This window comes from Argiope bruennichi, chromosome 3 (assembly GCF_947563725.1).
Source record: "Argiope bruennichi chromosome 3, qqArgBrue1.1, whole genome shotgun sequence".
In the NCBI taxonomy this organism is placed as follows: Eukaryota; Metazoa; Arthropoda; class Arachnida; order Araneae; family Araneidae; genus Argiope; species Argiope bruennichi.
This window is the reverse complement of record NC_079153.1, coordinates 74,578,839-74,723,017: the sequence shown is the minus strand read 5'-3', so window position 1 is coordinate 74,723,017 and position 144,179 is coordinate 74,578,839. Positions and strand designations below refer to the sequence as shown.

Here is a 144,179-nt window from a genome sequence, read left to right as displayed (position 1 = left end):
ACAAAAGTATTAAAGCTTTTAATTTCATAAATGTTTTGTCAATTTATATTTTATCAAAGTTTTGTTTTAAAAATTCTGTTATTCATTATTTCTTGTCTTAATGTTATTTTTGAAGAAATGTTGCCGCTTATTTCAGGACATTCGTTTTATATTTGTTTTAAATAGATAATGTATATAAAAAATGCTATAAACTTTTCAGATTTAATTGTTATTAGATGATATCATAGAATAGTATTAATCAGGTAAGAAACGTATTTGCAAGAAAATTGAAAAATATTTACAATATTTTTCCCACAAGCTGTTAGGATTTCTAAACTGATTCATCAATTATTATTGCCTTTAAACGAAAGAATAATATAAAAGTATATGAAATTTATTAATATAAAGTATTAAATTTAAAAATTTGCCAGAAATTCATAATTAATTTCAATTATGCTAAGAGAATATATTCCTAGTTTAATTTTTTTAATATATATTTTCCATATAGAAAAAGAATTTTCTATATCTTCGATTTACTCATATTACCCTGGTATAAAAATAATGAAAAGTCATATTTTCAAAATAGGTTAAAGTAGACTCCATTATAAAATCTTTATCAGATTTCATCAATAGGTATATACTTTCACTGTTTTTTTTCCATTCCTTTTATAAAGCTAATTTTGTTGTAATATTTGATCTTATAGCAAAATAGACGAATAATATTTCACTAATTGTTATAAAAGAATAAAACAATATCATAAAGCGTATAATAGGATCTTTCTTTAAATAATTATTGCAATAAATATTCTTTTTATATATCACGCTTTTAAAATGAGCAAAAAAATAATTTTTCCTTCCCCCATATAGATTCCTGACCCCTCACAGACTGTCCTTAAAATTGCATGTTTCGCGAGACATCTGTTATAGATTGATCATGGAGTAACTCCAGTTTTCGTGCTGAGTTTTTCTTCCAAGTCACCCCAGTAAACTCCTGATCTCTCTTCAGTGTGTTAAAGAAAGAGGAAGGACTTAAATCAAGATAAATAGAACATTTCAAATATTTTCATTCGAGGAATTTAAAGCCGACATTCTCAAAGCAATGTCAAAAAAAAAAAAAAAACTCAATTTAAACTTTTTTTCTTTGTTAAAAATTCTCAATTCCCATGTTCATAAAAAATATTTTCTACGGGACTTTATTGAAAAAGAATTTAATGGATTTAAAATTTATTTTTTTTATTAAGATTATAATACATACATAATTAGACATACAAAATACATAATTAGATTAAAACAAAATTCATTGATTTTAAACGGAAAATGCGAATATCTGTAAAAGAAGAGACATAAACGCATTAATAGAGGATAATAAAAATAAAATTGGTTTTTTTTTTGCATTTAAAAATTAAGAAATTGAAGAAATAGTGCAGTAGCATATTTTCTTTCTTTTCCGAATTAACTCTTGAATGCCGAGCTTAATTTTAAGCAAAAGCACCAAAATACACACTTTTCTATGAAAATTAGTGGATTTGGTAAATTTCAGTGACCATAAAAGAGTTACCTCCTTACTGTCTTAAATAAATGGTCGCCGCCACAACAACTTGGAAATTGAAGGTGGAATGTCTAACAGCCCTCATCAGCCACGATTCTTGATTAACAGATTAAAGGAATAATCAGTTTTTATTTACAACTCAATATAATTTAATAGAATATGAAAGCAGTTCAATTTAATCTTTACAATGTATACCATGGCAGGTAAAAATGATTTTATTATTTATTCGTAGCAAATTTCATGTTTACGTTGCAAAACAAAAACATTACAAAAATTGGTACGAATTAATTTAATTTAGAGTATATAACAAAATTTAGCTCTAATTCGAGAAATTAATTCTAATGATGAACCATCAAAGAAAGCTTCTTCAAAGAAAAATATATGCATTTTATTTTTTCTATTCATATGAGAACTTTTTAATTTTAATAGATTCTTTTAAATAAATTTGTAATAAAAATTATCAAAAACACGCGAAATTTTTAAACGCACGTGTTTTTTTGTTAGTATTAAAAAAAGCCATTATTTGTTCTAGCCTTTAAAAGAAATGTTTTGAATGTTTATTTTCAGGTTGAATTTCTATCATCGAATTAATGAGCTACTGAAGTACTTGCCTTCATAAAAACTTCAAGGGTTAGCAGATGAAATCAATAAATATTGAAACTGTCGAATTTCTCAAGGTATTATTTTTTCATTCTATTTGGATGATTATTATTTCAAATCCGTTTCAAAATTTATTCAAAATTTGCAAGGCTTTGATCCTGAATATTTGATATTTTAATAGTTTTATGCTAATGGTGTTAGTATTAAATTAAAGTAATTAGAAACATATGTGAAAAAGTTAGAGTAAGTATTTTACATTAAAAATTTGTAAGAGATTTTATTTTATATTTTCTATATCATCAATATATAATAAAACATCTTTTATAAATTTTTCTTTTATACATCGTTTCAACACATTTGAGACAGATTGTAATGCAAATTACGCAAATGGTGAAAGGTTTCAGCTATCTCCCTTCATCATACTAGTAGTTTTAAATTTATAATAATGAAAGATGTTTAATTACAATACCGGTTATAAGTTTTTTTTTATTTTACATCAATACCTTAAAAGAATAAATGTTGCATTATTATATATAAAACTGTCAAATCAATTCATTTAGAAAAAAAATTAATCAAAGAAATTATTCAAAATTGAAAATTCTCATCAATTATAGTTCTATACATGTACCATACATTTGAGGCCCAAAAGAATATCAAGTTTTCGCTTGATAGCATATACTTAAATTCGACCTTTCAACCTGACATAAATTTTTCTACGTGTATAAAATTGTAAAAATTGACCTATATTATTTAGATAATTGAAGCAATAAAATGCTTTACTATTATATAATGTCATTCGAAGGTCTTGAATTACATTAGGCTGAACTTCAAATCAGCGTCTCATGCGAAAAATATAGAACTGATTTATGATTTTAGTACTGATACATAAATTTCAGTCAACTGAGTCAACAACAACAACTTCAGTCAATACATTAGTCAGTTCTGGTCCGGTCATTCCGTGTCGCCGCGTTCGCATTCGATTCTCATTCTAATTAATAGGATAGATGATTGACAAATGCTATTGTACTTTCTTAAATATTGAATCAAATGAATTAAATATAATTTTTAAATAATCATCAGAATAACATTGACATTAATAACAAAGTTTATGTCAGGAGTATTAGGAAGGCGATTAATGTTGAAAAAACAACAAAGAACAATCAAATCGTGAGAATAAGAACACCGATTATAGTCTATGCTACGTATTCGCTTAATGGATGAGTGAATAGTTCTCGTATATTAATATAAATTTTCAGGTTAAAATGGTATTGATTAATTCGTACTTAAATTTCGTTGATGATAAAAATACAGCGACAGTTACCTGGAAAGCGGGATAAAATGATTATCAGAAAAACAAAAAAATTTCATACTTGATATGAATTCATACATAAATGCATAAAGCCTGAATAAAAAAAAATTACGAAATAAATAACTTATAGAAAATGGCTCTGACGACTATAAAAATTTCTTAAATGAAATCAAGAATTTCTCACACTTTTATAATAATAGACTCATTAAGTTTAGTTTCATCTTCATAACATGATTGATAGAATCGAATGAAAATAGTATGGATTCAATAAAATTATCGATTTCAGTAATTTGCCAACACACTGAACCTAAAGATAATTTTCTTATTTTATAATTTGGGAAGAGGATAATCCCTTTTATGATATTCTGATTGCTGTAATTATACTAATAAATTAGCAAGATTAAATATCTTGATTAATTGAATATTATAATTTGGAATATCTCTTGCATTTATTAGATAGCACGATTCATATTCTTAAAAGTAAAATTATTGTTATCTAGAAATTTTTATGAACAGAAAACACAAAACAATTTCACATGATATTAATAGACAGTTGTTATATAAATTTGGATCTTATTTTCAATTTAAATTAGCTGAGAAGTTTTATTTAAATATGTTATGTTTGTTTGTATCATATACAACATTCCATAGAAGCGTCAATGTAACCAAATATTAAATTTTATAGACTAATTTTCTAGTTAGCAGTGCAAAATATAAGAACAAGTTTTAAAAATTTTCATTTCAGAACCTGAATGAATTTTTCCACGGATGATAATGAGTTTATATATAAGTGAGATTTTTATATAAGATCAGTGGTCACAAAAGAAAAAAAAATTGCCAAAACATCATTGAAAAATTAACTTAATATGAAATTACTCATCTATTAAAAAGAGAGCGATAATTTATCATATTTACCAAATAAGAAATAATTCGAGGTTGTTTTAAAACATTTTTTAACCACAGATTTAAAAAAAATTTTACATATGGAGAAAAAAACGTTTATTATTTTAGTCCGATATTTCTAATAATTGAAATACGCAAGATATCATTTAAAATTATTTTGGAATAATATATACGAAGGTACTTCTTAATTGTGACTTTTTCCAATGATTAAATCTCACTAACTATGCCCATTTCTCTGCAATGGAAATGTAGTAGAAGTTACAGAGCTTCACTTAATTCTTAGAACTTTAGACCATCACATCACGAATTTAAATTCAGCTTATATTTTGCATAAATAAGCAATGAAAAAGGTTAGATTATTGTTAGGAAGCACAATTTCTTATAAAGAGAATTTTTATATTAGTCCTTTTCACTCGAATATATCCTCTCACCCACCACTTTGAAAAATGCATCAATATGGCGATTCTTGTTTTAGATTTTAAAAGTAATTGATTCATTTTTAAAATTCTATGTCTTGATTCATTTTTAAAATTCTATAGAGCTGTAAGATGTTGCAGATTAATTTTTCGAAAAGAAAAAAAAACTTACGTTCGTGTGAATGATTATATTTGTTTACTTCTTGAAACAATAATAATATAAGCCCTAGTTCTCACGGAAAAATCTTAAATCTAATTAATCAAAGGGATTAAAAAGTGGTCACAGAAAATACTATCTGCACAAGCCAGGCTTCTAATTTTGATTGTTTAAAGGTAAAGAAAATTTCTTTTACAACTAAATATTTCTTTCGTTTTATTTTAAGGTAACTGAAATACCTTGCTGCAATAAATCGCACAGAATGAAATTTTTACATCCTTTACAAAATAAAAAAAAAATTACGGTTTCATTAATTGTCATGAAAACTACCTTAAAATCTTGCTCTAAGTTTTTGTGGCTTGTAGTTTTAATTATGCATTTTACGAGGAAAAATAAGAAATCTATTTAATATTGTCACTCGATAGAATCCCTCACTTGACAGACGCTTTTTAAATAAATCATTTTTATGCGGAGGCTAATTTTACATAAAATATTTTTGTTCATAAAATCTTTCTATAATCTGCAATTTAATTTTTAATAAAAAATAAATAAAAAATATCAAAAATTAATGGAATAATAGTTGAACATTCAAAAGTCTCAACAACGTACTCAACTTTCTTACTCTGACCTTACTACAGGAAAAATTGACTAACTTTTCGTCAATTTCTAATTATTTGAATATTTAATAAATTTTTGTACTATGAAAAGTTTACATTATTCTTGTTCTTAAATAATATTCTTATTCTTAAATAATAAGAGTGCAAAATTTCATTGAATTCAACCAAGTTTAGGAAGGAGATAAAGGCTATGTATATATACATAGCAAAAATGACTTTTATTAATATTAAGATTCATGCACTTCGAATCGTTCTGCGATTTCAATTCTTTACGATATTTTCTGGATTAATAATTTTTTTTCTATTTTAATTTGAGAATGCTTTTGTATAAATTCAAAATATAAATACAAATTTTAATAACATTTTTTATTGGAAGAAAAGGGGAATATAGTATACATAATACGTTTACATTTTTATAATAAAATAAGTAAATTTGATTTTTTTTTTTTTTTTGCTAAATATTGAATCCAATTTTCAAATAGAAAAATAACTAGGAAAAAAATTATGAATAGCTGAATAACCATAAATATAAATATCTACAAAAGTCCATAAAAATAATGCTTTCACGTATTAGAATTCTGAATTTGTGGATATTGACTGAAATCAATAAATCGAATATTGATTGAGAAGTTTAACATGCATAGAAACTAACGAAAGAAAGCAATGCAAAAATATTAGCAGATAAAATAACTTTAAAATTCTCTTAACTTACTCTTAAAACCTCTGCAATGTATCCATAGTTGAGAATATCTTATTTAATTATTCAGATTATGACACAGGTAAAAACATTAATGAAGAACATTATACATTCTCGTTCAGGTTATTTATCCGCAACTTCCAGCCCCAGCAGAGACAGAGCACCTTTGCTTACCTTGAACTTGGTCCGTCTACTTCGAGCCATCACACAGTTTCATTGCGCCAACAGCAGTGGTGTGAGCAACGACCGCTGTGGTCGTCTGCTGAAGGCACCTCCAATGAGCAACCTTCATCCCACTGACCCACTCTCTGACCCCGTTCCACCACTTTCTCATCAGCTTCCTTCTCGGGATTTTCTTGGGATTGCGGAGATTATCGTTCGCTTTCTCTTGCGTCAACCACCTTCGAAGACAAGATGAAAAAAAAAAAAAAAAAAAAATCTGCTTAATTTTCTCGTTAAAACATCTGCGGTTAAAATTTATGTGGGAGTCGCCTGCTGATGATGCGATCAGTGGAAAGAAATGACACGGATATAATTCTAGAAGTTAGTGCCAAAAACATTTCACTAATTATACTAAATTTCATATTTTTTTTTCCTCCAGAAATTAAACAAATGCCTTTTTACACGATGATATACTGGGAAGAAAATTTTGAAATATTAAATGAGATGATTCGAGCGATAATTCAAAATCATATCCTTGCCGGTGTACAGAAAACATGATGCCTGCTAATTCTTTGATGCAGGATACTTAATAGGACGATTGTCATTATGAAATTAAAACATTAAAAGTATTTTGATGATGACAGGCAAATGACAATCCGAACTTGTCAGTCTTCTAGTTTTAGCTATCGACCAAACGATCTGATTATGAAGTCATTTTGAAGTTAAACGATAAACATTATGAGGTTTAAAATTACTACCAGTGAATGGGTTAAGATGTGACTGAATAGAGGAAGACTATGTGTTCTAACCTCTACTTGTACTTTAAACCAGAGTTATTAAAAAAAAAAAAACTTTCAGAATGATGTGCGTGCTGGCTATGATTGCTCGTTGAAATCGGGCCACCTTGCTTTTGGTTTATCTGAAAGTAATCCAAGAAGGCAAGTTACGCTCACTCCCTTGTTGGAAATAAGACGAATTTCTATATTAAGTTATAGCTAAGTACACTGCCATTTTGATGATGCAGATGATATTTTTTTAATACAATGAGTACGTTTACAATAAGTGATATTAGAGAGCCACTGTTATTACGCTCGAAAACAAGTGCACATTTCATATTCAATCAAAAATAGTGAATTTTACACCAAATGATGCGCCAAGACTTTTCAGAATGTACAAACTAGAAATCCATTAGACTGCTGCTATTTCGTTTTCTTGGAAAAATTTGGGCCGTTAAATTTATGACTATCCTACAGCAGCTTAATATTTTCGTATGCGAAAATTCTTTTATTCTTGACAAATCAAAATTCTTAAATTGCTCCTCGTGAAATTTTAACTCGATAATGGTTATTGGTTATCATGCAAGTTAACATTACTTCATATGACATATGATTAAAAATCGTATTAAATGCTCTGAGGAAGAAAGATAATTCATCTCAGAACTATCAGATATGATTTATTGTTATTACTCGAGTAGTAGGAAAAGTTGAATTAGTTTTTTATTTAAAATTAATTTTAACATTTTTCCTGCAATAACTTTGGAGCTGAAAAATTGTTTTGTAACACATCAAAATTTAAGAACGGAGAAAATTTACAATTTCAATAAAATACTAAGTTTTTATGTATGTACAACTTTTTCTCAAACTTTGATAAACTTTCAAAATTATTTTTAATATGTTTTTCAATAATACTTTTCAATATTTAATAACCATTTTCCTACACAAGCACATTACAACGATGCCAATTTTTTTTTGTGTGTACAAGTTATCATTATTATAATTAAGATTAAAGTTTCATGTTTCGGGCTAGAAATTCGAATATCCTTCATTATTATAATTTTGCTTTAAATCAGGAACAGAAATAACATATTTGTCCACCATTTTTCTGTGGTCTTATGCAATTTTAAAAGGAGTTAAAGTCGAGTAAATTCAATAAAACTCTTATTGTTTTGATGTTGCGCAGTATTTGATAGCAAAGTTAAAAATTTGATTCATAAGAATTACTTATTAATGGATGCAAAAACAAATAAAAGTTCTAGACCATTAATAAGGATCTTGGATAGCCAAATACTGCTGCAAGCGACATTTGATAATACAGTAATTATTTTGTTACTATTATAATGCTAATAAATTTATAGCCCATTTTTTAACTATAGATAAATGGATGTTTTTAATTAACCAGCGAATACTGATTATCATGCTCCATGTTTCAAACTTTGCCGACGGCTTAATGCGAAGAAACAAGATTGTTAATGCAAAAGTGATAATGATGCGTAGAAGTTTAGTATAACAAAGTAATTGGATCTTAAACAATTTTTGGAATGAGAATCGGTTTACGTATAGCACGTAATATTTATTAATGCAACATTAACGAAATGTAATGATAAAACCATAATGATTTTTGAATTTGCGTTTATCTTAAATACATAATTTCCAGATTCACCTTAGGAAAATTATTAATAAATGATTATTATATTTTTCCTATATTGCAGTTGTTAATTATAATAGTATGATAACAAAATTAAAAGTAATCGCAGGATTGAATTATCACAATTTACGATTCGGGTTTTTTTCATTATGAAAAAAAAAATCCATTTATTCTTTTTTTCTTCTCATTTTTTAATGGATTCATTATGGAAATTCTATTTTAAAAATGTTCAGCGTTAATGCGTAGCTGGATAATTGAAATAAATTGATAGGATTTAATGAAATTTTATCGGAAAAGGAATTCTTTCTGAAACGTCTTTTCTTCTTTATCATCTATTGGTTAGAATATTCACAGATTCAGAAAGTGCATAACCTATTTTCTGTAAGAGAAAAAAAACCTTATAGTTTCAGTAAGTTTTTCTAATCATTTAAACTGCTTAATAATTTACAACAAAGTAACCTCAGTTTGACATTTTCAATAATACTATTAGAAGATAAAATGAGATTGAATGGTAAACAAAATATTTATTTTTATTTAGAAAAATGGTGGAAATAGGTTCATTTCCAGTGACAAGTATATATGGATACATAAACATTAAGGATAGAATAAAAGGTATGTATAATAAAAAAAACTGGATAAATGAATCATCGGCAAAATCTTTTGCAGCAGTTTTTCACACCATGAGTTGCTTTTTACTGCATAAATTCTAAACCATTCCATTTTAAACATAATACATTTCTAAACCTGCATCTTGTTTAGAAATTACGTTTATTGAATTTTTAATTTTTATACTTTTCCAAATGTAAGTTAAAATCTTGTTTCAGTGAGAAACTTAAGAATCATATTAAGCTCTTTTGGATTTTTTTATTTCAGAAAATGATCAGAGCATTGTAGCTTGTATTTTGAAGGAGGACAGAAACCGGGTCACAACCATTTTTTATTGAATCCCTAGGATCCAAACAAAGACGTTTTAAAAAGTACTTTCATGATAAGGCTAAAAATTAAAGCGCCTACTCCTTTTTGAGGCCATCGATCGATTGAATAACAGATTGTAGTTCCAACCCGCGAAACAATGTTTCTCCTCAAGCATGAAGATGGACTTCATTTGGTGATTCGAAATCCGATTATAGATACTCCACTTCGTGTAGACAAACATTTCGCTCATAAAAAGAAAGTAATTGATATCTGATTTGATTGATCCCTTTATTAACGAAAACTTTTCTTTCTTTTAATTCTGAGAACAGATTAGCGAATAGTTAACATAAAATATAATTCTTAGTTCTGTGTTATTAAAGTTGCATACTTAGGATTTACTTGAATTTAAAAAAATACTACTGCTTTTCTTGATCGTTATCTCCAATTCTGAATTGGAACATGAGAAAAATACCTAAATAAAAATATCTTTATATAAATTTAGCAGAAGTAAGAAATACTGTTTATGGAGGGAAAAATACTTGTTTATCTAACAGAATAAATTCTCAAAGATTTTTGCTTCTTTATCATAATTAGAATTTTTGATTCTTCTTAATTAGAATTTTTGATTCTTAATCATGAAGCTTAGTCCGTTACGCTTATTTGTTATTTATGCTTTCATTATAAAAAAGCCTCTTATAGTGTATCTTCTTTATCTATTATAATTTAAAATGATGCAAAGAATATTTTTTGTCGATTTTTTTGTTTCTTTCAAGATCTAAAGCAATGTTTGGTTTTAAATAATTCAAAGTAAATGAAAAGTGCAATTTAATTTGAATAATAGAACAATCCAAATCTATCTATCTATGCAATATATAAAAACATTTAGATGTGCATTCTAGTCATGACCCAATAACTTATTTCAAAATCATTAGAATTGGCTTTATAGTCCCGATTCAAAAATTGCTTTAAATTTCGCAAAGAATTATATTTTGTATTTTTTAATCAATAAATACATTGCTGAAAAAAATATGATGTCTAAAAATTTAAACTGTCCTTTGGTTCTGCTAATCATATTTAGTAAAATATTGTTGGCATACAAATGTTTTAAAATAAAAGAAAATTCAGCTATTCTGTAATTAAATTCGACCAAAGTATGAAGATAAATATAAGTTATCTTAATACGATTAAAGACAAAATTCAATGGTCTCTGTCTTTTTCGAGACAGCCGTTGACTAATCTAAAGTAATGAAATTCAAAAGTACCATTACTCAGCCAGGTTTAATAACATAAGAATAGACCTTCTTTTGTTTAAATTGTAATGTATTAAAAGTATTTTATTAAATATGAATACTAGGAACTACAGCTGCGATATTTTCAACTTTTGAAGTTAATTACTGTTTAAAATAATTAATTAAAAATCAAAAATTAAACCAAGTTAAGTCAAAAGAGTTTTTATTCAGTTATTCGCTAAACTGAGACCTTGAAATTAATTATTGCTTGAAAACTTGTATACTATTTTAAAGAGCAGCCAATTTTTTATAATGTTTTAAATTCGATTGCGGAGTAAAATTCCTTCCAAATATAATTTGGAAGGAATAACAATGCTTTCTATTGTTGTTATAAGTTTGAACTTATTTTATTGTTTTATCAAGTGTTTCACTCGCATGCTTTTGCCGAAGTTAAAATTATAATCCATGCATATTTAGAAATTTCTTTCTTGCCCCCCCCCGTTCTTATGGTACTTAAAAAAATGCAAACACATTGCATTTATTTAAAAAATTAAATTTTAATTAAAAAAATTTTCCTGATTTAGTTTTTACAATTTTTTTCATGTTTCACAGATTTGCTTTAATCTTTCCAGAACAGTTAATGATATTAATTTCATTTCGTACAATTTTTCCGTAATTTTAATCATTTTTTAAAGATTAAGTGAATAAACAATCTGTAAAATTTTTATTTTTATGATAGAGTTCAAATTTCATTGCTTCATCAAACCATTCAATCATTTGTTTCTGCCGGTATTAACATTAAAATAAGAAATTACTTTCATTGGACTTTAACTCCAAAATAGTGAAATACATATTGCGAAATACATTTAGCTATTTGATTTGCGCGCACACGAATTTTTAATAGACTATTCCCATCAAACTGATTGCTTGCTACCTTTCTAAATGAGCAAGACGTAATCTATACTTATAATAAAGCTCAATGTGTGTGTGTGTGTGTGTGTGTGTTGGCGCTCTACAGGCCAGGTCATTTGACATACAGCTATCAAATTTGGTACATGTATACCTTAGAGGTCGGGAATGTGCACCTGGGGTCCCTTTTTTTGAAATTTTAATTAGAATTTTAATTATTAATTAAAAACTAACTTTCCCGCCAAAAAAATCTTCCATTTTCCCCACCGCCAACTTTTCCGCCAAAATAATCTTCCATTTTCCCCAACGCCAAATGATTTAGGCTTTAGTTCTTTTTTTCTCCCAACAGTAATGAGGCTAGGGTTAAGATTTTTCGGCAGATTATTTCAAACGATTCTGTTTATTTTCTTAATGTTTTATGCATTTAAAATTAAACATTGTTAATTAATCCATGTTTCAGATTCATTCTGAAGTACTTTTGAATTAAAAAAACACAGAATAAAGTAAATTAAAAATGTATAATCTGCATAGCGTTACCCCAACTGGCGTAGAAAAATTCACGCATTTGCGTTACCGTAAAAGGCGAAGAAAATTCACGCATGCGCACTGTGTTCTGATTGTTGGCATGGCAACCATTATCAACGGACGATTTAAATTACTTTTAGGTTAGTTGTATGCTTTTGTAAGTAAATTGTATTTATGTTAGTTATATATTTTTTGTATATGCTTATAGTTTTAAGTACATCGTTTTTTAAGTAGTTTTTTTTAACCTGTCTTCAATGATTTAAATTATTTTTAGGCTAATTTCATGCTTTTGTAATTAAATTGTATTAGTTATATATTTTTTGATATATGCTTATAGTTTTAAGTACATCGTTTTTTAAGTAGTTTTTTTAAACCTGTTTTCGACCGACTATTTTAAACGATTCATTTTATTTTCTTAGTTTTTGATGCATTTAAAATGAAACATTGTTAATGAATCGATCCGTTGATGATGAATCTGAGAAAATTTTGTTGACAAATCCTTGAGATATTATATAAATTAAGAAAGATATTCTTTAGTGCCCATAAAGTTTAAACGCTCAGTGACTCTATTATCAGTAATCATATTATTAAAAAAATGCTTTGTTTCAGTAAAAAATATTATTATATTAATTGCAGATTAATCCTTTACACTTTAATTTAAAGCAAAAATTCTACGAGGGGTAACAGAAAATTAGAGAGATACATATCACGTTATGACTGAAGGCCTTTATAATATTATGAGTGAATTATATGACTATCAAAATTTGAAGTTTTAAAATATTTTGCTGAAGGAATCTATTCAAGTTGGAATTGCATAAAATATTTAATTATTAAAATTTTAACGAACATTAAGATTGGCGAACCGGCTGGTCGCCAAAGGCGGCTAGTTTTAAATAAATGCATTTCATTTTAATCGTTTAACAGCCAGAAAAGCCACTATTCAGGGCAAAAAGTTGGTCACCAAAGGAGATTCCTTCTATAAATAAATAAAATTTATAAATTTCGTTAATTTCATTCATATCATGGCATAAAATATTCTGTTTGACAGGAAATTTAAGAGCTATATGCATCACTTAATATCACAACATACAAAATGCGATCAAAAAGTATGGGAACTGGTGCCCTATATTCAAAACTAAAACTTGTAGAGTGAAAATGCTTGGCACTCTACATGATGAGTTGTAGGTCTCATCATCTACGTACAGTAGAGCTCTGAAAAATGTGTATATATAATGTACCTTCGTCACATTTTTTATTACTTAAGGAAAAAAAAAAAATCTGCACCAAATAATTGCTGAAATTTTCTCGATAATTGAAGTAGAATTTATTCTGTTGAGGAAAGTTTATGCAGAAGTTTGAATAAGCCACAAAAGAGTCAATGAATTGTTCAGATGCTTTCAACATGACCGAGAAAGTGATGATTCCCGAGACACTGACAAATGTCAAAACAGTCAGATGTGCATTCAGCTGTGTTTGGAAATCATCGAATTACTGTTTGTGAGTAATGCGAAAAGTACCACGCTAGATGTGGTTCAGTTCAGTTCATTCTGACTGAATATGAGGCGTGATTGCCAAATTTGTGCTCAAACCTTAAATAAGAATTTCAACTACATCTGATTTTTTTTTGTATGTGCTGAGAATTGTAGGAAAAACTTTTTGGAATAATTGTAAGAACTGATGAATTGTGTGCTTAGTGCTATGATTCAAAGAAAACAAGTATTCAGTGAGATCCGACACAATTTTCAACTCTATTTTCTCTATCATAACTAATGCTACGACAGCATAGTTCATTTTTTTTCCAGAGGTCTGCCGTAATAGGAGGAGGAAGCTACGACCTTTTATTACAAGCATGAGAAGTTCAAGGTCAATAATTGCCAAGTATCTCCACTTCGCGATTTTAATTCTGAGGGTTCGGAAGTATTTTTTTTAAATCGCATCTCGTAAATGTAATGCTATTTTTTTCCAAGGCGATTTCGCCTGCCTTTGTTGACGAACTAGATAATGATTAAACTGCATATAAGTTTCTTAATAATCATCACGTATGTTTTTCCATTATGAATATATGATAAAAAAAAAGATATAAAAATGGGTTAATTATTTCATGAAAGCAACATGGCTGAAGTTCAAACAATGAATATTTCAAATTCTTATAAGATACGAGGAATATATGGATATAAAGCAAACTACTTACTTTCATAAAACATTCTGATTTTGAAGAAAATATGCACCGCAGTTAGGATATAAAAAGCCGTTTTTCGGGGGAAAAAAAGTTACATAAGCGGGAACTATATAGCCAGGGCTTCTGAAAATTGTAGCTTGGAACCCAAGTTAAGAGCCGAAAAATATATTGAAGTTTTATAAACATTACAGATTTTATTTTCTAAATTCTTCAACATAAATGAAAATAAGAAGAGAAATCATTTGGATTTAAAAGATTTAATTAAAATTGATAAAACATCCACTTTTTAAAATTTATTATCGATACTTTATTTCCTTATTTATTTTCAAAGTTTGGAAATACTGCCAACTTTTATCAAGGAAATGGAATAGCAAAAATATTTTTCATCTAAAATTGAATTTGAAATGAATTGTTCAGAGAAAAATTTTAATTTAACAAAATTTCTTCATAACTGGAATATTTCAAGAAGCCCTGATAAAATTCACAATGCTAAAAAAAATTTTGAAACAAGAAATTTTAGAAAATTAAGTTAAAGATACAAATTTGTGTAAAATTAAAAGTTGCCTTAGAAAGTTTTAAAAATCGTTCTATTTTTAAAACTTTTCTTTCTTTCAGGTTATTTGAAATGCTGTAAATAAAATCCGATTAAATATAATAAAAAATATCAAAGATAACTTTCAAATAAAAAAAAAGTGTGTTTTAGAATGTCCTAAATAAATTTTTCTTAAAACGCGAATACCTAAACGTCTGTACACGGATTTGGAATAAACCAAATAAATAAATAATAAGTGTCGTGCAGCTGGACAAGAACTATCGCCTCACGCGGTTTTTGTTTATAATAATTGATATGCTGAGCAGGTCGGACTTTCGACTCGTGCTCGTTCCAAAGATAGAGACCTAGAAATGATGCGCAAAATAAGTGTCCGAAAGAGTAACTAAAAGCATGAAAAGAATGCAAAGTAAGTTAAGTAGCTTGAGTACATGTTGTCTATTTTATTTGTCTCCTATTATGATGGTTGGCGTGATATTTGATATTTACCAGATTTGGACCATAAATAAAATAAATAATAAGCAGAAGCACTCGTAAAAAAGTGTTAATTGTTAAAACAAAGAGTGTTAATGCTCCTTTAAATATTGTATTCTATTATCAGATATCATGCAAACCCTTTCTTCATCTCTTGTATTAATATAATATTCCTTAAAAATGTATTTTGAATATGAAATTTAATATAGTTTATAAAAAAATTACTGACTATTATGTTTTTATTTCTATCTAATTACCACACAGCTTTGACAAAATCATTTTTTTTATCTCACAAATTAACTCGACAAAATTCAAATTCGAATATGTTACTTTGATTTTTTAATCATACTGAGCTTCTGAAAGCTTTTAAAGAATGCACTGAATGATTGTAGTGACATAATAGTAAGGTCACAACTTCGGAATCGGGGGGTCTAAGATCTGAAATCCTGCTCTATATAAAAGACACAATCTAAGTGGGATGTTGAATCTGTCAAGGCTCAAATGTCCTACAAATGGTGTAGAGCGAAAATTTGAAGGGGAAGTATGCCATCCTCATCATCTTCAAAATTATGAGATTCATCTCAAAATATTCCAATGCCACTTCAAAACTTAAATGTTGTATAATATAGAAAAATGTAACTAAACTTGCACTGGAACGATTTTAATTTTATATCTAATTTTACTAGATATCATAATTACAAGCTTTTGGTTAAATTATTAGTTAAGAACACTAATATTAATATCTTCAAGTTTTCTTGTTTTGACTATTCGAAATAAAATAGTTCTTAATACACATTTATGAACAATTCACTTTATATTGCTTCAAAAATCAATATTTTTCAATGAAAAATTTAAATATTAAAGCAGATTCGGAGCTCTAGTTCGAAACATCTACCACTATAATGAGTTAGATTTGATTCTTTTATTTGTTACATTTACTTTTAATTATGAACAGTGATATGCTCACAGAAAATGTATTTAAAATCTTCACAATTCGGCAGTTAACCAGAATTCAAACTCGCAAGTTAAACCAGATACCTAATAATATATTTTATTTCTCACTTAATTAAAGATATTTTTTATTTATTGAAATTAGAGAGAAAATATATTGAAATATGATTAGTATAATTGAAAAAAGTTATTTTTTAAACTTAAAATTAAGTAAAAATAATTTTTGAGCATAATATGATTCGAAATCATTGAAAAGAAAACATTAAAAATTTAAATAAATTTTGCATTATAAGGCTAACAAAAATTTGAAAACCTTTCCTTAATGAGCACCAATAACCCAAGAAGTAACTAGGTAGTAAATAAGGCTGCTCTAGATCCAAAGATCTTTGTAGAGTATTTTGAACGAATTTTAAGTCACACATATCCCATGACGTAGTTTATACGTAATAAGCCACCTAATAAAAATTCTCATGCTTAAATTCTCTTAATTTAATCTTGTTAAAAATATTCACATTACTCTCAAACCTTTAAGAAATCGTAGTTTTGGATCATGATGTGTATTTTTATTGACCGGGATTAGAAAAAGAATACGATGTTCCATTCACTTTGGATGTAGGTGAAACAGCTACCATTACTTTGAGATTAATTGCTTCTCATAAAAATTAAATTGCGCAACGAAAACGCCGCCCTATACAGTTTGACCTTTTTTCTTATCTGAATGGTAATGGGCGTTTCTATAAAATAAAGATGAATTTGAAATGTAGAAGAAGGCGGAGCTTGAACCCGTAATTTATAGTTTCAGAAAATTTTTTAAACCATTATCTGCCACTATCCCCATTTTGGCATTTTCGAATTTTACATATACCATTAGGTGCCAAAATATATTTGGTATGCCTGTCAGTTTAGTTGCATTCTATATATATCAGTTAATATTGTATGTAGTAGAAAATGTATATATATATTGTGTTTCGTTTCTTAACAACAAGCGAATAAATTTGAAATTCGTCTGTAAGTTGAACAGAATAGAATTATTATAAGCATATATTCGGGCATATATATATTATAATGAAATACCGTACACAAATACGTAATTTAGAGGTTATATTAAGGATATTTTACGTATTCAATTTTTTTTATTGAAATAATTTTAGTGATTATTTTATAACGATACTCTTTTTTAAAAATATTAAATATTTTCGAAAGAAAACTTAATTAAAATACAATATACTTTACACAACTTTTTTTGTGGATATACATAACTTATACCGCAATTTTTTTTAAAGCAGTTAAATGGTTAATGGCTAGTTAATATTTTGATACATGTATGTAAAGATAATTTTTTTGCAGAATCGTAGCCGAAGAACAGAGAAGACACTTTGAATTTTTAATTTCGTTTTATTCCATCCCGGGAGGTATGATTTATGTACAAGCAGCAGCGATGAGCACACCAACACAAAACGAAAGGAGAGAAAGCTAATTAAAAATTTCCCTGTGATTATATGTGTGCGATTTTGATAGGGATTTCTCTACACGTGTCGACCTAGGTAAGGGTAGGATAGGGATCTTTTAAAAGAATGTGCTGGGCTTGACATTTTTTCTCTTCATTCTGAGTGGGGGAACTTGTCGATCTCAGCAATTTTACAAAGCTGCTGTTGCATTAATTAAATAAAAAAGGGGAATTGGATCAGGAAATAAGAGAACATTTTAGAATGAAGTTAATATGGACTAAATTAAGCTAAAAATAAGGAAATTAATTAAGTTTAAATTAGATTTTAAAATATCATTATATAATAACGGGTGAAGCAAAAAAAAAAAAAAAAAAAAAACTTCTATAATCCCCAGTATTAATCTGATTTCGCTGTTAATAAAACAATTAATCAACACAAATAAATAAACCGAGAATTAATGCAACTCTTTACCTAAAATTTCCCTTAATAAATTGGCTTCATTGTTACCATATCATATACATTGTAGAAATATCTCAGTTATCAATATTGTGGCGAAATCGTTTATTGCGGCTATTTCCCATTACGTTAAGATATGCTTGAAAAAATATTCAAATGTGCGTCCAGATAATGGCACGACTGGGACATCACATCCCAATAGATTTTCAAATCACTTCAGTATAAACGCTACGTGTTTGGAATGCAAGAGATGTACTATTTTCACTAGAAATCATTTCAATACTTTACGTCGTATTAAATTTTTGACATTGTGCTACGATGGATACTCTGAAATACGTTACTTTTTGGGGTAAAGTCTCAAAAAAGTTATAAAATTTGATTGCACCTGGAATGTTGCCATTAAGAGGTAAAATGGATTTCGTCAATTACAAATGATAACGTTCCCCTTTTTTTAATCCTTCAGTCGATCAATCTAACAGTAATTATTAGAATGAGTTATTAAGAAAAAGGCTTTCAAAGAGGATTCCTGAATTTAATCCTGAATTTCAAAAATAAAAGTAATAGTAACCAATAATTATAATTAAAGGAGAATCGAAAATCTTAAAACGATAATGTTTTAAATTCAATAATCTATTTTCATTTATTTTATTTTTGAAATACACTTAACAGCGATATACAACAAAGAGCACGCATAAGAACGAACGAACGAGCGCGCGCGCACACATACACACCTAAGATCTTCTCACCGCTTTGGGTACATAGGAGGTGATAGCCGGTTTAATTTAGTTTACTTACAATAACATTGCATTTTGAAAAAAACACGAGGGCTATTTAGGACGGATCTAATTCTTAGCCGTAGTCAGATATTAAAGACGATATTTGATCAAGGCGAAGTACGACTCTTTGACGACGAAGAGACTGACTGAATACGTATTTCTCCCCAAAACTTTCGCTCCCCCCTGGACAGAAAATGATTACCTCTCTCAGATTTATCTTACGAAATAATAGATATGTTATAGAATTCAGTTTTGAACCTGGAATCTGCCAACCCGAAAGCAAGACCTTATCACCAAAATACCTCAGTCTTAGATAACGTGATGGCAAATTTAAATGTAATTTTTGAGGAGCGGCAACAAATAACAGCATTCATTTGTTGTTCTTCCAATATTAAATTTGATTTAGCAATTAATAAACCTCATTCAATATAGATGCTGAATCTTTGATAGCATTGGTTTTGGAACTTGGAATCCTCAGGTCCAGGAGCCGAAATCTTACTAGCATATCTCCGAGGCCTCGGAAACGAAGCTAGGAGAAATGGGAAATAAGTTAAAGAAAAAAGTGTAATGTGAAGGCATTCTTGATACTTATTTCTCTCAATCCATCATTTTTGTGTTTTTTATAAGACAAAAATCATGAACAAGATCGGTTTAAAGAAAACGACGGATCAGTCCATCCAAAAATATACCCGAATCTCTAAAAAAAATAAAATCTAAATTCTTTATTCTATTCCATATAAAGATTCCCACGATTTTTTTTCTTAGAAATGTTCCATAATTTTAAAATTCTGATATTGATATTCTTCAGACGATATTCCAGCCTACAGTTACCTTGTTACAAAATATAACTACCCCAAGAAGATGATATAAATTAATAAATGTTCTAGATGATCATTGAAGCATACTATCACTTCCCCCACTGAAAGTTCAGAAAAATATATCCGTATCTCACCATGAAAAGTTTCATCACCTCGGATTTTTCTCTCACTCAGAATGGCAACAATTAGGCACGCCTCATTGGCATCTGTTGCTGTAATTTGATACATCCGGAAAATTCTATCTTTAAATTGAAGGAAATAAATAGTGAAGAAGATTCGATACGCTTTTGACCTAGAAACGTACTAGGGAAAGTGCCATTTCTAATTAGAACAAGTATAATAACCTTATATTAAGCTCGTAAAGGAAAGTTATAACATTTTTTTTCCAGCCAAACCTCAATTTTAGATGTTTCTAAGAAATAGTATGTTAGCAAGTATGTGTGCTTACTGACGGATTTCTAAACAATTTCTCGAGAAGTAATTTTAAATTTTGATAATAGAATGAGTGATTGAATCAACGAGTATTCGATTCAAATAGAAATGATGTAATTAATTCCGAGATAATTTTATTATTATTATCATTAAATATTGATTATATTAATACTTAGATGACTTGATTTTCCTTCTGTATGTATCATTTTTAAACAAAAAAAAAATGAACAATACAAAGCACTCATTAAAAAAATAGTATTTTGATTCCAAATTTTATGAGTCTCACACAACCTGGGAATTCTAAAGTCAAATAATCTGTTTAATAAAGAGAAAATAAATTAACTACACCAAAATAAGAAGAGAACGTTGCAGTTTGCTAGTAGAAATATAGAATTTCAACTTATGCAATAGGAAATCGCAATTAAAACAAAGTATTTTTATATCAAATAATACCTATTGTAGGGTTGAAATCATTATGAATAGAATAAAATTCAACTTTTAAAAGTATTTGAGATGTAATTACTGAAAGGTAGAAAACTGACTTTGATTCTAAATACAAAGCTAGAAATGGACAACACTTCCCTTCATTTTCGCAAAACCACTATGAAAAAATAAATGCAAAATATTTTAACGATAAAAAAAAAAAAATCGATCTGTAAGATTTAATAATTTTCCATATTTCAGAATTACGCGAATAAAGAAAAAATTATTTTTGAAATTATATTCATTTGGGAACAAAATAGCTCGAAAACAAAACTAACAAGATAGATGAAATTTACGTACAAGGTTTTAATACCCAAACTGTATCTCAATCAATCCGTCTATGATTAGTTTGTTTATATATCCGTGTGAATGTGATCAATCAAAAATATATTGGACTAGATAAATAAAATTCGTACATGGTTTTATCACAATATTTTAAAATGATTTGTATCACATTTTAGATATATTATTATATTATGATTTGCAAATATATTATTGCTTGGACTATTAGTCTATCTAAAGATTCGTACATACGCGATAACTCAAAACAGCAAAAATCTAAATGCGTTCATTTTAGTATATAATCTTTACACCAAAGCTGTAAGCTTAGTTCATGATTTTCGATCAAATCTGTTAAAGTTTAGACCATCTCTTTATTTATCCTTCTGTATGTATTTCAACACGGTGATGCAAAATACAGTAATATCTAACTAACTGAAATTTGACGTATGGGCTTGACAATAAAATTGCAAATCTATATCAAATATGAAACCCGTCATCAAAGGAAAGAGGTTTTTTTCACTATGTTACGAAGCGAAATACAAAACATTGTATATTGTTAAATAAACGAAAGAATCTAGAAAATAACACTACCAGTTGATATTGAAACAAAATTAAAGATACAAAAATTACGAACTTATATGCAAAAACCCTTTAATCCCTTACTAAATAAAAGTACCGAATATGCAAAATAAGGTTCATTTATAAACTCTATCTTAACAACAACTATTTTATCGGCAACTGCTGATGTTCAGAATATTCTTAACACACATACATTCAACATCATTTCCACTCAGATCTTATCGAAAAATATAATCTAGAATTACAGCTATATTTCCTCTGTCAAGATAAAACAATACAATGGTATGCAAAATAAAGGGTAGCCGAAAAAATTGAACAGAAAACTTATGCAGAAGGAAAATGGGAAAGAATGAAATTTATACTGTTTTGAGAGTGATGAGCTCAGAATCTTCAAATCAGCGTAACCTATGGTATGGTATATTTAAATTGGGCAACCGGTTTTAAAGTAGAGCGGTCAGATTCGTTTTTTATTTATTACTAAATAAGCGCAAATTTTTGCATGTAGTGTTTGCCAGTTTTGAGCAAGCCCATTAAAAAGAATTTCAGCAACTGTGGAAGCGGACCACTTCATGCTGGTTGTTTCTCGTGGATTAAACAACCCAGAAAATGCTTTCTTTTCATATGCTTTTATTCAACGCGATTTGGTTTATTTGACAATGTAATGCTTTAATATTTTCAGAAAGTTATAAATGAGTCGTTTAATAACGTTCTATATAAAAGGTACTATCTATTAGCGAATCTTTTAAAAACGCAATTAAAAATTATGTTACATTTATGATAATCAATTATGAAACATGTTCAAGCATAAAAAGAGGAAAATAATTAAAATAAAAAAGTTTTTAAAACATGTTTTATTACTTACCGAAAGACTGAAAATAATTTTATCAAAATTCTGGAGGTCAAAACAAAATCGCAAAAAGCAGAAGGTACTGAAAACAATATTATAAGGAAATTAAATGACATTAATATTAAATTTCGGAATATTCCTAAACATCCAGAAATATAAAATATATTTAAATGTGTTCAAAATGTCGATTTACTAAAGCGTTTCTATCAGCCTTTCATGCTCGCATAATTTTGCCTTTACATCCAGATATTTAATTTAAAAAATGATTTCAAGGTTTTAGAATACTATTAAAAGGGTACGTTTCAAACTTATTTCTTCTTATCTTTTCCGCATTCTAAATTTCTTTAAAATTAATTAAGGCGGAAATGAAATCTCAAAGAACGCTTTAAAACGGGAATTAGGATAGTAAACATTGAAATGTTTTACTTCCATTTCAATTCATTAGAAGTTGAGATCCGTCATCCTTTTAGACTATTTATACCATTCTTGCCTCTTCACAATTACACTCTACCCAAATACCATGCTGGCGGTGAAACAGGGGCCAAAGACCAATGTATTCTATAATTATAAAGCGCCGTCCGTAATACTGAGCAAAATTTGATAAATAAATAAAGCCATGGTATCGTAAGCTTCAAATTTTATTTACATCTTTTTAAGGTATACGGTAGCAAAAGTTAATGAGATCAGGTCAGCCAATTTAAAATATTTGAATTTCAGTTGGAGGTTGTTGCTAACTTTTCCTTTCAACATTACTTTTATTTTGCAATTGAAATTGCATTTTTTTTTTCTGTTAAGGGATTATTGTTTCAACCTGATTTTAGTTATCAGTTCAAAACTGATAACTAAAATGGGACAGAAAAGATCCCAGTGCAAGGAAACAAAGATTATAATGTTTTTATATATTTACATCTAAAGCGTGTAACAAATAATATAATTTTTTATTTTGTTTGTTGTGCACTCTACCAATGTGCATGAGACGTGTGTGAGAGATTTTCGTTGATTAATCTGTGACAATCACATCCGAGATATTCGTAACAGCATTTCTAGATGGGAACGTCTGGTTATCTACAGCATTATTTCAGTCCCCCAAATGAAATTCTGATATCATAATGGCGCCACTTGAACCCTTCCGTATAAATGTATATATATGGAAGATGCGTCATTAATTGGTGCAAAATACAAAAATTCAGAATAAAAAAAAATATTGTTCGAAAAAAAAAATCGGTTTGCGAAAATACGATCAGAGGGAAACTGGATCTTTAATAAAAAAATGATTCCGAAAGTAAGCGAAAGTGGGCTCTCACACCTCTCATACTGAGATGTTTTATGCAAATCTGACGAACAGAAATTGACAATGAAATAGATCCTTGTGCAATCATTTTAAAGCAAAATATGTTGAAATTGACGAACAACAAAAATTAGGCAAATGCGGTATACCACTACGCCTATTACATCTCAGTTTAGCAGGTTGGCACAATCTTTCAAATGGCATCGTTCAGTTCAACTATAGTGGCTGGGAAGCCTCGGTATACAAGACATTTTAAGAATCCCCGCATCTAAAAATCTATCTTAATAAAGTCTGGTGATCGTGAAGGTCACTTAAACTTGCAACTTTGACTTATCACTCAGTCATTATTGAAAGTGTTCAACAATAGTGGGAAGGAGTACCATCCTGCATGAAGGTGAAGGAAAGTAATGCATGACAGGCAAAATCGTAGTGAAAAGCGGGTTTCATCCATTCACACGACGTTCAGTAACCATTAAAGATGAAATTCCATTTGTGCCAGCGCCAAAGTAGCAGATTTTAGTCTTTCATACGCTCTGCCGGCAATAATAACTCGTGAAGTACCTGTGTCTTGTTCAATGATCCAAGATTCCGTGTAGAATAGGTCGAACCGAAAATTTCGCAATCCCCGCTATTCTTCCAGTTCACGAGCACTGCTATTCCCTATTTATGTCTCTACTGCCATTTCTTTTTTGACATTTTTTTACAGTATGGAAGGGGTTCGCGCTCAATGATGGTTTGCTATTTCGTGGACGATCCTCCAAACACTCCATTTCCTGAAAAAAACATATTAAATTCAGACTGCCATTTTTTGAGCTTCCAATTCTTTCTTCGTCAGAATTTTCGCAGTGCAATAGTTGTGGATTCACCCTTCTGGTAGAAACGGCTCTATATGGAAAAAGTAACATGATGCCGAGATCAGATGTCAACTCTATTTCCAGTCGGATCTTTTACTGATAGCCTGATTTGAATAAAAGTCTCAGTATGACATCTGAGCCCTCTCTATATATGGAAAGATAGTTTTTGAATCATTTTTATATGCATGAAAAAATATCCAATGCTCCTTTGATCACATTCGCACAAAAAGAAATTTTTACCAAGAATTACTTATATACACCATTGGTTTTGGGCATCGTAGCATTATTAAGTTTTAAGATTGATTCGTCCGGCTTTGATCAGCACGTTTTCCATCAACCACCACATTCTTTACCTTAAGACTTTTATATCACACAATTCATAGAAAAATTTGCCAGACTAAAATTATTATCGTGTTAAAAAAGAAACACCCGATGTTTAAAAATATTCTCGGTTATAAAATGAAAATTGTAATATTTATATCTGCTCAGTCGTAGGAGACCTATTAAAATATTAATACTGAATAATTACAATCTTGCTCTTCTGTAGTAGGTGAATATATAAAGGGAAGGCATTGTTATAAAATTGGTTCGAAAATTAATTTTCAAATCAATTCTTAAAATTAAAAAAAAAATGTATAGAAATCAAATTGGTATTACTGAAAAGCTAAATTTTTGAATTTTAAATAGGCGCACTCATTTTTAAATGCGAAGACATGTTCTGTTGTTTTTGACGGTAGAAGATGACGCTTCGATTAATTTTTAAATAAAAATATTTATTTTAAAGCACCTTTCCCACGTCCGTAGCCAAGAAGTAATTACTTGCCAAATATATAAGCTTTAAACCCAATGGCTCCAGAATTTTGTAAAGATTTTCCCATTATGTATGACATAACTAACATTTAGTAAACTAGTCTATAGATATTATCATGATAAAACACAAATATTAGCAAGTTAAAACGGCAGATTCAAAATTTATGCTATCGATTATGAAAAAGATTAACACAAAAAACACTTATTAAGGGAAAAAAATAAGATTATCGAAAAGAATAATAATCCTAGCAGTAAGTTTACAAATTATACAGCCTTAATAAAAATAAATAAAAAAAAAATGTCGAAATCATCGGATTTTTTACTTATCTTTACTTTTCATATACGAAGTATAGAGAAAGTACTGTAATCGTCAAAAATTTTCAAATTCCAGAATTCGATGAATCTCTACGTTTGAGGCCTCCCTCAGTTTGAAAAATATACTTTGGTCACTGTTTCTATCCACCTGTCTGTCTGTGAGTACGATAACTCAAAAACACCTTATGCTAGACGGATGAAATTTGGTATATGTATTTTAGACTAAATTTAGGCTGCCTGTTCGAGTACAAATGAACTTGATAACTACAAAACGTAAAGAGACAGACAGATAAACTAAGCACACAAGTTTAGCATTAAAAATGTAAATTTCTATCGAATTTGAATAAAATCTTTCAAATGGTTGATCCTCTGCCGTGTACTTTCGGATACATGTGAACGCAAACTCATAAAAGCAGTGACTTAAATCAATGAAATTCGGTATGTTATCTTGTGACTAAATTTTAGCTTCAATTTTCAAAATAGGTATCCAAACTACGTATTACATATTTTGGATACCTATTGGATACTACGACGAATTAAGCAAAAATGCTAGATTCACAGTAAATATCTATATTTCGTACTGTTCTCCAATGCCATACAAGGTATTCACGGCTCGGGATGGCACATTTATTAGAGAGTAGTACACGATAAACCTTCGGAGAGACCATATTCGATGGTTTAAAAAAAATGGAAAACATAGAACTGTTATTGCTAGAAAATCAGTAGTTTGCTAACTAATTCTTTTAGCTAATAAATTATTACCATAAAGAATCATAATAACACAATTTATAACAATCGTATATCAAATCATTATTTCTGCGTTGGTTGTGTTATTTGTCGAACTAAAAAAAAAAAAAAAATTAAGAGCACAACTATATAATAATAAAAATTTTACAATATTATATTCACTGGTTTTTTTCAATCAAAAAAAGACTATCATCACTCTGTAATTTGGTATTCATTTTTTTAATTTGTTTTATTGTATGTTATTATTCCGATATAGATTTTCAAAGAATAAGTAAAATAAGAAAGAAGGTGAGAAAGGTTTCAAAACATTTCAATAACAGGTTAAAAAAGAAAGTATTTCCACATTTACTTATGTAATTCGATAATAGAAATCAATAAGCATGAAATTGCTTCTATGAACTCATCGTTAACAATCACAGAAGCGCAAACAATACAAAAATAGAAAGATTCACATTTTGATTTTTTTATTGAACATTTTTTTCCTTCAAAATACAATGCCCTTATGTACACTTGTTCACACACACACAATTGTAACAATACTTTTCTTCTTTTATTATAAATACTTTTTTTTATAGAAACATTGGAAAGACATTTGGGATTGTAATGCGATTGGAGACAGATTTTTCGAAAATCGAGAGAGATCTTCTTTCAAAAAATTCAGTCGAATACAAGAAACATTCAGTTCACTTGTTACCTTTAAGATTGCCTTTTATCACAAACATTTCGTTGAAACTCGTTGAAAAACAACAGAAACTTTCTTGTAGACTGCCATAATTATTTGTTTCTTTAAAAAAAACATAGCTTGCTTAAATACATAAGAGAATTAAAAATATAATAAGTCTCATTAGCAGTTGTGTTAGAAGTGAAATAAAAAAAAAATTAATGTTACATATTAACTTTGTAATAATTGAAAAGTAGAATCTTTATCATTAATATAATTGTGTTTTGGTTTTTATTAAATATTAATAGGTAAATTACCCAAAACAGAGATTATACATTAAATGTAATAAATTAATTAAAAAATTTAATGAAATTTGGAAACCTTTTTTTTACTGAGCATCTTTTTTAATTCTTTCCTGTATATATGAATTTCGAGCAATTTATTAAATCAAAATCATTTCTAGTGTTATATTGCCATCTAGTTAAATCTAGTGTACCATTTGTGTAACTGGAAATTCACCAGTTAACACCAAAATTAAGATTACAATTAAACTGAATGCTTCCATACAGATTCCAACATACAAGATAATTTAACCACTTACAAACATTCACATGAGAGTTACTGCATATTTAGAAATATTTTATGATTAATGAGAAGTACTTAAAAAGAGAGAAAGAGAAATGCTTTTAAAAAAATTCCATAAGATGAAATATATTATTACACACAGAATAAATGCTAACTTAACTATAGCTTAAAAATCTAAAATGAGCTAAGACTCTTCAACTGTGACTTAGATGACGTTTCTAATTTAATTTCAGAAATTAATGGATATTTCATGACATTGAGAAAAAAAATTAGTAGAATTGGCTTGTATTTTTACAAAAAACAAACTAAAAACATGAAGAAGCTTAATATTTTCTATATAAAAAATAAAAGTAAGATTTAAAAATTAATAAACAAAAATCGTGATTAAGATTGTTATGCTAATATTTCATACGTCTTTTTGAAAATTAGAAACATACTCTAGAGGAGCACAAAATTCAGATTTTAAATGCTGAATTTCACAATAAAATAAAATAAAATTCTATTTTCATTCAGTAACTAAATTAAATTATAAAAACTACCCTTTAGTATCCCATAATCTTAAAATAAAATGACCAATTTTTATTCACCACAGACTTAATTATTTTAACTGTACTTGAATATGATGTCACACAGAAAATATAATTTGTGAGTAGTGTCAAATCAAGAAAAATAATAATACAGCCAAGCGTTATTTCGTTTCATTAATTAAAAAATATGGTGACACACTCATCCAAATAAATAATAAAAAATAGCCTGTTATTGCAAGATCATTCAGTTATCAAAGCATATAATAATAATTTGATTTATGATAAGAAAATAAATACCAAAATTCTAAATATTCAATACAAAACTTGGCATCATTAAAAATAATTTTTATTACAGAACTATTAAGAATAAATAGATTTAAAAAAAAATTCAAGTTTTAATCTTTTACAGTGAAATCAGAATAGAAAAATGAAATAAATCTATCCTTACTAAATATTGCAAAGAAAATATTTTAAACAAAGATTTTGCCAATATTATAAAACATCAGATTTAGCATATTTGCATAGAATGATATATACATTTATACTTGTGAATTTTATTTGCTTTTTAAACTTGTGTCTTTTTATTCATGTAATTAATAATGATATAACAAAAACATTACTAAATAAGGTAACTAGGCACATTTCAGTCAAAAATTATTATCAATTTCCCATATAAAAATATTTAAATAAATAAATTCAATAAAAAAAAATTTGATGTTTTGAAAATGTAATGTTGATACATTTTTTGAAGATGATAATTTTCTTGTTTTGAACCGAAGAAGATATCCATGAACACATAGTAGTCTTAGATAAGGATTACATGTGTACCCATTACAGTCAAACTATACAGTAAGATGGCAATGCAGATTACACTAAATACTAACAAATAATTCATATTGGAGTAATAATTGTTATCCCAACAAAATAAACTTTAACTAAAGTAAATACATTAGATGACAATGTTTTTAGCCAAATAAAAGATTTTAAGAATATATGAAATTAATACAAAGAATTTAATATCATCAAAAGTGGAAACACACAAGAAATAACATGACATCTTGTTTACAACTATGAAATGTCCGAAAGGGGAATAAACAAAACAGAAATATTCAGACCGACATTTCAAAAACAGCTGAAACATTTATAGATGTTTAGTTGCATATATTTTAGCTTCATGATAAAATATTATTCGAATTTAAAAGAAAGAAACATAACTTCCCTAGTAGTCAAAAACCTAAGGGTACTTAAATGAAGCTGAATACAAGTATCAAGAATCGAAAATATATATATATATAAGTGCAGAATACTATTATAAATGTGCAAGGTAAATTGCGAGACTATAAATTTATTGCTTTGCAAACATTTAATACCCCTTCAATGAGCAAGCTCAAATTGAGAGCTGTATAAGGTACATAAAAAATTCAAATTGATCACATATTTATTTCAGGATGAGCAATGCAGAAATATGACAACATTTTGTTCAGAGTTGAAACATGTAATAAACATATATGTATATATATAGGCCACTAGTGTTTTGATTTTTTTATCTCTACTTTCAGTTCTATACCTTGAATAAACAATTATAACAATCTAACATTTATATATAGTTTGTATTATTATGACTAGCAAACTGGGAAAAACTGTATATTATTAAAATATAATCACTGTTCTAGAAAATAAAATTAATTCTTTATAGTAAAAATGGGCTTGCATAGATATTTATATGCTAAAATCCTAATAATATAACATACAACAATACATATGCACAGCACAAAGTTACACTTAAAACAACTAAATGAAATTCACCAACATTTTTTCTCAAACTTTTATGCACGGCAAATTTAAGCCCTTTCTTCATGAAAAAATGTAATTCATTTCATAAATATTTTATACATATATTAAATTTTGATTTCTGAAATAGAATATAACAATCTGATCACCTAAATATGTGATTATTGTAAAAAGGAGTTGAACAAATAAAAAAATATTACAAAACTTTAATCATATCTTCATTGAGTGTTGTCATAGATTTGAATCTCAAAAATTGAGCATGACATCTGAATTCAAAGGTTCTTACAAAGAGGTACAGTTTATGCTCTGGAAAGTACACAATGATTGCAGTGATTAATTTCTCAAGTCTTAAATTAAGCAGTATTTCATGCAATAAAAAAAAATGAGTCTCTAATGCAAAATGAAATAAATGTCCAGTCATTTAAAACAAATATTTTTCTGATTTATCTATGTTTTGGATGTTATTATATAATTGATTATAATTTATAATAAATTTGCTTATAATGTTGTAATTTCTTTTGCAAAAAATTAAAATAAATATTTAATGCAAATATTATTTATTAATAAAATTTATTTAGCTTAATAAAATCATTAAAAATTATGATAATTAATTAAATCAATGATATGAAATATAAGTTTTCTAAAATCTTTAATGATTAATCAATATTTTTATCATCAAACAACCTAAATCAATAGACAAAGAACTAATATTTAATAACTGATTTATTAAATACAAATTTGTGTTTTCACTCTGTGATAAATACTGTTAATTATTTCTTGAAAAGTTGAAGAGAAATACCTTAAAATTCTTCAAACACTTAAAAAATTTCACTTGGATATTCTATCTTCAGTATAATATTTATCAGAGGTCATAGGTAGGATTCATTGTACAAATAATAATTTTTGATGAAAATAAGATTTACATCCCTTTTCTGTTGATAAGAAAGTCACGATTTTACAACTAAATGCAAATTGAATCATATGAATTGAAATCATTTAGCGTATTGATTCTCTATCTTTAGGCATATACTTCAAAACGGACAAGAAAATCTTAACAGCTGAAGGCTTTAGCAATATGTAATTGAAGTTTTATTCCTAACAAAATCCAATCTAACAGTACTTATGACTAAATAAAAAGTGTTTGTACTAACTGCAGTATACAATTAGGAAACTATTGTGCCCTTTGCAACATACTATTTGAAATAATATCTATTAGAAAAACAACACCAGAGAGGTAAATTTTGAATTTCTATTTCACAGATTTGAAAAACTACCGATAATTTTCAACTTGTTTTTCTCAAGGGAAAAATAAATTTAGAAAACCAAAAGCATACCTATTTAAAACAAAATCCATTTGGATCTTATTTCTATAAAAGATAAAAATAAGTCTTTCAGTTCAATTAGTTTCCAAAAGAAATATATAACCTTTTTAATTATAAATAAAAAAATTCTGTATTTGCTATTTTCATTCGCTTTATTTACTGGAAGTAGATACTCCGCAAACTATTGATTGCAAACTATAGATTGCATATTATATAATAGCAGTTTGTGTAATTTTTTATATTTCTACATTCACATAAAGCTAGCTTACAGAAACTCTTTTTTTCTCCTCTCCCACAAAACTATTGATTATCTATTTAAACATGAACAGTTTTTTTCTATAACATTTAAATGATTAATGATAAAAATTTTAGGAATAATTTTGCTTTAAATTTTTATATTAAATACAAAATATTAAAAAAATAATTTTTTAATTATTTTATAAATATGTAATTTTAATTATTATCACAGATTTCTTAAACAATATAAATTATTAAAAAAACTAAATAAAAAAGATTAGATACTGCTTTAAACATAAACTTACATCCAAGAAAGAACAGATAGGAAAGAAATTATTCTGAAAGCTTAATTTCTTTCTTATATGCATAGCACAAGATTTTGTCTAAGGATTTAGAATATGTGAAGAAACTTTTTAGTGAAATATCTGGCTTTTTACTGCTGCCTTAACAATTGCAAGATCTTGATGCATATGCACTAGCCTATTTATAATACAGATGACAACATCAAAAAATCTTACAAATGAATATATGCATGAATGAAAATGTTAATGCATAACTTTTAAACTTCAAATAATATCATCTGAGTCATTATATTGAGATCATGGAGTCTACAAATATAATACCCTTTTATTGTTGAGCATTTTATTTCTTTAAAAATAACTTCATCAAAAATAAAGCTAATCTTTGTAAACTATATTAGTAAATCGTCATATTAACAAAGGTAGGATATTCCAAGAAAAATAAAAGTATGGAAGCATTTTAAATAAGAAAGGGTTTATGCAATTTTGATACTGACTGATCTTCAGACTGATTTTCAGAAGACATTCCTTTCAGTATCAAAGTTACACTGTTAAAACTTGCAAATTATACATTGAAGAAGACCTTTATAACTGTTTTGTCAAAGGCATTATATTAGAAAAAAATATAGCACAGCTAAGAAATTTACTATTGTAAAAACAAGAAATACTTACAACAATGAAGAATCTTCATAAATAATTGAAAATCATGAATTCATGACTTTAAGACTCTCTATAATGAATTATCTATTACAAAAAAACAATTAAAATGTATTATTGCTTGTTTTTCTGATGATATGGCTTTAAAAAGTTATGTGCGGTTATGCTGATTTCAACAAGCTATACTGCATCACACAGGTAAACCAATAATTAATGATCATGAAAATAAAATAATACATTTAATAAATGTAAATACTTACACTGCAGCAAAATCAAATTTATCCATTCATAAAAAATAAAAAAACTTTTATACTGATTTAAGCCATTGAAAAATATTTTAACACATTATAAACTTGCTGCTGGATGTTTTATTGAAGTTTTTAAACAGTTCACTATTTTATTGCTTGAGACAAAAATCCATGAGTATTTTTCACATGAAAATTTTACTAAATTTTTTTATTAACATGATTTAGGACATACAGGAATCCATACTTTCACTGTACAGAAACCAGACATAATATACAGAATGTACAAATAGGTAATTCAGATAATGCTCAGACATAGTAAAATTGCATGATTAAGGCAAACATCATTTTGGAAGAGACTGGAGCATCAAATACTTACTGCATTTTTCTTTTCTCTTTTTAATACAGAAATAATCAGCTATATCTTTCTACATAGCACTTGGCTGATGGAATGTATCACTCACATATCCTCTGAACTGCTTGAGACAAGACACAGTCAAAAGCTTAAAAAATTAGAGGAATTTCAATGGAAGATTTTTCATTCATGCAACCATATAAATAAATAAGGAGTATATTTTATTAAGTAAAAACACAACATGTGCTTTTGAACTGATATAAATATCTTTTCACAGGTATATATATATGTATACACTTGGCATTTACATTCATCTCTAATACCACACATACAATTCAACATTTCACACAGTGAAATTCCATTCATAAAACAAGTAAAACTGGGTCGTAAAATTGCAAATGAACCACATCACAGTCGGCAAAAATCGTTTATAAGCAGTTCAGAACTATCAATTAAGTAATAATTTCTTTGCTTAAAAGCATCATTCATGAAATTTCCCAAGTTTTTGAAGAACTATGTCAGAAAAGATACATTCAAACATTAGTATTTAGTATATAATACAAGAAATATTACTGTCATATATTGTAATTTTCGAAAAACTAAATGCAAAATTCGGGAAAATCCTTTGAAAGAGTTTTTTAAGCTCATATCTATATAATTATTATTAAAAAGAAACTAATATAATTTTTCAAAATAATACTTTGCCAAAAGAAATAATTTTTAAAATAATACTTAAAAAATAATCTTTAAACAATGACATACAAATATATGGCAACTAAAGGAGAAGAATCATTAAAATCTAAATGAAACTTTGGAATTTTGTTTACATATTAACAACATGCAAAATTGAAGTGCCATTTCAATAATAATAACAAAAATTCAATCACTAAAAACTGGACTAAAAAAAAGCAAGACTGAAAATTTTAATTTTGATATTTTTAATAAAACTAGGATTCAAATTCACTCATTAAAAAAAAAAAAAAAGGAACATGTAGCACAACATGCCACTTCTAAGAAAAATAAAAACTAAATAGTTTTAAGTCTTTCCAATTAAATTCCTTTAGAAAACATAAAATTAAACTTTTACAAGAAATTCATGATTCAGTACGAATATTTCATTCAAAAAATAAAGCCACAAACTTTAAAAAAATATACACTACTTTATAGATTTGATAATCTGGATTGATTAGAAAACATCTCATTCCAGGACATCTCTACAGTATCAAAACTGACTAAGTACGACAACATTTAGCATTTGTATTATCACAAAAAAGGAAGAAAATTGCATATTCATCAGTTCCTTAATTACACAAAGACAATAAATTTACAAATACTGAGGTCAAAAAATGATTTACCATATTTAATTATCACAGTGCAATACAGTGATAATGCATTATACTGTGAATTGGTTCTTTTCAGCAAAATCACGACCTAGTTTCATGAAAATATTGTCACAAGTTCTTCACAGACACTATTACTGAGGGAAGAGAAATCAAAATTTAGGTTTCCGATGCCTAAGTGTCTGGAAGAACTTCTTTTTCTTAACTTTCTCCTCAGAGACAACACTGGATGACGACTCAGAGGAGGCACCTCCATCAGCATTCTCTATAATATTGGAGGAGCTGGCACTTTTCTTCAGTGCCTCAATCACCAAGCTGCCAGGTTTCTTTTTCTTGTCACTCATAATACTGGCACTGATTTTGCGCACAATGTCCGACATCTTGCCATTAGACTGGTCAGTAGTGAGCTGCTGAATCATAGGTTCGGAGTCTTTGCTCTTTTGTACAGGTTCCTCTCCACTGTTCCTAAATAGGAAAAGACTTTTAAATTTGATTTTAGAGATAAATACGCTTATAAATGAGGTGTTGATATTATTTTAATATTAATCAGAAATATATTCTCTCTGCCAATGACAGATTTCCAGCTTAGCAACTGCTTATGGCCTCTGAGCTGCAAGAAGCTATAAGCAAGTTCATTAAAAAAGAATTATCCAAACTGCCAAATAAATACATTTGTAAAATATTAACTATTTTTTCCAAGTATAACTAATTTATGTACATTTCATTAAGTTCAGTTAGCTGTAACAGTTTTTATAAATATAAAACACTTAACCAATTTTAATAATGATGTGCATACTCACGGATGCCACAATCACTCTAAATTACTAGAGTCAAAATAAATAAATAAAAACATATGCATTTCCCCTAAGATACTTAAACAAAGCATAACATGATGATTAAGTTTAATATATATATTTAAATATGAAAATAAATTGATCAGTTTATTAAAAGAGTGAGCCTAATAATGGTCACTGCTTAGAGTTGCAAAATTTTTAAATCCCATTGTTTCTTGTACTTTCCATACCAAAAAGTTATTTAAAAAAAGATGCAATGTATAATTGTTACTTTTTTTAAACATATAGACACAATTTCCTGGAGCAAGTGTGAGTTTAGCTCTTTGAATTAAAAGTAGTTGCAATGCTTTTTAGCAATTCAAAATCAGTTACAGAAAGCAAAATTTTTGTTCGTTCTAAGAAAATCTAAAGACATGCTAAGGGCATTTTTTATTTAAGAATACACAGAATAAGCAGAAAATTTTACATAAAAATATTCTATGTGAAATGATGAAAGTGTTTAACAAAGAAACACAATTTTAACAGCCTCTCAACAGACCCAAAAGTTTGCATAGAGCATGAAAGCATTTGCTTTCTATTATTAAGCTTATATGATGAACCATTGAAATTTTATATTCTGTGGAGTGATAAAAAAAATTCTATATGATCAGAATCATTCTATCTTTATATTTCCACAGACTGTAGATTAAATCTGTATTTATACTTTCAAAAGGTTGACTGAACTTGTCTCTTACCAATCTTAATCACAATCCCCCCCCCCAAAAAAAAAGTAAATCGGTTGTATGTTTACCAAGCCATATCTGTCACTAATTCATTAACCGACGTAAAAAAATTCTTCTTCTTTCATTATATTTAAATAAAAAGAATGCTCATTCTTTTTCAGATAATAAAGAACTTTTTGTTAAATTTTGTGAATATTAGAACTTGTATGTCGTGGCTGGTTCGTAAGTGCTTTCAATAAATAGGCAAATAGAAAACTTAACAGATTTATTTCAGATTCGTTCGAGTTACTCTGCTCAGTAACTCCTTCTCCTCCAAGAGCCAACACCCGAATGACATCACTCTTTTAATTACACTCGCGCTAGTGGTCTAGCGCCATCTATGAACGTTTATTTCCTAACGCTTCAGAATCCAATCACTACATTGTATTTCAACATAAACTGCAAACTGAATCTCTAGCATCAGAGTTTGTAATAATTTTGTTACAGTGTGTTCCAAAATGTATTGAGCAAAATGCATGCCTTCTGATAATAATTGTGCACCATATGAACTTTGTAATATATGAGTAAGACATGAGTGTAAAATTTATGTGTCTAAGTAAAATAAGCAAGTGGATGTCGATACTTATAAGATTATGACAGATTTTTTTTTAATTACAAAAATGAAATGTTAAAGTTCTTGAAAAAGAAAACAGTTGAAAAAACTATGATTTTTATAAGTATAGCAACTATTACTCAGAAATTTTAACAATAAGAAATTTACTTTACAGTATGTATGTAATTTATACTTTGAGAATAAAAATTCTCATGACTTTTGGAATTTTAATATTAAAAAGACATTCTTTTTTTATATATAACTCCTTGTGTGTAGAATTTACTATGTCTTCGTGTGATAATACAATGTTTCTTGTAAGCAAGGTTTCTAAAAAACAAAAAATGTAATTTTGGAAACTATCATTGCATACTGGGTATATAAATAATATGTATAATTTGATATTTTCTGAAAATATATTTGCTGTATTTCAATTTTGGTTTGTTTTATTTTATTTTATTATTACTGAGATATGATTCTGAGCCTTGATTATTGTGAAAATTTGAATGTATAATTTACTTTTTTATGGGGGGGGGGGTAAGGAGAGGGATCTTTCAGTTTCAAATAACTTTTCATAAATAAATCTTACAAAAATTTATTAGTAATTATCTACCAAATTATCTCTAGATCTATCGATTTGTCCTGTAGAGCATCTTACAATTTTATTAAACATGAATGTAACATTATGAAATTTACAATTAATACTCCAGTCTATAAGATTGCCAAATTTGCAATCCTTATTAATATTTTAATTTGAAAAAAATATTATTTATTTGATTTATTAATTGAAATTTGCATCAAAACAAAGCTTAAATAGTCTTACCCATCAACTGTGAACACGGGGCGTTGTGTCTCTGGGCAGGAAGCTAAGGAGGGAGGTGTGACACTTCTCTCAGTGGAGTCATCCTCAACAATAGATAAATCTTCATTGTCTGTCTCAAATGATGATAAGTTTTCCACAGGTCTGTAGCATTCCTTGGGGTAAACTACTCTGGATACGGTGGGAGGGAGAGCAGCACTGTACAAAGAGGGACCCTCTGAAGAAATCTTCTTAGTGAAGGAAGGGCTTGACTTGGAGTAAGTGGGTGGGGGAATGTTGGAGGTTGTACCTAAATAAAAGCAGTCTGCATGAGAATCAAACATTTCTTAACAATCAAGTGGAATGAATGGCACTCAAAGAAAGAGGCTTAGCGTCGGCCTTCTCTGTAAAGGGGAATGGGTATAAGAAACCATTTGGGCCCGTAATTTTTTTTTAAGTTAAAACAAATATATAAACTTGAACTTATATTACTAATGCATATTTATTTAATGCATGATTTTGTTTTTGCCAATACATTAATTGCTTCGGAAAAAATACAATATTTTGCATTTTCTTTTCTGATACTTAATAGAGCAACTACTTTTAAGCGTTTTGAATACATACTTGAATGAAGATAATTCTTTATTAATTTTCTAGGGCATTATAAGTTTGTTCAAACTGTGCATACATTGCTTTAATTAACCAAATCTATTTTGCCTACCCAACGAATGTCGCATAATGATTTCATAATAATATTTAAATACTTTTGTAGAATTTCCTACCTTTTTGCAGAAGCAGAAAATATGCAATAAATGCTGTAATATCTTTAAAAATTTTTTACAATATATATTACTGGAAGTAGTATCACAAATTAGAAGATTAAAAGAGTGCGATAAGAAAGGCACACAGTTTGCATGAAGATTTAGAGCAATTATTCTAGATTGTACACTTTTATATTTCTCTTTCATGTTGCTACCGATGTCGTTTGCCTGCCCTCTACAATTCAAAATATCTAAATCAAGAAAGTTCATTTAATCCTTTGAATAGTTTTTGTTAGTTCTTCTCTAATCACTTCAGTTACTTCAATAAACTTTATAAATGACTCATTTAGCTTTTTAATCTTTTTTCTATATGTCTCATAATGATTGAAGTTTATTTCTTTTGAGAAATATCAGGAGTACAATCCATTTGGATACTATAATACATGGCCGCTTTTATATCGTCTTTAATTTTGTTACGGACTTGATTTCCTCACGACGTAAGAAAACGCTCAGCCAGTCACATGTAAACAAATTAGTATATATACTTCCAGAACATTAATCTATTATTGTTCAGAACATTAATTTAGTTCTTAATCAAGCTGGGGCCCCTCAATCACGGGGCCCCAGTGCATTGCATCTGTAGCACCCCCTACATGGCCGGCCCTGAAGAGGTTATACTTCCTTCTAAATTAGTCACTTAATATTTATTACTTAATATGAATATCTTTCTTGAAGCAGCTTATATTTTTTGCAGAATATAACAATAACAGTAAAGCTGAAAAATTAGATGTTTTTTTAAAAATACATAAAATAAATCAGATTTTGATAATAATCAAATAAATTATAAATCAAAGAGCTATAAAAACATGATTATTTAACAAGAAAATGAATGCATAAAATAACTTTTACTAAGATGGAATGGTTTTCAGTTTTTTTTTTTTTTTTTTTTTTTTTTTTGCATGACTTGTTATCATTGCTTTGGGTCACATGTAGAAAAACTATCTCAGGTATTAAAACAATTAATAAATGACGTTATTGGCTCACCAGCATTTTATAACAAAATTAAAACTAAAAAGTCTGAAACAATGTAAAAACTGTTTGATTTTTGTATGACATAAAAGCATATTACTTCATTGAAAATTGAAAGATAATAAAATAGAAAAAGAACTGAAAGAAAATGAAATTGAAGAAGAATTGAAAGAAAATGTGGATATTATTATATAACACAGCATTAATAAAACAAAGTAATTTATGCTTTAAAGATGAAATGAATGATAGAAAATCAAAAGAGAGTTATATACTTGATTTCAAAATAATAATAATAAATTAGCTTCTGATGATGATAAGATGTTATCTTATCCTTGTTTAGGATTCAGACACCATTTCTTTTCTTTTCTTTCTTTTCTATTTTTTTTTTTTTTTTTTTTTTTAGAAATATTAACTGGGTTTTGAAATATTCTAAGACATTTTAAGCATTTTCAGAGCTCTCAAGCCTAATCAGTGATGCAATAACTTTTTAATGAATCACAACTTATAAATCCATTAATCATATATTCTCTAACATTTAGTAATTTCCTATGCATTGTAAAAAATTAAGCACTAAATGCATCCTAAGTTAAATTTATTTTTAAAAAAAAATATGTTTAATCACGATATATGAATTTTAGAAAAAATTAACAGACTATACTTTAGAGAATACTTAAAAATTTACTTTTTATATATTGTTCCATGCCTTTTCATTCATTAAAATATAAAATGCAGCACTTTCATTATATCATCTATTCACTTGCAGCCTTTACTAATATTATCACCAACATCAACATTAATTTACAAAGTACCTCAAAAATAATTTTTTTCTTAAAATAGGTGCACAGTTTCATGCTTTTTCATTCATTAAAATATTAAACATGCTACTTGCATTATATCGTCTACTCACTTCCAATATTTACTGACTGGGGTAAAATCAAACACAGCTCACCATTTCTGGAGGTGGAAGGTCCATAAATGGCAGGACTGTGGGCTGCTGGAGTAAGGGAAATACCGCTGTCTCGGTGAATGAGAAAGCGCTTTCCTTTAAAGCTTAGTCTCTCAGTAGTTTTAGTGGAAGTTACAGAAGCTGTTAGAAGAGGAGACAGGAGAAAGGCAGGCAAAGGAAATGAAGAAGATAAAGACACACATTAAATGTAGGGTCAAGAACACCATGCTGCACACAGAAGAACATTCACATTGTAGGTGGCAGACAAAAATGAAAGTAATACATTTTGAGAGTTAGTACTGTAATATAGGTGCCAATACCCTCGTTTTTTATTACTTTTCTTTAATAAATTCATCAAATTAATACATTTGGAAATCGACTACCCAAATAAATAGGGAAATGATTAGAAGAGAATTAATTGCATTATTAGTTTATTCTCCCAATTCAAATGTGTAGTTCATTCTTTATACACTTACAATTTATCAAATTATTCTGTTATTTGAAAATGAGAAGATTCTCCCCCAAAAAACACACATTTATTTAATGAAATGAAATAATCACAAATCAAGAAATAACACTAATCTGAAAAATGATCTATGAAAATGAAACAAAGTGGCAAAAATAAAATGCTTCCATTAAGAACACAAAAAGGGAACAAATTAATCAGTGTTTTTTGATGAAGATTAATTATTATTTTATATTAGTATTCTTCATGAACTGATAAAAACTGATTACATAAAAATTAGTGAAATTAGGAAGAAGATTTTTCTCTAATGATTGAAATAAATTGAATATTAGAAAAATGAAGAGAAGCAAATCATCAAAAATTTTCTTCTTCCATCTTATTATTAAATTATAATTAAGACGTAACAAATTCATTATTTTATATGGAAAAAGTTAAAATAATTTTAGAAGGGATTATTTTCCTCTGAATAATAACATCAGTATGAAATGAAGTAATAAAATGTGTCATTGACTTAAATTGCTAAAAAAAATGATTTAAAAAAATAAGGTTGTGTAGGTAAGAACTAACAGAAAAGAAAAGTTGGACAAATCCATATTTTTATAATTCTTCAGAATAGAAAAACTTAGATTTAAGAATTCATTTTTTTACAAGTAGAAAAAACCTTTCAGATATCTGTATATTTCATGGAATTATTAAATATAGCATAGTTATACAATTATTATTATTAAGAAATCATTAATAAATATTGTTTATGATATGAATTTTACACAATAATGTCTTTTTTCCTCCTTATTAAGGAAATTCTTAGTCACAACAATGTAGAATGCTATTAAATAAGCTTTGCATTTCTGTTTTAGTTCCCCTCCCCCCCCCCAAAAAAAATGAACATCAACTAACACATATATGCAATGTAGTCCTAGAATTTTAACAATTCATTTACATAAAAATGTCACAAAGTTTATATGTAATATGCATAATTCATGAGTATTTCAATAAAAATTATTTTAAAAAATTGCTATAGATATTTTGAATAGAATTTATCTGTAAACAAAATTTTGACAAAATATAGATAATGATATGAGTAAGCAATCAATTACAATTAGAGGTTAAACCAACTAAATTAAATGGGATCCAAGTTATATTCGATTAAAGAGAAAGCAAGTATGCAAGCAGTACATTAAATCAAGGATTTTGCAGTTCCAAATTCAGAACAATCACAACAATGAGAAGAGTAAGAGTAAGTATGATTCAAGGTCATACTCATTCACTACATAAAGATATATAAGAAAGAAATTTTAAGAGCATAATTTCAAGATAAATATTTAAATAAAAAATATTTTGAAATAAATCTTTCTCTTCAAAAACTGATGTTTGTACTGAGCCTGAGATGTGTGTAATTGAATAATAATTTAAAAAGAATCTCAGATTTCTTCTCAGGAAGAAAACTTTCCAAAACTTGTAGTCATTTTCTTTATTCTCATACTCTTTTGATATAAAGGGTATATTATTTTCTTTACTCTTTTCTTCCAAAATATTTAAACTTCTTTTAAATAAGTGAACTGAAAATACATTAAGGAACACATACTTACACTTCTGCTACACAAATGAACAAAATACTGCTGAATTGATGAAAGTAACTTTAGCACTTAAAGTTTTTAAGTTCATTTTTGTCCACCATAGAATTATAAAAAAACCAGGAGAGCACAATATTATATTGTTATGAAGTATTTGGGGAAAATTATTTTTCAAAATATGGAAATTTAATAATTACTTTGAACAACTCCTACATAAGGAGGAGGACTTTCTTCACGGAGGGTTGTGTCACTACTGCTTAAGCTCAGGGTACTCAAACCTGAAATATTAACAATTTATTTACATTTTCCATGTAAATAAAAATAATGTTTTAAAAAATGTAATAATATATGACAGTATTATATAAAGGAAAAAGAACAAAGATATATTTTAATAACATGTGGGAAAACAGTATTGAAATTCAGTTTCTGATTTTTTATGACTTATGCTTTTCAAGATTATAAAAAAAAACTGACAATAGAAGGAACAAAATTTTTAAGGAGTACACAGGCTCTCAGTCTACAACCACCTACACTAATAAAATCGTTTAAAACTGCCAAATTATTTTAACTTTTTAATTAGACAATAAAATTCTGAAAAAAGAAAAGTTTATCATATTTTTAGCATTATATGATAAATCAATTTTCCATGAATACAAAATAAACTAAACAAGCTCATCAGAAAACAGATGTAAAATCTTCAGTATTATTCATGAAAAAACATTTTAAAAAATTAGAAATCTTTTTCTAACTGTTATAATCATTTCAAACCATTTTCCAGCAAATTCTACAAATGCCTTGAAGCTAAAATGTTTTTGTTTACAATGTTTTTTCCACCTAAGTAAACTTATGAATTAAATGCATCAGAAATTTTTTATATGAAAGAAAAAAATTGTACAAACAAGAGTTTTAATTGTGGAAAGTAAAATATATATATATATATATATATATATATATATATATATATATATATATATATATATATATATATATATATATATATATATATATATATAACAGTTTAAAACCTATAAAGAAAAAGAGTGATTTCAGTAACTAAATAAAGGCATTAAAAATTAGATTCATAAGACTTTTTTCTCTCAGTGTTTATAATGACCAAACTAGGGAAATGAAGTTGAACAATTTCAAAGGTTTGAATACAAAATGAGATTTGACAATTACTTAGATTACAATTGCCTGTAATTTTAAAATCTTTCCCTTCTAAATAATAATAATTTTAAATTTACATATTTTTTTTTATTTCTAAGACAGAATTAATTTTCTTGAAATGTGCAAATCCTTTAAAATAATGTAACTAATGAGATTTATTTCAGAGATGAATTTTCCAATTTGTCAAATTATAATCTGGCACAAAAATTTATGTACAATGAAAGATAAATATTATTAAACTGCAAGAAATAAGAGTCTGTATAATTATCTTCATTCATCAGGCTAAAAAAAGGGATAGCAAAAGGAACCTTAATGGATTAATTTGAATATAATATCAAAATAATGAAAATTTTCACAAGACATTAAAAAAAAGTCTAAAATGAAAAAATGGTAAATAGTTATACAATCAGAATATCAACAATGAAAGACGATTTAATATATTGTATGTTTCTCCAAAAAGGAATTAATTTTTAAACTAGAAAAAAAAAATTCTTTTTTTTAAAAACAGTTATAAAACTACAAATAATCAATATTATAACGGTATATATAATACTGTAATTTAATTATTTAATTTATGTAACATCTTCTTACCTGAATGAGTACTCCCTACAGTACCATTTCCTTTCCCAGATTTAAGAATATTCTCTAGAAACGTGAGGCCAGGGTTTAAAATGATAGGCACTCCACACAACACCTCAATCTGCTTCCAACGGTGCATTCGCTCTTGAAGGTCATTGGTAACTTCAAATAGAGCAGATCTGCAAAAATGCATTAATTTATTCTAAACAGAATTTTAGTTATATATCACAGAATCAAAGACTAAAATGGCATTTTTTAAAAAGCAAATAAATTAGAAAAAAGATATAATGAAATTTTTTTTCTTGGAATGAATATGGAACTTATCTGTTTAGTGATTTAAGAAAATTATATTAAATACCTTATTAACAGGGTTAAATTTAAATATCAACACAAATTCGAGTAAGATATAATGCCAGTTATGGCTTCAATGATTTGATAACAATTCCAGTGAATGTTCTGGTAAGCTCATCTTGATTTTTTATTTTATGAATTTCCATGTCACAAAATGATTTCTTCTAAGAAACATCAGTGCTTTTAATAGGTGATTAATTTTAGTTTCCCAGGGGAGTTGGGGTATGTTTTCTAGATATTAATAAGTGATTGGACTTTCCCAATAGACTATAATGCCTCTCTGGAAATGAAGAAACAAAAATATAATTTGAGACCTTGGCTTGGGAGAAAGGCATTTCCTTATATCTTATTACAAAAATTCTTGCACAGAAAAAAATCCTTTGTTCAGTGTACAAGTTTTGATTCAAAATACAAAGAAGTTTTAATAAACTTCATTGTAGTCAATCATTAAAAGTAACATATTTTCTTGAATAGCTTGGAAAGCTGAATGAGGATGGAATATATCATTAGTAAGCATCCGCAAAAGAAAAAGACAATAAGATTTCCATTTTCAATGAAACAGGACTATAATACATTTAAAAAAAACAATTAAAATCAATATTGACAAACAGAATTTGAATACAACAGACTCTTGATTATTTAATGAAGTTAAATTAAAAAATTCTCTGCAATAAAATGAGAATTAATTTATTTTCATAAAGCATTACTTTTTCAAAAATTAAATGCTGTCAAGTTTTGATGATGCATAATGATTTAATTTTACATAATCATTAATGAACCATAAAATAATTTTAAATAAAATCTCAAAGATTCAACATTAATTTGCAAGTCATTAATATAACAACTTAAAGTTAATGATCTGTTATTAAGAATTTGAATGTATTTATGCAACACAATGAACACGATTTTAAGTTTCTTGCAAGGAAATTTATCTTAAAATATGAGCAACACTTTTATTTCTTCAGGAGTTCTTTTCCAAAAATAAATTTTTTTTAACCAACAATATAGTATATAAAAAACATTTAGAATATATAAGCTAGCACTCAGAGAATAGAAAATATGAATATGATGAAGTTATTGTACAAAAGAAATGTTTTTAATCTGGCACAAGGGATAGGGAAAGAATCATTTATAGAATTCTAGCTAGTCAGTTTTTGTTATTTGTTTTGCCCTCCTCTTTATTAGTCTGGACAGAATAAGTTAATGCATCTTAATAATAAATATACTTTATTATTCAATTAATATATTGTTAAAAAATTGATATACATCCCAATATAATATATGAATAATTTTACATAGTAAAACTATTGATAATACAACTAAAGTGTAAACAATATTATTTTTTCAGATACCTCTTCAACATTGGTAAAGGAGAAGACCAAATAGGAAATATATCAAACTGATATTTCACAAAATTTAACAACAAAGATTGGATAGTTAGGAGAAGAAATAATTGTTGCAAACATAAGATGATACATTGGCAATTTAACAGCTACACATAGTTTAAATATATTTTTTTTTAATACAGCGTAAAAATAAATGCAATTTTTTCAAATATTTTATGGAATTATATAATATTAACAATTGTCAAGAAGTATATTTTGGAGTATTTTAAAATATCTTCAAATAATAAGGCTAATATAAAAAAATATACTTACTTGGCTTTTACAATACGATCATCTACATCATCTATAGAGCTACCATGAGCTATTCTAAATGCACCCATAAAAGTAGCTCTTTTTTTACTCAATTTTTCACACTGAAATGAAAATGACACACAAATGAGTTTCATTTTGAAACAGTACATACTCACAAAAAAATAATATAGTACAATTTGTAGAGGAATTTACTGAATTGGAATGACTTTGATCATACCTCTAAATCATTTGATTTAAGCACCCTTGATCATTTGATTCAGTTAACTATAATTGATATGTTCATACTTATTTTCAAGCATATACAGTATATTATTAAAAACACTGATGTAAGCACCGAATTGAAGTAAGACAAAAATATATTATGTATTTGAAATAAAATTATACTCAGATCATTTTAAAACTGTTTAAACATCAGTCATTAGATTTTTCAAAACTTTTATTCCAATATATAAGTGTGAGAGGACTGGAAAATACCAAAAGATTGTACATTTCAAAAAAAATATCAAGACAATTTTTGGATATCATGGTAATAATATCAGAACAAAATGTAAAACTTTTGACTTTCCGATGAAGCGTGCACAAAAATGCATGGCAGAGGCAATATCTGTCGGAAATCTGGATATCTGGAATTATATTATTACTGAAGCAAATCATAATTATAGTTCTATGATTTTACTTTCACATTTTATGTTTCCAATAATTATACTTTCTAGAAAATTTCATTTTAATAACTTTTAAGTAATTTAAGGTTTTAAATGTTCTAGAAAATGAAATAAGGTAAAAATTAAGAAAAACAAACAAACAAAAAAGTTAAATTAATTTATGCAAAATGCATAGCTTTTATAAAAAATTCAGAGAATAAATAGTTCGTAATAATATTGTTTCCTTAAATATCAGATGTTACTTACCCCTTCTTTTGCTGCCTGTAGCTGTTGCTCGGCAATAGCTTTCTTAGCATTGTAATTTTTTAACTCTAATTCATGAGTGAGTTGTAGCCACTGTTGCAGTTTTGTGGGTGCTACCCAATGCCTGGCCTCCAATTTTTTCTCTGCTTCACGCAAATCATTGCGAGCTAACTGCAGTTCACGTTCCAATTCAAGCAGTCGGGCCTGATCACCTACTTCACCTCCTTCACACATGGCATGATCTAAATATTTCTGCTGAAAGAAAAAAAAATGCATGGTATTTAGAAGATGAGCATGACAAAAGAAATATAAGAAATTTCAAATTTCAGGTGAATTTTATATATAGTCTATAATGGCAGTTTTCGCAAAAGTAAGTAATAGAAAAACAGATTAAATTGTGCACAATGAAATAATTTAAATCTTTTTTTTTTTAAATGTGCATATTAGTCGAATTTTTTAAAATCGCATTGCTTTTCTTCTGAAAATTGATTTTTCACCCAATTTCATTAACTTTTTAAAAAATCTATACAAGTTCATCTCATAAGAAGTTTTTATTTATTAAAACAAAGTGATGCTTTTAAATTTTGATTTATATAAGATATTACTGCATTTTCTGGGTGTAGAAAGCCATAGTAAAGAGATTATAATAATTCAACAGAATAAATTGAATTTTACATAAATGAATAATAATGTGATATTAAAAATGTTTTGAAAATTGGTAGATTAATCCAAAGTCATCTTTCTGAATTAGTCATCTGCAGAATGTTCTTGTTAAAAGAATCAAAAATTGATCTTCTGATATCAAAATCGATTCTTTGAATATCCTAAACAAGAGATAGAATTTTAAGCCAAGGAACATATATAGACAAGTATACCATAACAAATCAAAGATTCCAGAACCTTGTTAGTTCAAGGATTCAGTTTCTGCAGATATATGTGCTAGAGAGAAAAACCCACATGCCAAAGATTAAAACCTCAGAATAGCTGCCTTCCTATAACAACCTGCTTGTTGACTGGAAACTGCTAAAGTTACATGATCACTGTGGGACACTGAACTGTTATTTCCAGTGCATAAGATTTTGTTGAATACAGTTAGAACAATAAAAGGGCTTAAGAACAAGTAATATTCTTGATCAAAGGGCATAAGATCTGGAGCATGTGGATCGAGCTGTCATCTTACAATTCAAAGTAAAAAAATTAAATAAAGGTTAATTAATTAATTAAGTACTAATTTTCAAAATAAGCAGACAAAAAAAAAATATTTTCAAAATATAAAAAAAAAATAATCAAAATTGATCAAAAAATTAAAATAAACTTAAAAGATACACAGTATTTTCAAAAGAGAGAAACAAATGAAACAAAAACAATAAAATTCACACACAAAAAAAATCCCCCATAAAAATACACAAAACATTTCCATAATGTGGAAAAGAAAATATTGAGGTACAATAGTAACCGAGATGTCTTTTAGACCAAGAAATATAGTATTTAAAAAGCATTTCAGTTGCTAAAAAATGAGTGGGATTTTTAGTTAGTTAAGTTAGGACATAAAATTTTGATCTTATAAAGGCAATGTATGACAAATCAGAATGAGATATAATAAGCAGCATATTTAGTGTGCGTAATAAGAGAGGACATTTAAAAGTCATCTATTACAGTTTAAAATAAATAGAACACTTAGTGTTATTTTCTCCAATAGGATTATTCCAGTAGACATTATGGCAATTTAAGGGCATGAAATGGCAGGTAAACATAATAATATATTTCATGCAATATTTTAAAAATTAAAGTACTAAAAATGAAGTACATGCAAGAAATGAATATTACATGATGGCTCTGGACTTGAAAAGCCCAAATATGTGCAATAGGCTTTTGTCCATATATAAATTATTGTCTTGTATTAAAAGGGGAGTCAATGGAGGATTCTTTTTCATTGCTGGAGTTCAATTTGGAATATGTTCTTGAGGGTTGGGCTTTAATTAAGAAAGGGCTTCTTGAGGAACAAGACAAGTCATTTATTATTTTATTTCTTATTTACTTGTTAAACCAAACTAATTTCCACTACAGAGGTCAATTGGATGCCATTTTTTTTAAGTGGTAGGAGGCTGTAAGGGAACAGTTGTTTGATAATGCATAAGGCTCTCTTAAGAAATATACAGATAGAAAATTTCATTCCTTATCTTATAATTATCTTGATATTTAATTCCAGAAATTTTTCACTACATTTCTTTTTAAATACCACATGCTATTGGACAACCTTTCTATAAGAAACTAATATATATTTCAAAGTCACTTATTCTTAAATATGAAAAATTGAAAATTTTTCAATTATGAAATAAGATTCATTAAATTTGTGCTTAAAGGAAAGAAATATTTGATGAGTGCAAAATATTGAAATCACATTATATGAATTCTTTCTAAGTAGCCATCTTGTAGATTCAAAGCAGTCAAAACATTTTTGTAATTAATGAATCGAACAAAAGTTAAGGTCTGTTTATTTGAAATAAATCTGATTATTTTGAAACAATCCACATAAATATTTATTACTAAAACTTCAAAGAGATGTAATGCATAATAGAACTTGCTGTCAAAGCTTTCGAATATAAATATTCTTGATTTCAATTATTTGCAAGCAGTAATCTAACGAAAACTATTAAATTTACATCTATTTATCGGAAATATTTTTTATTCATGCAGACTTAAGATTGCACATTTAAAAAATAAATGCATTGAAATATGCTCAAATTAATACCCAAAAAATAAAAATAAATTTCCTTTCCTAATAACAATGTCTTGAAAACATAAATATGGCCCTATCCATTTTTTTTAGTAAAGATAAATGCATTCGTTATAATATTTTTTTAAAATCACTGTATTTCAATAAAAATCAGAGCATTTGCTTTGTGTTAAACTTACTCATGGAAAAAAGTTTGGTTATTTTGAAACAATCCTAAAAATATTTATTATCTAAACTTTAAAAAGACGTTACATATATTAGAACTTGTTGTCATAGCTTTCAAATATAAATATTCCTAGTTTCAATTATTTGCAAGCAGTACTCTAATGAAATTTATTAAATAGACATAGAACCATATTTATAAAATAATACTAATTTTTGTAAATCAAAAGACAATTTTTAAATAAATCTTTACAAACTCATACTCTAGCTATAGAAATTTCATCTTGAAGTCTCCTCTCAAGATCTTGTTTCTCAATGCTGACAATTTCTTGCTCCTGCCTGGCTTTACTTAATCTATAAATAAATAGTAGCAATATATTAAAAATATGAAAAATAGCAACCAAAATATCCAGAAAATATTTGAAAACACAGTATATATGAAAAGAAATATTTGTTAAATAATAACTTGTTTATCAGTTCAATTTTTCCAATCAATTTTCAGGAGCAGTATTAAAAAAACGATGTCCTTAAAAATATAACCTACAGAAAACATTCATTCCACTGAGATCACCTACTTAATTCTTCATTCTAAAAAATTATGAGAAACATTAAAATGGCATTCAAATATCTAAGGGAAGTACGATTTTTGCATCAGATTATTAGTAATGATGAAAAAGAAGAAAACTCTATTTTAATTTCTGAATGGACAATACAATTCAAACAAACATATACTGCTAGTTAATAAAGATAAAATAAAAATTGGTAATAATTAGATTTTATGAGTAGTCAAATATCAGAGTCAATATGAAGCTACATGAAACAAACAACAATCTGAGAAACAAAACGTAAAAAAAATTTACAATCTGAAACCTGAAGGTGTCTGCTTTCAAAAAGAAACATCAATTTAATATTTTTTATGCTGATTATATCTAATTGTTAATTCAAAATCAATACACATCACACCAATGGCATGATGTTATTACATTCTTTTTAGCCCATCTACTTGAGTCAATCATGTACAAATACTCTGGGCTAGTTTCACTCTATTCACCTCAGTCAGCATCTTGCTAGATTACCTTGAAAATGCCTCGATTTCGAACCTCTCCTTCCCCACCCACATTCCAAATGGCACAAATAAAAATCAAATGGGTTGGGCATCAGACCTTCTGTTCTCCACACCGATTTTGACAATTTTCAGGTTGATGACCATTTTGGCGTGGGATGATCGTGAATAACAGGTCTAACAGTATATCCTTTGTCTTTTTCAGATTAAATAGATTGTCCATAATATAACGGAATTTTCATAACTCTAACTTAGCAGTACAGTAAACAACTTTATAAATAAGAATAGTTTTGAAATACATAAAAGGGGATAGCATATTTTTAAAAATTCAAAGAATATTTTTTATTTATTTAATTCAGAAAGCGTGTTAGAGTTATAAAATTTCTACTGCATTTGAAAAATTGAAATATTCAAAGCACTTTCTCACAGTCTTAAGAGCTACTATTAGTGGGTGCCATTACTCTTTCTGGAGATCAAAGAGAGAATCTTCAGCCTTCTGGAGGGCTTCCATGTCCTTCATCATCTTGACCATGTGGGTCTGAGAACGCTTGTGCTGCACATAAGCAAACCAGCAACCACCCACTGCGATCAGCAAGGAAAGGGCAAGAAAAACGTCTTTATAATAGTTGCGATCTGGAAAAAAATGATTAATAGCAAAAATAATGATACTTTAAAATTCTACAAATTAAGTTATTACAATATATACTAATTCCACAAAATAATTTTAGAATTTTAAATTACATTAATGAAAATGAAACTAAAACTTTTAAAATGAAACAAAAGAGGATTCTAATTTTAGAAACATAAATACATACAATGTTTTTAAACTAAATAACTGGAAAATGTACCCGATTTTAGCATTTCTCAATTAGTTTTGTTACACAGAATCATATTAAAAATCAGCTTTTCATTTCAACAACGTTTTAGCAAAAAATACAGCTTTCTAGATTTAAAAAAAAAAAAAAAAAAACATAACTTTCACATATTAATTTTTATGTTGAAAGCAATGCTTAGCATTAATAAGTACTTTACTTTAACTGCTATGCTGTATTGCAAAAAGAAATAACCATTTTAATTTGGAAATTTGTAAGATGGTAATATGACCAAACCATATACATTAAAATAAATGTTCATATATTAAGTATCATCAATTGCACAGTAACAAAAAAAAAAAAAAAATCCATTATTTGTTTTTCAATATTATAAGCTAGAAATTCAAAACCAATTCAGAATTAGTATTGCAAAAAATAAAAAGGCATTAAAGGTACTTACATTTAGGAGGTCCAAAGAGAACAACATCCATAGCTTTAAGCGCTATCTTTTGCTTGCTAATAGAATCTTTGATGCCAAGGTTGTGTGAAATGAAATTATGGGTGTTTTGAGCTAAGCTGAAAGATATAGGAAAATGAATGCTTTTATTTATTAAAAAAACGAAAGATGCTACAATTCAACAAAGGTTAATAAAAAAGGCAAAAAAAAAAAAAAATTAATATTTACTTAAAAATAGCATTTTTCAACGCCAGCAATAAGCTGCTTTAAAATATTTCTAAATTTCAAGTCAACTTTTCTAATAAAAGCATACATAAAATGAATGTTTTGTGCGTACACACACTGAAAGAGACATCCCTTATGTACAGTAAAAACAATCATACAAAAAAAAAAAAAAACAGCAGGAGTATTCTCCTCAAAAGTTTCCCGCCTACTTTCTAATAAAGGTATTATCCCAGAAACGGCCTCCCATGAAATTGGCGTACAATAGCTTACGGAATATTAATCATTGGTATGAATTTGCTATTTTTACTGGATGTACCGTGCCATCCTTGGCGATTAATCTCAGGTCTATGCGATTAACAGTATCCGAAAATAGAACTTATTTTTTAAATGCGCTTTCCCAAACCGATTGAAACAAAATTTTGGAACAAAACTATACTTATAATCACAAAATCCCAAAATTGATTAATATATTAGCGTTTTTGAATTTACATGTTTCTGAAAGTACTACAAAAACAGAACCGACAGATGATCAACTCCTTGTTGGATTTGGTTCAAAATTTGATAGGTGTATATAGTGCAGATATTAAATCTGTGAACTAAACTTCACCCACCTAGTTCTCTTCAATTTTTAATCGTGTTAATTTATATTCGAAGAGTCGGACAAGCAGACTTTCTCCGAACGGATTTTGCTCAAAATTTGATAGAAATCTGCAAATTTGGTGTAAAGATCGTATACCAAATTTGAATCGTCTAGCTCAAAGTATTTTTGAGTTATCTTTGTCACAGACAGGTGGACATTTTCTCAAAATAAATGTGTTTTTCGAACTCAATGAGGTCTAAATATGTGGAGATTCGTCAAAATCTCGAGTCCGAATTTTTTGACGATTACTATACTCCCAATATACTACGTATACGAGAAAATGAAGGAAAGACATTTTTCTATGACTTACAGAGGAAGAACTGCTCCATTCACTCCATTGTTGCGAAAATTGTGCTCATATTGTGGTAGCTCAACCTGTGTAATCAGCCATTCCACAGTTTGATCAACCGTCCAATTGTGCACTGAAAATAAATACAGTACTTTATTTTTTTAAATACATATAAAACAAATTTCAGTTATAGAAATCGGTCAATAATGTCATCCTCATTCCAATATTAAAAGCAAATATGCTTATTTATTCTATTCTTCCTTTTACAGCAATATGATTTTTTAAAAGCTTTAATCGTACACTAAGATTTTACATTAACTTTATTTATGAAGTTATTTATCATGTAGAGTTAGAAGGAACTTATTATATAGAGTTGCTATTTCAGATTTTAATTCGCTCTGAGAAATAACCTTGAAATCAAATTCTAACAATAATGATAAGGAGCCACATAATATTATAATGATCCTAAGTATAATTACAAAAGAATTCCTTTTTATCAATATCTCATCATAACTACACTTATTTTCCTCTTCAGTGTAACTGATGACACTTTCTGTTGCAACATTTATGACAGATTACTACAAGAACAATAGAAATGCTTCAACTTTCCAAGTAAAAATATAAAATCTGAATTTTAAATGGTTTATAATTTTTGTTATCTTATATTCCGTTCATGTACTCTCTCTTTCTTGTCTTCCAGAGAGAATGAAAATTTTTTTCTTGTACCTGATATATATAATATCAGTTCCCTTCGATCAAAGATGTATTGATTTTATTAAAAATATCTTTGAACATCTTTTGAAATGTTTTAATGAATTCTTTGAAATAATAAATTTGATATATGATTCACTGTGATATTTAGTTGTATGACCCTGCAACAGTAAATAGAGAAACTATGAGACAGTACTGAAAAATAGTATTTAGCATGTCTCATGTGTTTACATTTACATGGATAAAATTGTTGAACAATGTTATGAAACAACAAAGACGAAATTACTTCCTGGCAACAATTTACACAGGAATTGCGAAAAACTTTTGGCGATACCACATAATACATCAACTAAGAGGAAAGCTTACTGAAATACCTGGAAAAAGCACACAATCTAATATTGCCAGTAGACTACAACAATGCGAAAGAGTTACGTCAAAAACAATACAAACTTGTGAAAAATATAATATAGGCATCATGTGCTATATTAAAATAACGAATAAAGATAGTGTAGTGATTATAAGTTCATAATTTTTTTCTTAATTTAGCTATTAATCATAATTAATTTCATCCGTCATATCCGCTGATACTGTCTAGCATCTATGATTCCTTACACCAATATATTTATTTTATGAAACCATTATTTGATGGCAGATTGAAAAGTTCCAGTTTCTCTTGAATAGATTAGTTAAGATTAATGTCCTATTTTGAAGCTAGAATTACTTTGCAAAGGATTTAATTTGATTTGAAGGCATAAACATGGGCTCACGTGATACACAACAAACCAAGGTCAGAGCCCTAGCTACAAGAAGAGAAATATATTGAAAATGATCACAAATACACCGGTCTTTTGCTGATGACACTCAAGAAAAATCATGGGGCTTTATTTACGAATAAAATAATCATATCAAAAATAAATAAAAGAATCGTATCAAAAACTTCCGATAAGTACAGGTATATATTTAAATTATTCAAGAATATATTTAAATGGTTGATGCAAAAAAGCTAGCATGGAAAATTAACAGGAATGACTTTATTCTATCAAAACTTCTTTTATTTGTATGATTGATTCGCTACGGCAATTGAAAAAATATAAGATTGCAGCTCAAGATAAATTAGATAAGAACAAATTCATGTATGTACTATGAGACATGTTTTTAATACAATTTTTGAATTTAAAAAAATATTGTGGTAATTATAATTACTAAACTTCAAAAGTCAACAATGATGAAATTTTCTGTACTTAGCCTTTTTTTATACGTTACTTCAGTATCCAGTAAAAAGATTGGATTGATAAAACTATAGCACACTGTTTAACAAAACAATTTTTTATTTAACAAAAATAGGTTTTAATTGTTTTTAGGTATTTCGCGGTTCTAATTTCAATTCTGATTTACTTTTGCTAAATCGAAGGCCTAGGTCTTAATAGGTCTGTATCCACTAATGAAATTTCCAACACCAAAGCAGAACTCAATGATTTGATAAGAAAAAGATCTATCAAAGCAAGGTTTAGAAATTTTAATATCTTTATTAAAGCAGGCAGAAACTGTCTAATGCTTGGTGATAAAATACCGACCTACTGAATCAGGAAGAACATTCTTTAGCATAGAGAGAAGTTAAATACTGCAATAATATTCTTCAGATTCTTTTTCACAAGGAAAGAGACTATGAAACAGATGACTGGAAACTTTTGTAAGTCGTTTGATTTATAGTTTGAAATGTGTATTATTGAATAAAAGTAATCACTAATCCTCCCGACCAATTGCTCATTCTGGAAGCCATAGGGAAGAACGTCAAAATGTTAAAATGCAGATTAGAACATCAAATTAAATGCAGAAAATTCTAGAATCAAAGGCATCAGTGATCTATTTATGTTATTTAAAAATGGTCGATTTCCTAATCGACAATAAAGCGGATGTATGAAGTATCCTGGTTTCAATTGCTTGAATCATAGTAGAACACAGGAAATCACTAGGGAAAAAAAAGCGAAATGACCCTTAAGGGAAATGCTGATTACAGATGTAGCTAATGTTATCACAGAATTTATTATCTTAATATATATAAATTACGTGTCACGTTGTTTGTCCGCGATGGACTCCTAAACTACTGAACCGATTTTAATCAAATTTGCACACCGTGTGCAGTTTGATCTAACTTAAAAGATAGGATAGCCCTTTTTTGAATTTTTAATTAGAATTTTAATTATTAATTAAAAACTAACTTTCCCGCCAAAAAATCGTTTCATTTTCCCCACCGCCAATCTTATCTTAATATATATAAATTACGTGTCACGTTGTTTGTCCGCGATGGACTGCTAAACTACTTAACCGATTTTAATCAATCTGTGTAAAAAAGCATGGTGGTCCCCATGACTGGTGTTCTCCTACCGTTTCCCTTGAATAGTTTACTACTATGTAATATAACAAAAACCTTAGCCACAGCAACGAGTGGCCGGGTCTGCTAGTTGTTTAATAGAAATACGATAATTTTTCAAATGTTTTATATAAACATATGTTAGGTATATATGTATTATATGTTGTTGTTGTTTCTTATAGCACTTGATATAGACAAGCCCGCTGACGAACCATCAGCGATTTTAAGCCAAGAGAGCGTCTCTTGTTTCAGTAGCGCCATCTAGGGCCAAGAGTACGACTTAGTTACTCATGCGTCACAACCCTTTTTACGGGGCGGACTTCATTCATACATTTCATTCACTCATCCACAGATCATAATTTAGACCTGAATCAGAGAACCAGTATCCCCAGGGGTATTATCTCGATTTGGAGAACTTTTGTGGCCATGACAGATTTATATGTGCGCCAGTCATCGCACACAGGTCTTCAACCGGCGGGGTTCGAACTCACAATCGCAGGGATGCGAATTCAACGCCCTGCCAACCAGGCTATCCCGGTCCTCTATGTATTATATATTACTATGTTAGCCACTCAATAAAGATGATGATGGCTTTCCACATTGTTTTTTCATGAAATCGTTTAATCATTTTTTTTCCTTATTGTGAAAGCTGTGGTTAGTAAAATTGATTTTACATTAACTCCAAAACAAATTTTCAGTCTCTTGCAATAAAATGTCAAAATAATTTTATTCAATTCAAGCTCGCTGAATGAAGAGATTTTTGTTCAACAGATAAATTTTGTGCAGTGCAATATTTTCTAACACTGCTTTCAATTTGGTATATTTTATAATGTGATAGAGGGCATTTGCTTTTAACTTTGCTTTCTAATTATATATTTTTATAATTTCATTTTAAATGCGCAGTTATTATAATTCGAATTCTTTTCCCGACTAAGGGATGGTAAAAAATAAGTTTTATTTTTCACAAATTTATTACTTAGTGAATTCTAGAATTATTTTTAAAAAATATACCAAGTATTTTTCTTGATTTAATTATTTCCTGATTTGTTTGTTTAAATGTACAAAAGAACACAGTAGAATATTGCAAACTGCAATATACTCTTTTTGTTCCAAAAATAGTTATATATATATACATATATTTTTAATTTTTTTAGTTCATAGCTGATATATATATATAATTTTTTTTTTTTATTATGAAAACTTTATTCTATTTCCAACTCCATCTTGTTTTTATAAGTTTCGAGGGGAGGGGAGAAGAAAAAGTGAATTTAGAAAAAGGAGAGAACGGTAAACGAAAGATAGTGATATAGAACAGGGGTGGGCATTAAGTCGCTCCTGATCGACCGATGGACCACCAAGACATTTTGAGGTAACCGCCTTTGCTAAGATGCGCATACTAAAAGAAATCAATCGTGACATTCATGTGCTACGCATTTAGCAATGTTGATGTGGAAGAAATAACTGAAAATATAAATTATATATTCTCCTTATTTCTTGAGGAAAGTGGAGTTTTCTTTGCTTCAAAATGACATAATTTAAAGCACATAGTTCAGAAATTAAGAATAACTTTTAGAATCTAACGAAGGAAATAAATTGCCCTCATTTCAAAAATATTGCTTATCATTTAACATTGTTCTTGGGCTCCACCTATCTGAATCTGAATTTTCAACATGAGTATAATTAAGATAACATATTGTTCCCATCTCATAGACGACCACTTAGAATCCAGTCAAGATTAGCAATCAGTAATTATATACCGATATATTCAAGATTGGTAGACAATATGCAGACTAAATCTTTTACTAATTATAACTACGAGAACCAACTTTAGATCCAAGTGATTTATTTTTTAAATGTATTTTGAATTGTTTGATATTAAATGCATCGTTTAATTTATATTTGTGGCTATTATTATTATGTTTGTAGTTGTGTAGGTAAGTACATATTCCGTATTTATTATTAAGTTATAATAAATATTGTAGATCTTTTTTTTTTAGCTCAGAATACCTATGCAACTGGATGACGGCAGCACCTTGAAAAAATTACAAGTAGTCCTTACACTAGAAAAGACTGCCCACCTCTGATTATAGAAGGTAAGAAATCATTTCAAATACAAAATTTCAATTTAAAAAAACTTTACATTAAGTAAAAATGAATAATAGCCAACTATTTGCGCGCGCGCGAGAGAGAGAGGGAGTATCTTTCTAAAAGCAAATTTAAACATTTTATGGAAGCATATATTGTGAATTCTCATAAACATTTAGCTTCAACGGGTAGCTAAAATTATACTTAACAATTTTACCCCCACTCACATTAATTTATAGAATGAAACAAAATTTTGATTCATAGTTGGCTCTAACTAATGCATAATTGTTGAACAAGACTTATTCAACAATGCCGAGTCTGGCTCTAGGTCGAAGCACTTTTGCTTACAGCATTGAAGAGTTACAATATCATTTCAATATTGCGCTACAAGTAATGAAGCAAATGACATTGAATAAGAAAAATCCATCCCTGTCAGTTAGTTACACGAGCCATCCCATACATTAGACACTTTCCTTCTCAAATATTCAGAAAATGAAAACAGAAAAAAGAGGAGTAGAAGAAAAACATTAATGACTTATCAACCTGAAACTTCAGTTATGACATATTACGAAGATACATGGCATTTGACATTAAATCAAACACAACACGTCTTCATTTCCTAAATTAAGACGGCAGGTTTTTATTTATTTACTACTTTTAAGCAAGGCGTTCAATTCTTACGATTCAGTTTTTTTTAAAAAAATCATATTAAGTAAATACTTTTATTATTTAATATTTTTCACTGTTCCTGCCTTACTTCATAGTGAATGATGAAATGAAACATCATTTACATGATTAAAAAAAATTTCAAATAATAATAATAATAATAATAATAAAAACCCTAGCCGAGATATAAAAAAAAATCTGCAATGGATTTACTAGGAACTTTAGTAACTGTAAAACTATAAAAGCAGAAAACATCAGTTGAATCATAAGTACAATCTAAAATAAGGGAAGAATTCAAAGAAATCTATATACACTTTACCTTCTGATATTCTCCACGCCTGCCACAGTTCATCAACATTAATATATTTGTCATCTCCATGGAATTCTTTGTGCCTTTCCTTGTGCCGTCCATTCTCATACTGAAGTTCGTCTCGCAAGAACTAAAGAGGAAATTTTTCAAATTATTCTTTAAATTGGTAGATAATAATAATAAAAATATACTTATTGGAAAACATTGTTTGAAAAAAAAACACACCAAAGATATTAAAAAAATCAAAATCAAATACAATGTTAAAAAGAAAAGACACGAAAGGCTTCGTGAAAGAGGCACGAAATTTTCTTTATCAATAATATGATTACGTGCAGATTGCCCATTCTAATTGTTAAACAATAACTAATTTCTAAACAGTTAGAGATAAGTATATACTATAAATGTTTAAAAGAAATATATGATTACCTTTTCATTCTGTTTGAATCAATAAATAAAGTTCGAAATTTTTATATAGGTTTCCCATCCTATTAGTTAAATTTAAATGAGAACAATTTTTAAAAACGCACTTTTATTAGTACACTAAATAGCAAAACTTTTTACTTACATTTTTTTTTTTTTTTACTTTTTAATCTTAAAATCTATTGTTTCTGAAATTCACTACCAGAAACACCATTGGAACAAATACAAAATTTAATTATTCATTAAATTTAATTATTAATTAATTGACTAATAATTAGGTTCCCGAAAATATAAAACTAATGCACTATCATCGAGAACAGATAATTATAAAACTTTAAACTTAAACACTCGAAGTGAGAAAAAAATTGATTAAAAATTCCATTTTTACAAACATAAAATAGGCCAAGCTAAATAAAAAAGGTTTTATGATCTTGACACCCTATCATTTTAAATGTCTCAATCTTTGAGCAAAAGGGAGGACCCCACCCGAAATCTGAAGCTCTGACTACTCTACAAATAAAAAATTACAACCCATTAGAGCCTCCTCGAAGAGGAATTTCAAGGCTTCATAATTAAATCATTCAGACGTAAAAAAAGTGATTAAAAAATGCCAGAGTGTCAAGTTTGTTTTGCTAAATAGAATTGTGGTAACAAGAGACTATATAAAAATACAGATTTCGTAATTTGTTCAATAGATCATTGAAACGAAAAAAATCTTAAACTGTATACATATAGGATACTCGATATATTTGGTTGCTTGATATGGAAAATCAAAATATTGCCACAAATTAAATTACTTTCTACGATTTTCAATACACTACTTAGTATATTGAACACATTTCTTTTCTCTATTAAATAGAGATACATTCAACACTGTTATAGGGCAACTGTTGACTATTCTTTGCACTAAAAAATAAAGCTAAATAAAATACAACTTTACACATCGTTACCACTTTGTAATGGCCCACGTTAAAAATATTAACTTCTCACGTTAGAATATACAAGGGATATATCTAACGTGAGAAGTGTCGACCAAAGCATTGTTCAAATTCTGAATTTTATTCCAATGAATAAAAATTCAATTTCATTTCATTTCAATACCATTTCAAGAAAAAGACCTACGACAAAAACTTACATCAAAATCATAAAAACAACAAATAATTGTTAAAACTGATTTTTCCAAATTACTTAACAATTGATTATTACTCAGCAAAACTGCACGGGATTTTGCTACTACTACAGAATAATAATTTCTGTAAAATAATGTCGATTACGTCTGTGTTTTTTTTTCACTCATCTGCATTTTTTCATCACAATTTTTTTATTAACAAACTTTCAAAACTTGTCTCCATAATTTAGAATATTATAATCATCTGAATTTATTTTAACTTTTAAGCAAATGTATGTAAACCAGAAAGTATTTGGTTGGTGGAAAAATAATTGTGATTTCCACAAACAAAAGTTAAACTGTTTTTACTGAATGATTTCGGCCAATCACTCGATTAACCAAAATTATCTATCATTTGATGCCAATTATCTGACACTTTAAACTTTATTTTTTACGCAAGTTGCAAATGATTTGATTTAAAGCTGCTAGCATGGTGTTTTAATTTAATATGGAATGAGAAAAAAATAAAATTATTATTATTATATCTTCATTAATTTTATATATTTTATTTTATTTATTTACAAAGGGAAATGAGGTTATGGTGGCAAAGAGACATGTGGAGTTCTGACACAAAAGATTAAGATATCTCTCTTGTCATAAATAGTTTGCCTATTTTCGTTCGGCTAAAATAGATGATGATTAATAATTCCCATAAAAAAATCCCATTGTCATATTCCGGTAAATGAGAAGGGTTCAACCATCAACAGGCATTTGCAAAAGCTGGGATTTTACTATTTGTTCGATATTTGAATTTCACTTTAATAGAGGGAAAATTCAATCCACACACAGATTAAAATCTGCAATTTATGTCATTGAAATTATTGATAATGAACCATTTTTAAAACGAATGATAAATAAAAGTGAAGAAAGAATTGATTATTATAACATCAGTTGAAGAAAATCCGGTAGCAAATCTAATCAGCACGAACCAGGTTGAAAGCTAAATTTTTTAAAGGAACATTATGCCATTATAATTATAAAGCTATTGTGTGCTTTAAACTGCTTTCAAACTACCAAATGATTAGTTCAAAAGGATACTCTGAAGGAAACAATTAGGGAAATTAGACAAATTAATCCATGGAAGAATATCCTGGACAAGCAAATCGTTTCTGAAAATAATGCACATCATTAACGACTCTTAAAAGAAATTTAACCCAGAAGGAATGCTATATTGATTTTGAAGTCAAATTATCATTTATTTCTGTTGAACTCTTTGAATGGTAAAAAGCAGAATGATAATGACACAGAGAGATCGCATTTGGTTCGGTATTTTTAACGATAAGGACCAGAAGTCCTATGAATGCACACTAATGAATGGGGGGGGGGAGATAGTAAGTTGTTATCATACAAATGGAAAGTTATTTATAAAAACGATTCATTATTTCAAAATTTATACTTAATTGTGTAGCGGATAAAACAAGTAATTATTTCGACAATTTATAGTTCTTGCAACTATTCTTGCAGCAAATTAAAACTTTAATTTCATATAATGTTCATGTAAAATGGATTTAGATAAGCTCAACAACAGACTCTTATACCAAAAATAAATAAATGAGACTTTTTATAAACTATCTTGTGTATAAAGTATACAAAAAGAAATTTTATACTCATAAAAAACTTCGGACTCCAGATTTTGAGGAACCTCCACATTTTACACCTCCCGAATCTGAATAACAAATTTTTGAATTGTGTTTTTGCATATCTATAATGATGGCGATGTGGATATTATGCTAGTGTAAGATTTTTTTTTCTTTTTTTTTTTTGTAAGATAAGCTGAGCTATCTGCCTGTCTGTAAAAGCGTTAAATCAAAATCCCTTCGAACTAGATGGATGAAAATTTGAAACGCATACTTTATACTAAATTCATAGATTTTTATTAAATTTTGAACGAAAAGAAATCTGTCAGTCTAATTGTTTTTTCGAATACAATTTAACATAACTACGAAACGGTATATACAGATAAATAGAAATTGATACAGAATTTTATCATCTAAAGTAAAAGATCTACAATCAAAAGTGACACGTCCAAAGGTACGCAGAAATTTTGAATGATTGGGCCCCGCGATACTGGTTGGAGCTGTGGTTCGATCCTAAGGGGTATGTGTCATCTTCCACGGTACAACTCTCTCATGTAGGAGGGATGTCCGATCATCGGTAGGAGGGAATCGTACCCCACATTACTTCTGAAACCATCAAGGTGGTGAAAGGCAATCACCATACTGGTAGTTTCTCATCCCCAAATCTGAGGTACCATTTGGGGGGAGATAAGTTTTAACCTGAGTCAAATTTTTGGGCCAAATGCATTAATGGATTGATTGTCAATCGGCTTATACATTTACATGCATGCAAATGCTATATTTTAAAAAAGGCATTTACCATTTGGGGGGGAGATAAGTTTTGATCTGTATCAAATTTATAAGCTTTCAAATCAATATTTTTTCCTTTAAGTTTTTAGAGAAAAAATATTGATACATTTTTTAAGTTCAATTTTCTGGTTTCTTTCTTTTTTTCTTTTTAACTTTTATTTCCTCGTATACAAAATATAGAGAAAATATTGTTAAAAAAATTCGAATTCGAGAATTTAATGAATCTGCATGGTTGAGATTTAACAGGATTCCAACCACAATTTTGACGTCATGTTTGTCAGTTTGCTTGTGACTAAGATAACTCAAAAACGTTTTGATGATGAAATTTGGTATATGGTCTTTACAACTAATTTATAGATTTCTATCAAATTTTGGGCGAAACCCTAATGGATTAATTCAGTCCCAATTCAGAGGACGTTCGCCTGGCAGGCTGTTAGTTAACTACAAAACGAAAAGAGCTAAATGGATAAAATTTGGTACATAGATTTAACATCTAATTATAAATATCTAATAATTTTGGAACCAAATCCGTCAATAACTTTACTTTTTGTCGGTTTATACTTCCGTTAGATTATAAACGTTATAACTAAAAAAAGCAATGTTTAAATATATGGAATTTGGTGTGTGATTTTGTGATTTTAATTGTAGGTCTGTGTCAAATTTTGGCTTCAATAGGTTGGGAAAAACAGGTCTAAAACGCAAATTTCGGTACTACTGACCCGCCTGCCAGGAATTAATCGGCAAAACAATCATTAATGATGACACAACAAACTAAGGTAAAAATGCTAAATTTATGCCAAAGATCAATAATTATTAGCTATTATTCGTAAACCTGATACAAGGTATTCGCGACCTTATTCAAGGACACAATTTTATGGGCGGAGGGGGATAACATCTTCATAGAATATGCGAGAAAGTTTTAGGGAAACCACTCAGTGTTTTTTTTTTTCTTTTTAAATATTAGTGTGTTCACGAACTGCATTGTCTTCTCAAGAAAAGAGCATTTTTAACAATAATGTTCGTGACTAGGATTGAGGAGGAAACTGTATGGAAAAGTTCAGTCAAGTATGACTTCTTTCTAGAAAAAAAATGATCAGTGGCATAAGGAAAATGAAAATTCCAGTTGTTCAGTAAATAAAAAGAATAACCATAAAAAAAAGCGCCTGCGAAAATTTTCATCAGCAGTTCTCTATATAGAGGCTCTCGATGTAGAAAATGAGTAATCCTTGCGGTTAGGATATAATTCTTAGAGGTTCGCAATGAGTACTAAAATAAGAAGTGCAGATAACATGTATTTGAAGAATTTTCATGAGATTTATTAAGTTGTTATAATTATATCGCAACACACATCATTTCTATATCAGGGAAATGACACCTTTGCTTGAAACAAAATATGCACAGCAAAGGAAATGAAGCGGCTCTATAGAGTTTAATTGTCCCTAATAGAGGTCAAATGACAAGGTAAACTGAAAGGAAAAAAAATGTGAGCAATCAAACACGATATATATCTGAAAAAAAATCGAAACCGATTTTTTTTCTTCACTTCCTAATGTTCAAAAGTTTTCAAATTTTGCACACTTTATATGATCTCCATAACGATAAAGCATTTCAATGACTTTAGAATTTAATTATTATTAAATGAATAATAAATTTAAATAAATTTGATTCATTTGAACGACATCACTTGGTAGATAATTCAATAAAAAATATTAGATGATTAAAATAAAAATCTCTATTTTTTAATACACAAATTAAAATTGATTTTATAAAACTTATCACAGTTAATAATCTTTCTAGGAGTGGCTTTGATCATGTTTCAGTAAATACAATTTCTTTTCAAATTCTTTCATAACTTGTAATTAAACATTATATTATAACTAAATAATTTAAACCTAATTGCAATTATAACCCTTATGTTCATTTTGCATAGTATACCATATATACAACTTTATAAAAATATACTACCACTATAAAATAATTTTTATAAAGTTGTATGTATGGTATACTATACAAAATGAGATGCTATACAAAATGAGGTATACTGTACAAAATGTATAGCTACCTATATACTTTTTTTTTTTTTTTTTTTGCTTTTCTTCAAAAAAGCAATCTTGACCGATAAGGGTTAATCTTGTTACAATAAATTACTATATTTCACTTTTTTAGTTAATTCTGAATTTCCATATTAGATAATTGCTATATAAATAATAAAATCTTAGAGAATGCTGAAGAATAAAATGCTGCAAATGACTTCACGGCACTCCATGCCCCCAAATCTTTCCTTCATAGTCCCGACAATACTTAGTTTCAAAATCTTTGTTTATGTTAAAAATGAAATTTCACCGTAAGGAATCTTAATATCAGTTCCGAACACACACAGCACAGACAGGATATATATATATATATATTTTAAGGTTAAGTTCCGGCATCGAATATTTTCCCTTTGCAGCATGGCAAGAACCTTTAATGATTACATCGGAAGTCGACGCATCAGCAGAAATTCCATCAAAAATGACGATTACAAAAGAAAGAGTGACAAGATGGGAAAAGTGAGAGCTTCGGGTGCCTACGCGAGCGTGCTTCTTGCATAACGTCACTGTAAGGAGTAGTTCATCCCGGAGCCCGTGGCCACGATCCAAAACAACGAGCAAAAATCGGTTATTTTCAGTCTCCTGCATCGCAACAAGAGACGGTTTTCTAAATGTCGGCGGCTTGAAAGAAAGCTCTCGCTACCACGCATTCAACAAGTGGGACCAAAAATCATTCCGAAATGTCCAGACTAGCGTCCTTCTCAAAATGCATAGATAGAAATTATGACATTTTTTTCATTTAGGACAATTTTTAATATTTAAACAAACATATCTATTTTCTGTGATTTTTCTCCATTTAGAACCGAGTTCATTTTTATTACTCTCTTAAAAATGAGAAATTTTACATTACATGTGCATATCAAATTCATATATATATAATTTAAATCATTATTAATTTCCAAACTTTTATCTTAATTTAGCCCATATTAACTTCATTCTAAATAAAATTTCCTTACCCAATTCCCGCTTTTTATTTAATTAATTCGACATGCGCTCTATAAAACTGCTAGTCGCAGTTCTCACGCTCTGGGCGAAGAGATAAAAATCCTTGACGTCTTCAACATTCTTTTATAAGATAAATAAAATTCTCTTGTCTAAATTGACATATGTCAAAGAATTCCCTATCAAAATCTCATAGTAAAACCACCGAAAGGTAAAAGTTCGGTCTCTTTTGCTCTTGTGTTGCGATGTAGACTGACGTATCTCGTCGCTTCTTCCTTGTACATGCCTCCTGTGATGAAATAAATCGAAGTTTAAAGTTATATATATATATATATATATATATATATATATATATATATATATATGAATATGAAGCAAGCATGTCACGAAAACACTTCGATCCACCCCCCTCCCAACCTTCTATCCTGAATTATGAATTTCCTGTCAATGGCTGAAATATTCAAATTCTCACGTCGCTAAAGAAAGATATCATTTTTAATGAAACTCAATAGTTTGAAAGACAATACTGGATCAATATCGTTCTAAATATAATGACGTAAGTTGATGATCACAATTGCTCATTAACTTTCACTAAAATTTGCAATTAAAAAAGTTCTTTACTCCATAAAATATCTCTTAATTGACAGTTAAGGCCATCCGTACAGTTATTTCTCATTACTCAGATGACGTAATCGTTTTTCGATCGGCTTTCCATTAAGCAATCTACAATAAAACCTCTTTAAATTAAAGACAAATGCTGACTTGTTCATTATCTAAGATAACACGAAAAAGACTGTTTAATAATGCATGAAATATGCAAAGTGAAATCTAGCAGATATTTCGCCATGATAAGTCCTAAATGGAATTTACAACCACATTTTGTGATGGAACTAAAAACACTTATAAACGTACGAGACGGTAAAAGTGATACATTTTAATTAAATATAATCAGTATTGTTAAAAAAAATTTAATATCTATTTTTATTACTTTAATTATATCCAAATTTAATCTTGATATGCAAGTATGAATTCGGCAGAGTTGCATGTGCGGTAATACTCACGAAAAGATTAATGACGAAATCAAATGTTATTATAAGTAAATATTTTAATCAAACAAAACTATCGAAGTAACTTTTTGTCACACTAAATTTCAAAAACTATATTTTTCAGAAGGTTTATATTGGAAACAAACAAACAAAAAAAATTGATTATTGAGACCTTAAAGTTTTAATTTCATATAATAAAATAATTATTTCATAAAACAGATATATATTTCAAAAAAGAAATAAGTAAAAATTATGCATTTTTGCACTCTGGTCTAGATATTTTGTTCACCGCGTCAAATTCAAAATATTTCTGGATAACAGTTGGGTGGAAAGGCATCATAAGTTTTTCGATCTGGAAGCATATCTTAAAAAGTTAGTTATATACAGAACTTTAAAAGTAGTCTAAAGAGAAATAAAATATTAAAGAATTCATTGAAAGCCTGGCAAAGGTCTAACAGTTTACAAAGACAAAAGTAGATACTTTTTTTTTTCTTTCTTATTTTGAAGACTTTTTTCGACTTAATTTCAATTGAGAAATAAGATGAAATGACACAAACTTTTCGCATAATTTTTTTAAAATGAAATCAGTGATTGCACATAAGAAATCAAGAGTTTCATAGCCCATTCATCGTATCCGCTTTTGTAACAATATGTACAAACGAGTCTGTTATTGTTAGTCGTTATCATGAACAATAATTTTTTTTTTTTCATATCTTGTGCTGTGAATTGATTTAGCATCCTAATTTGGTGACACATCTAATTCGGGACATTTATTGTTATTCCAATTTTTAAAACAACAGAAAAGATCCTTGAAATATTGAAGTGTTTCGGAGTAAAGTATGTCTTTTAAATTACTAAATACTTTCATTTAACTGCAGATTTAAATATTAAAATTTCAAAAATTCCTTGCACGGATCAGTCACGGCATTATAGTGCAAGAGATTAAAAAACGGTGAAATGAAATATCTTCATAAACATGGTTGTCGGGTGAAGCAATATTAAATTTACTAAAAGATTATTTCTTTAAACTACAATTTTAATGCTTACTTATTGTCTACATAAGAAATGATACACCGAAATCTATTATATTTTTATGAAGTTTTATATAGGTTAATTTAAATTCCATAAATATGCTGTTTTTGAAATTAAAATATTTAATTGCATTTTAAATTTTTAAATGAAAATTTGCAAACTTATAAATATATTTGCATTTCTCATCTATATATGGACGGCGAAAAACTAACAAAGTGCACTGAAAATTTAGGTTTCAGATATATTTATTAAACTTAATAACAAATTTATTAACTAGCCGGAGGTGAACAATTAGGAGGCTCACCTCTCTCAAATCACAAATTTGCTGAAAATATCAAGTTTGATAAATGTAATGTACTGATTTAGAAAAGAGAGCGTAAAATGGGAGAAAAGTTATTGTTCAGAAGAATACTGATAAAAAAAAATTGATAGGCAATTTCATTTTTAAAAAATTCAATATTTTATTGCATTTCAAAAGAAAAAGTAATTCTAATTTGAAGGGAAAAGTGAGGGATTTTAATTGAACTTATAATTACTGACCTACGATATTTTCATCGCTAAGCAAATAAAATTTCGGAATCTATAAAACAGATAAAAAAATTAAAATTAATTAATTAAACTTTCTCTATAAATTGCAGTCAATCACAGAAACTTGATGTACGAGAAGTTATGTATTCCAAACAGAGAGATTAGCTTAAAAGAAAATAAACTTTTCAAAGATAAATTCGCATGTACAGCTACCAAACCTAAATGCAGATTCTTTAAATAAAGTCTAACAATAATTCGCAATGAGATCCAGGAGTGTGCAACAAATCAGCAACTGAGGGGTCGTATTGCTAAAAAACAATCAACAGAACAGAGAATAAGATACATTAACAGAAACAAAACAATGGAGAAAATAACTGTTAAATATAAACGGTAATAACTATAAAGCTTTGTTTCGTCTCCACCGCTGCCAAGCACAAATAGAATCTAACGTTAATTTAAAACGTTCTCAGAAACCTATCGCATTATCATGGACAGGATGACGGCACTTCAGTGGAGGAAGAAGGAAAAATCGAGAAGCTGTGATAATAAGGCACTCATTAGAAAGAAGAAACCACTTTTGTTTGGGACAGAGAAAAAAGCGCACACAGAGCTATTTTTCACTTAACTGGACGACTATAAAAATCATAAGGCGTCGGCGGCAGACTAACTCATCTGTTACGAGCAGCTTGGATGACTCGCGGAAAATGAAATACGATGGCGACAATCGGTGAAGCAAAGCTTTATTGATTCAGAAGTGCAAATGCGGATGAAGAGACCGGCGTCGTTATTCACTTTCCGAAGACCCGGAATCGAATTGCAAGCGCCCGGAATAGAATCGAAAACAGAAGATTTATTTTAAGAGGCTGTCACTTAAAGACTGAACAGTTACAATCTTTTAATTACCAGAAATTGGTTGATACCGGATGAAGTGAAAATCTCAGTTGTTACAGTTCCGCTTAATGGAAAAATGAGATTTCATTTCTGGAAACTGTTAAATCTTCAAATAATGGCATTTTACGTCCCGCACTGCAAATGAGTCAAAAGTCCTTTATGAGAGATATTTATTTTTTTGTAAATATTTCGCAATCTATAACAAATTGGACTCTAAAGATTTAAAAGGCAGTTTTATTTCTTATGAAGGAAAAAAAAATGTTACCGAAAATTTTGATTATTAATTTAAAACCATATTTTATCGAGCTTAATGATTTTTTTTATTATTTAGAATTATTTTTAAAGATTCATTATTACTTACAAATCGTCAAATATTAAAATTTCAAATTTACACGGAGTAAGAGCGTCAGTGCATCTGAGTACATTTCTTAAAAGCGAAAAAGAAAATAAATTTCAGAGCATTTGTTATATCTCAAATTATTTGATTAAATCTCTTTCGAAATATACTACTCAAATGGAATGAATATTTTTGCTTACGATTACAGAAAACAAAATAAACTCGTAAGGAATGCATGGCGTAAGCAGACACTAACATAATAAACACTTTAATGTCAGTGCCTATAGCAGAAATTTGCCGATAACTAGATTTCTGTTGTTTTAGCAAACGTTGGCCCTTTTTATAAAAACATTAAAATTGCTGCAATAGTATATGACATAAAATAAGCTTTATCAGACTGCAGCGTTGAAAATTGGAATTTTTCTGCATCGAATTGATTCCTAATGCCATATTATATCTTTTCATTTTCTCATATATAGAATCTAAACATTATAATTTATTTCAGCCTCCCCTAAATCTGAAAAAAAAAAAAAAAAAAAAAGGTTTTGAAAAGAATATTCTTTTGGACGAGTAAATTCATCTGAACAGTAACTTAGAAATTCAATGAAATAGGTGGAATTCGATATTTGGTCTCCAGACAACAGCATTGTGAATCTTAATCAAATTTTGGACCATACATCTCACAGCTTTCCAATCGACGCTCTTCCTAAATACAGTTTCACTGACAAACTGTTATTGAAAAAATAATTTTGGATACTTTTTGAAAAATCATCGAAATCACTCAAGAACGTCTGGTTATATAGCAAAAAAGTAAAATCATTTTTTGCATATCAAAAAGTCAATGCAAGAGCTTTTCACACTTTTTTGTCAAATTACATGCAAACTATTTGTCGTTATTATTATATTCTAAATATAAAGCAATCATTTCTTTTCGTGTAGCACTTGGTAATTGTACTTTCACCGAGTATTCAAATATTTTTTTTTTCATGTTCAGGAATTCAAAAACTCTATGTTTTAAACTGTAAAATTATGATTAATTATTTCGTCTGAAGGGCTTTTCCAAAAATAAAATTCCGAACATATTGTAAAAAATAAAATCCAGGAAATCATAAAATCAACAGTATTTGCCAGCACGCACATATTTTGTAGTTTGCAGAGGAATTTGTAAACACGATTCAAACAAAACAGAAATTAATGTATTTGAACCTCAAACTTAAAAATAACTTTCTTTTTTCCTAAATTTTGTTTCAAGCATAGGACATGTTATTAAAAAATGATAGATCGGCAACCACTGTTAAAGTAGATGAAATAGGAGAAAATGATTCCCAAACATAGAAAATAGAATTCCTAGTAACTGATGCAGAACTGCCGATGCATTATCGATGTTTCTGTCCAAAAATGGCACCCTATCTAGCTTTTACGCCATAAATTAATCAATACATACAACATATAAAAAAACTTTTAACTAATTGCAATGGGCTATAAGTTTCAATGAACAAAAAAAAAAAAATCTATTTTTATTCCAAATGGTTTATTTTGCATGATTTTATGGAGCAATTTAATTCTAAACTATTAACATCAATAAAATGGTAAAAGTTAAAAACTTTAACTAAAAAGAAAATCAAAAACACGCTGCAGAATATCAATACATTAAATTTTCGCATCTGGAAAAAGGGTTTAAAGAAAATCCAAAATGCAATATCAAAATGTGAAATAATAAGCATTCTGAAAAGATAAAAACACAAAAGTTTGAGACTTTACAGAAATAATTCAATCAATCAATAAAACATGCGATGCATGCAAGAAATATCTTGGGCAAACTCCCCGCATCCTGAAAATCTAGAGTTTCAGTGTATTAAAAATTATCGCCTTGAACTGAAATAATGATTTTAGCTCGGCATGAACTTTCTGGAGCAAACTATGCTCGCCAGAAATTATTAAGAGTTTATTCTTTTTATGAGGGGATGGGGGGAATCGTCAATTCCTATTATCTTCTTTAAAACTAAGAAAATTTCATTGTCTGCCTGAGTAGTGCTGATTGAAAATGAATAGAGTGCAGTAAGCAAAACTAAACTTCAAAAAATTTGAGAAGGGAAAAAAATAATCTTAAGAGAATAACAGAATGGTACCTACTGATGTTCACAATGTGTTTAGTAGTCATTCACTCTTAACTTATATTGCAACTATTAAATAGTCTATGAAAAGTCATGGAAACTTCATCATAAATAAAATATTCTGCTTCAGGAAAAACAATCATTTATACTACATACCATTTTCATGAGTAAAGATATTTTTTTTTTCTCCTTCACGATGATTTCATCTTTCACATATTTTACTTATATTTCACATCAGATACCAGCAAATGATAGAATATAAAAAATAACCTTCTTAAAGTTCTTGCAACTCTTGTAATTTTTAAAAATAACTCCGTGAAAAAGATAAATGTTCGAATTTTGCTGGTACCATTTTAACACCGCCGTAACCAAGTCCCACAACGGAATGCAGAAAGTTGAATCAACTAAATCTTTTTTAATGTGTCAGAATTCCGATGACATAAGAATCTTTTCCTCAGAAGTAAGCACGTTTGGTTGCTTTTTCATTCTGACGTAAGAAACATCAACAATCATAAAAGTACATTGTTCAAAACAAAACATAAAAGGGGGGGGGAGGATCGAAATTTTTGCGTTTTGGTGATTCTATAATTTTAAGAAAATGATGAAAAGCACTGATAGGTTTCTATAGTTAAACTTGAGAAAACCTATAAACAAATAATAATTCATAAATCTTTATTAATAACAGAAGGAGAAAGTGTAAGTGAATTGACGCTACACAGGAAACACGTTTATATTAAACCGTCAAATTTGTCACAGATATATTTTATAAAATAAGAAAATGCGTCGTTTGAATTTGAGAAATTCTTTTGAAAATTTAATTAGAATTTCAATTAATTGAAATTCAAGCGATATTTTGGTAATAAATTCCAAAAATATAATTGTACAAAATTAAATTTCACATCATTTTAAAATTCAAAAAAATCATTTTTTTAAATAATATCAATTTAATAGTTATACAAATATTATCATGAATTTTGGAAATTTTTAAAAAAAGATTTTTTTGCATAATTTGAAACGATAGATTTCATAGTTTCATAGATTTCAGAGCAATGAAACTCAAATCATTATTGATTGCTTTATCAAGTGCTTAATCGAATGATTTTCTACCATTATTGAAAGTTTCGGAAGAAAGATTTTGATAATTATATGCGCAGTTTACATGAGGAAACAAAAAGCAAAAGTATGCTATCACAAAAGACAATGTGCATTTAAAAGTAGATAAGCTCAGTATTTAAATTTTTAATGGCACGATGGTGCCATATCCATTCGGATTGTTCATATAAGAAATAAACAGAACATATGCGAAGCTATGAAAATAATACGGCTCTCATGTCTATCACAATTTGATGCTTAAAAATAATCATGAACATCAAAGTTATGCATAAGAAATTTAATGGAAATTAAATACAGCCAATAGTCCAGGCGAACTTGTTGGTTGCCAAAGACAGCCCGTTATAAATTCAGTGACAGTCTTTTAGGTTTTACACAATATTACTCTATGCACAATATTACTCTATTTGGGCTTTACACAATATTACTCTTGACAGTCTTTTATACTTTACACAATATTACTCTATACTCTATATAGAGCCTTATTTGAATGAATCTAATAATATACATATATTTAGCAGAAAAAGATTCTTTATACATATATCGTATTTTAACTTTAAATACTAGAATAATAAATAATAGAATAATAAATTTTTCTGTCATTTTTTTATACTAGAAATATAAGTTTTTCAAACGAATGAAATTAATGATAGTATTATGAAAATTAAAAAGCGAATCACAACTGTATAACACCACTACATCTTAATATCATTTTATGAAATAATTAAATAATGCATAAATAAAATCAAATAGATGTGAAATTGATATTAACTTTATGACAAACGAACTGTAGGAACACGATTTAACTGTCATTTCGCGTCAAAACTTTCTCAGCGTAGAGCTAATTTTAGGCGTCAAGTGAAAATTATTTTTGAAAAGTATCTGAGGCCCAACAACTCGACTGCTGAAGGGCAATGACCCTACATCCAAGATCACTACACTATTGTTCTTTTGGATGCTGTGGAAATGATCCTTCTATTTTCCATGTCAGAGAACTGTTCCCAAAATGTTTGGCCTTTCTTACTTTTCAGGATGCCATATCATTCCAAGACAAGGGCAGAATCAGAGTCGTGCCAACTCTTAACTGCCATGAAGGAAAAAAAAAAAAAAAAAAAATTGATTTCAAACACTGATAACTTATGAATGAATATCTACCTATTTCGATAAAGTTACTTTTATCATTTTTTTTTCATTATTCGGTAATTACATAAGGTCAGTTGGTGCTTTGATTTAAAAATTCGCGAGATTTTAATAAACACCTTATAAAAAATATTGTAAAGGCACCCCCCCCCAAAAAAAAAAATTCAATAATGCGTGTTGAAATAAAGGTTTACGGTAAAATGTTCTAAATTATTTGAAAGAGAATTTATACTCTTCAAAAAGTGTATTTTGATTTTTCTTTAAATCTATATCGTGATCGACAGCTGTGATTGTTAAAATGGGACGTCAAGAGGACAAAACAAAGTATTTTTGATACCATGTTTCCTGTGTATAATAAAAGTATTAAACCACCGTAGGTGCTCATAAGTTTCGTGTTGCATATGGAGCTTCAAAATACTGCCCATTGTTGATCTCCGGGCTTCAAAAATGGGAATTTGGCCTAAAAGATAGATTACACACCATTGGAATAGAAAGTTTTTTGAAGAACAATTAAACAATTTTCTTCGAAAGATAGCCCAGAGGGGGAGGGCTCAAAAATGAGTAGCTTCCAGCAAGGTGGTTAGTTCTTGCCATCTTGGTGAGTACAGAAGTGGTGCAGGGTTGACTTTCCTCTACAGATGACGAGACGTACCTCCTATTTGAGCGGTTGTATCGTGGCTGGTGATGGCCCTTACAACTTTACATTCGACAGCTGCAAAGGCCCAAGAAGCGGTTAAATATAGTAGAATGAATAGACAAAGTGGGCTCTGCAACAGTATACCTCGCCAACAGCTCTAATGGGAAGTACTGCCTTCGCTTCCATACTACCTAGGCATGACGATGAGAAATTTTCATCCCTTTCGATCGCGTTGCGCGGTTTATTTATTATTCAATAATGCGAAAAATTTAATACTTTTTTTGACTTACTCTAAATCAAGATCAATTCCCCCCCCCGTGACATAAAAACATTAAACGATGAGAGAAAGTCATATACAGCAATAGCAAATATATGCCATTAACAAATTTTCTGCTGTTCTTTTTGTTTAAAATAAATTTTAAATTGAAAATGAGCTATAAATTATTAAAATGAATTATTCAGTAACCCTTAAGTAGGTCCTAGCAAGAGTCTGCAGTCATTTTTTTTTTTTTTTAGAGTAATGCCATTATAGTTTTCTGAATTTTATTTTCCTCCAATGTAGATAAATAGAAACACAATACACAACACAAAAAAATGTATTTCATCTAATTTCATAATTATATTAGCACATATTGCACTTTTAAAATAAATATATGCTTTGAGCAAGATATAAATATTTATTTAAATTTCATTGCTGTTTTCCTTTCTCTCTCTTTTATGTATGTGCGCCGAATTCAGCTAAGCAGTACAAGTTATATCGATGTGCCTTCCATTCTTCAATCTCCTTACGCGAATTCCAAAGTTGGTCCAAATTGGACACTTATTATACTTCATGCCTGATTCACTTAAATTTTAAAACTCGCCAATACTATAATTTTTTTAAAGTTTTGCTTTAATACAGAACAAAAATAGTAACCCTCTGGGAAGTCCAAGCACAAATTTTACAGGAAAACAAGTTCGGTTAACCAGTTTATTTAAAGATATCAAACAAGAATATAATAGCACAAACATTTTCTCGCGGTCTTTTCTCTTTTAAATCTGAAATGTCTCACTCTTTTGTGTTTCAGCAGGTTATAACATTGATTCGATCACCATATTAAACCTCTGAACATTGCATCAAATGCAGCATCTTTGTTGTATTGTTTACAGTCACATATATAAGCTTCATGCAAAAAAAAAAAAAAAAAAAAAAAAAAAAAGATCTAAATGCTAAATGTGCTCACCTCGTCGGTTTCCGAGACATCGATGCTGCCGTTGGCGTCGTCGTCCAGCTGTCGGTGAAGACTCCGGATAGCCTCGTAACCCACAGGGTCGTCGCACGCAAGCACGGCAGCACAGTCCCAGTCTGCAAGGATTAGCAAATACATTTTATTATAAAGTTTTATAAATGAATATATTTTTCAGTATGCTCAGTGAAATAAATATTTAGCTGATGCTTACTAAATTTGATATATTTAAGTTATTGCGTTTATATGTTTCTGAAAGTACAAACCGACAGAAGGGAAAACCCTTTCTTGGATTTTGCTTAAAATTTAAAGTATCTACATTATAGATTTTAAATCTGTGTACTGTATTTTATCTGTCAAGATTTCTTCATTTCGTGGTTATGTGTTAACTTATATTCGACAGACAAACTTCTTCAGAACAAATTTTACTCAAAACTTAAAAAAAAAAAAAAAAAAAAAAAAAACCCAATTTTTAATGTAAAGACAGTATACCAAATTTCAGCCATCTAGATTAAAGCGTTTTTACGTTATTTTTGTCATAGACTGGCGGACATTTTCCAAAAATGTATTTTTCGAACTAAGGGAAGTCTAAAACACGGAGATTCGTCAAAATCTCGAGTTCGCATTTTTTGACGATTACTATACTTTCTCTATACTTCGATTAAAAGAAAGTAAAAACTAACGAATATCCAACGCTTTTTTAAAAAAGCTCCCCTATTTTTATTAAATATTAATCATTTCAGTGATGGGAAATAAAAGCGTTAAAATCACACACTTCATTGATTTTCTATATTTGATATTTAGAATTCATCGATGTTTAAATAGTAGTTCTCAAATTGGGATAGAGAATGCATGCATTAGTCATGCATGACATTTTATTAAGAAGTCAAAAGTTTCTATATCTGTTTTTCTTATAAATATTAGGTATGCTATAATTTCAGGTCACAAGGTGAAACATTTTTGTATTTTACCTTAGATCAAATATATTGCAGCAAAAGTCCTTTGTAAATATTTGAACATGCATGAATATTTCTTCACGTTTCACAAATCACACTTGTTTATTCAAAGTGCATTACAGTTACATTTGTAAATAGAAAGTGCACACAACTCATAAAATTTTCAATATAATCTTTAAACATTTTCATGCGAAAAAGTGATACTGTTAACTGAATATCTGCCATATCAATTATTCTTACAAAATTTGAAAAAAGCACTGACATTTAATATCGATTATGAATTATTGAAATAATGTATGTCAAAATAAAATCTTTCTTTTACCAATAAATATTTAGAGTAGCTACAATCACAGCAATTTCATCAATGAAAATTTGCAAAGTTAAAAATAGAAAATAATAACCACTTTCATAAGACAAAAGCATGCAGACATGCAAATTTCAGCTATACAAAAAAAGTTTGTGCCGGGGAAGGAGAAAGTGAAATTCAAACGGCAGCTGTCGGCAATCCTGCCGACATGACATCAGAACTTGATATTCCTGTCAACCGTCAGTAAGAGCAGAGTTCGTGAGGCATGACGGACGTGTCAAAAGCATTTATATAGAAAGTGCAATCTTGAAATAAATCTGGCGATATCATAGGATGTCTTACGATAATGTTTGTTTTACGAGTTCAAATCGGACTGCAACCCTAGCGAAGTTCATTGAAAAAAATGCTCCTTGTTTTAAAGACTTTAGCGCGAATGTGCTTCAGTTGATGGATCTCCAAGAGAATTGGGAATTCACCCACTATCGATGAGGTTATGCTCAAGGAGGACGTTCAATGTAACCCGCGTCACACATCCAATGTGACCCGTGTTTTCACAGTACAATCAATATGTTTCCCATTACAACATATTTTAACAGAGTTTGGAGTACTGGAGAAAAATATTCGACTGCACCTTCATAAGACATGGAAGCTCAGCAAGTAAAAAGAGAGAGCAATTTATTGAAAAGAAATCAGAGCATAGCTTAACAAGTCGATGTCTCATGGATCGGCGGAGGAAAACTAATTTTCAGCGGCTCACCACCTACTCTTCATTGCTGTCACGTCACAAGAAAACTCCATTCCTGGTTCAGATATAAACATGTGACAAGAAATAAGAATTATATAATGGCACAACCACGAACATTCATCAGCAATAGGAAATATGTGTTTGGTGGACTAGCTCTTGTTTTGTACAGATTCCTAGAGAGGGGCAAAACCGACACAGATAAGGTGTATTCATCCCAGTTGCAAATAATTGCAACTACACTATGTCAAAAGCGGCAGTACTAATCAGTAGGAAAGAAAATGCCAAGCCTCATAGAGCGAAAACGGCCAAGAAAATGACAAGCACACATGGTTGGCAACTTTTACCTCATCTTTTGACATTGCTCTCCCTCATTACCTCTTCCACAACACTGCTCCATCAGACTGTCAACTGTTTTGGGCCAGGGGTAATCATTTGCGTCAAAAACATTTCTGCAACCAAGATGAAATCACACAGGTGATAATTTAAACGGCTCGAGGAATCTTTATACACGCCAGATATGTAAGCTTATAACTCGTTGGGAATATGCAATTCAAATGGCAGGAAATTATTTTGTTAAATAAAATATATTTGCATAAAATTTCAAATTCGTTATATCTCACTATCTGCAATGGTAAGAATTTATTTATGTACCAATTTCTTATTAAAGATTTAAAAATCAGTGCTTACATATATAAAAAACAAGTCAGGCAAGAAACCTTCCAAAGATGCATACGCACTTATATATAAAGTGCGTTTTTTTTATTGATAAATAATCCAGTTAGTCCTTAATTATTTAAGACTTTTAATGAATAGATTACTTCCATTAACTTAGAGAAAGGGCAAAGAGGTATTTCAGCAATCTAATACAGCTATTTGTAATCCATATATGTAATTTGCCAATTATAGACACGATGTTTCAAAACTCGTGATAGTTATGTTAAGAGGTGACAGAATGCAACTAATTGAGCACAAATCACCGTGCATTGTCTGCACGGAACTCAACCGGCGAAGCACATGAGGGTGTTTTTGAGCAATATTCCCAGATTTTATCTTTGAACACGATATCTTGAGTAATTTTGAATCGATTCCAACGAGAGAAATATATGTTTGCAGGCAAGATGAAAATTCCGCTCAAGTTCAAAGATGGATAATCCAGCATAAAGGAAAAGTTAATGATGATGGAAGCTTGAAATTTTCACTTCTCTATAACTAACTATCTTACGACTGAAAAAGAAAGGCAATTCAAACTAATCTTCTCATATAAACGAATAATTATCGCAATGAAATTATTTCGATAATTACTATTGTTTAGAAGTTAATGATACTCTTCCTATAGTACATTTAATCGTTGACAACATATTAACATTACAAAGCATTATTGTCCACTGTAATGGTGCAAAAGGCAAATACCAAGAAATGTCAATTAGTTCACAGTTGTAGAAAGTTCTAAATGTATTTTCACCATTTAAAGACAAAGCTATTAAGTACAGTTTATGCGCAACAAGTTCATTAACCGAACAGCATCAATCAGTGCTGACACCAGCAAAAATATCATACATACACAATAGCAACAAATATGATCAATGCAACAAGTTTCTTACAGTAGTATTATTTTTTAAACTTTGATCCCATAGATGAAGTCACATTTGTGCATTAAGAAACTATATCAAGAATCCAAAATGAAAATAAATAAATAAATAAAAAAGGCATATTTGAAAAATGTTATCGATTTTGAAAGTGAATCAAATTAAATAAATAAATTGTTGCTGTAGTTACCCAAACATTAATGTAGTCCAAATTGCTACTAAATGCAAAAGAACAATAGAAAAAAAAGGTTAATCTTTTTTACATAATATTTAATTTATAGCAATTAATTTGCATTATGGATCAAAATTATAACAATCAACAACATTTCCAAATAGCAACGAAAAAAAAAAAAACACCCCTGCAAATTAACTTTTAGAAAAGTTTCTTTTTGATTTCATCTTTTTGGCTCGAATGAGTGTCAATCTTACTGTCACAGCGTGTTATTTATAACTGAGAAGATTATGATAAGGCTCAGTGATGTCGCGGCACTTCCGTTACAATTTTAGAAAACAGCACATTATTATAATTTTTTTTTCATCAAGTGGTGAATTAATTCTCTGCCACTTCTTGGGCGACATCATCAAACCTAACATCATACTTCTTAATGATAGCTTTTAGAAAAGAATATATAAAAAGTAATTCGAAGCATTTGGAGAATTTAAAAAAAAAGCGAGGATGAAACCCCATATATCTCCGAGAAATTAACAGAAAGCATAGCTTCCGAACCTATAATATTCAGCTATCTACGACAAAATGGCACAAACGGATTGATTACAACCTACATTAATTAAAAAACGCATATTAAAAAAAACTAATAATTTAGTCATCACATTTATCCGTTTTATCTATAATGACTTGAATGACTCGACCATTGAAATTACAATGATTTTACTACATAATTTTTTTAATAAATTTAAACAGCAATTAATTTAAAAGAAATATCATTTGAACGCCATTATTTCGGGTTATCTTTACGATCCTTTATATTGCTTGAAATTCTAATAAATATCTGAAACAAGATGTGTTATCTAATTAAGATCTTGATACATTCATAAATCAAGAGAAATGAGCTTTTACATGCTCTTTTAGACAAAATTACATATTATGTCGTCTAATTATTTATATAACAGATATAATAATCGTTAGACCATTTCCATAACAGAATTTCAAAAGTAAAAACATAGAAAGAAAAAGAAAAAAGCTGGATGGTATTCCCCCATCCAGCTTACTTCATTCTTACATGAACAAGAAAATGGGAATTTATGTAATAAGAAAGAAATGATAAGAAAAACGTAAATTTTCTTCTTAAATTAATTTCATCTTGATTTTAAAGGAAATACTTGATTTTTACTTCATATTTTGTATTCAGTTTGGCAAACGGTCGTAGTATTTTATTTCATTAATAATAATAATAGTCAAAGCAAATAATTAAAAAAAATATGCACATTCATACATTTAAGTACAATTTTGCAATTTTCACATAAATTATATAATTTTCTTCAAACCATTTTTTTCTCTCCGTTCCGAATCTTTTTTTTATTAACAAATAAAAAGACTCGGCTGAGAAACGTATTTATCGCGCTTCAGTTCTTTGTATTTTAATATCGACAGTTCGTCTACAAGTGCTTTAGTATTGAACTCCAGAGAAGAAAAATTAACACACTTTATATATATATATATATATATATATATATATACCTACAAAATCAAAAAGAAAATTTCCTAAGGCAAAGACACCAAATCACTTCACACTATCGAAAGGACGGTGAAACTGTATTAAAAGATTTCGCGTGCCCGATTCTTAGTAGCATACGTTCAAGGTTGGAGAAAAGCCTTTCCAACAAAAACGAAAGAATGAACGGAGACCGTGGCACGAGGCCAACGGCGTGGAGGTTGATTAAAGGGGTGAGGGGATGGCCTGTTGCCGCCACTCGACTTACAAGCATCGCAGCTTAAAAGCACTTGCACATTCAACAGCTTTTATCGTGGGTATAGAGATAAAAGCTGGAGTGTTTGTTAGCCATTGTTACTTCGGCTGAATAGACGGTACACACACCGAAAGAAAATGTGTGAAAAAAAAGATTATTTTATGGTTCGATGGATTAAGTGAATACGCGAGGTCAGGAATGCCAGTTACCAATGAGAAAATTATAAGTCAACTAATAATGTTTTTTTTTTTTTTTTTTTTTTTTTTTTTTTAACGCAGGGACAAATTGTTTGCACTTTTGTAGAGATAAATTTTTTATTTTATTTTCTAAATCAGAAAATAAACTGTGTGCTTATTTAATAAAATATCCCCATTAGAATATTAAGATTGAAATGATAACTGCTTTTTATGATCGAAGCGATGGAGTTTAATATGGGCCCCAAAGTTAATGAAATCGTACCTAATGAAATATTATTAAGCATTATTAAAACATCTCTCGTCACATCGAATCCAAAATGGAAGGAGGAAGAGGACTGCAGTTAGGAAAAAGTTTCGGATATTTCAGATAAAACGTTTTGAAACATAACACGAAGAAAAAAAGAGGGGATAACTTAACTAACAATTATAAATAAGGAATCAAATGTATTAAGGTAAGAATTTGTTAAATCTCTCTCGGCTTTAAATATTTTATGAAAAAAAAACTTTTTACTCGAATAATAAATCATTTATTTTAATGCATTCACAATGAATTCACTTTCATACCAAATCAGCAGGTAAGGGTCTGACAAAATGAGACTATCGTTCAGAAGGTCCAATACATCCAGTAACATTCTAACAATTCCTCATTGGTATTTGGTGAGGATGCTATTGGAGCTCAGCACTGAACTACTTTATGCGTAGATCAGAAACTGTTATAAGTTATAAAAACAAGTCAAATTTATTTCCTACGTTCTGAAGACCCCCCCCCCCTCCTTACCATCTACACATCTACACACTTAAAGGCATATACAAGCGCATGCGTGCTCAAAACGGTCGAAAAGAAATAGCAAATTATAGGTTTTTTCTGGATTACAAAATATGTCTTCATAATAAGATATTTCAAAATGGAAAATTATACATTATATTACGGTCATTTGGTATATTATGACAATGATTAAGAAAAACTATTTAAGATCCATATTGACATAAGAAAGACTATAATTTAACGTTGAACTAAAGAAAATAAATTATGTGCCGATTTAAATTTTAATAACATTGGACGGATTTACTGATATTAAAGAATCATTTCAGAAAAATATTACTGTTTAGATAAAAATAAATATTTTACGTATTCTTTTTTTTTTTTTTTTTTGTATTTTACTTTCTTATTTACGAACGACCACATACCATATTTGAGATCACGGCCTCAGGACAGCGCTATCTATACACGGCGACCATATAGTAGTAATCGTATATCGCGCCCGTGCAGCTGTTTCGAAGCTGAGAGTTTGCAACAATATCACTTTATCTCTAAATTAAAAAAAAAAAAAAAATGGAGAAGAAACAAGAAAGAGAATTCCTGCAGTTGTTAAAGATGGGTAAAAAGCTACAGGAGGAAGAAATTTTTAAATTTCTTTTTCTGAATAATTTCGCTGTAGCTTTGCGGTTCATAGAAAAATATTATACATAACAAGTCAAAAACCGAAATTTATTAGAAACAGAGAAGCACACTTTTTTCATACTTTTAATAAACTAGTTTAGTTTTATGCTTGTAGAGATGAAATTTTGCGCACTTTCGTATTTTAATAATAATATACCATATTAATATTTTCAAAATTTATTTATTAATCAATATATTAATCCAACTAATTTTTGATTTAATACAGCAGCGCAATCTGGTAGTAAACTTGAGAAAATCTGATTACAAATTTCGATATAATTTATAATAATCAATTATAAATTCAAGATAAAAGTGCAGAAAATCATTTAACAAAAAAATTATTATTATTACATACATTAAAAGTTAATTTTTAAAAACAGATTTTCAAATTTTCAGAACTAATTGATACTTAAAAAATGTGCATTGTGAAAAAAAAAAAAAAAAAAAAAAAAAAAAGCTCAGAAAATTCAATTGTTTCCAAAAAGGATAAACGATTAAGTTTTGTATTTGCAAATGCGATTAATAACCTACTAATAGTGAGCGAATACAATGAAGTAATTCGCAAAATAATTTGATAAAAAAAATTCTTAAAAATTTAATAGAAAGTTGTTCACTTAAAAAATGGAATGGAACAATAGCACAGCTTTGCCCGGGGGAGGAGGAACAACCGATTCTGCAGGAGCATTTCACAACAATTTAAGAAAGAAAATTTACATTGAAAAGAACAATATCAGATAGACTAACAAACCGTAAAGCAGCATAAGCATCTGAATAAAATAAGTTTCCTGTATGAAACAGTGATGAAATGTATTATATGTATATATTTTCATTGTAAGCCGCCTAGAAATCAGAAACATAATATTTCGATGAATATGAAAAACTGTGTTTTAATCTTGAGAAATTTTTCATGTTTGTAATATTTACGCTATTGATTTCATGGTTATTTCCAAAAACTAAAAATAAAATTCATCCATTAATGAAAAAAAAAACAACAGAAATGTTTAATTGATAAATTGGTAAATTTACGTGTTTTTAGCCGCGTTTCAAAATAAATTTAAAGGCACTAGGAATGAACCTTCCAACTGAAATCGCAGTGAAAAAAAAAAAAAAAAAAAAAGAAAAAGACATGAACCTTCAATTTGTTTCGCCGCCTTTCGCACCCCATTTATCTTCGGATATTTGATGCCGATAAAAACGGAAATTAATAAATTTATTAAAAAAAAAGAATCTGTTATGATTACATGGGAGCATTTTTTTTAATATAGTAATCACGATATATTTTACTGTTATTTTCTATAAGATTTTGAAAATAACAATGGATTATAATTACGCATATTGTAGGATTTAAAAAAAAATAATCAGAAATAATTTATTTGATATTTCTGATACAACAGCATAACCTACATAGGATAAACTAAAATTAGCAATTGTAGATTCCGGATATATGCTTTTAGTTGTAAAATTAAAATGGCAAGGCAAAATTTCAGGAAGACTAGCATATATATATATTCTGTGTTGATTCTACTTAAAATATAAATCGCTTCTTTAAAAATTAAACGCACATTCAATAAGTCCAGGAAACCAGAAAATATTAATGCGTTCCAAATTCTCAAAAATAAATGGAATAATGCCTGCGGTCTTCACAAACAAAGCGATTAAAATTTTCCATTCCATAATGGCTGTCTTGTGGGGATAAGAAATGTCAGAGGTGCTCTTCGCCCCTAAATGAGGAGTCGCCCGATTCGAGATTCACCGACTGAACACTTAACTAAATTGAAACCTATTCAGGCAGATCGTGACCAGAAAATCAAAGCTATGAACAACAGATTTTCCGAATTCATTCTAGGGATACATATAGCGAAATTTAAAACTAACAGTCCCACAAAAAAATTTGCAGTTTTTGCTAATTCAGGGACAAGAAATTAAAATTGGTTTGACGTTCGCTCCTTCTTTAGTATCGCAGCTCAGAAAAATCCTTCAAACTGGAAAAATTTACGATTCAAGCTCTATTTCAAGATTTGGGTACAATGAACTAAAAGGTGACAGCTAATAAACAAAACAAATATATCTGCAAGAGCTCAACAAACGAATAAATGGCGTCTCAAATTTATAACTTCTTGACTCAACAAAGAAGCAATATAAATGCAATATATTACAAGCATCCATCAACAAAAAATAAAAAGAGAAAAAGAACCGAAAAAAAAGAGCGAAGAAAGGAAGATCAAGAAAGAATAGCGGCAAGATGAAAGAAAAAGAGAACAGAAATTTATTCTCAGCAGTATGAAGGCAGTTCAACAGTGTATAAAGTAACGAATAAAAATGAGTGAACATAGAACCTGAAGTGTCAGCATACAAACTTTGATACTACAGAGAAAAAGCACGAAAGCAAACCTTATACAACACAGAATCCATATAACTGGGAACGTTATCTTAATATGGCAGATTATGTATAAAAGTATAAAAATGGCATGATAATTTTCAATAATATATATACTATGCCATAATTGGGTTTCCTTGTATCCATTATACCTATCACCACAGTCTGATACTATCCTAACTATTGTAGAGTATTTCGTTTATATGACGGTTATACGTTGTTTTCCACTTTCTAAAATTCGCAAACTTGCCTTAACCTTTATTTCTCTTTCCCTATCAAGAAGAAAATTTTTCTTTGTGACACCGATACCATGACTTTGAAATTATCCACAATGATGAATTAAAAGAATTCATATTGTCTGAAGAAAACGATGACGAAGAAGAATATCAAGAAATTACCTTCCTTTAAAGATACAATGAATTTCATTGAAAAATTTGGAATTTATTTTGTTTATCAATAAACAATAGTGAAAAAAACTTCGATGGTCTCAATTCGATTTATAATACTGTACTTAATACCCATAAATAATTATTACGTCAGAAAACGATTAAAACTTTTTCTGATGAAGCGCCTACTTGTACCACATCATTCATATAAATTAAGAAGGCATAATTAGTGCACAATGCAAATGTACATTTTTTCTTTCTTTCATGATCAATGTTTATTTTCAAAATTAAATTTTTGCTTCCAATTTTATGTAATAACACATTAGTATTTTATCTTGAAAAAATTTACTTTCTAAAGAATTTAAATTATAGCATCATATTTGTAATAAACAAAACTGTTAATTGCATTTTTGGTAATACAAATTTTCCCAATATATATATTTATATATATATAGTTTTGCGTCAGTCTTTTGAAAGATATATCAGTGCAGTTTTACGATACATCTATACTTATAATAAAGCTCAATGTGTGTGTGTGTGTGTTGGCGCTCTACAGGCCAGGTCATTTGACATACAGCTACCAAATTTGGTACATGTATACCTTAGAGGTCGGGAATGTGCAACTGGGGTCCCTTTTTTTGAAATTTTAATTAGAATTTTAATTATTAATTAAAAACTAACTTTCCCGCCAAAAAAATCTTCCATTTTCCCCACCGCCAACTTTTCCGCCAAAATAATCTTCCATTTTCCCCAACGCCAAATGATTTAGGCTTTAGTTCTTTTTTTCTCCCAACAGTAATGAGGCTAGGGTTGAGATTTTTCGGCGGATTATTTCAAACGATTCTGTTTGTTTCTTAATGTTTGATGCATTTAAAATTAAACATTGTTAATTAATCCATGTTTCAGATTCATTCTGAAGTACTTTTGAATTAAAATAACACAGAATAAAGGAAATTAAAAATGTATAATCTGCATAGCGTTACCCCAACTGGAGTAGAAAAATTCACGCATTTGCGTTACTGTAAAAGGCGAAGAAAATTCACGCATGCGCACTGTGTTCTGATTGTTGGCATGGCAACCATTATCAACGGACGATTTAAATTACTTTTAGGTTAGTTGTATGCTTTTGTAAGTAAATTGTATTTATGTTAGTTATATATATTTTTTATATATGCTTATAGTTTTAAGTACATCGTTTTTTAAGTAGTTTTTTTAAACCTGTTTTCGACCGATTATTTTAAACGATTCATTTTATTTTCTTAGTGTTTGATGCATTTAAAATGAAACATTGTTAATGAATCGATCCGTTCATGATGAATCTGAGAAAATTTTGTTGACAAATTCTTGAGATATTACATAAATTAAGAAAGATATTCTTTAGTGCCCATAAAGTTTAAACGCTCAGTGACTCTATTATCAGTAATCATATTATTAAAAAAAATGCTTTGTTTCAGTAAAAAATATTATTATATTAATTGCAGATTAATCCTTTACACTTTAATTTAAAGCATAAATTCTACGAGGGGTAACAGAAAATGAGAGAGATACATATCACGTTATGACTGAAGGCCTTTATAATATTATGAGTGAATTATATGACTATCAAAATTTGAAGTTTTAAAATATTTTGCTGAATAATCTATTAAAGTTGGAATTGCATAAAATATTTAATTATTAAAATTTTAACGAAAATTAAGATTGGCGAACCGGCTGGTCGCCAAAGGCGGCTAGTATAATAATAAAAGCAGAGACAAACAAGGGGGGAAAAAAACACACCCGAAAAAGAAGCATGTAAAACGAAATGCAAAAATCGGAATATCGTGGACGCCGCTTACCGTGATCGTGGTTAATATAATTATTAATAACAATTCGCATTATATTATCAAAATCCTTTGATCCTGAATCAAAACATTATAATGAATAGTAAAATATTTATTAATATGATCAATATATCATTTATTGTAAGGCCGATCATGTAAAGAATGGATCAATCCTACATTTTCAATCAGCGTTAAAGACTGACATATTTGGAATTTCTTTCTTCATTTGTAAGCTAGCTTTTTGGGGAAGAACTGATGTAAATGTTAAATTCACAAATAAAATTTCTTAGCAGGCGTGAAAGTTTATTTAAAATGAGTAAATGTGGCACAGAAGTCACAAAAATGTAGTTGATTTGCACCGTTTATTGTTATCTATCGGTTAATGATATCAAAATTCTTAAGTACCGAAGTGATCACATTAACCCATTTAAATTGTTTGAAAAACTGGAAAATTGGCCCATATTGTTATATTTTTTTTAGCTGAATAAAATTAGAAATATTCCAAAATGATTTAAAAAAAACCCATCGAAATGGCGTGCATTAAGAATTAATAAAATTATAGAAAACAATGATAAAAAAAAAACCACAAAGAAAATCGAAATGGCGTGCACTAAGAATTAATAAAATTGTAGAAAACAATTCCAAAATTTAATTAATAATTGAACATAATTTCAGAAATTGAATAATTTTACACAGTATGGCAGTACTATGGCTAATACGTATAAGTTACATGGCGGTTATCACACTGTTTTTTTATATCATACTGACTAAAAAGATTTTTTTCCCTTTAATCTGTGGTAAACAGACTACACAAAGTTTACGATCTTTCCGTTTCAAGGGGAATTCGAAGTTAGCCAGTAAGTCTTGGTGATAGTGATGATATGCTTTAATTTCTCGTGTTGCTGATGTCTTTATATTTGTCTTATTTCGTCTGCTAATCTTTGTTTGTAGACATGAAATGCTATATACGTTTAAGAATAAATTAGATGGGAAAAAAAAAAAAAAAAAAAGGTTTTGTTTAAGATCAGACCATGGCAATAAAAAGTTAATAATATTTTGTAAACCTTCTGAAATCATCACCATGGAATTAGCTAAGAATTTGATTTCACTTTACAATCATCATTTTCAATAAATAAGCGCGTGCGTTTTGTTGCTTATGTTATATTCTTAGTAGCGCATGTTTGCACTTTCGTAACAATGACCATGAAAATTCTCTGTATAATAAATGCGCTTATGATACAAATGGATTAAACGATATAAAATAAAGTTCCCATTCGTAAATCTACAAGTAAAAAAGTAAAAAACATATTCTGAAAGAGCAAGGAAAGTCCTATAAGATGACATTATTTTAATCAGTATACCGGGATTTAAAACCGAGCTACAAGGGTCGGAACCTTGGTGCAATGCAAAATATCATTGTCGCTGAAATCTTTAATACTGAATACCGCAAATGCCTTTTCAACTGCAATCTATCAAATCTACTACAAACGTGCTTATTCCATTAGCTTTCGAATGCGCTTACAATAAACCATATCAATCATCTAGTTCAGGAGAAATTCAATCTTTCGTTTGCAATACATAACTGAAACTGACATTTCTAACAAAAGAAAATTCGCGATAGCCAATTATTATTTCTGGTTTTAATTTCCTGTCCACCTTACGCCTGCTGTTGTAGGTTAGTGTGAAAAACCGAAAGCTGGAGAATGACGACTTTCACCGGTGAATGTCAGCATTCACATAATCGTTTGGTGCACGTCCGAAATATTTGCTAAATATTCCTTATTTCTAATTACACAGGCAAAACACTTTAGTTTAACCATATTAACGTTACGTTTTCAAAACCATATGATAACTATTTTAGGATGAGCCTCGTATTTCTGAACCATGATCAGAAATAGAGCCACTCCTGTGTTGGAAGTTTTCTTCTAATTTCAACACCACAATAAAAGAAGGACGTCATCTCCATCTTAATAACAAATTTAATATGCACCAGGCCCACAGATACAGAGAATATGTGGTAGAACCGGATTTCTAACATGGGTACTTCCGATCCCAGCCCAAAATCAAGACTTTACTAGCTATACTAACAAAAAATCACTAACACTAACAAATAATTTCTATAGCAGATGAAAAATAATTTCGGACCAATAAAACTGAATGCTAATTTATAAAAGCTATATTAAAATCTAATATGTATTAATTTATGACGGTGAAAAAAAATTTTTTTTGAGATTTCTTTAACCCTTTCTAGGGCCGTGAGAAATATGCTTCCCACCAAATTTATCAATCTTTGTATGAAATTATGTAGGTTGGCGTAAGTTCCGACAAATTTGTTTAGTAAGTCAGAAACTTAGATGCTTCAGTTCTTTATCTCAGACAAAATGATGTGCCTTGATTTGTTACTTAATTATTAATTAACCAATTAATTAATCAAATTAAATTTATCTAATAAGCTAAATGAATCCCTTTTCTTATTCTAATTTCAAGCCTAAAAATATTTTAACATAATATGACTAGAAAAAAATGGCCCTTTAAAGGGTTAAATGAAAAGATTCTTTATATTTGAGAGTGTTTTTCTTATTTTTTCCCCCCTTCTAATAATTCAAAATAAATAAATAAAACAGATTTTTTTCTAAACTTAATTTAATTGACTTTTTTTTTTTTTTTGCTAACGATTAAGAGACTCGTAATTATTGTAAAATTTAAACTATGATGAATTTTACATTTAATCAGTAAAGGATGGATGAATATTAATATATAACATAAGAACAAAGCAAAATAATAAGTCTATTATTTTCAAGATAAAATAATAACTTGTAAATAAATTGTTACTATCTCGATGCATGATGCCACATATTTTAAATTCTTTCTGAGTAAAACGAAAGATAGAAACTTTTAGTTATCAAGCTCTATTCAATGAAAAAAAAATTCAAATATAATTATTAATTTCTTTGAATTTAAAGTAAAAAATTTCATTTTTCAATAATTAAAAAACAATGATTATAAAAAAAAACCACAAAGTTAATAATTAGCATTATAGCTCTTTTCCAAATTTCCTTTAAATTATTACCGTGATTATTGATTAAAGAGTAAAATATAGAGTGTCAGAAACATTTTTTTTCACTGTAAATGGTGTTACATGCGACACGATTTCGTATAGATGAAATAAGATACAACAATGTTACTAAACATATTTAATCCGGCTTTTCAAAGTGCATTTACAGGACTATGCCACATATTGTTCATTTGAATGGGTGAATATTTCTGAAAAAGGACTAGCTAAAATTTATACACAATACGCCTAGCAGTAGTAGCGCCATTATATATTGTTCCAATTCAACGAAGCCCACATGCATTTTTGCGATATATCAGTTAATATAAGATGCTTGAACGACGTTAGTCGAGCGAAATTTTTTAGTTATGTAGGTCGACCTATCTTCCCAGATAGGTCGACAACCTTTTCAAAGTCACCTGAACGCTCCAGTGTACAGAAACTCCTGTAAATAATGCAGAAATACATTGCTGCAATCATCAAAACAGTTATTACCGCCGTCCGAGAAACGTTGCAAACTTTGCAATGTGTTAATGAACTGCCACTGTCAGACATATATGTCAAGCAGCATGAGCGCCCATTCTCAAATACCTCTTGTGAAATCTGTGCATTTCGACAACATACCAATTATAATTAATAGAATGTATTTTGCTTCCCTCGCGAGTTTATCTTTCATTTCTAATGTTCTTTGTAGTCTTATATGTGGCATAACATTTATGATTAAGATATGGTTGCATAAATTTCTTCTACCTTTAAAAAATATATCCTTTCCGGAAGTTAATAAACACAGGCATGAAACAACCTATAGATAGTGAAAGAATATATCAACGATTTTGTTCATTTATTTCTGTGGAGAAATGCAATGGTCTCACGAATATATTAAAACTCTAAAACAATCAAGTACATATATAAAAAAAAGAGCTTGAGACACAAAAGCAATAATGGCATGTTGAAATTCTGGGACCTTTCAGCATACAACAATCAAATAACTTTCGAGGAGTTATTCTCTGAAAGCAGCGTGTTAAACATATTTGGCAACAATACAAAATTAATTTGTCATTTTTGGACCATTCTAAATGCCTTTTAATTTCTCCTAAAAATTATGATGAATAATACCAAAGCAATTTCATTCCATCGAATTTTTTCGCGGACTTTTCTTCAGTGTCAATTTTTTATTTCGGGAGGAGGAGGTAGACTACAATTACCTCCAAAATTGTTCATATGAATATATTAAATACAGATTTATATCAATCAAGGCGTGAAAAAAGTTTAAAACACTCTCTCACAGCAAATAACTCGCAATCGCAATAAAAAAATCGCTGCATTTCGTAATAGAAACAAGAAGCATTCAATATGACGAAGCTTCGACATTGTAGTTATTCAAGGATGATTTTATCACTATTATTATGCAACAAGTTTATTTTATATCGCTTTTAACAATAGGACAGAAGAGAATATGAACATTAACATATATATATGTCAAAATCTACACCATCTCTGAATCCTGAAAAAATATTCGTCGACATATCAGAAGAAACAATAGCTTTTTATAAATAATAGAACGGAATGAGCAAGCGAATAGGTGAAAAGATCAGCTTCTCTTGTTAATCAGCAAAAAAAATCTGAATAGTCAGCCGGACAACAGGAAAATTTTTACATAATATGCAAATATTTCCACAAAATGTAACTTTTCTACAATACATTTTTTTATCCATTCCCAAGGTCTTTTCCTATGAGAAAAGTGATGAATAGACGTAAAAAAATGGAGATTTATGCATGCAATGACATGAGATAAAATATCAACAAAGAAGGATTAAACAGAGAGGATTGAATTCAAAAGATGTATAGGTATCAGCTGTTGTAAATTTTAAGGGACAAAGTTAGTAAGGTTTTTCAAATTTTGGAAGTAGGTAAAAAAAAATGGAAAACCTCAAAATTGCAAAATATTATTAAAAAATAATGCAAAATATGTAATCTTAAGATCATGATAATTAAGATTCATTTAAGACATAGAAATATTTTGCAAGAAAAAAATCATTTGAAGCAATTTTATGTTATTGAAGTAATTTCAAACACTCCTACAGCAATAAAAAATATAATGTATAATATAACAAATTTATCAAAACATGCATGAAATATAATATGTGAAAAGAAGATATACAAGTTTATGGTTTTTGGAGGAATAAGTAAAATGACCATAAAAATTTAGCGATAGTCCATTTTATTTAACTTATTTATATGTCTTTCTCTCAAATTAATGCACGCATAACATTGGTATGACACATTCTTGGTTCGGACATGTAGGAAAATTAGGGATCTGCCATTTATATTCAAGCGCCACACGTTTTTTTTTTTTTTTTTTTTTTTTTTTTGATAAGCAATGGTGTATTGTGCTTTGCCACGTGTTTTTCTAAAAGCATCCCATACGTATTATTTTGGATTCAAATCGGGTGAAAGCAAAGGCCACTCCATTCGATCTATCCTTTAACATTCTAGAACATCATTCGTGACACCGGGCATTATCATCCTTTCATGACATTATGAAACAATATTCCTTATTTTTCATTAAATATACTTCACTTGCCAACGGTTAAGAACAGATAACGATATAATAAAGGGTTAACGATATTTAATAAAGAAAACGTATTCAGTAATTAATTAAATAATAAAGACGTAAGGCTTCCTTAATCTTGGCTCATATATCTTATTTTAAATATATTTTTCCCTCGTTATAATAAAAATAATAACACAGAAAGCGAAATATCTGCAATGTGTAACAAATTAAACAGACGTGCGAATGTTGTAACACTAGCTTTACACGCACAAACATTTTTTTTTTTTTTTTTTTTTTTTTTTTTTTTTTTTTTTAAGATGAAGTTTGCGAAACTGCCCCTCCCAAGGACGATCAAAACACCTTCCTAGTCTTCTAAATAAACCAATTATTTTTGCTTAGAATAAAATTTTATACAGCACATACCATGAATAATAAAGCAGTAGAGAGTGGAAATACCTGCATGGCCTTGCCAGTGTTTTGTAAAAGAACGGGAGCGGAGGGGGGGGGGAAGGTCAAACACCTGTGTACTCCGTAGATCTTCCACCTGTTGGCAAATCTTGAAGTCGGTTAAGGAAAACATAACGGGTTGCGTACGATTCTTCCACTGTGTAAGGTATCAAGAAAGATCATCGTCACACGATCTACACAGTTGTTACGGTAGGGCAAGAGATTACTGTGCAATTTTAGAACATAAAATCATACTAAGGAGTCAACAAATCAAGAAAAGCACTGTATATCTTTTTTATGAGACAGCCAAATACAATCATAATTGCTAAATAAATTTAAAAAAAAAACAGCTCTTATTTAGCAAATTTATTACTAAGATCGGAGTACTTTTAGAAAAAATAATAATTTTTCGTAGCATGAATTGAAACCTTTCAGATTATTTACTAATTTCTGTTAGAATAAAATATATAAAAAAATAGGACACGCCTCTAAAAATTTTAAAGTGTGTTACAATCTTTCATTTAATTTGCTTCGCATTAATAAAAGTACACTATTGTAATCTATTGCACATTGCATTTAACTGACACACTGGAGTTCTGAAATTTTGTAAACTTGTGCATGCTCGATGGCAATATATTATTTTAAATACTTCCGGCACTCAATTATCAGTTAATAGATTAATTTAACTTATTTTATACGAATGGTGATATAATCCAATTATCTGACATAATTGGATTAGCAGGCAAAATAAGGCAGCTGCTTATGGCCCATGATACTTGAAACCTCAAGATGATTCTCATGATATTAGCAGAGTAATTTAATTTCATACTTTCGATTTTACAAAGGCCGTGCATTCAAGTTTATTCAAACTAATATCAATTACTAATATCTTTAAGATTTTCTTTTCCTATATGACAACATTCGCCTGGTGTTCAATGTAATCTATCTTTTCCACAGTTGTTTGAATAATTCATAACAACAGGTTCTAGTAAATTTCCTGAAAATCAGCTTCCAGTACAGAATCACTGGAGAAAATAGCAGTAAGAGGTTACCGGCAAATGTTTAAAGAATGCTCCATTGGAAATTGACTCATCACGATCACTCATTACAAAAATACTTCATTTTCTGAGATACTTAGTTATATTTTACTAAACTGTTAGTTGCTTTTAATTAAAATTTCGAAGAAATTAAGCATCTGATAATTAAGAGAAAATAAAGAAAGGGAATAGAGACACTAATGATAAAGAAATATATTTAGTAAAACTATTCCGCTTATCGCAAAACATAAACAAGACATACATACAATAGAAACAGAGCATATGTCTAAACTGACCTTTTACACAGAAGACGAAATTTCTGCAACTTTAACTGGAAAAATTGTTATACAAAACTCTTATAGTCAAATCTAACAAATAATATATAATTTATTTTAAACACATATTCTTTTTTTTTATGTAAACCATTAGTACTGTTACAATAAATACTTTTCTAAAAATTAATTTTTCTTTTCTTTTTTGTAATGATAATTTAAACAAAGTATCTAAAAAATGTTTCACCTTTCTTGCAAGTTACGATATTCACATTATTTATCTGGTAATGAATGAGCCCCATAAAATGTATTTAAATCCGCTTTAATCAAGTTATTAAATAATTTTTTAAAACGAAACATAAATACAAAATTGAAAATTTTTATTAAATTATAGATCGCTCCTACAACAGTTATTTCAAAAGAAGGAGTCAAGTTCAAAGAGTCCCGGTTGGTGTCACCGTCTGAATATCTCTAGAAAACAGTAAACAGCTCTCTCTCGTTTTTTGAGTGGACACACCAAATCCCTTACCTTCTAACACGGCCGGAGGATTTTTGCTGAATGTCCTTAGTGCAAGGCAGATTAAACCTCCCCCAATTATATTCTTAAATGTTTAAATTTTACGATTTTTGAAATTTTAAGGGATCTGCTATTGTTTTTGGACTTTATTTTTGGTTTCATCGCTATACCACCTGGGATCAGAAACAACAACAGTTATTTCAACTAACGATATAATAGAACTTATAACCAGTTTCAGGAAAAACAGCGTGTGAATTTAAGATATGACACAATATTACAGAAATTGAAATTGCTATTTTTTCTTGCGGGAACTATTCTAGACTTAAAGTAAAATTTTTATAATAAGTGTATAATTCTTTTATAAATAAAAATGAATACTCCAATAAATTTCTAGTAAAATATTATTTATATTTCTTTATAAAACTAGGGAAGATGAAGATCAGAAGAGAATAATTACTCAATCACTCTAATGTAAAAACCAGAAAATTTACAAATTAAAATTAAATAACAAAAAGAAAAAAGAAAACAAAAAGAAAAAAGAAAAGCTATTTATCACCAAAAGACTTTTGGTGATAAATAGCTGCTCGAGTGCATTTGAATTACAATGTCAAATTAAATTGCCAAATGTTCGCATGAATACAAGAATGAAAATATTGAACTTACTGCTTGATTACGTAAACAAAATATTTAGTTCTTTACTTCAGAAACTTAACAGAATAAATCAATTTCCAACTGCATATGACCATAGATGTTACAAAAAACAATCCATGCAGTACTTCAATGACAGGAAACTCCGTGTGGTTATCTTAATTTAATAATTTGCCGAGATTACTAACAGAAACCTTCACTGAAAAAAAATGAAAAACTGTGGCAAGGAAAGTTGTTCAGATGGAAAAAAGCAGCGATGAATTTGAGGATGCAGAAGTTTTCCTTATGCAAGACATTATGCTAATGCAAGAAATTAAGTAGCACCGCCGCACCATAAACTATCGCCAATCGTGGATAGTTAAAGACTCAATTTCAGTTCTGTCTCAAGCAGGCTCGTGACTTCCGATCACGACTGAAAAGCACGTGATAGCAAATTGTGATGCACAATGCAAGTAAACAAGCCGACACACTCAGGGGAAGGCCGATCAGCTGCTCAAACAAATGCATTACACGACAGACAACTTCTGGACGAATGATAGGCATTGATGGAAGAGACATTCAACTTCGGATTTTAACTCTCCCAATGACCACTTAAGGAGAAAAACGATTAATTATCTTCTATTCCAGAACAATGTGAATCCGTGCTTTTATCAACTCGTATTGTTCAGGACAGATATTAGAAAGAGAATCGGAAGAAAAATATCTAACAGAAATCATTAACTACTGATCGACTGATCATATCGTATGAGAATGAAACATATATAATTTCATCAAGTTAAGAATGTGTAGGAAGATAGAAAATTGGTGAAAAAATAATGACCCATCATAGAACAATGAAACTAAAAATGCGACAACGAAAACATTGACCACTTAAAAAGATTTCTAATTTAATTGACCAGAGTTTCGGGTGAAGTGAAATCCAAGTTAACAAGCAAATGTAGACCATAAACAAAATTAAAATAAGAATGGATAAAAAGTAAATATACTGCATATATAAAAGCATTTCTTCCATATATTTATTTTGTTTTAAATTAAGAAAAATAATGGATAATGCTTTTATTATCATTTCTCGGTTTTGGAAGTGTATTTAAAAATATTTTTAGAAATATTAAGTATATGCTTTATCATAATCTTAATATAAAATATTTAAAAAATTATGTTTTAACTTTTCCAATAGCAAAATAAGAAGATAGAAAAAAATCTAGCTTTTATTTAGTATAACAAAGCATTTCACCATGCTTTCAATAATATCTTATTTAATTTTATAGTTAAATGAATTTTTTTAAAATAAAATTACCTTATTTGATATAAAACATAGGTGTAGATTCTTGAATCCATAAAGTATAACGCCTTCAAAATGCAATTCACATAAATAGTTAAATTAACTTGAATGACAACTGATATTGCATTCAGTGTAGAATTAGTATTTGAGACAAGGAAATTAATCGAACTTTCTATTTCAAATTAAGGGATCTTCACATATTTTTATAAACCTAGTATCTCTCATCCATGTCCAAGGGAGTAATTCCGATATCATTTTTAAATATTTATTAACAATTTACCAATATATTTGAAGAGATATTCCCTGTTAATAATTAACACATTGCGTACGGTCACGAGATAATTCGTTTTCATGTTTTTTGGCTAAATCGATGCACAACCAACCAAATGCAAATTAAAAATGTACATATATGCATCCTATTGCTTACCAAACATACTTCTAGAGCGTTCAAAAATGTGCGGGTGCGCGTTGAGTGCACAGAGCGCCGTAAACAATGTGTTAACCAAACTAGTCTCTTTTCAAAATTCATTAGACTTCAAAACAGCTAAAGACAGGAAGAAATTGGGTTCCTCTAAAAGATCCGGCCAACGGAAACATAAAAGTTTTCGCTGCCTTGTCATTAGTGCTCAGCAACTTTTTCTGAGAGGGGTGGCATTTCTACAGACGGGAAAAGCCTCCGGTCCCAATTAGGCACAAGCTATCGATTGGGACTTCCCGACTGTGAAACAATGGAAGAACGAGAGCAACAGACGTCGGGGAGAAATGCGGAAGAAGTGTGTCGAGGACTCTTGGCATCCGACCGTGAACCAAAGGCCGGCATCGATCCAAATACGGGACCCGCATGCCAAGGTCGGCCCCTAAAAGTAAACAGACAACACCGCCCACACCGCCCATGAAATGCCAACGGTACCACAATTAATTCACAGCTTTCGGATTTGTTGTAGTTCATGTTACAGCTCAAATGCAAGACCTCTGGTTTTAACAACCTAAAATCAGGTAGTTTGGATTGCATGCGGGTCGGAAAAAATGTCTGTCCTAAGAATTTTTTTTAATGTCAATATAAAATGATAAAATTTTGAAATTCTACAAACATTTGATCAATTAGTTAGTAAAGTTATATAAATTATATTTAATTTCAAAAAATCTACATTTAACATTATACTTTTTTTCTAATTTTTATACCTAATGGGATTTAAAAGACGTAAAGTTTTGGAGCAGGTTTCTCCTTTGCTTGTATTAAATTTTCAGTTATTTTAAAGGTGAAATCAGAACAGAAACATTTCAAATTTCGAATTTTTTTCACAGTATGCAAAACACGACCCCACTTACTTAAAAACAACAAAACTTTGCTTAAAACTATTTAGAGAAATTAAATCTGAAAAACCTTTTCAATACATAAAAATACATTTTCTCTCATCTTATTAAAAGAACATTTATTTTATTTGAATCTCAGAGATTCTATTCCTAGACTGATAAACTATACAAATTTGAATCTTAAAATTTAATAAGTAAGTATTTTTAATAGACAATTAATTTACCGAAAAAATAACCTATTTAAGCTTTACGCGCTTGAAGTTATGACCTCTCTTTTAACTCTTTTGAACCCCTCTTTTTCCTTTTACTTTATGCCAATACTTAAGAAACACATAATCTGTATTTACTTACTTGTATATATTGAAATTATAAAAAATAATTTTTATTTCCGAGAGTTTGATTCCCAAAGTGCAAGAAATATATATATATATATATATATATATACATACAGGGTGTTGCTGAATTCGACCGACAAATTCAGAGGGGTGATAGCAGGCATCAAGAGGATAAAGAATCACCATATAACATGGGGTCCCAAACGACGTTAAATTGGTGAAAATTCGAAAAATTTAGAGAGTCGGAGATCTGTTGAAAACTGTAAAAAATTAATAAAAAATAACAAATGGTGTTTAAACTATGATTTTATTCTTAATTTTTTTTTTTTTCTTTTTCACGTTGGTAACATGCAGATTTGATATCTAGGGGGTCGTAAATTACTGAAAACGAAAAAGTACCCATATTTGTAAAAATATTAAAACTTGAAGAAAAATAAAAGCTTGAAAATGTAAGGAATTTTATATTCTATAACTTGATATAAGTGTGTAGAGTGAGAACAGGGTAGTTTTAAAGATATTCAAGAAAAACTAAAATGGGAACCAGAAAACATCGCTGCAACATCAGTACCGATGTTCGCAGAGATCAAGACAAATTCAGAGCAAGGATAATAGGCCGCAAGTAGATGAAAAATTACCAGAAAACATAGGGTCGCAGGTAACGTTTTTCAATGAAAATTACAAATCGGCTGGAGTTCACACGCTGGATGCTTGATGCACACAGTAAGATGCACACTTTTCTGCTAGAGTTTAATTCTCAGATAAAGCTTGCTTTACGAGACAAGATCTCTTCAACTCGCACAATGCGAATATTCAGTCATTCGAAAATCCCCAAATCATTATCTCGACGAACATGTTTGATATTAACATCTGGGCAGAGTCATCTATTTGGACCATATCTTTTGTCCGAATGCCTTTGCGGCAAAAGGACAATTTGGTTAATGCATGATGGAGCACCAGCACATTTCAGTTACATTCGTGAAATCCGACTTGTTTGCGAATGAAATATAACGAAGATCAATTCTACAATGCTCATTAATGAATACTTCATCGCTGCATAAAATTTAGAATGTGCTCCTTATATTGCAAATTTTGATCCTTAGCTTTTCAAAACAAAATTTGCTTCTTAATCTGCAAATTTTGAAGCACTTTTCCCCCAAAACATATATTTCTTCAACTCGCACAATGCGAATATTCAGTCATTCGAAAATCCCCAAATCACTACCTCGTCGAACATGCACTGTGCTATATACAGAAATCATGCGGAGATCTTCCCAACATTCACATTGACCATTCATATTTATTAAAAATTTCAGATACATTTTTCTGAATACAAGTTAGTGCGATTTGAAATGAATAGAAGTTGGCTGCAATTAGACATACCCACATAATTTGCTCCTACACATATATTCAGTTATTGTTCATACATTTCCCTGGATATATTCATTATTAACCGCGATAACTTGAAGAAAGAACGAAAATAGGATTGCTCATTTTTCTCCTTTCTTTTAAGTATCGATAATAAATAAACCCAATAAAAACACATCCGTATAATTTTTTCCCTTCTATTTCCTAAAGAGATCTACCGGATTATCCGAATCATGAACAAGTATATCTTTCATATGTTACCTTATGCTCATCTGTTACAATTCCCACGAAGCTGTGATGATTATATTCTTCTAGGACTGATAAGGCTTTCTTCTACACAATTTCGATTCTGGAAAGGTAATGGACGGTACGAATGACAGCTATAATCTCACTTCAGGCGGTATCGATAAAAATGGAAGTGACAGCTGTCGGCAGTGATATACGTTTTAAGAGCATTTTTTTTTTTTTTTTTTTGGAGTGCAACAATAAAAAGAGATTTTAACGTCATCAGAACAGAAAAACGTCGCGCACGTAGTGTATCTTCGAAAAGGCAAAAGTTCAAATAAGTAAAACAGTCATAGTTTGAAAAGGGCTACAACCAAAATCGATTTTCTGATAAGAAGAAACTTAAAAAGCTGGAGACTTTCAAACGGCCGATGAAGTTTTCTTCTACCCCTCCCCCGCCCCTTCCACTTTGCTTTTTGTTTAACAAAAGCGAAATGGCAAAGTTTCGAAATCGCCGCTGAGTAATAAAAAAGAATGCATTTTTAGAATTCTTTTAGACGCTAAAAGTTTTTCCTTTTCTCCTCCAGACGGACTTACTTCAGGAAAACTTCTGCTACAGTTACAATTAAATTAGAACAATATACTAAGCCTGAAACTCCTAACATCACAAAAATGAAGATTGTAGTAAAAATTGCTAGTGACATTAATGAAACTATTAATGACTTCTTAAAAACTGAATACTGCTGAATATATAATTCAAAATCGATCCCCATATCTCTTCTTTTTCCCCTTCCATGCAAGAACAAAAAAAAAAAAAAAAAAAAAAAAACGTCATAGAGTAGTATACTAATTAATGAAAATCTGTAATGTTTCTAAATTCATTTACAGTAACAACTCCAAAATAAAATTTAAAAAAAATATCTATCTTTTTCTTCTCCATTTTCATTACAAAACTTCATTTACATTATAATTACACCAGCTTTATAACTACATCATTCAAACAATTTCAGTTAAAACCACATATCACGCAGATAAAGATCAAGCTTACATACAATTATCATTGAAGCACAATAAAAGAAATCGTATCAACAAGAAAGGAATCGTCAACTTAATGGTGACTGATCAAGGATCCAATAATTTGCTTGAGACCACATTTACATACGATAATCACTGACCACAAAAGGTCACATAGTCTCGACAAATTTTGACCTTTAGCGAACAATCGAACAAGGACATATTCACACTGAGAAGGGGAAGGGGGGGGGGCAACAGCAATTAATTTTCCAATCCACATTTCCAAAGGTTTCTTTCTCAAAAGCCTGCGCATGTTTCTACCTATTGGTGAACAGATTTTCTGGAGTCACGTGGCTTTCTAAATACATGATTTAATAGGGTTTTATCTTTGCCCTGTACGTAGCAACTGCCAGTTTCCACAATTAAATTATTCCTTTTAAGAAAGAAAAAAACGTGTTTACTCAGTGCAGCCTCATTTTCCTACAATTAAGGCTGCCAGCCTTCTACCTTCATGTTTCCTGGCACTTAACTAACCTCTTAAGCAATGTCTATTTCTAATAATTAATTCCTGCTTTTCCTCATTTTCTAGTCAAATATCCCCTGGTGCTTTCATAGAGCTATCTATAAAATTGGCGGATATATTTGCGATTAAAATCATGAACTTTCCTTGTTTTGAAAAAGGATTCGCCCAAAAATTGAAAAATGTATTATCCGATATTATCATACAATTTTTCCAAGTTAAACAATTACGAAATTTAAGCACAGACTCGTAGAAGTGCGGGAATCTGAGATCTGAGATTAGGAACGTGCAAGGCGGCCTACTTGAGCACTGTGTCCGGTGGTAGACTTTTCGAAAATACTCGCCATGTTTTTGTTTAACAATACATTTCTACCTTCTTCCAACCCCCTTCCTTTTTTTTTTTTTTTTTTTTTTTTGCAAATTTATGTTTTTTCTTATGTACCACAATGAATAACGCACATCTGCTTTGACGTTTTCTCCCTACAAAAAATTTATCATTATAAAATATTCAAATTGATTCTTTTTTGTGGTTGTATGACCGCGAGGTTTTAAGCAGATATTGGAATAGTTGCATGAAGATTGTAAGTTCGGATCCTCAGATTCCCCACCCCCAATTTTCAGATATTATTATTATTGTTACCTTTTTGTTACTTAACTCGTAAAACCTGGATGATAATAATGAAGAATATATTTTTTTAGGAAGATCTCTTTTGTAAGCCATAGAAAATTCATCGCATATATTTTTCTCGCAATAATTTAATCGCAAATGTCTCAGTCAATTTATAGATACCACCGTGGAATTTTTTCAGTGTTTCTATTATAGTAGAAGTATACGTCTTCTCAACTGAATTTTTCATCAATCATTTTTATTTTTTGAATTATTTTTCTACCTTTCTTCTTTTGCCGCCAGGGGCGCTGTACACTGTCTCAATAAATTCAGCATAATCTTTTTTACAAAAGGTACATGTTACTTTCCTGGCCATACGAGGCGCTGCTTTAAATCTAAAGACCTAAAAAGTACCGATTATCTTGTACATATTATATATATATATATATATATATATATATATATATATATATATATATATATATATATATATATATATATATATACACTCATGTCCAAAAATTAAGGTCACAAACATAAAATCTGCAAAAAATGATAACTATTCACTGTGTTGCCACGAAATGTGGCTCAGAGGTACACTACAATGGAAGAAAGAACATAGACACATAACAACATGGGAAAGATTTTAATTTGGAATTAAGAAACAGGGTATAACAAAAAGTGTTACATTATGAATTAGAGATAAAGCATTTATCTCGGAAAAAATCTGTCTAATATGGAGTGTGACCACCGTGCACTGCTATACAGGCTTCACAACGAGTTTTCATACTGTTTATGAGGGTGTCAATAAATGCTTGGGGCAATAAAGCCCATTCTTCCAAAAGCTCGGTTTTTAACTCTTCGAGGGTATTAAAAGGGGGGTTACGCTGTGCAATGGTTCTTCCTAGACTATCCCAAACATGTTCAATAGGATTGAGATTCCGGAGACCTCGAGGGCCAGTCCATACATCAAATATCCTCTTCCTCAAGAAAATCATCAACGATCTAGGCTTTGTGTGGACGCGCTTTATCGTCCATAAACATGAAATCTGGGCCAAAAGCACCCCGGGAACAACCTCACATAGCCTTTAAGGATCTCATCCCTATAGAGATAAGCATCGAAGACGTGCAGTGGTGTACGACTGCCCAACATTATGCTACCCAAGACAAGGAAACGCCACGAAATCTGTCTGCCACGAAATCTGTCGATTTCTTTTACGTAGGAGGGATGATAGCGAGCTCCTCGCTCTTTCCAGATGAAGATTCGATGAGTGTCACTCTGTGTGATAAATCTCGACTTATGACTGAAAAGAACACGCCCCCATTCTTGCTGTGTCTAAGACCGATGTGTTCGGCACCGCAACAACCGGGCTTTTCTGTTGAATGCAGTCAAAGGGACGCACTCAACTGGTCGCCGGACATAAAGGACCCTCTCTGCTAGATGTCTGTATACTGTTTGTCAGGGAATTCTTATTCCAGACACAGTAGCAAGGTCACGAGTAAGTTGAGGAGCCGTTGTCAGCCTATGCCATCGTGCGCTTAATGCCAAATACGATCCTGTGCAGACGTCGTTGCTCTGTGACGGCCTTGGCCGGCCTTCTTGGTTACAGTACCACTTGTTTAGAATTGATTCCACAACCTTTATACCACTTTCGGTGCCACTTGTAAGCATCGAGCCACCTCCGCTTGAGACTTCCCAGCTTCAAGCTTGCGGACGGATCTCCACCTCAAGGAATCGTCTAAACGATTATGAGAACTCATTCTCACTGGAAAAAGGTTAAATTTTTTGGTTTTAATGCAATATTCATAAAATTGCAGATAAAAATCCCAGATACCTAAACGGTCTAATTTCAGTAGTTCCTCAAAAACTAATGCTAAACAACATTATTTCCCACAACAAAGGTTAATATCGTGTTACCGGTCCTTCACAATATACAAAATATAATTTGTTTAAATTTTACTAGTAGCTATTTAGAATTACTTTGAAAAACATTTTTGTGACCTTAATTTTGGACATGAGTGTGTATATATATATATACTCACATTTTAGAACAGCACCTGAATGTTGCATAAAAGATAATGCCAAAGATTCGTTTCTTAGCCTGTTCATCGTCACTCCTGTTATTATTCGAATCCCAAATATTGTAAGATTCTTGCAAAGCATAAACGAAATCTCAGATATAAAGAAAACCGCCTGTGTAAGACTACACGCAAAGTTTCAACCTTCTAATTCGTTTGAAGAAATTGTTCATCGTTGAAATATTTAAAGGTCAATTAAGGATTCAGAATTTAAAAGCAGAGCAGAATTTTGTAAAAATAATTTCATAGGCTAAGATTCATGATTACAGCTACAGTCATCAGTCACCACTTACATTACAAATTACATTTAAAGATATCATAATGTCCAAACTAAATAATAATTGCTAAAACAGCGGTAGGGAAAGATATTAATAAAACAGGAAAGCAACAAAATCGTACACTTGTAGTAATTAATAGGTATTTTAAGTAATTTAAGTTTGCTTTCAAATGAGTCAACGTCATCATATCTTAGATTTTAGTTAAATGGATAAATTTCGATTCCTCGTCTGATTTTAATCCTACTTCAGTAGAAAAAAAGTTTTGATGAAGTTCTGAAAATATAGATAGATTACTGAACTGTTTTACTGATATAAAAAGTATCAAAATAAATGTTTCCGTATATTTTTATGTTTTGATTATTTTTGAATTTCCAAACATTACCAAACTAATTACATCTCCACACGATCATATTAAAATGCGCTCAAGTAAAATTCAAGGATAGCATTCTTAGAATGCATACTAACGGTCTTGAACTTTACTAAGCGTTCATATGTGACACAAATATTCAATACACACCGTTATCAAAAGGCTGCTTCAAATGTATCACACCTTAATAAAAAAAATGATAGATAAGGAATCAAATTAGGGTGGGTTGGACTAAAAAAACAAGCGAATGCCTGATTTCATAAAAGACGGTTAATCTGCTGAAAATGGGTCTAATTGTAAAAGAAAACGATCGCGTGATGAAAAATATCAAATCCATTCACTTTCTTTTAAGGTTAAATATACCGGTTTAAGAAGGTCTCGAGCACTTTCAAATTCGTTTCGATTCTTCTTGTGCGGGGACCATTCTTCACGTCAATAGTCAAATGCTGTTAATGGATGGCAAACAGTTACAACGGGAGACAGTCTGTCAATGTGGGCAACTTTTCTCACAGAGAGAAATGCATCCATCACCGACTGTGACAAACAAGGAAGTAATGCCTAAAAGTAATCTTGCGAAATAAATGAAAGTAAATTAGAGGAATTTCAAATTTCAGAATCATAAGATGGAGAAAATTACCAAAGATCATTTTTGCAACTTTTGTAGATGAGACACTCTGAAAAAGGGAAGATAGATTTATAAATATACTGTTAAAGCAGTGCTTCACAAGAAACAAACAAACAAACAAAAAAGCCGTTGGCTATTTAGTATTTTCTGCGCTATGCGAATCATATGGTTGAAATAAAAAATAACATGGTAAAGCCCTAAAAGTTATCAAAGCAAATAATCAGTTTTAAAAAACATAAAACGAGCAAAACCCAATAAATTTGAAGAGAAAATAACTAATAAATAAAATGACAAAAACGAATTTATTTCAAAAAGTTGCAAAATATTGGATAGGAATGTCCTCCCATTAAATCACAAATGTTTGAAGATGATGTAACAAATAAACGTAATTGTGAAGATTAAAAATTAGGAATTCAGATAAAATGTGAATTTCAGTCAAATCAACGTCTGCATGCAATGCATTTCTGACATTGCTTACTAAACAGACGGTGAGTGAGACGAGTATGGCAAATGAGAAACCGAGTTCATTTGACATCCAACCCGTGCAGCGGACAACAGCTACTAAGTTATATCTGGAGGAATGAAATGCAATTTATTGAAGATCTGCAAATCCCATGATTCTCTTACCATAAATAATAAATTGGTCGTTGCAAAAAAGTAAATTCTGCTTTAGAAGCTACATCGACTGATTCATTGCCAATATTCCGGATATGGTCAAGTAACCCACAAATTAAAATTTGATAACCCCTTTCCTTGGAAAAGATAATTGATATCTACAAACATCGAAGGAAACTCTGAGTATAAATGTAGACTTCAAAAGCCCTTAATTAAAATTTAAAATCTTGTTTTAAACAAAGAAATCAAATTTAACCGTTACTAGGAATCAAAATACAGTCGCAAAAATGACCCATAAAGAAACAAATTAATTTTTGAACTTACTACATACAATAACAGCCGAAATTGCGGACATTTTTTTAAAATTTGAATGTTTTTCAAGCTTAATCATTTATAAGAAGAGTTTTACTTCACACAAAGACATGAATTATATTATCTGCTAAAAGCACAGTTATTCAAAGGACGAAAAAAAAAAAAAAATCAGAAAAAAAATACTTGCATTATCAGAATAATTTTGTGAATTTTAGTTAAATAAAATACAGATGCAAGGAAGCAAAAGAGAAGACTGCAACATCAGGTGATAAGAGACACGAAACGTTATCTCCGATCTTAAAACAAAATAAATAAAAGCAGCTGCTGAAGTTTATATTCAAAAATTAGAATAGATAGTCTGGCGACTCCTTTCATAAATTTAAATTTTTCCAGGTGCGTAATTACATTTTTATTTGACATGTAGTGTTCAGCGCCACTGTCAAGGTAAGAAATATTAAAAAAAAAAAAAAAAAAAAAAAAAAGAAGAAGAAAGTGTAGTCAATGGTCTAAGGTATATCGCGAAAATATTTTTTTCCTATTGGTTGAAATTCAAAATTTGAAGTCAAATAAAATTATCACCGTGGTTGTTAAAAAAAATCAAATAAAAAATTTGATTCGTCACTAAAATACCCCCCGAATTTGATTTTTTTGTTCTTTCTGAAAACGTGAATCCTTAATTTTTCTAAAAAACATAAACAGAAAGCAAATTTTTGTTCTTGATAACAAAAATGTAACGCTTAGAATGTTAATAAATTGTTTTAAAAAAAGTTGTATTTGTGTTGTGCAAAATTTATGACTTGGATTAACAGCAAAACTATCGGTTTTCGTAAAATAAAGGTGAAAAGTTTCATTTGCTACAAGTCTATACTTTTTTTATTAACAAATTTTTGTAACTTTACAAATAAAATATATTTCAAATTTGAAATTTTTTATAAAACTCAGATTATTTCATGTATTTAAGCCAATTTTTGGAGAAAAAAATAAAAATTTAAAAAACTTTAAAAGAATTACATATATGAATCATACAAAATAAAATATCATAATAATACATAATAAAGATTCCATAATTAAACAGAACGCAAATTTTTTGAAGTATAAATGAAAAGTTGAGAATGATAGTTATTAATTAAAAGTAAATAATAATTATATGTATCATATAAAAATTTTTAAGTCTTCCAGAATTTTCATCAATATTAATTTTTTTCCCAAATACTCAATTTTTTTTAAATTTTCGATCCTTTCTTTAAGTTAATCTAACCAGGTTCTTTTATTTATATTTAATTATTGCTTTTTGAAACTGCGAGAAAAATTCCTTTCATGATGTACACAGGCCAGAAAGACCCCTGAGATATATGTTATCCTAGCAAGGGCATGCCTCCAGGAGATGGCAACAGAAACCCTAGAAACATCTTCTATAAAAGATGATTAGGAAATGGCAAATAATATTTTATGTTTTTATATTGCAACAATTGATATCTCATTCCCCAGTAGAAAAAATCATGCTAATCATGAAACTTTATGCTCGCTCATGATTAACAATAGAAAGTTAACCAAAAATTTCGTAATAATCACAAATCTTTTTCAAGACAGTATAGTGCTTCAAGTATCTAGAAAATGAACTTAAGCTGGATTTTGCTCAAAAGCTTTTGCGATGCATCCATAACATTTCCTTTTGTGCTAGTTGTTTGACTCAAGAAAAATTATAAGATGCCTAGAAAGCAAAAGCACACAAAAAAACTCAAAAAACATACCTTTAAACCAAAATAAATTAATATTGAGTCAATTGGCAGTCTGAAACAGTAATAGAATCTTCTTTCACAACTACTTGAAGTAAACAAAAGCTACAGCTGCTCATTGAAAACAAGGATTAATGATATAAGGGAATTAAAAATTTCTTTGCACATAAAAGAAATAGAATAAAATTGTAAAATTACAAAAGCTTCTAAGCACGATTGAGATTTCACAGAAGACAGATTCATGATATCAAGATTGTTCGACGCAAAAATACCATCCGAAATTTGAAACGATATGCCAGATCACAACTGCAACTATAACAATCCAAAAATAAACATGGAAAAAGATTTCATTTTAAAAAAATAAAATTCCTTTTAAGTTATTTTTTTTCTCATATTCCGAAAAAAGCTTAATTTTATAAAAAAAAAAAAAAAAAAAAAAAAAAAAAAGGATGAATCCAGTAAATAGATTTCATTTTTGAAACATTTTTTAAGTTTTTATTTAAAGGTTGCAAGAAATTTATTAGCATAAAAAAAAAAAACATTAGAAGAAAATAACTAGTTAACAATAACCTTTATTTTACAGCAAATTGATAATTCTGCTGCTAATTCAGCAGACCTACACATGGCACGACACAAATATAATTGTTTTTATTGTTAAATAGAAACATTCTAAATTGTATATTTTTGTTAATTTTTATTTTCAAAATCTACGTTTTGATTTTTTTAAATTCAAACTTTAGGTCCATTTTGGAAGATCTATTTTTTTTTTTTTTTTTTTTTTTTCAATTTGTCTAAAACCTTTTTTTGGTAAATATGCGAAAACAGTGAAAACTAACTTTTTACCTACTTCTAGATTTGAATATATAGATATCATTTTATTACTTGAAGATTGCTCTTAAGTACATATTGCAAGGGAAAATGGTAAAATTATAAGTTTATAATATAAAAGTAATTGACACTATAAAAGTTTTATTGAAACTATAAGGAAACAATCAACACGAAATGAACTGGGAAAAGGCTGATAAAGTGCACTATGTTGGGATAACAGAATAAAAAGAATGTGCGTCAAAAATAAAAAAATGTCATCTGGAACCATGAGGTATGAACCAATAGTAAGATGTTTTGGGCAATTCCTGAACAATGCGGAGAAGACTATCCGAGCTTGGACTGACAGGCAAAACTGAATAAAAACCAGCGGTAGAAAAGACCACATTTTACAAAATAATATACTGACTGAACAGAAGATTCATGAAAACGAATTATAGAGAATGATGAAATTTAAGATTTTAATATATGGAGTGATGAGAGAGAAAGTGCAAGATGTCCAATCAGGGAAAAGGCACATCCTCACTGCATTAAAAGACAACAAAGAATCCAAAAGTATTAAATGATCTAAATATGTAAGTCAGCAAATGACACACTATACACTAGAAAGCACATTGATATCATTAAAAAAATGCTTCTAACTTACATATAGGAACTATTTTCAGATATGCGTAATTTCTTTATAGATGGCATTCAGACTTCGCCAGTAAACACTGTTATAAAAACAATCCACTCAGAACAACAAAGATTTATTGAGATGATTAGGAAACAATCCCGACCCTAACGAGCATTTGCAAAGTCGTTTGAAAACATCTGTCCGAATGAGACGTTCATTAAATAAAAGAAAATTTATCGAAACTATAATGGTTTTATGGCATCACTTAATAAAGAATGAAAAGTTGTCGGTAGTGCTAGGATCAATGAAACGTCACTCTGCTGCAGTCTTGAAAACAAAAGCATTATCAGCCAAATACTTTTGGAACATAGTAATAGATACTTTCACAAGTTTTTCGTCATATAACTATTATTTTGCAATGCAAGAATTTTTACTTTTGGCTATGATACTGAATTGAGAACTAAATTTCCTGTTTAAAAAAAATCATAGTTTATTACTTTGCGCGAAGTTAACATTTTTTTAAAGCATTCAAATTTGAAAACACTTAAATAAAAAATAAAAAAATTTCCTAATTAAAAAAAAAATCTTCTGTAAGTAAAATTAAATTATGTCTTCAATAAAAATTGTTTTGTGGCTTTTCAAAACTCTGTAATCCAATAGCATTTTTAAAAGCTACGGAATTCGAGTTATTTTAATTAAACTACCACCTCCAAATAAATTTGGATTTTATTCCAAATAATATTCATGAACTTTTCAGTTGCATAAATTATAATATTTTAAAAAATTTGACTGTTTGAATTAAGCCAATTCAAAAAAAAAAAAAAAAAAAGCGGACATGAAAAATTTGTGATGTCTTATCATAGCATTCATTCCATGGGCAAAATTATAGAATTTATTCTGAAATATTGTTAATATAGTTTAAAATCGCCTTATATAGTTTTATTTAAATTATTACGCGATGTAAGACCATAGGAATAATAGTTATAGACCATCTCAAACGAACAATTATTCCAATTCACATTTCAACATTCCAAGAGAAACAGAATTACTAAAGGATTATAACTATGAAAATAATTGTTCACATTTGACAAACAAAAGGTACGAAAGATTAAAAAGTCCAGAATGATCTAACTTTGAACAGAAAGTAAATACACACTTCAGCCATTAAACAATATCCTAATTCATGCACGCAAATTATGAATTCCCTTTATTATAATTAAACACAACCACTAATACAATTTTAAGCATGTCACAATATATTCCATAATGTTCAAGTCCAAGGAAATTAGAGATTAAAACTGCAAAGGAATTCGCATTGAAAAGCGTCCCCGCAAGTTTAGGAATCAGTTGCCAATCAGATACAACAATGAAGAAACGCCAATTCTTTACTGTCGCAAACGTATTAAAAGTATCACCTAAAAGCGACTGCGGTCTCATTCAGAAAGCACAGCTGCTGAATCATCAGAAGTATTCCGATCTGGACAAAAGCCAGGCAGCCATTCTTGATCGAGACCGCAACTGAAGTGTCAAAGGAATGTTCTGCACTGAACCAATTTTGCTAATATTCCCATTACGTTTCAACAAAAACTGGTTTTCAAATTCTAATATTTTAAAAAGGTATTGGTTTCAGACTTTAATAAAAATTTTATTCAAAGAACAATATTAAATAGTTTTAAATTATTTCATACTAGTCGCCTCATGCGACCAGCTAGTTCACCTGGAGTATCGATGGAGTAACTCCATGTTCCTGATTTCGCCAAATTGTCTGATAATAATGCCATGCTATTATAGTTATGTTTACCGTATGCATGAACCTTTCTAATGAATGCAGTCCCATAAAATCATAGGGTTATTAAACAAGTAAATATCCAATTCATCTGTCTTTGAAATTCCGGGTATTGTAATTTCACTTTTTTATTTATATTATTAGCTGTGTAGACTTCTTATCCTTTAGCTTTCAAAAATAGAAGCAAAGCGTGCATTTAAGCATTTGATGAAAATATGAAAACGGTTTGAATTTCAGGGCAACAATGCAATAATCTATGGTTGGAAATTAAACAAACAAAAAAAATTGCCGAAATTCCTGAAAAATTTGTTTAGTTATTAAATTTGCATCATTAAAAAGATGGCTTTTTAAAGATTTTGAAAAGGTGTAAAATTTATTCTTGTGCGACAATATTTTCGTAGTTAAAGCAGAAAAATATCAAAATTCAGCGTAATTTCTAATTAATTAAAATTTTAAAAAATCACTCCGAGGTGCACTTAACAGCTGAATTTCAGCACATTATTGATGCGCTATTGTTTCTTTATACGAATAAAAGAGTCACAAAAATTATATCTACATTTGATAGAATGTGACAGAGAAGAAGAGGGAAATAGAACAAACTGCATATCATTTCTATCAACAATATTTAAATTCATTTCATTAAACAAAGCCCTCATTTTTACATACCATTTCTGACGTAAAAGAATAACTAAAAATATTGAGAACATCACGGAAATTGCATTTTCTTTTCTTTATCTTTGGAAACGAAATGTACAATCAAAAAGTAAAAAAAGGTATGGTCTAAAAAATGCTTCCGGGTGTTTCTATCAAAGCAAATATTTGAACTCTCCGTTTTTCTAAATTTAAATGCAATTGAACTTCTCAGGAATATATATACTTCACCAAATATCAGTTTAATATTGAGAATAGTTCTCACATCAACATCTAAACTACCTTGACTGAAAATATGGTAAGCATCATTAAAAGGAAATTTACTTTGGAAGTTATTAGCCCCCAATTTTACAAGTACAGTTTTGCTCATACCAACGCGCACACCTCAAACTTTAATGGAAACTATGAAACAATTTGATATCGATAGAGAGGGAGCAATTACGGCTCAGGCTTTTAGTTGTAGAAATTATTGATAGATATTTCGTATCTAATAAGCGACGAACGTGAATGCGAAGCAAGCATATTTCTGAAATAAAGTATCCATCACCAATATAAAAGTTTCATTAAAGGTATGATGAGAATAAAAATAAGATTTTTGTCAGTCTTAATTCTATTTTTTTAAATTAATATAAAATACGCATGCAAAAAGCATATTTAATACCGCTGCAACGTGCATGAACAAACCAATGCAGTAACTAAAACAATGGAAAATACTGTTAAATACATTTACAAATGTCATTGAAAATGCATGAAAATTAGAAAATAATACGGAAATGTAATTAGTACTAAAAAGCTAATTTTATAAATTAAACGGGGGTGAGAAAATTGTTTTTGTACAATTATATTCTCCGAAATTAAAATTATGAAAGGTTTTAATTTTAAAGAAACTAATCAAATTTTTGGAAAAACAATTTCATAGAACCTGAAAATTAAAAATGAACACAGCAAAATATTTTAGAGTTTCAAGTCACCAATCTGCGCTGTAGAGCTTTGGAACGAATTTTGGATCACGTATTTCACGACATAATTTAACAGCTGTAATCACGTTTAAATCAATTTAGATGGAAATATTAATTATTATAAACTGTGGCATTTAATCGACTTTATATTTTACAATAACATCCGCTTTCAGGATAAAAGAATAAGATTTTCCCAATTTAATCCATACGCTACCAGAAAACCGCTACCATAATCAAAATGTTTTAAATACAATACCCAATATCTACAAAATCAATTGAAATTGGGCAGAATAATAAACTTTTTTCATACTGCAAAACAAAAACAAAGATTCATTTTAACAGATGGCATCTCATTCCTTTTCTTTTTTCTCCAACTGTGTAGGAAAATGCCATATAAGGGATTGTGTAAGGTAATAACGAAATGTCACATATGTGCGATGTTGGTAGTAAAAAGATTAGGGACAACTGATCCTTTCATAAGGCAGATTTAACGTGCGCCTGGTCAATAATTTTTAAGGTGCCCGTGAAAAATCACCAAAAAATGCAAATCGTCGTCAATTTCAGATTACGCCAAGACTGGCGTAAGTAAACCAAGGGCCGTTAAAATAAACAAGTGCCGGCGAATCTTCGGACTCTGTAAAATCGGATGTCGATACTAAGATCCCACAGTCAAGGTTCATCCATGAGGCCAACACGTCTTCCTAGTCTATTTAGGAAAGAATACAAAAGTGACGGTCAGAAAAATAACATTAAAGCATAAAAGAAAATCAACTTATGCACATTTCCGAATTCTTTTCAGAATGAATAAAATAACTAGTGACTAAACAGCCCTAAAGTATCTTCCTCTTGTCTTCCAAAGAATGAAAAGCCTCGTTTAAAACCACTTAACAAGTCTTAATAATGATGAATATACTCAGTATGTTTTTCTGACAAAGGACGCATGATGTGCACATAAAAATGAAAGGTGAAAGAAAACAATTGTTTCGCCTAGTGAAATTTTGTCTGGACAGTTGAAAGAAAATATGGATAGTTAGTAACCCCATAAAACAAAATCAATGCCAGAATTTTTCATGAAGTGATATAAACCGACGAAAAAAATTACAGTACTTTAGTATAAACCACAATTTAATTTTAAAATATGCATAATATAAAAAAGACATAATGCTTTTCACCGTCTATTTGAATTTACAAAATTTCATTTGATATTTCCCACGAAAATTGTAATCTGTAGGTATATGGGATAAAAATTTAAATATTCATATGAATAAAAACACAGCGTGTTACATTTTCAAGTAGTGAATAATTACAGTAATCAATGAATGAAATTAATGCTTTAGAATGTTAAATATAAAGCAATTAATAATACAAATAATCTCAGGTTTCAAAAGCAAATTTACTTTTATTCACAGCACTGTTCCCAGTTAAGAGCTATACTGAACAACTGTTATTTCCAGACAGCAGAATTAGGATAAGGATTTAAAATACTCATAATAAAATAACAAGCGTATTGTAGAAGGCTAAAAAAATCATATATCAATAAATTACTTAACAATAATTAAGTATAAAGAATAAAAGGCACAACCTCATAGGTTAAACTTTTGAAGCAAAATTCTCAGATTCCAGATCCTCACCATACAATAATTCATTAAAGCAGCTATTTTTAAATATATTACGTATTCGACAATCACTTAATTCGTTTACTCTGTCTTAGAAAGAAAAGAAAAAACAACCACTTTAAATGTCGAGCCAAGAATAAGAAAGTAGCTTATTGATATGTATAAAAAACTTATATGGATGTCCATTTACACCGAATTCATTTATCTTTATTTGACAGCAACGCCCACATTCGAATTGTTTACATGCTTGCCATGGTGGAAAAATCTGAGACACGGCTATTTTTTTGGAGTTTGGATATATGAAAAAGTGAATGTATTTGCATTCCCTTTTTAGTATTGAGCAGTTTCGATTAAAAATTGAAATCGTCAAAATTAAGCAAATGGAGATGAAGAATCATTCATAAAAAGATTCAGTCGGAATGATAAGTATTAAAGATTAGTTTACAAAGCGATATTTCCGAAATACAAGACTATTGGTAATTATTTTCGTATTTTTTGAAATGTAGTTAACTACTCTGACCATTCTGAAATATAAAATGCTCTATCGTTATTGCTCAAACATAATTTAAAATAATATGGTATCATTTTTGTGATAAAATGTATTCATCAAAATTGATTGGCATGACTAAATTAATCTTATTAATAACTGCATTTTCCGGCGATTATTTTAATGTTATTATTATGCTGATCAATTTTGATGAAATATATCTTATCAAGTGAGATAGAAATAAATTCAGTTTGGATTTTTAAACATCTTAAAATTATATATTTAGCTTTCTAATATATAAAATCAAAAAATTTTAATTTTAGGAATTAATGATTCAGTTTTTGGTAATTGATGAAAAAATAATGCTGTCAATTAATTCAAATTTGAAATAATTTAAACTTACTTTTAGAAAAGAATGTATTTATAATTTTTTATTACTAGCAGAATGGTGAACAAACGAAGCAGGTTCGGATCATTAAGTGATTCGAAGAAGTTGCTGAGCAGAACGACCAAAAGCTGTAACATCTTAGTCTTATAAATTTCCATGATAAAATTCTTAACTCGGACAAAGGCGAAAAAGTGATATTTTTTAAAAATCAAACACTAGTGAAATTTGTTTCAATTTAGCAAGATTAAAGGAGATGAATATTTTTTATAAGAGCATTTTTGGAAAGAGAAGAGAATTTTTACTTATATGGTTACGTTTAGAATTCCATTGTGCGTTTAGAATTCGATCACTAATTACGATAACGACTTCTTAAAATTATATCAAAAATCATTACCCCCGGAAAAAAAATCCACATTTTGTTTTCCATTATGTGAGAAATTTTTAATTCACACGATTCTATTATCCGTGGATTTTAAGCGGAGCTTACTAATTGTAGCTTTGTTTAAAACAGAACAATTCTCAGATGAAACCAAATTTATCACTAAGGAAAAAATATATATTTGTACAAACAACGCGAAACCAACAAGAAAACCAGAAAGTAAAATTCGCAGAAGAAAACAGAATTCCCCAAAAATAAAGAAATATGTAATGGTATCATTATTTCAAAGTGCAAACTGTTCCAGAATCTTACTTTTGACAAGAAAGTAAAAGCAAAAACAGAATTAGACCCATTCTCTCACCACAAACAGAAGCTTCCCCATCGACATAACTTGTAAAAACTGTATAAGTTGCGTCGAAAAATAGAAACACAGAGCAATGAGCCAAAACAAACCAATCGACGAGAACACAAAGTGCCAAATACAACGCGATCATTTTCCTTTATGTAACATCTGAAGAGCTTTCTCAAATACAAAATCGGTCATAGCCTTGACTGAAGAATACAGTACCATATTCATGTATCAAATATAACTGATAACAGAATTGAATTGCATGGCCAACAAACAGAGACTTTTCGAATAACAACCCCCCCCCCCTTAAAGTTGAAAAGCAAATTCTTATTTATTTAAAAAGAAAATAGTAAGTATTTAACATATATGTTTCACTCCATTAAATTTTTGACATGAAAATAACAATAATAAAACATATATTAAATGGGATTATGAATTCATTTGTAATATCTATAATTAAAGAGCAAATTTCAAAAGTCTCGTTCTAAAGTATGTTTATAAAAATAGGTCGGTCTATTTTTCTAGTTTTGCTCCGTTCAAGATATTTTTAATGTCTAATATAAAATTTAAATATATATTTGTGCATATTTTCTCATTTTTTTTAAAGAAATGCTCTCCAAATATACTTATATAGTTCCAAATCGCATTTGCTAAATTTTCAAGAAGTATATAATGTACAATATACTGAGAACTAAGGATAAAATCTGTGAAAATTTTATACGCGTAGCATAGGAAACAATTCCCATTGAGATTGAAATCAGTACAAACGGTTACGATGATGCCTAGTAGAGCAGTGTTCCTTCACAGGTAATATCAAATGAGCTAAAGCATCCAAAGCATCTTTCTCATATACATGTAAGAAACACTTCAAATGCTGTGTAACTAATATGATTGATTGTTAGAAAGAATTAATAACGTAGAAAGAATGTCAATAATCAAAATATTTAAATGTTATTCAAATTTTCTTTTTAAAAACTATACAAGCTAAAATCCTAGAAAGGATTGCAAACATTGATCTTTACACATAATAGGAATTATTTAAACTGCAAAAGGAACAGAGTTTCGTAAAATATAATAAAATAAGTTTTATTTATTTATTTATTTATTTGCATTACTTTTTGATCCCTCCATGTGACATTCAATACATGATTTTGGTATTGTTAAATCCTCATCACAATCATAAAATCAAAAGAAAAAAATGTGTTCGTTGCATTTAGTGAATTGTTAGGCCAAAATAAATTTTCTACAAGTCAGCGAAAATACACTTCAATAAATACATTTGGATAGAAGCTGATATTAGAAAATTAAAACAGTTATTAAAAAATTTGCAATCTATTTCTTCTCCCTTAAACAATTTAAGTTCGCGTATAAAGAAGATAGGAGTGATTTAATATATACAAATAATTTAAGTTTTTTTTTTTTTTTCTAAAAGTCAATTTCATTTCCAAAACAAAAACCAAAACTGAGTTTTAAAAATGTTTCTTTTTTTACAAAATAAAACTTTATTATTATTTTTTATTATTTTTTTGTAGAGCATTCAAACCGATATTACCGATATCGATGATACCGCTAATATCATCGATATCGATAATTTTAAAATATAAAAATTTTTTTACAAAGAACTGTGATTAATTTGCTTTCATAACTATTTTAAAACCATTTGCAACCCAATAATAAATATGGAGGCAAAAGAAATATTATTTACAAAGTTTTGAATTATTCTCCAGATAAATCAAGTTAACAAATAATGCTGGAAAAGTTAATACGCGATGTTAAATGAAATTCGCCGAAAAACAGCTGAAAAAAAAAGGAATAATTTAAAATTAATTCATTTATCGCAATTAAAGTAAAGAATAAAATCTATTTCTGCATGCACTTTTGAAATAATTAACTCGTGTTAAATATTTTTAAAATTTTTAACTGATGAAAGTTTATAAAGGAAAATAAGCATTTGTATAGAATAGCATCGATTAGTCGCATAGTTAAAATGTGAAGGATATATACGAAAATCCACCATCTTAGCTATAACTGCATTTGATATTAATGACATCAGCAAAAGTGAAAGCTTTATGTAATATGCATTTACAGAAACAGCCATCTACCCAATTTTAATCAATTAAAATAATAAATTTCATATCATCAAGTTCTATTATGTTCTTTCCTTGCACCATTCGAAAGAATTTGCCCAAAATGGCTCTCTTTTAAAGACTCTCTCTCTATATATATATATATATATATATAAACTTAAAATCAAATCTCTTTCCAACGTTATATTCAAATAGTAGTTATTTAAGAATTCAAACTACAGATATTTGCAGTTTAAATAAAATTTTAATACGAAATGAAATGCAGGAGCAAATTTGTCGAAACTTCAAAAGCTCCAATCACATATCAATACGATTTTTCCGAACATATACATCGCCTCATATTAAATAGTCTCTTAAAATTCAGGACAACTTTCTTATTAAAATATCGCAATTATTGAGGCGCAATCATTAAACTTTGTGAAAATAATATCGAATAACAAACGAATTAAAATCACTTGCTCATTTCGGATAAATAGTTTTAATAATTAATGACTAACAGTTTCCAAGAAAGTCGTGCATAGTCCATAAATTTATATGAAGTGGCAAAAATACATCTTTCTCAATTATAAAGAATGAATTATGTATATTATATACATTCAACACAAAAATTTAAAATAAAGCACTATACAGTAATCAATAACAGATTATAATTGTAAAGGAAAATTCTATATAAAGAATAGCATGCGTATTTCAAAATTATGCAATGAAAAATAAAACCCATACAATTAAGACTACTTATTAAACTTTAGTAAGATATTATTGTTTTAATTTGAATCATTATAATTAGCTGTTACAATGATCATAGTTAAACTATTTGAAAACAGTTATTTTAATTAGATCAATATGAATTACAGCAATACTTTATTACTGGCCTGTAAACTTCGTAATAAGGAAATCTGAGTTTTATTATTTTATTTATATATTATATTAAATGAAAAGTAATATTTGATATTACACATAGTTTTTTTCTTTCTTTTTCTTTTCTTTCTTTTCCCTTCCCCCCCCCCATATAATCTTTACATCCACCTCTTAACCAGAATTCAACATTGAGCCTCAAAATGAGGAAGTTCATTTATTTCACTACGCCAGCTGCGCGACAATTTAAGGCAAGTATGGAAGTTCCAACTCTCACGAAATGAAAAAAGAAAAGGAAGAAAAACAAAGAAAATACGCGATTAGTCCTCATCCCAGCCGCGAAAGACGTCTCCGTTGACCAGCTGCGCCATTAAAAATGAGGGGACGAGTTTTCCCAACAATGTGTGTATCAGCAGGAGAAACTAAGTTGCAGTAAGCCACATACATGGTGCCAATAGTACAGTGGGCCAAGAGCAGACTGAATTCCGGGGGAAATTTCTTTTTTCTAATCCACCGAAAGGAAGGAATTAAAGCTGGTTGGCTGCAGTTCAGCGCTCATCTTGCACAGGTAAATGGCGTTTCAGTTACGTGGGTAGACAGAAATTGTTCCACCAATTATTGCTTTCCTTTGAGTACAGCTATATTCCTTTTTAAAATCGTCTCATTACAAAAAGTGATAAGAAAACGATGGGAGCAAATGTAAATAACAGATGTACAAATGTAAAGTTTGATACAAAAAGTTTTTAGCTTAAAAGTTAACAGCTTACTAGCCCAAAATATTGGCTTTCCTTACAATCAAACTATTAACAAGGACCGCATTTATAAAAATTTTTTTAAAAATGTTATTTTTTTAATTGATAAGAATGAAAAATATTTTAATGGAATCATACCTATAAATTAATGCACCTGTAAATTAAAATGTGTATACACTAAGAAAATAAAAATAAAAGTGAAAGGTATACTTCGGAGTAACTGTTTAAAAAAAAAAATTAACTAACAAAAGCACGGGATTGAGTGGTTGTCATTCAATCGTCTGACTGAATGAATCGCGTTTGATGAAACAAAGAAATTACTTTTAGTCTCATCATCGTAATAAAAACATTGTTACAGATTTGTATCAAATTAAATTCTTAAAAGTCATTAAAATTGTACGTAAGAGAAATAGATATTACTGAAAAGATAATTTTTAGTTTTTAAAATAGCGCAAAAATCATTTTTACCAGATAATATTTTTTTTTTTTTGAGAAATATAACTTTAAAAAAAAAACAATAACTTGCTTACTTTTTAATTAACTTCAGAATTTTGGAAAATTGACAGTGACCTTCTATTTTCTTGAAAGTAGAAGGTCCACCCACGACCTTGATGAAAATGACACGTGTCATTTTCATCAATGTCAGACAAAAACTACGAATTTATATACAAGATAAACAAACATGCTTTGAACTTCAATATAGATATAAATAAACAAAGAGCCGACAAGATTTCTTTAAATACTTGATAATAGAAAACTGAACGAGACAAACTTCGCACTTCATGTAAATATATCGGGTCAGACTGAGTTTAGAATTAGCATGAGATATTTTATTTTCGTTCTATAATATAAATTGGATAGGATGATTACTCGGAAAACCAGCGGGAAAGGTATCTACAAAAATTTCTCGCATACTCTATAATAAATTTGTCACGCCTTACATGTCATTAGCGTACAATAATTACGAAATATTTTGTCATGAATTTTTTATTTTTACTAAATATATAGCGTAATCCGTTGTAAGTTATTTGACAATTAATCCCTGGCATGCGTTAATAGTATCAAAAATCGAATTTGTGATTTAGAAAACGTTTTTCTCAAACAACTGAAGCAAAAATTTGAAACAAAATTGCACTTGTAGTCACAAAATCCTATACCAAATTTGTTATTTATGTTATCGCGTTTTTGAATGTTTCTGAAAGAACAGACAGACAGAAGGTCAACCCTTTGTTGGATTTGGCCCAAACTCTGACAGCTATCTACACTATGCATGTTAAATCTATGTATCGAATTTTATCTATCTCTTTTCGTTTTATAATTATCGTGTTACCTTATATTCGAACAGCCGGAGAAAGACTTCTTCTAAACGGATTTCACTCAAAATTTGATGGAAATCTGTGAATTTAATGTAATTACCATGCACCAAATTTTAACCGTCTAGCTCAAAGTGTTTTTGAGTTATCTCACTCACAGACAGACAGAGGAACATTTTCTAAAAATGTATTTTCGAACTCTAGAAGATCGAAAACTTGGAGATACACCAAAATCTCGAGTTCAACTTTTTTTCACCATTACTACATATACGAGAATGTAAACAAGTCAAGTAAACAAATATGTAAGAAATTTTCGCGCATTCAGTATTTCCCTCCCACCTCAAAATATGATTTTGTTTTTAAATCATTTAATGAATCACATATATAAAATCGCTGCTTACGAATTTGAAGATATTAGTAAACCTTTTTAACCTCAACTATGCTTGATGGCAGAATGCAATTATCGAGATTTTTTCGTTTGTCATTTTCCATAATTGATACAAAAATAATATTAAATTTTAGTGATTCTTAAAAAAGCTAAATAAAGTTCGCCATGAATAAATATACAATTTGGTAGGTATAATCCAGCTTTATGAAAAATATATCTCAAAGAATTATTGACGTTTATTGTTAGATAGAATGGATTGAGGTAAATCCATAGCATGACGACAGTTAATCCAGAATCCATTTATCGAAAGTAAAAGAGCAATCAATCATAGACAAGCGCGGCCATTTTTTTTTTGCACCGTTTATTAATTCCAATTAGGGATTGCCATATCGGACCAAAAGTTCAATACCGGTATTCAGTATATTTTAGACCTTAATACCGGTAGTAGAAATTTTAGAAAAAGAAAGAAAATACAGGCATTTCTTTGTTTTATTTGCCAGTTTTATTAGAGAATGTAAATATCACAAAAAATAATTTGCAACTTATAAATTATAACAGTATATAATAAATCACAAAAAAGTAAAGGAATATCTTATTTATTTAAATAACAAAAAAGTGTAAATATCACTACTATTCAGTCTGTGGTACTATTACAAATTTTTGAAATGTGATCTGATGATATATACATTACGATGATTGATACATTAAGCTTGGAACGTAACTTAGTGCAAAAATGACCAGCTGTCGAAAATGCTCTTTCGGCATCTACGCTAGTTGGTGGTACTGTTAGCAATGCGCGATATACTTTTTCCAAGTATTTACTTCTAAATCCCTCATCTTCAAATAAATCGATTTCCCGTCGGATGGTTTTGGATATCGCTGATTTCTGTGTTGTATTTTGGTCTATTGATTTTTTTTTTATTTATTTATCGCTAATTCTAATTTTTGTTCAAGAGACAATTCCTTTTCACTATCGACATTAGTGTCATCATAATCTCCGATAACTGTACCGAATTCTTCTGAATGTGGAGAGGTTGTGGGTAAAAGACTTTAAGAAAATTTACTATAAACTTGATCAGATTTGAATTGGTTAGTCTCTTTTCTTCTTTTTCATTTTCATTTTTAAAATCATTATAATTATGTAAACACCGTAAGACATTATGCATTACTAATTATCTGTAATGTTTACCTCTAATAAAACCGCGAGTCTTCATTGTTAAATGTAAACATCTCCTCCTTTCATCTCACTTCTATTTTGACGAATTAAACCCATCCTAACGATGCGCAAAAGCGCGGAGGGTTTTACAATCCGTTGTCAAATAGTATTTTAACCCTTATCGTGGCAAGATTGCTTTTTTGAAGAAAAGCAAAAAAAAAAAAAAAAATGTATATAGGTAGACAGATAAACTACTATTTTTATTTTTGAAGTATAAATAAACGTCTAGAAATGTCATGTGTTTAATAAAACTAAGTTAAAAATTATTTTATAGTGGTAGTATATTTTTATAAAGTTGTATGTATGGTACACTATACAAAATGAACATAAGGATTAACACTTCTCTTGATTGTACGATGCAGCTTTGTATTCACAGTCTAATTAAATTTCGACCGTTAGGGAGACATAAAACCAAAAATGTATACCATTTCCCTATATTGACGATCCCTGAACATATAATGGAGACAATTAAAAAAAATTCTAGTAAATACCGAAAAAAGCGGTATTTAAACTTGTGAGTACCGGTATTACAAAATTGTTTAAATGGCTCAAAATACCAATATTCGGTATTCCGGTATACCAGTAATGCAATCCCTAATTCCAATTAAGAACTGAAATTTTTGATCAACAAAACAATAGTGCTTTTCTTGAATTCTAGAAATTATGTATTTTGATATAATTACTGTTTTGTCTGAAATACCATTTCTTTCCAATATCTTTGGTTCATAGTATATTGTTTCTGGGATAAAATATAGTTTGACACGATTCATAACATTTATTAAAAGATCAAGGATAAAAATAATTTCAAGTAAAATAAAGATATGTAACAAATCACGGAAAAAAATTATGATAAATTTTAAAAACAAGAGTGATTTAATAAAACTTGAGGCAAAGATAGAGTACTAAAATTTTAGAAAGGCATTTTTCACCCAGCAAATCTTTTAAGCTTCAAATAGATGTACGAAAGTGTATCCAATAATCAAAGATAAAGTTAGGATATTTAGAATAACAGCAACAGAATTAACCACGCCGAAGTTAGAACAAGTGCGGGCTCTCCAACGTGGCTATTTAGTGCACCCAATATGGAGAAAAAATATTGCATCTGCCATAAGACAGATAAGATTAACCTCATGTTCAAAAACAGTTGAATCGAACGAAGCTAACTGTTAAATTTATATCACAGATATCCTATCACTTTGCATTGATACATTGTTTCAATGTCCTGAAATGTACAAAATGTAACAATGAATAGGAGAGGTAAAGAGGCTGACTTCGCAGCGCTGTCCACAAGCTCATCGTCTTCCAGTGTCTTAAAGCAATATATACGAATTCAGTAACTTTTAATCAGATTTTACATATTAAATGAGAATAATGAGATAAAAACATGGTGGTCCTTTTTTTTTTTTTTTTTTATTGCGGGTTTTTTTGTTTGGATGTAAAATTTGCAGTTAGGCATTTGTGACGAAAGTAAATGTGTAAGTGAGCATATTAGTAGAAATGATATTAATTCAGGGAAATGTTAATGAAAGTATTATAGTTTCATGCCTTTCTAAAGGCTTATATACTTTTCTTATCAATTCTTATTAAAAAAAATTAGAAATTTTTTACATTTCTTCCGAAATTTCCTCCTCTATTATATCCCTTTCTGATCGTGGCAATGAGATGCAGAAGTTTCATTTACTGATTTTATAATATCGATTACTTTTCTCAATTGGTTCATATCGACTATGTTTGGGATCCTAGACCAGCATATTTGACGTGAATGAGATTTAAAAAAGATGTTTTCGAATGAATGGTATTGAAAAAACAAAGTTGGTTTTATTAGCTACAAGTTTAACATTGAGAGACATAGGGTTCCCACCAAATATACTTATAAACGATAAAGCGTTGCTTTTTTTTATCAATTTACGAAATTAATTTAATATAAATTTATAATTACGCCAGGCATAAGCATTTGCTCTTTTTCTTTTATTGTTTTTTTTTTTTTTTTTTTGCTATTTTTCATAGAGAACAAGAATTTAAAACACAATTTGAAGTAAATGGAATTAAATAAAAATCAAGAATTTAAGTTTTCGGCCATTTTCATGCTGTGTGAGTTCGCACAGGTGTGCGTCGTACGTGCAAGTTGGCGCTCTTCAGGCAAGACCATTTAACCAGGGGTTATATATATATAACAGATTCAATGAACCAGCATTGCACTAATCCGTTTCCGGCTTCTCTAATAGTCGCGCGTTTAGAAGGGCGAGCAAAGAAGGAAAGGAAAACAAGTCGCCGTCACCAAATGCAGATTTTAGTGACCTTCATGTGACGTAAACAATAGTATTTTGAATTCTATTTCGTAATATTTATTAGATAAATATAAATTTTGCATATTTAATGCAATAAAGAAAGTTTTTTTTTAATTAAAATATGCGTTTTTATTTATTTCTATTTATGTGGTGCTTTTGTTGACGATCCGGGAGTTCTTTAATCTGGTAGATGCTGAATTATTGAGAATCTGCTTGATATATTTTATAAATGATGCAATTGTTAGAAATTAAATAAATGGCAGTTTTAACTCTCTTTAATGATAGCACAAGACAGTTTCCTGATATTACAGCCGTTACAATATACAGAAAATGTCAAAAGAAAATCAATATATTTTTTAACTATATTATTCATCGGCAACACATAAAATTATCTATCTATTCTATGAAAAAAATTTACGCAAACGTTTTATTCGCTTTGTGATTGGTAGACAGCGAGTCATCTGACCCATGACATTTGAGGTTGTATGTATTGCTTGAAATGTTTAATGAAAATCTTTATTACGACGAAGCAAGTATTTATATCGCATTTGATGGTGAAATGATAACAAAAAAGGAAAAGTACAGCTTAAATTATTAACAAATTAACATAAATGAATTTTAAAAATAGCGTTTGTTAATTCTTCTTTCAGACACACGTTTGTAGCAAACAACAGCTTTACGGTTTATTTATTTTTCTGGAGTAACGAAATTTTTCGCCTCTCAGCTAGAAATGAATATCTAAGTATTACATATGCTAACCTGCACTGTTTTTTAAACAGTAATGGGCGTTCAAAGATATCAGATGGGGAAAAAATCCAAAGAAATACAGAGCAACAATCTGCTAATTTGAAAAGAAAAGCAGGCTGATTGTGAAGTTGCTGCATTAGAAAATTGAATCAATATTTAGATATTGAAGATATGAGCAAAGAATGTCCTCATAGAGGGGTTTTGAATTCTGAATCGGAAGTACGCTGATCGGTAAATGTATGTCGTCATCATGGAAAGAATAAACTTGCAACGTTGAACGAATGGCCAGCGGAATTTAAAAACTTGCGAACAAGAACAGACGAAAATCAGGTGCAATAGCAGATAACATCGGAGTTAGCGAGCGAAAACGAGCAGGGGCCGAGGACCCCTAGTATGACTATAAAAAAAATAATGATAATAATAAACATTTTTATGTCTTGTTTATTTATTTTCAAAATACGTTGCATTAATTTATATCTTATTTTCAGCTGTATTTTTCAGCTACGGTCATCTTCACTCAAAGAAAGGTCTGTCAGCCATATAAACAATGCAAATAAATTAATTGTTTGGTTTTATAGTCCAATTTGCAGCTACATAATACAGAATTTCACCATAATGCACGCATAAGAAGACATCAAAGCTGAAAACACTCGTGCACGTCCTTCGGGACTACCACGCATCAGAAGCCGCTGCTTTTATTTCAAAACCTTACTTATTTATTCCTTTATTCCGCAATGTTTGCGATTTTTCCTTACTGATAATTCATGGTACTCAAAATTATTAAGCTACTTATTAACAGCATTCTGTAACTATATATATAAATGTGGAAACTTATTACCAACAAAACTACTAATTACTATTTACGCAAAACAATATCATGGGTGAAAATTAAAAGCATAGACTGCCATGAAACACAACTAAAATATATTTCGTAAAGGAAAAAAATGCAGGTTTAAATTTCTTTTGGTTGTTATTTTTCCTCATTTTATTAATCAATTATTCAGATGAAAAATAATTTTCGTAATAAGTCAAAATAAAAATACTCTTGAATATATTTTTGTCTACCTCTTGTACCGTTAAATGAGAGCTGGGATAACGTTGAAAATATGCTTGCAAAGAAAGCATACTGGCACATTTGTTTAAATTTAAATATAATTTCTTTATATAAAGAGGTCAAAAAGACATAAAAATGCAGTATATTTAATAGTTTACATGCAAAAAAAAAGTGTGTTATATAGTGAATGCAAAATGTTTTATTTAATTAAAGATTACAACACCATTTTGGAGACAGTGCATTTCTGCAATATAAATATAGCAGTACTTCTGGCCAGTGAGTAAAAAATCTGTCATTAATTCTAACCACAATTTCTCAATTTTAACCGCACAAAATTTTCTCACAAACAATGCGTTTAAATTTTTAAGATATTTAATCCTTTGCATTCAAAGATTTGTAGATGGCACACATATGTTTGCTTGCGAAACAGACAAAGCAACGCAATCTTGAAATGAAATACTCAAATAAATGTCTAGCGTTAAACATGGTATCAGGAAATACATAACTTTATTTATTTGTTTGTTGAGAAGACACTGCTGATAATGCATTAACTATGTTTGCAAAATAGAAAACAAACTTGGCTAAATTTTCCTAAGTACTTTGAAATTGATTCAAAGTGGCAACACACTATATAAATGAAATCGCCTTAGTTATAATTTTCTTACTTAAAGTAACACAATCCGTGGCAAACTGATTACCAGACGTACAGTCAAACCTCGCTTAACGAGAATCTCTCATAACGAGTGATTCGCATAATGAGGAAAACAAAATGTGAAAAAATGATTCTTTTTAACAAGCAATATTTCTTAAATGAATGACGAGGAGACGCCATGATATCACATCTATCAATTTGCGCTGAGCGCTTGTTTGAAGAAGGCCCTTATTTATAAAATGGAAGAAGTTTTGGCCGGAGAGCAAGGAAGGTGCTGAGAAATTATTGTCCCGTATATTGAAAAGCATCGCCTTAATAGGAAAGCAGCTAGTGCGCGCAGAAAATCATTTAAAGATAATGCTTTGTCTAATTTTCACCAAAAAAAAAAAAAAATCTTCTTAGACAACTACATTCTAAATAATAAATTGCATTAATATAAATTTATTTAAATATTTCTTTTCAGGTTGGAATACGTCGTTCTATTTTACTTGGATTCCTAGGGAGGGAAAAAAAAAAATCGCTTATCGAATAAGATTTGGAAACGAATTATGCTCGTTAACGGAAGTTCCACTGTGCCGAGTTTCTAGTTTCTATATTTAAGTTCTGTCACCCATGCAACCTTACATGTTTCATTAGGCTTTTATTAACAATTATTTGCTGAAACAATTACAATGCAATGTTGAGGATATACACATAAATCAGTTTCTCGCCATTCTATTGGGCTCTTATCCTCGGGAAAATTGGTTCTTCCACCACTCCAAAAAGTATTCGACGAAATATAAGGATATAAGAATCATAGATCTCGTTAATCAAGTGAGTAGCATCCTAGTAAGGGCTCTTGCGAAATTAATCTAAAAAGGTCTGTCAATAAGTGGTTGTCTCACAGTCTGCACTTCGTCTTAGAAGCTGCTCTGTCACACATCACTGCACTGAAAAAGATACATAACGTGTGAAGAGCAGCCAACTTCCTTCAAGGTTATCTCTGGTTCAATTCACTCCATTTAATGTAATTTGAAATGATGGAATAGTTTGCTATGCAAATAATCTTTTCAATTGACTATTTTCCGGGACATTATGACGAATCGATTTAATTTCTGACTTTGAGAATGACTCATCTGTACCTACACTGGGACAGGTATAAAATGCGATATTTGAATACCTGACGAATTTTTAAATTAAAATTTTGTGTGAAATTGTATTTGTTTAGCAAAGCAATTCCACAGAAATTTTTTCTTAACAAGAATATTTATAAATTGCTTAACAGATGGGGCTGTTTCAAAATTTTGATAGAATTGAATGGGAATGTTGAATAAAAATGAGGAAAAGGCAAAAAAATACTTCACGGAAAATATTTTTATGGAATACCACAGCGACGATAAAAACAAGCCATGTACGTAAATTTAGGAAAGAGATGAAGAGAAGAGACATTTTCTAGAGCGAAAACAAATGTTTTATCTATTTACACAAAAATTCAAACAGCTGCAAAGTAGAAAGGATATTTTTACAAACAGATAACTTGAAAAGATAAAATAGCAATTTAAATCAGAAACTGCACTTTGAATACCCAAATGATAATCTGTTCAAAAAAATTAAGGTGAATATATATATATTTCTTTTATCCGTTCTAATTTTTTCCCGTTTATTTAAAACAAGGAAGAAAATAAATTTATATAACTTTCGTCTGAAGAAAAGATGCTTATAATAGTAACAATTATAAAATATAAGATTGAAAAAGATTTTCTGTGGCTACTGAACTTGAATTTCAAACAAATACGTCATGATCTTTTTTTTTTTTTTTTTCCTTGTATATAAACGTTTACTTCTGCACAAAAAAAACATTAAAGACGATGTTATTCTAAAATTCGACCAAATACAATGGAATAGCTTGGCTAGAGGAACAATGTTCCTGAGAAAATGAAGAACTTAAGCTTCAAGATAAAGTCATCGGAAAGTAATTATTTTCTATCTCTTTCATTTTGTCACTTGGTTCAAATGATTGGTTTAACTAGCAGGATTATGTTTGGCCTTATATTTCAGAAGCATTTGCTAGAATACAATAGGCATCTTAAATTCGAATAGTGGCGGCATTTTTATAGATTATTTTTATCTACATCTAAAGTCTTTAGACGAGCAAGCACTTTTAGAAATTCTTTTCCAATAAAAGTAAAAGGCAGAAGTCAACAGAAAGTAATTTTATAGATTAAAAAATCCATGTTGTACAAATATTGGTTTATCAAGTCTTTAAAATATTATCTTCATATTGTTTAGTGCATTTCAACAACAAAAAGAGGGGGAGATAAAAAAAAATAGAGTTGTCACTTTTTGGTTTTCGATAATTTACTGTTTCCTATAAATTCTAAATAGTAGATACATTCTTTTGGGGGAAGGCATTGCTTACTTTGCTTCAAGTAAGAATCCATGCAACACTTACGATGTTGATAAAAGTAAAAAAAGTTTTTATATCTTAATATTAGATTTATATATTTATGCATGAATGATTTAAATCTATCAGTTTAATAAAAATATTTCAATGCATGTAATTAGTCTGCCAGTTAAAATAATTCGATGCACGTATCACAAAAAGACTAATAAGTGAAATTATGAGACAGTTCATTTTAGATTTTTTTTTTTTTTCAAAGCCTTAATCATTTGCCCTTAAATTCGCACAATGCAATAACAGTACAAAGCTTACCAGAAAAAATCCTACCTTTGCTACCCAATAATTAATTAGATGCTTATAATGCTTTACTGGTCGCATTCACCGGTTAAATTCCTTAAAAGACTATACAATTACTTTGATTAGCAAAAGAAATTAGAAATAGTGATTGGTTTTAGTGGAATTTTAGTTTTGATACTGCCTGAACAAAAAATTATACGTGATTTAAGTCTAAAACCTGCATGCAACCAAATGTCGCCGCAGCGGCACCAGTGGAATGCTGAAGGTAAAAGAACATTCCTTTTAAAACAATTTTTTTTAACGTTAGATATATTTGATTTTATATTCTAGAGACGAATTCTGCCCCCCCCCCTTTTTATTGTTGTTGTTATGATAAAGCAAAAAAAAAAAAAAAAAAAAGTGTGACCGTTCTGAGAAGAAAACGCTGAATAAGTAGTCTAAATGAATTGAAACACGCTTCATGAGGAACTGATTTTTCCTCCAGCGAGTGTAATTTGATTTCTAATGTTAATCTTTTCAGACAAATTTGAAAGTCCTTCACTTAAAATACCGTTTTAAAGTAATTGTTGGAAGGGGCGGAATTTCGACAAATTCATTAACTCTCCAATTTAAAAAAGTCGTGGAAGTTTCGGAAAGTCAGAATTGGGGAAGTGTCGTAATAACTGCAATTACAGAAACATCTAGGCTTCTAAATGCTTACTTTTAATAAATCTTATAAGATAATTATTATAGCAAATTATACGGATAATCATATTGAACTTATTGGCAATATAAATCCTCAAAATCAAATTACATATAGCTTTACAGTAAGATCTATAAATCTGGATATGAAAAAAAAATCATAATACAATTCAGCCTTAGTTAGTCAGTATGGATTTTTCTTACATTCTATTGCATAAAATTAATCGAGCCTCTGAGATGATTAGAGATAACAATGAAATTAAAATAATACGTATATTGAAAATTGGAGATACTGCCGCAATGTAAACCCATTCCATCCATAAATGGATCTCTAAAACTGCCATAATTGGAGATGCGAGTGTTAGATTTGTTGTATAAAGGGCAAGAGAGAAAAAAAAAATTTCAATTAGGAGTGGGCCTTTGAAAGCAAAATATAAATTTCTTCGTTATAACTACCTGCAGCGTGAATTGAAATGAAAGCTCTTGAATTATTTTCTAATTTCTGTCATAAAAAAAAGTTAAAACTGAGCAATTTTTAAGAAGTTTTTATTTCTTTTACTCATAATTTTGAATTTTTAAAAATAAATATCCCGAAAAGTTATCAAAATTTAATGTTAAAATATTACTTTGATATTATTGGGGCTACTAAAACCAAATTTCGACTTGCTTTTTCAAAAAAACATACTAATAAAATAATAATGCAACCAATTTAAAAACTTTTTCCGTAAACTTCATAGTTGTTGAAATGTGCGCCAAAGTAACGAAGGCTACAAAATTCGCCCAAACAATATTTCGCCACCTTCGTAGTATAATGGTATATAATTAGCATAAAGATACACTTATAAGGATCATGGTTTGTTTGTTAGTTTTTAAAATAATACAAAAATAACACAAAAATGTATTCAAATCAAAATAAAATAATTACAGATTGATAAAGATTAGTGTTATGCCTTAGAGATAAAATGCCCCCATAAAAAAGCAAAAGATAACACAAAATTCTCAAAAATGTGTTCTAAGCTCTTTCTTATTTGTAAAAACAATACTGAAATAATCTAGAGCCTTAATACAGTTCATATACTGAAAACCTTTTTTAAATAAGACATGCTAATATATATATAGTAAAAATATGCCTATACTTAATTTTGATTTACCTCAAAGGATAAGTCTTTCAAAGCAAATTTCAGTAAAACTCTTTCTTCTTTGTAAATACTAAGCCCATATACATAAATTATTTTTAATATGACATTTTGTTTTGCAATCACTTATTTATAATGTTTTATGCTATTTTAAAAATTTAATGGAATGATGAACAATTAAAATATATAAAAGGTTAGATCAAAAAATTTTAAAGGATTGAGTGGAACTTGCTTAGTTAACATTATATAATGCTTTTAATTAAATATTCTATTTATAAAAAATTTGTATTTTAAAGCAATAAAGAAATAACACAATCCAAAAATCTTTTTTTTACAAGTTGTGATGTCCATATTAAAAAGTTGAAAAAGACAAATTTTAAGACACATTAAAACAGTTATTTGAAAAATTATCTTACATATCTTACAAGGCAATTTGTCATTGGCATTCTTGTTTGTGTCTATAGTTGGTGCTTTTCACAGTAAAAAAAAGGGGGGGGGCTTATTTTATTTTTTTCTCTCTCTCTCTCTTTAAAATTTTAGAGGAATGGTAGAAACACATTTAATAAAAGAAGCAGAAATATTGGTGAACTAAGAATTTTTTCAAAACAGCCTCTCTCATATATTTTTAAAAAGAAGAATACTATGAAGGCTATCATAAGTATAAGGTAGATTATAAAAAGTTATTTTAGTTTATAAGAACTAAAACAGACAAAATATATCCTTAATCCTTAAAAACAACAAATCCAGAAGAAAAAAAAAAAGAGTTATTGCCAAAGAGTTTTGAATAAGGTAATTTAATAATTCCAATATTGTTATAGCAGTCTACACTTTTGCAGGTACATTTAAATATTACGCAAATTTGAGAGAAAGTAATTTTTAATCAAAATGATAATACAAACTTTAGAATTTTCCTTTCAGAAATTCTTAAAATCTTACATTCTCAGTTTATATATATATATATATATATATATATATATCTCAATCAGCAGATGATCTAAACCAAATTTTTAAAATGGTTATTGCTGTTTCACTTGCAAATTCTTTTATGATATTCTAAAACACTGTCATTGTAGGAATAAAATTTCAAAAATTTATAGTAATTGCCACTTTTAAACAATTTAATAATCCCTATTATACTTATTCTAATTTCCTAAAAATGTAATTCAGAGAAAAAATTTTATAACTGCGCATTGGCACACATAATATATCATTGTTGCAAATTTATAATTTTATATGAATTGAATCATTAACTGTTGAGTATATTTTACAAAAAAAAGTAAATAAATAAACATTAAGAACACATGGACATTTATTTCAAATATTACATTTATCAAATATATTTATAACAAATTTATTTATAATTAAGTCTTTAAACTAAAATTCCATTTTTTTTTTTCAGTACCTGCAGGTTTGTTGGGTATATTTTCAGATTCTATAATTATTCTTAGTCAGAAAAATTATGCTGAATTAAAAAAAAAAAAAAAAAAAAAAAAAAAATTCCTTTAATTATCAATAAAAGGATGTTTTAGTCTCTGTATATATCAATCACAAATATTTTTTTTTTTTTTTGTATATACAATGGATCTATCTACATGTAAAAAGAGAGTTTAAAATTATAACTTTCAATTATATGTTTTATATAAGGGTTGAGTCATTAATTCCTCATAGCTAAACGACATATTTAAAACAAATCAGATTTAGAATAAACTGATGATAAATGATAATATAAAGAATGATAAATATGAAATACAACTGTCCACAAAAGTTACGAAACAAGAGAAAGGCAATGTTACATACAGTATTATCATCAAGAAATGCAGCATATATATTGAATTTACTTAGCCACTGGGGAGGCTCCAAAAATAGTAACTACTAGTCATAATTAAGATCAAAATTAATTTAGCATAATACTCTTAAAAAAACCCTGTAAGTACAGAATAGAACTTTAAAGAATTGTCCCATAAATGAAATAAAAGTTTTGCACATTATTTAAAAAAAAATTTTATTATAAACTAGTCATGTACTCTGATGAATTTTATATTTTTAGTATGTGAAAAAAAGCAAGAATTATTGTAAGAAATGTGTAACTTTAAAGAATTGTCCTGTAAATGAATTAAAAGTTTTGTACATTATTTTAAACACAAATTTTATTATAAACTAGTCATGTACTCTGATGAATTTTATATTTTTAGTATGTGAAAAAAAGCAAGAATTATTGTAAGAAATTTGTTTGCTTTCTGACACTTCTAAGGCAGAGCTATCTAACTTTTCTGATTTGTTAATCCTTTTTAGGTTGGGAATTTTTTTACAACCTCAAAATAAGAAAACAATTTTTTAAAGTATTAATTAATGAAAATAAAAAAAATATGAATTATTAAATTTTCTTAAAAAATTTTAAAACAAGATATTTGATAACTTTTGCTTATAGGCATTAATTTGAAAATCTGAAATGAAAGGGCAATATGAATTTCTTCATATCCCCTATCTTAGGCTATACAACCCAATTTAGGATAACAATTTGTAGAAAAAGATATTTTGTTCTCTGGTAAAAGGGCATTTCATACAAATATAAAGGAATGTGGAATCTCAACATGATCATTTTAATTTCTGTAATAAGAATGGAAAATATATGCTTTGAAGTTTTCCTCTTTATAAATAAACATGATTCATTTGAATAAATATCCATATTACATAAACTCACAAATACCTACCTAGCTGGACATAAAGTATTATAAACCTATTAATATTGATTTCCATTTAAATAAGCCTACTTTAAAAGTGCAATATGCCCATTTCAAAAGTCTTGATGAGCTCATAATATTTGGAATAAAAAAACATAAAAATCTATAGTACAGTTTTATAATTAGAATCCAATAAATATATACAATTATTGCTACAAGCATTTTCAATTAAATGAATAAAAATAGCACAAATTTATTTTTAAATCAGCTTTCTAAACTGAGTTAAATTAAATATGATAATTTAAATATCAAATTATTATTAAATAAAATTTTCGTATGTAAAATTTAATTTTTTTTTCAAAATCAAAATGCCTTTTAAATTTTATATAACTTGCTGGTGTAAAAAGAATTTCAATTTCACAATTTTATTATATTTAAATATTTTTCAGATTTTATTTGCAGGATAAAAAAATATGCATTTTGATTTAATAAAAATATTTAAAAAATTAAATACTTGCTTATAAAAAGAAAATAACTTTATAGTAAATTTCACAGAAAAATATTTTTAAAAGTTTATTTTTACTTACCATCAGGCAATGCCGTAGCAGTTGATAGACCTCGGCGTAAAACATTTGGTACAGCTTCAATAACTTTAGATGATTTGATTAAAAATTCTTCTTTGGAAACTTCGGAATCCTCCGATGATACAGATATAATTGAACATGTAAAAAGCACAACACAAAACAATAAATAAAAGTGCTTAAGAAAATTCCGACATCCGATACTTGACAACAGAATCCAAGGGATGCAAAAAATGAACACAAAATCCATGATCCAAGGAAAAGAAAATTGCACACTATCACAAAACTATGGCATAATAATAAAATGAAAATAAAACACTGGATGCTTTCATAACACAGATCACATTCTGCATTTTATTCGGACACAAACAAGTAAAATGAGAAATCCGAAAACTGCTCGGCGCGAAAGCAATGCGTCTACTTTCGTTGTCGTTCGTCGACAGCGAAACATACGCTGTAGATCGAATTCAAGGGAAAAACCAGAAACTGAGGAGGAAGTGACGTATCGGATATAAGCTTCTTTCTCGTAATGGCAACATCTAGTAGTCAGATGTTTAATCGAAAGCAGAACGTTTTCATCTGCTTGGCATAAACAATTTGCTTTTTCTTTTACATAAAGTTCTTCACTAAAGTTTCCTGCATTGAAATTACCTCATTCATTTTATTTTTAATACCTTAAAAGAAAAATAAACGTGAATGGTACTGCTGATATATTAAAATATTTATGAAATGCGGTAGACATCTTTCACCAATTTTGAAAAGAAGAGTAACGTTAGTTTACACGATTACAAATGACTTTCAATAGAAAAAAAATGCTAAATTCTAATCTCATATTTCATTGGAAAAGAACTCGGCCTCCTTTTAATGAAGATAAAATTCTTATTTCATATCATTGAAACTGCAGTAGATTGCTTCGATAATCAGTTTCCAAGTATATCGTAAAATACGGAAAAATGAATACGAATAAATTTGAAAAACCAAACTGAACAAAAATAAGAGGATATGTATAAGAATAAAACATCTCTGGTAAAATCAGATAAATACAAGTGGGACGATTTATATTAGTATTCTAATGACATTTTTAATTTCCTCCAAACATTTTATTTTTTCAAAAGAAGATATATATATTTTTTTATTTTATAAGTGACTAAAATATATGTCCCCGTATGGTTAGTCGCCTATATTTTTTTTATTTATAACGAAATCGAACACTTTTCATGTTACATTTTTACCGAAACAACATAAAATATTATTCGTTACTTAATTTAAGATCATTTTCCTTATAGAAGTATATGCTTGGCTCTAACGGCATAGAGTGGATATGAAAAAAATAATGACGAAAACTTTCTTCAAATAAAAAGCAAAAAAGTTGATATTTTAGTAACATTTTAAATTTATTTTAGCATTTTTTTTTTTTTTTTTTTTTTTTTGACGAAAAGGGCTTTCTAGACGAAGCACATTCATTTTAACAATTTTAAGCATTTTTGTCTGGAGTAATTTTATGGCTTATCTGAATCATAGGTGTCCTTAGAATCTCAGTGCCTATGGCCCAACAAAAATATCTACCTTGTAAAATGATCCAGAAGGAAGAAAAGCTATTGTTTCGTAGATTTTTCACCTTATCTTTAAGCAAATAGATGCTTTTTCACTTTTAAAATTATAAATAAACTATTTTTTGGCTGAAAATTATAATAAAAAAAATCAGTAAAGGTGCAGCTGCCTTTTGGATACAGCTCAGTTAACAAATTGATCAAGACTGCCCTCAGAAGAATAAAGGAAAAGTGTAAATACTTAGAATAATTTATTTTGAATGACAAAAGATAACATTTTTAAGAATTATCTTAAATAATCAATAAATTAGATTCAAACATCATTATGACTTTTTAAAAGGCATTTTTGGGAATATAATGTTCCTAATTTTATATTTATTTATAAATTTTTATTTCTCCTATAGTTTATCATTTTTTTATATAACCCCCCAAAGTATAAGAGTGCCAATGCGTAAAATGTTCTTTTACATTCTTCCATCGACACATAAGGTTTCATGCTTCTGTCAACATAATTTCGAAATATAAACTAAATTTGTATTTGCTATTATTTCTGAAAAAAGAAAAACTTATCACAAATTTAGAAGGAAAATTCTATTTAGCATATGCAAATGTTTTCAGGTCAGAAAAGTTCTTATATGCAAACATTTGTTAATACATCATCCAATCATGATTTGAAAGAAATTAGCCAGTTACGTATATATTGTTCACTTTGATAGGTCGACAATTGGACCTTTGTAGAAGGAAACAGATACCAAAGAAATTGAAAATTTAAGTTGCTTCAGAGAAGTATCGCAATTCCAAACAACAAAATAAACACAAAATAAAATTCTTTGCTTCCAAATCTATATGTAATATTAAACTTTCCTTAAAAATGACGCATTTAAGTAATGAGGAATGTTTGGAAACGCTGCGGATTTATGTTGTATGCAATTCTAATGCACGTATATGCAAACATTAGAAGAATGCAATCTTACATAGAGGTTCATTTTTATATAGCCCCCATAGTATAAATAACCATAGTAGTCAATAATTTTGCCTTTTAACATCATAAAGCATGAAATTTTAGATTGCGTACTAATGAAAGTAAGAAAACCCTTTTATCAAATGACACAATTTGGGGACTAGACAAAAAAAAATTAATTTTTTGAATTTTTTACTATTAACATGAACAGAAACCAAATTATTCAAACAACTGCTTATCCTATATAACGAAACTTTGCGTTTGACAATAGACATTTAGAAGCAATATTTAAGGAAAATAAACGCTTTTTCCATTTTTTAGGAAACTTTTATATTTGCGAGTGCTTCTATGTGTTTGATAAACTAGAGTTTTCAGCGTTTCATGAAAATCAATACATTTTTTTTACAATTTAAATTCAAAAATACTCTTATTTTAAAATTTAAGTCAACCGGTTTTTGGCTTTTAATACTCCTCTCACAATTTAATTATAGTAACTTTAAATTTTTAACGTTATTCAATCAGTTAAAATGTATCTCGATTCTTATAGAATTCAAAATTGGGGAAATTGCACATAATTTCTGTTCTGAAATGAGCGAAAATTGCTATCAAGAATGCATACAATCTAAAAATCATTCTACAGAGATCACGATATGATTCAACAATGTAACTTCAAAATCGTTGTTAATATGAAAAAGTCAATCAAAACTGCTGAAAAGAATAAAGGAAAGGTAATAAATCATAAAATTATTTTTCCGTATTTACATTTATCATGACATTTACGTTCGTTAAAATTTTTAATTAAACATTTTATGTAACTTGGTCTCTAAAAAGCTTCTTCAGCAAAATATTTTTAAACTGCAAATTTTGATTGTCATGTAACTCATAATATTATATAAGCCTTAAACTATTATCCTCATTGCATTACATATTTCTAATTTTCTGTCAGCCCTGTAAAATTTAAACTTTAAATAAAAATAGAAATGATTAAACTTCTGTAAATATAAAAACATTTTTGCTGAAAACAATCATATTTATTTTTTAAAAATATAAATACAAAAAACAGGATCATTTGATATTTAAGTCTTATGTGCATTCACAGACTGACTAATTTGTGCAATATCTCAAAGAATTATTCAATAAAAGTTTTTCTGATTCATCGTAAAATTCAATCATCAAATTCTTAGTTGTACTTTAGAAAGGTTTTAAACGACATAAATAATAATATTTAATTTTGTTCTGGTTAATAAATATATTTCAAAATATTATGAAATTTAAATAAGGTACAGTCTTTTAGTCCTAAGGAATCATATTATGCAAAATATTCTTGACATTTCTATTTTTAAATAAATGAAAAAAAAAATTATATTTTCTGAGATCAAATCTAATCGAATTATGAAGTTCTAAACATTATAATTTTAGAAAATTCAACAAATTTATGATTTTAAGGAGTCATGATTTAAGGAAATTTATTATTTATGATTTAAGGATTAAGGATTATGGTTAAGGATTAAGGATTATTATTTATGATTTAAGGATTCAATCAAATTTATGATTAAACTTTGAGCACTGGTTGGCGTGCCTTTTCCTCATTTTTTTTTTTTGAGACGTTTGATTGAGTGGTCTAAGAGTATTAGTTTTAATAAAACAATAATATTCAAATTTTCATTACTCACTCAGTTTTAATTGCAATAGAGTAGGCGTTTCTTTTTATTTGAAACTATTCGCCTTTGGCGATCGCTGGTTCGCTAGAAATATTGGTTATATTTAATTTTCATTAAAACTTGTAGATATAACTTCATATCCACGATTGCCCCAAATTATCAGACAATAAATCCGTGTTATTTTTATTGTCTCTTAGATATGTTCTAATGTGTACATGAACATTTCTAATGGAGATTAATCCCATGACATTATTAAAAGCCTAAATATCCGGTTCATCTATCTTCTAAATTTCGTGATATTATAACTTCATGTTTTATGCGTCTCTTAAACTACACACATAGTAAACATAATTCTTGTTCTTTGGTTTTCAACAATGGGGAAAATCACGTGATCATATAGTTGATGAAATAATGAAAACTTCAACCAATGTTATTTACCGTTGGAAATAAGCAAAATATATTATTAAAATTTTCTAAAATTCAGTAAAAAATCCCACGAGTATTAAATTTTTTGTTTAGCGGTTTAAGTTTTAATTTTAATAGTGAGCGGGATAATAATAATGGTTCATACAAGAAAAAAATAATAAATCACTGTTTTAATATTGATTCTTCAGTAGAAATTTGGAATTAATCAGAAGATAATTTATTCTACGAAATTACAAACAGTTTTCTAGAAGTTCTACTGTTTTAGTGTTTGTGTGCAAATTTTGATTTCGTTTCGTTTAACTGCTATTTTGTTCTATACTAAGAAATCTTTCTACTTTTATTTTTTATTATTATTCCTCTTCTCCTGTTTATACCAAAGAAATATTAATTCTACATAGCTTGAATAAACAAACCATCATATTAGTTTTGAAGACATATAGACAGTTTTAAGCCTAAATTCATTGTTAAAAAATTTTAATAAAGAAAGAATAAGCGAAAAGAAATTAGAAAGAAAAAAAAAATTAGCCATACAATTCGTTAGAATTTTACGCCCGTGTACATTTTATTAAATAGAACTATTGATAAAGGGAATCTAATGTTTGGAATTATAAATTGAAGGAAAAGCTCTTTGAAGTACGCAATCTTTACAAAGAGATTATGTTTATTCATTGATTAAAATATCAAAACCAGAGGACGAATTTCAGCAGTCAGAAAATTTACGAAACATATGAAAGTAATCTATAGACCAAGCAAGGCCCTACTATGTCAGTTGAAGCTTCATTATAATAAATTGCGAATCCGATTGAGCTGCCATCTATTGGCATTTGTTCAAAACATTATAATGTGTGTAAATGAAGTGATTTTCGTCTTTCCATCTCTCACAGTAAAAGTAAATAAATAAAAAATAGGATTTTAAACGAATATTTATAACTACACTCAGAATTGGAATAGTTCAAAGAATTCGTGTGCTAATCAACGAAATAAAAGTATAATAATTATTTTTATAGATTCATAAACATCAAACTGCAATTTTTTTACTAACACAATTTTATAAGAAATCTGTGAACATAAGTGCATTTCAAGTTCAAATGGGCATCAAATTAGAAGTTCTTTCCTTTTTTAAATACAACTTTCAATAGCAAAAAGTAAGAGAGTCATGGTATCTATCTATTTTGTTTTATTGTTTTATGCTGTAATTAGATTTCGAAAATTACAACAGATGTTTCGAAATTAGTTACAGATGTAGTAACAGTACATCAATATAATTATCAATATTCTCTATAATATATCAATATTCTATATAAATATTGTCTTATAGTAATTTTGTTTCGCTTAAGTGATATTTTCGTTAAAATACATTGCTCCAAATAGTGAATTATTGTACAATTTTTTTTCCCCCGAATGAATGAAAATTTTTTGAGAAAATTGAAATTGGAAGGCTCATTTGTAAAATCCTCTTTTTATTAGAAATTGTTTAAATTTCTAACATTCTGGTTTGTTACACTTCTTTTTTAAATGGTAACTCATAATTTCATTTCCTCATGTTTTATTGTTTGTTACATTTTTAAAAAATTATATTTACATTCTAATAATTAATTTTAATTAAATAACAGTACTTTATTTCATAAGTTATAAATGGGTAAGAAATACATTTCTGCATATGTGTAAAAATTCATTATCTTATAGTCCTTATTTTTAGTTTTACTATAAAAAAATTCTCAATAAGCTGATACACTCGAACTCATGATCTCCCACGTCGCGTCTGACGACTGCAAAAACATTATTTAAATAAAAAGCAGACAATAATTGTTCCTTAAAAAAACTCTTTGAAATAATTAGAAGAAAAACTAATATCCCTATTATGTTTAAAAAGAGGGGCAAAAGGCAGGACAGCGTCCGTGGTCAAAGAGAGGGTTTTCAAATGTCTCGAAGTAACCACTAGACCAAGCCTGCTCGAGCAGTTGGCGGATAAATATGTTTATACAGATGTTTGCAAACTGATAAGTTCTATTACGTATGTGCTGTCACCTAGTGTCATTTGAGACAAATATCTCGAGAATATGACTCTTGTTTCATAAGAATTAAAATTCTTGTTTTGTTTACTAGACGTTAAAAGTTTTGTTTTCTAATTTTTGGAATAGTTCCCAGCACAAATATTCGGACTTCTACTCATTTTAATGGGGAAAAAAAAAAAAAAAAAAAAACTTTTCGAATAATTTTGGAAAAAAATGCTGTCTAAGAGAAAAAAATAAGAAAAAAAAATGGAGTAATATTTTTATAACAGTAAATTTTTTTTTGTTTGGTATAACTCTTTAATAATTATTTCCATAATCAACATTGTTGTATGATTACTGATTGCCCATGATGATTACTATCAATATATTATTATTAAATAACGCTACTTCAGAAAGTTGTACCAGGTATATCTTTTTATATTTTAAACAAGGGTTTTGTGAATTTTAGTTCTAAATGATGAGAATTGTTAGGAGAAGGTTAGTAAGTTAAAATAATTTTTATTACTTTTACAAATTTATAAAAAATAAATTATTGTCGTTGGAAAATAAGAGGTAAAGAATGTTTTAAATTCTATAAACAATAATATTACACATAGATTCACTTAAATAAGGAACATTAGAACATAAACATTATTATTTTTACAAATTTATGAAAAAGAAATTATTATCGTTGGAAAATAAGAGCTAAAGAATGTTTTAAATTCTATAAACAATAATATTACACATAGATTCACTTAAATAATGAACATTAGAGCACAAATAAATTAATTTTGCGTTTATCACCAATCATGTTTTTATCATCAATATAAGAATTTCAATATAATTGTGCGTCTGTGTCTTAAT

General features: G+C 28.8%; 2 protein-coding genes across 5 annotated transcripts in view; both read right to left on the bottom strand.

Moving 5' to 3' along the window:
• LOC129963687 (uncharacterized) overlaps positions 1-6,524 on the bottom strand; it is a 7,765-nt gene extending 1,241 nt beyond the window's left edge. The window contains exon 1 of one of the 2 annotated variants that reach the window (XM_056078194.1): positions 6,402-6,524. The gene's annotated coding sequence lies outside the window, so the exon portion shown is untranslated. Of the gene's footprint in view, positions 1-6,242 lie in introns of both variants that reach the window. The other variant, XM_056078193.1, reaches the window with a different exon arrangement.
• A 20,603-nt stretch (positions 6,525-27,127) lies between these two features.
• On the bottom strand, positions 27,128-137,156 carry LOC129963107 (stromal interaction molecule homolog). 3 transcript variants are annotated; one of them, XM_056077179.1, is made up of 14 exons: positions 136,730-137,156; positions 76,612-76,733; positions 59,577-59,697; positions 53,446-53,557; positions 52,274-52,389; positions 51,463-51,634; positions 50,202-50,292; positions 47,043-47,294; positions 46,135-46,235; positions 44,138-44,304; positions 42,577-42,657; positions 40,343-40,480; positions 37,628-37,913; positions 27,128-35,164 (listed from the first exon to the last, which is right to left on the bottom strand). In XM_056077179.1, the coding sequence occupies exons 1-14, from the start codon at positions 136,971-136,973 to the stop codon at positions 34,852-34,854; spliced, it is 2,316 nt and encodes a 771-aa protein (XP_055933154.1). In that variant the 5' UTR covers positions 136,974-137,156; the 3' UTR covers positions 27,128-34,851. The 3 variants fall into 3 exon arrangements, with proteins under 3 accessions (XP_055933154.1, XP_055933155.1, XP_055933156.1); XM_056077180.1 differs by having other exon boundaries at positions 47,043-47,291; XM_056077181.1 differs by lacking the exon at positions 40,343-40,480.
• Positions 137,157-144,179: the final 7,023 nt, after the last annotated feature.

Coding starts and splice junctions, on each gene's coding strand:
- LOC129963107 (XM_056077179.1), bottom strand. CDS start 136,973: ATGGATTTTGTGTTCATTTTTTGCATCCCTTGGATTCTGTTGTCAAGT. Junction 44,305..46,134: donor GATCGTATTGTAAAAGCCAA/GTAAGTATATTT, acceptor GCATTTTTGCAG/ATCTGCTCTATTTGAAGTTA. Junction 42,658..44,137: donor TGTAGGGAGTACTCATTCAG/GTAAGAAGATGT, acceptor TTAATATTTCAG/GTTTGAGTACCCTGAGCTTA.